We start from the raw sequence: 131,208 nt of genomic DNA, 5'->3' as shown, positions 1-131,208 counted from the left end.
CCCCGCATGTTCTGCCTACCCTTTGAAAACTCGTCAGGTCAGGTAGAGCTACCATACATAGGCCAAAGAATTGATGAGCCTGTCCTGGCACTCCTAATAATAAATCTCAAGGGTACACGGAGGCCATCACTGGACATACTCGGCACTGTTGCTCCAGAGGAAGGGAATAGTGGAGAGGGCTTGCAAAGCTTCCTTGTGAAGAAGAGGCATCACCTGGACTGGCCCACACTGCCCCAGTTCCAGCTTCACCTGCTGGCATGCAGATTCCCAGGCATCCAGAGTGTGAGTGGTTCCGGGATCCGAAGAGTAAAGCATGTGGCACTCAGAGCTCCTCCCAGTCCCAGAAGGAAGGGTTAGCCAAAGCAAGCAGTCTCTCACACCCCACCCTCATCAGCACCTCAGGGCCACACTGATCTGTCCTTTCCATTTTTCGTCTTTTCTTTGCTGAGCTGGGGCAGGTCTCTACAGAGGAGATGTCCTGGCTGCCCACCCAGGCAGCACGAGCTGGGGCAACTGGACCCCCCAGGCAGTGGTAGAGCTCCTCCTTGCTGACTGCTAAGGCCTTTCTGGATGGGTTCCTGGGACAAGGGAGTCTGGAGGTTGGCTTTGCCTCAAGGAGGGGCTGGGTGGGTGCCAGAGCTTGGCACAGGGAATGCTGAGTGCCTGGGCTAGCAGGGAGGCAGCAATTAGGTTACATTAGGAGGGAGAGGATGCTCTTCCAGCCTCTGGCACTTGTGAAGGCAGAGCCTGTGGGCCGGGCCCTGAGGAGCAGAGGGAGAGATTGGGCTCCTGCTACCCCTCAGAGCAATGCTTTCCCTGCCAAGACGGTCCCATTTCTTCAGTGATGGGAACAGGCTGCCCTACACTCTTGCAGAAACAGCTGCAACTTGATTTTAGAAATAGATGGTTGGGTTTGAGGAGACAGGGGAGATGAATAACTGGGGGTTTGTTTTCTTTTTAGCTTTCACAGGCAATGAAAAGTGGCAAAAGCCATGAGCTAGGGGACTTAGTCTTCTCTTGCCCAGTACCTGGTGATTTCTTTACACTTCACCTCTTGGGCCCGTTTCCTCAGGAGTAAAAGAGAGTTGCAGAAGGTCTCCAAGAACCCTCCCGGCCCCATGGTTCCGTGTCCTGAGCACCACAGGAGAGAAGGTCTGGCCAGTTCTTCATTGCAGGTTTCTCAGAAGGGAAGCTGTTCATTATTTAAATGAAGCAATAGCTTTCAAGTAGACTGAGGAATGACTCCTCGATGATCCCCTTCAGTACTTGTGGCCGTACGTCTAAGTTCATGAGTTCAGAAAGGAAATGCGTTAAGCCCCAAAACGCAGGGTCAAGTCAATCCGTAAAGACCAGTGAGCAGCACAATGTGGCCCAGGGCGTCAGTCGATCCCCAGCCTAGCAGGCGCCTGCTGGGATTCAATGTCAGGACTGACCCTCTACTGAAACACATTTCAAAGCAAAAGGTCAAACTTCAATAATACATCTCTGTAAAGATAGGGTAATAAGCAAAGTCATGAAGAAGTCATTACTGATTTGAGTCAAATACCATAGGAAATGATCAGAATTAGGTTTAAGAATATTAAGGCCATTTCCCCAACAAATTGGACATTTTAAGGAGCTCTCAAATCTTTTCCCCCCACTGTTTGAAATATTTTTAATATATGTCTTTACATAGTGTATTCCATGCACCCCAGTGTGGTGAACACATTCTCTCACTGAAGGAACACTATCTGTATTCCTATGTGCAACTAGCATTCTTTAAAACAGCTCTAATGCATGTCTTTACCAGTGTATGCTGTATGCCATGCAAACTGGGGCTGTGAACTCACCTCTTTTAATGAACAGCTTTCTTGAGACATACTTCACATAGCATACAATCCACCCATTTAAAGTGTACAAGTCAGTGGATTTTGGTATATTCACAGATATGTGCAAGTATAACCACAATTTTAACACACTTTCATCTGCTCATGAAACCTGGTACCCCTTAGCTCTCACCTCCCTCTGCCCATGCAGACCTTACCAGCAACACAAAAGTTGCTCTTTTCTCCACTCCCACATGTCGCACAGAGCAACTTCTCAATACTGGACCTGCACTATGGGTGTACATTGAGAACGAACAAATCCCAGTGATGTGTAACTCAGACTCATTGTGTAGAACCAGGTTGAGCCTCAATCATCCGATGCAGCATCCCTGAGAAGCCTTATTTTTTGAAATTTTACATTATTTTTAAAAAATTATCTCATTACCCTCTTAACAGGCAGTCTCTGCAAGGAGGTGGATTCATCTAAGTGTAAGGACAACTCGATATTGAAGTCTCCAACTACTGCAGAATCATCTACTTCTCTCTTCGGTTCTATCAGTTTTTGCTTCATAGATTTTGATGGTCCCTCATTAAGTGCATAAACATTTACAATTGTCATGTCTTCTTGTTGTATTGAACCTATTATTAATATGTAACATCCTTTGTCTCTTGTAACCTTTTTGGATTTAAGTCTATTTTGTCTGTTATTAGTATAGCCATTCCTCCTACTCTCTTTTTGGTTGCTACTTGCATGGAATATTTTTTCCACTCTTTCACCTCCCATCTCTTTGTGTCTTTGGATCTAAAGTGAGTCTCTCTTGCCAACAGCCTATGACTGGGTCATATGTTTTTTTCGCATTCTGTCGATCTGTCTTTTGATTAGAGACTTTAATCCATTTACATTTAAAGTAATTACTGACAAAAAGGGGACTTCTGTCATTTTACTACTTGTTCTCTACATGCCTTATAGCTTTTTGTCCCTCATTTACTATACTTCTTATTTTGTGTATAGTTGATATTTTGTAGTGAAATGCTAAAATTCTTCTCATTTCCTTCTGTGTATGTTCTATAGCTATTCTGTTTGTGGTTACCATGGGGATTACCTTTAACGTCCTAGAGCGGTAACACTCTAGTCTGAACTTATGCGAGCTCAGCCTCAGTGACACACGAAAACTCTGCTCCTCCCCGGCTCTGTCCCTGTTCCTTTCAGTTGCTGTCACACAATTATATCTTTTCACGTGTGCCCAAAACCACAAATAATGCTTTTAAATGTATTGGTCTCTTGAATCATGTAGAAAACAAATAGTTATTACAATAATAGTAGCTTTTATAATTGCCTGTGTATTTACCTTCATTGTGATCTCTATTTCATCACCCTTCCATGTCACGTTGCAGGATTCCCTTGAGCATTTTTTTGGAGGGAGGTGGCGGGGGCAGGGGGGCAGGCCAGGTCTAGTGAAACCAAACTCCCTGAACTTTTGTTTTTCTGAGAATGTCTTATTTTTTTTTTGACATTTTTGAAGGACAGTTTTATCAGACATAGTATTCTTGGTTGACAATTTTTTGTTGAAAGCCAGACATTTGGATCTAAAAATGTCTCTGGTGACTCTGGATATCAGCTTCTCCCCCTTCCCAGATTGCTAGTTCAATTTCTGTTGTCCTTATTTTATTGTGGTAGGCTGTCCCTGTGATAAGGATCTGCCTGAGGTATAAATGTAAGGGCTTTTCAGGGCTTTCCTGGGCCCGTGCCTTTCCCTGGGCATGCACAGTCACTTTCTAATTATCCCCACAGATGCAGTTGCTTGTGAACATCCTAGTCTTTAATATCTGGCTCCTAAAAGGGAAAAATGAAAACCATGAAGGGGAGAAGATGCCGGCTCTTTAAGTACTCTGGAAGTCACATCAGCTGGAGGGTGAAGCTCTTATAACAACTGTGGGAGGTGCAGCAACAGTGACCACCTGCCTGTTTGCATCTCTCATCAGAGACAACAATCACTGATCAGAACCCATATTTGAAGACACGGTCCTTTCTGCCCACCCCGATTCCTGCAGACTGTATGCAAGCTGCTCCAGGAACACATGCACAGCTGCCTGCCACATGGATGGGAACAGGGAGTAAGCAGCTGCTATTGTGCTATGCTAGGACCTGAAATGGACCAAAATCAACTGTAAGCCTTATTGTATAGACCCCAGGGTTCCAAAAGAGTTACATCAGGCGAATTCTGCCAGTACAATTGTTGTCCAGGTCTGGAGACAAATCTCCTATTATCTCCACCACGTTCCCAGAATGTGGCTCTGCACATTCACTCCTGAGTCTCCTGTCCTGCCATACCCTATCACCTGTACATATGTATGACACCCATTTTCCTTCTGTGGGTGTTCAGACAATTGAAGAGGCATGAGTTCAGCTCAGCAATGGTCACAGGCCAAATGCGAGGACTCCTCAGTCCGGGGGAACCAAAGACTCACCTCTTTAAATCTCTCAACCACCCTTTTGCTATCATGTATACTCTCACATTTTCTCCAAATTTCCCACCAATGTGATCAAAATCCCAAGAAAAACAGAGGGATCTTGATTCTGTGTTTGTGTATGTGTACACATATGTGTGGGTATACGAGCACCTTCTTTTTAACTACGAAAACCACAAAAAATACATATATATTTTTTAAAGTAAAAGCCTATTGACAAAACTCCCAAACTCCGAGTTAACTACAGACAACAGGATTGCTTGAAAGATTCTTGATAAAACTTAACATTGCTAAGAACTTGAACAAGGAAAGCCAGCCCACAGGCCATGCGTAGGGCCTCTGGGACTGGAGCAGGCCCGTCACTGGTGGAGAGAAATGACATTTCCCCTGGCTCCTCTCCCCTCTCCCCCTCCAAATGATGCTGGTCTCATTGTGGACTAATTAACACACTGGGTAGATGCGAGAGGAGACTGTCGGCCCCTTCACCCAGAGGGAAACTTGACTGGGCTGCTGAACCGGGCCTTTGTAAGGAACGGGTCCCCCCGCCCTCCTCCCCCACCCTGTAAATGCCCAGGGAGGAAAGGCTCACAGGGGAGTGGGTGGCCCTCAGAGTGGTGGCTGGCCAATTCCTCACTCGCCTGCGAGTTCCCAGAGGAAAGGCAAACAAATCAGACTACACTTGGCTGCTGGCCAGTGAATCTTTGAACTTCTTCAGTGAGTCTTTAAAACTTTGGTTCTGACCCAAATCTTTTGCTCCAGCATAAAAACTGCTGGGCCTCAAGCCTCTCTGTTTAGGGAAACAGTGTGTCTGTGGCATGTGAATAAGGGTGTTTGTCTAAGAAATGGTTCCTTGAGTTCCGCCTGGTTCTATAATGAGCTCACTGTGCGCTTTCAGCCTTCAAACCTTCCCGGACACCTAGTGTGTTTACCTGCACCCTATACCTCGGTTGTTAGGTATATTTACTTGTGAATGTTCCTAACTCTGTCTTTTTTCTTTGTAAGTCCCCAATTGTGCTTCGTAAAAGGGCCCAGAGGTTGCTGAGTTTCCACTGAAACCAGGACGAGAGAGAACAAACTCTAGTGGGAGGCATTTCAAAGACACTGGTCACTGGTATTCACTAAGCAAAGTAGCCCTTGAGCTACTAAGAAATCGGTGAGATACAAGGTATGTTTTTTTTTTCTTAGACTAAATGGTACATTAGTGTTTTTTTTTCCATTCCCTCTTTGTTGCTGCTTACTTCCAAAGCAGATTATATGGCAGACACCCGCTCTCCAAAGCCACATCTCCTGCCCTGATGAACAGAAGTCTCAGGAGGAGGGAGAATCAAGTGTTCCAGACCTGGGCGTTCCTCTTAGTCCCAGATCAACACCCTGTCCACCTCCACTCCCACACCCACCTGAAAATAACATCACTGAGTCCACTGTAAGCCTTTGAAAGAAAGTCAGTTGCCAGTGAGCCACTAACCAGTGGCTTTTTAAAATCTACCCTGTCACCAATTCACCTTTGTAACACGGACATTCAAACACTATCACCAATTCACTTGTACAACATAGACAGTCAAACCCTATCACCAATTTACCTGTGCAATACGGACATTCAAACCCTATCACCAATTTACCTATACAACATGGGCATTCAAAGAGCAGCTGAATCCTCCCCAGAGAGGCTCCTTAGGAATTAGACTTGAGCCTCCCCAACTTGAAATCCGCTTGCTCCAAACCTACAGCAGATCTGGGAATGAAAGGCATTGAGAAAGTTCCCCAGAGTCCCAAATAACTGGAAAAGTATCTGGGAGCAAAAGAGGATTCCAGACTCAAGGAAAGAAGAGAATCACAGATCACACCCTAGGCATATTTTTAAAGACCACTCTAGTGATTGACAATTGTTAGCCCATTTCCACAACTGCTGCTGTAATTAACACCTTCATAGGGTCAGACCTGCACTGCTTGCTTTCATCTGAATGACTTTTAGTGACAATAGAGGGAAACCAACTCCATTTCAGAATTAATTTTCTTTTACAGCACACCCATGTCATAGGGCACTGAGTGTTGTAAAATAACATTTTATGTTACTCTAAAAGTGTCAAATTTGCATGTACAAAATGTGCTGGGTCTAGTATTTTAGGAGACCACCACATCTTTTATAAAGATGGGCACCATTAACCAGAGGAAAAAGAGATTCCAAAGATGCCTGCTCCCTGCACCCCCTATTTAGGCATCCTTTTCCTCTTCGACTGGTGGCAATGCACACATCACCCTGCCATCCCCAGAAAGGGTTTACTTTAAGCACTCATAAAACAATTCCATATTCTTTCATAACATTTGTGGTTTAAATGTGATACTTGACCTCACTGTGTTCTGTTTCCATTTCTTTCTTACCATTATATTCCTGTATTTACATGGAGATTTCTGAAATTGGCCAGAACTCTGATAGAACAAACAAGTTATTCGAGCAGATGAAGCAACCTATTCATGGATATTTATGATGTTGTAACTTTCTAAAACGCTGTGACGTCAACTCCTCATAGGAAGATAATATTGCTAGTGCTGGTATTTATGGCAAGTCATAAATGAACGTGTGGGATGCCTATTTTGGGTAATGGCTGCGTTTGGGGCTCAGAAAGAATCCGTCCCTGTAGGTCACCTTGACATGACTCTCTCCCCCTCAGACAGAGGATTTCTGGATGGCAGCAGAAGAGCAGGCTGATCTGGAGGGAGGCAGCCAAGGCTGCATGTAAAGGGCTGACTGTCACCTGCCCAGGTAAAGGGTGGCAGGTTTGTGCTGTTCCCAGGCTGCACCCTGCCCTATCTCAGCTGCAGTGAGACGGCTGGGGATTCACAAAGCTGTGCACTGGCTCCCGCTTCTATCCTCGTTCTCATTACCCACAAAAACTGGAACCTCACTGCTCTGGAGCTCGAACACAGCACAGAAATACCGAAAACCCAGGCAGGGGTGGCTCGGTTCCCTAAGTAGATCGCTACAATGGAGTGACAGTGAAGTGGGCAACATTAAGCACTCAAGGATTATGACCAAAAACAAAACAAAACAAAACAAAAAAAACCCAGGGGAGAGGTCTGAATCCACCAAGGTTCAATCAGGAAAACAGAGAGCACTCCAGGCATCTCAAACTGAGAGCCCTCAGTACAGGGAATTGATCACCCAGTTGACGAAAGAGCTGAGAAGACTAACAGGGTACAGTAGTGCACCCCAGAGATCGGCAATAACCATGAACCCAAATTCCACCAACCCTCAGGGCTAGGGGGACCAAGAAAGAAGGCAATGTCACAGTACTTGCTCTCAGGAGCAAGGGCATTCAGTGTGAATAAAATTTGAAGTAGATTTTGGGCATGTTCTGACCTCCATTTCCATGTAACCCTCTTTTTCAGAACTCCCAGCCTGGCAGGGGCAAAGCTTTTACAGACTATTTAAAAGGTTAAAGAAAGCCACTGTACCCCATGGTACTCAGTCTAGATCCAATTAGGCATCAGGGGAATGTTGGGTCCTTTCAAGTATTTTAATAAATATAAAAGAAAGGTAACAAATAAAAAAGTAGATTTAAAGTTATGAGTATGCAATACAATTTATTCTTGTATTATTTATTAATTATTGTATGCCATGTGAACAATTGTAAACCTACTTTTGCCGCACCTTGTATAAATTGTTAATATTAACACAATAATTATTTATATAAGCATAAATCCTATATATAAAGGATTTTACCAACCCTTACCCTTGCCCTCCCCTACCCCAGCTGGCTCCCACAGTCCATCAGAAGTAGGGAGACCATATTTCACGGTTTGCCAGGGACAACTGTCACACACTTGTTGTCCTGGCATCCCATCTTTTTAGCATATGTCCTAGAATTTTCATCTTTTTTAAAAGCTAAAACTTTAAAACTTTTAGAGGGAAAAACTTGCCTGACCTTGGATTAAGCAACATTTTCATAGATATGACAATGAATGCACAAGGAATCGAACAAAAATAAATAAACTGGACTTCATCAGAAATAAAAAATTTTAGCCCTGGCTGGTGCAGCTCAGTGGATTGAGCGCGGGCTGCGAACCAAAGCATCACAGGTTCGAGTCAGGGCACATGCCTGGGTTGCAGGCCACGGCACCCAGCAACCGCACATTGATGTTTCTCTCTCTCTCTTTCTCCCTCCCTTCTCTCTCTAAAAAATAAATAAATAACATCTTTAAAAATATATATAAAAACTTTTATGCTTTCAAAGGATAATATTAAGAAAGTGAAAAGCCAATCCACAGAATGGGGAAAATGCTTGCAAATCATATATCTGATAAGGGTCTAGTATACTCAATATATAAAGAACTTATAACTAAACAATAAAACAAGTAACCAATTTAAAAATGGGTAAAGGATGAACAGACATTTCTCCATGGCGTTAGGCACATGAAAAGATACTCGACATCATTACAATTAGGGAAATGCAGTCAAGACCACAATGAGATACCAGTTCACCCCTAGGATGGGTCTAGTAAAAATAACAAACAATAACAAGTGTTCCTGAGGATATGGAGCAATTTGAACCCTCACACATAGCTCCACAGGTCACGCACCCCTCGTCCTGCAGTGGAAGGATCTGGGGAGAACCACGGAAGCCTGGCATGACAACTGGTGCTTGCTTCCTCTCCTCTCTAGGCTTCTGGGACCGGCAACCATGCCCACTTTGGCCCAGACAGTAAAGCCTCTCGTGTGGCCTCAGCCGGCCCTGCCCCTGGTAGAGACACGCATCCTGAGCCCCAGTCCTGCAGCCCTGGGCTTGCTCCCAGCACTCTGCACAGGAGCTGGCGGTCTGATGATCCCATATTACGCTCTGCTGGGAGAAGCGAGGGCACATTAACGGAGAAACTTTATACTCAGAGGGTCTCAAGTTGATGTAGCTGAAAAAATTCATTAATTTAAAAAAGGTATTTTATGTCTATAAGTAAAGAGTTAATAATTTCAAGCACGTTTATTTCATTAAACAATTATACATGTACCTGTGTGTGTATGTATTCTGATCACTTGTTTTTGGTGATGGTTGTTCTAAAACAAAATACAAAAAATACCAGTGAATCATCAATCATCAATGATTAACTTGTTGAAAATAGTTTTCCTCTGCCTTCACCATTACCTGCTTCAATTAAATAAAATAATCACAGCATTATTTAATTTCCTGACCCAACTGCCACATTAACCTAAAATAAAAACAAATTACTATAACTTCTCAATTTTCTTTAGACTACCTGGGCACTCAGCATTCAGAATGGCTTCAAATCTGTAAGTAACCAAGAAAAAAAAAAAGGCAAAATGTGTCTCTCTGGCAGAAAAAGAATCCTCCCAGAGACAGGCTTGTCAGTCTGCTCACAGAAGTTATGGCACCTTTTAATTGGCACAGCTCCTGAAGGGCCAGCTGCTTCTCACCAAAGCCAAGAGGTGTGGAAGAAAATAAAGAAAAAACGAAATAAAATAGGCAGAAGATATTTAAGGACAATCATAAAATCCCAGTCTAAGTACTAACTCTACTGCTATACATCTGTGAGATCCCGGGCAAGTCGCTTAAAGTCTCTGAGCCTCAATTTTCTCATCAATAAATAAGAAAATAATAGCCATGTTCAGGGGCTTGGGGAAACAAGCCCATGGCAGTGTTTGGAACAGTTTCTGACCCAGTGGCATTCAGTGTTTCCTTGTTTTTGTGACGACAAATTACTTTTCCTTGGCGGCTGTATAGATTTAATGAGAGAGAAGGAATCATTGCAGATAGTAGATGTATTACACAGAGAGGTAAGGCTGGGAGGTACTTGCAGTCTACAAGCTGGGAGCCCTCTTGCGTCAGGGAGGTTGGTATTTTAAACCCACTATGTACTCCTTAAGACAGAGAGGACAAACAGGCTTCACTCTGAGTGGCTAACTCAGACTAACCAGTAATGGATGCCCGCAGGACTTTGGTGGGAAGATTCTGAAGCTGAGTCTGGAATCCAAAGGTAGGGGGATGTGGCGGATTGCAGTGGGCGCCCTGACCTCAGGACAGGAAGCAACGGCACCTTCCTTTCCGGGTCTGCTATGCACAAAGGACTCACCTGCCATGACTTTGGTAGCCAACTCCACAAGAGAAACTCAGACAAGTAATAGTACTTCTTAAATCAAGAAATAATTTAGTAAAGAATGACTTCATTTAAAAAATATCTAACAAAAATGCCAATATTAAGCAGATCCATGGCATGACAAAGACAACTTGAAACCAGAGGAAGAGGCTGGGACGGGAGACTCTGCTGGACAGCCCAGGAGCCGGTATTTTTAACCTTTGTTGAGTTTCATGTCCATCAGGAAGCTTTAAGAAACAAGAACCCGTTCGTTCCCCTGCTCCTCCAGAAAAAACCCCTACTATGTATTATGCACAGACAAATCAGTAGTTCAGAGCTCACAGTATTCTCCCACAAAGAACATTCCCAGATACCACTCCCAACGCTAGGGAGAGCGCAGCTCAGAGTGGCCTGCCGCAGAATCCTCAGCCTGGGGCTGCTCTAGCTAAGGCCTCTGCTGGCGCCCTCCTGGCCTGTGGGCAGTGTCTGTTGATGCAAATCTTCGAAGGCTTCATTCTGATAGGAATGTTCCACAAATCCTTTTCTACTCCACTATACTTTTAAAAAATGTCTTATTGCTTATTCTATTACAGTTGTCCCAATTTTTTCCCTTTTACCCCCCTCCACCCAGCCCACCCCTCTGGCCCTCAATCCCCTCTCCACTGTCCATGCCCATGAGTCATTCATCCATTTTCTTCAGCTAGTCCTTTCCCCTTCCTTCCATCCTTTCCCTCTCCCTCTCCCTCTCCTACAACACTCTGTCTGTTCCATGTTTCCATGCCTCTGGTTCTATTCTTCTCCTGAGTTTATTTTGTTCTTTAGATTCCAGTTATAAGTGAGGTCATATGGTATTTGTCTTTCACTGATTGGCTTATTTCACTTGCCATACCATTCTACAGTCCCAGCCATGCTGTCCCAAAAGGTAGGATGTCCTTCTTTCTTTCTGCTGTGTAGTACTCCACTGTATAAATGGACCACATTTTTATAATCCACTCATCTACTGGTGGGCACCTGGGCTGTTTCCAACACTTGGCTATGGTAAATAGTGCTGCTATGAACACAGAGTGTGTAAGTTCTTTTGAACTGGTATTTCAGGATTCTTAGAGTATATTGCCAGCAGTGCAATCGCTGGGTCATATCCACTCTACTTTCTTAATCAGCACCTCACTGCCCATCGTAATTGTACTCTCTAATTGTAGGTTTATATCTTTAATAACCTGGCCAAACCTAAAACATGCAGAGAAGGGTTCTGTATCGACACACGGTAACACCTATCTCTTCCTTCCAAATCCTATATGGAATTTGATCAAGTGCCTCAGGAATTCCTAGAATAGAGTAGGAATGTGCCCTTCATGAAATTAGAACCTGGCTAGGGCACCACCTCTTCTGGCCAAGAGTAACAAAGACTAGGTTTACCCTCCTGCCTTAAGCAACTAAGAAACTTCAGAAATCATATGAAATCATCATCTTTTTAGACACTGAAAAATAATCAGCACAGGACTCTGATTTCCCTGAGGGAAGGGAAACAAGGCCAAGGCAGGTCCTGGGCTGTTCCAGCTTACTGCCTAGAAGCAGGTCCCAGGGCACAGGATCGGGAGGAAAATTCTAAGAGTTCAGGGAGGCCAGGATGGCTAGAATTTGGGATGGAAACAGCACATGTTTCCACAGCCCACAGTGCCGCCATGATACAGAAGTGGCATTCTCAGAAGGGTGCTGCCTTAGTGGGGATAAATTAGCACCAGACTAAAGACTGCTCTGGACCCGGCACATAATAAAGCTTAAAGGCAGGTCTTGAAAGGAGCAAACTGATTCCAAGTAACTTAACTGTGCACCAGAACAAATTCCAACACTACGTAAAAGACTACAATGAAATCTAACACCCAACAAGGTAAAAGTCACAGTGTCTGATATCTAGTAAGAATTACCAGGTATATAACAAGGCAGGAAAATATTACCAATAACCAGGAGAAAATGCAATAAACAGAAACAGACATAGGCCCTGTATATAATGGTTAGCATTCTGGATGCTGAAACAGACACAGAAATCACAAAGATGCTGAAATTATCCAACAAAGGCATTTCTACAGTTATTAAAATACACTGCATATATTTAAGAAAGTAGAAGAAAACATAAGCATGACAAAGAGAGAAACTAAAGATATAAAAAAGATCCAAATGGAACCTCTAGAAATGAAAAATATTGTATCTGAACTGCAAAACATATTAATAGCAGCTTAGACAAAGATGTTAAAACAGAAGAGACAAAGACAAGGATAAAATGTTCTTCCAAAATGGAGAGAAATTCTTCCTTTGAAGAAGACATAATTCTCTCTGAGTTGCCATTAAAGTTTGAGAATAATGGATTTAATGTTGGGATTAGCAGTAAGGAAGGGATATAATAATCACTGATTGTTTTCTCTAGATTTGATCTTTGCAGGACTGTAAGTTGAGAATTTGACTGGACATTAGGTCCAAGGCAGGACCATCTCACAGAAATATAATGCAGTTACATATATGAGTTTAAGTTCCCTAGTAGCCACAGTAAAAAATAATAAGAAACAGGTAAAATTAATTTCAATATTACAGTTTAGTCTATACCAAAATATTAAAGTTTCACTATCATTAATATTTAAATTTTTAAGATTTTACATTTCTGTACTAGATCTTTAAAATCCAATGTTTATTTTACACTTAGAACACATCTTATTCTGACTGGCCACAGTTCAGGTGCTCGATTACCACACGGAGCTAGTGGCTGACACACTGGACAGTATGGACCTAGGCAGTTGTATTGGCCACAGTAATGCTAGTTGTTCCAACAAACCAAAACACCTCAGTGACTTAACACAACCCAAGACTTATTTTTAATTCAGGTTACAGTCCATGGAGGTTGACAGGGAAAAGAACTCTGCTTCATCCACAAAGTCCACCTTCTAGCCTGTCTCCTTTCTGGAGACTTTCACTGCATTTCCTTCGTCCGGCCGCCCGGTGAAACAGAGAGGGCACGCCGCTGAAGAGCCGCAGCTACCAGGGCAGCTACCAGGTCCTAATCTCCTCGCAGCAGATCACAGTTACACGAGAGCCAAGCCAAATCACAGACACATCTAAGACCTCTGCTCGCTCACATTCCACTACCAAAGAATGGAAGGGAAAGGAGAAGAGGAATGAAATGTGCTGAACAAAGAGCTGTCACATCTTGGGGGCGGTTCAGGAGGAAAAGTCTTTGGAAAAGAGAAAACTGACAGCTAAGCACGATGTGTGTGTCCTTCTCCACAGGCAGTGATAGTCTTGCTGCCCCAACTTCTCCAAAGAACATGCAACATAGATTAATATATAATAATTACTATAGATTAATAATAAAATGGGCCAAAAACAATGGTCACTGTGGGAAATGACAAACTTCAACACTAGGGGCCTCTCTTCATGACCTACAACTTTCTAGAAAACCCTTTATTAAAACTGTAAAATAAACCATAGATACAGAAAACCACACTATACAAATGAGTAACTTAACAAATTATTAAGGGGGACACTGCTGTAGTACCACACAGATAAAAAAAGCCCCTTACAGCGCCCAATTCCAATCACAATCCCCTCCCTACCCCCAAAGCACTACTACCCGGGGATTTGTTACAATCACCTCCTTCTCTTTCTTTTGGTTTTGACACCCAACTGTGCATCCCTAGACACACCCAATGGACACACCCATAGTCTTGCCCGTTTTTTAGAAACTTGGTATGTCCATTTTAATCTGAAATCCCTCCTCATGCCTTTCTTTTCCTTATCTGTTGAAGAACCCAGGCCATTTGGCCCCTAGGATTTTCCAGTCTTGAATTTTGCTAATTGCAAACTTGTGGTGCAGTTAAACTTATTCCTCTGTCTTCTGTACTGAGTTACAAACTAGCAATTCAATCTAAAGACTTGAACAAACGTTATTCTACCACTTTGGATAAAACCATAGGTGATTTGCCGTCTTTCATCAAGAGACCAAAACATCTGCTTGCCTTTCTTTCTGGCATGAGCTGTCCCTGACTGGTGTTTGATGCCTGGATCCAGGACACACCAAACACTGGGAAGTGCAGATGCTCTATCATTTGTTGTCATGTGTTAGCAGGAATACGTTAAGAAATGCTTCTCTTCATCTACTATTTTGTTGCCCAGGGACTTAAATCTCTTTATTTGCTAGTTTTCAAGACAATGAATTTATTCCCTACACTCCTCCACTGAAGCTCAAAGTATATCATTTTGGGGTTTAAAAAATATTTATGTATGTATTCCCTTTTACTGAATTTACTGGGGTGACACTGTATTGAACACACTGTATTGTGTTCACCACCCCAAGTCAAGTCTCCATCCAAATTACATCATTTTTGGCCAGTGGGAGTCCCTTCAAGTTAGCTACTGTGTGTCCTTCCTTATGACTTGAGTAGTATTTGATGGATTCTTTGCTATCAGGAATAAAAGACATCCCAGGCTCATTTCATATAATTTCTGCCCCAGACCTAGAATGAACCATTTCTCCGAGAAGCCTTTGTTTCTTTTAGTGGGAAATGGTGCTATAGCAATTCAGGGCCATACTCTGGTTAGTAGGGGTGTGTTGTGTAACCTCAATACAAAACGAGAACTACATATAACTGTCTACTTTGTTGCAGAGAATTGTGGTCTCAAGGATACAAACTGTAATAAAATTGAAATATCCTATACTCACTCATTTGTTTTATCCCACATTAGCCTTAGATAATACTTAGGTAAAAAATTAGATAATTTAAAAAATATTTTAAAAGTTATAGATATGCTTTTTCTATTTCCCCCTATTTTTCAATTGTACTGTATCTATATCAGTTTTTCTGAATATAAAATCCTTAGTTCACATTCTCTCTTGAGGTATCTAAAATGTATTATTCTGTTGTCTTCTTGTGTAAAGCAAGTGTCAAAAAGTCTGATAATTATCTAAGTTTTCTTTATAAGTCATTTGCTTTTTTTTCTTAGATGGCTAAGAATTTTTTTCTATTTTAGAAATGGTTCTGTACTCTTACTAGAATGTCTTGTCTTGATGTTTGTCAGTTGAGATCCTCAGGTCCTTCTAGTTTCAACTCATTTCTTAAAATTGCACTTTTAGGAATGTTTCCTGAAATTGCTTCCACAGTTGTTTTGGTTCTGTGCTTCGAATTTCTTTTAGAAGTTCCTACAATCCATATGTTGGACCTGCTTTGCCTATCTTCAATATTTGACACTTTCTTTGAATATTTACAACAATTTCACTTCATCTGATTTTTTTTGGCTCTAATTTATGTTGTTCTTCCTCCTTCCATCTGTCTTCTTCCCTCTACAGAATTTGTATGGGAGTTGATCATGGTATCTTTTCGTTGTTTGTATTTCTATAAAATTAGTTTTCCTAAATATTTTGAAGGCATGATTCAGAAAAACTTTTCTAACTTTACAAAGTTTTTTTTCTGTTTTTTTCCCCTGTCATGTTAAAATATAATGGCAACTTCCTGATGTTGTCTGGCTCTGCTAAACTTTCCCACTTTTGCCTGGACCCTCTCTTTCCTTTATCTTTATTGCCCCCTCTTTTATTCTGTTCTCAAAAGGATGTTAAAAACTGACAGAGAAACTGACAGGTCATGACCACACAGACCACCATGTGCATTACCTCACTTCACTGTCCTATAAGGTACTCTTATTATCCTCACTAGACAGACTGGAAACTGGGACACAGAGTACTGAAGTAATTTTCCCAAAAGTACAAATTACTAGTAAGTGGAGCCAGGAATCAGGTTTGACAATATGACATCAGAGCCTATGTATCCTGCTCAATTTTGATACTCCTCCAAGCAGTATCATTCCACTCAGTATGCTGTCCTTTTCTGGAAGAGAAGCATAACTAGTTAGTTTAAAGAGTTTATATGGTATAGAATGCTTCAGATCTTACTGTGACTTGCACACATTCCCTATGGACACATTCCCTACAGGACAGAATTGTGCAAAATCCTGTCCTGTTTCAGATGCAAACCCCAAACTGACCCACTGTGCTTTATAGACACCTGCAGGCTATTCTCGGTTTATTGGACAACCATCGTTTCCCTTTGCTTCCTCCTTTGGAGAGCCAAAGAATATGCACATATTTTGGCTTTAGTGACTTCTTACCTACCTGCTTGTATTTTGAGGCTCACGGGGGTTACCTTGTCACTTAGTTTTGCAGCAAAAATTTCACGTGGGTTTTTGGTTTTGCTATCTAGTTTCTCTGCCCATTTATATGTGGAGATTCAGAGAAACTCGAACCCTAACTGCTACTGCCACCACCTACACCCAGGACCTACAACTTTTTATGCACTCACGTAAGGTTCCTCCCCGAGACCTGCCCGATTTTTCCAAAAATGCCATTACTTAGCCTCCCAAACAATCAAGAGTGAATTACTTTTAATCAGTTTCAATTGCAGGAAAGGGTATGGAAAAAACACAATCACAAATAACCCCACTGAGAAACGGCAGGGTGAGAAAACATCTTAACCAGCAGTTCCCAAACTTGGTTATGCATTGCAATTACCTGTGGAGTTTAAAAACTACTGAAGCCTGGGTCCCACCCCTCACAGACTCTGATTTAATAGTTTAAGTACGGGATTTTGAAAAGGTCCCCAGTCTAATGAACGGCATGGTGATTATAGTTAGTAATACCATATTATATACTTAAAATCTGCTAAGATCTGCGTGTTCTCACGGCACATACAAAAAGTAACTATGGAGTGATGGATGTGTTAATTAACTTGACTGTGGTAGTCATTTTACAATATGTATATTACAACCTAAATATAAACAATATTTATTTGTTAACTGATGCTTTTTTTCCATACCATGAAGTAATTCTCTAGTTCTCTGAGCAGACATACTACACTAGGTATCCTACGAATAAACTCAATTCTTACACCATCTACCTGGAGACAGCGTTGCTCTTACAAGTTAAAGGCTCAGTCCCACTTCAGATGGCTCAGTGACTACTCCCACTTCACATGCCAATTCCAAGTCCAGGCTGTCACCTGTGCTTCTGACCAGCTGGCTGTAAATTGGAAGGTCCCACAACCCCCTTTTCAGGTTCAATTAATTTGCTAGAGTGGCCTGCAGAATTCCGGGAAACATTTACTTACGTTTACCAGTCTGTTATAAAGGATATTATAAACATTACAGATGAACAGCCAGATGAAGAGGTACATGAGGTGAGAAACAGAAGGGTCCTGAGTGCAGGAACTTCTGTCCCCATGGAACTGGGATGCACCCCCCTCCTAGGATGTAGATGCCTCCATCGACATGGCAGCTCATCGAATCCCACTGTTCAGGATTTTTATAGAACTTAACTCTCCAGCCTCAAACCTTCCCCTTTCTTGCATCAGTGGCTGGGTCTGAAAGTTCCAACTCCCTAGTCACTTGGTCCTTCTGGTGACCAACCTCATTCTGAGGCTAGGTAGAGGCCTCACCTTGTCACCTCGTTAGCATAAGCTCAGGTGTGCTCAAAAAGGCTCCTTATGAGTAACAAAAGATACTCTTATCACTTCTGTAGATGAAGACTGATCCAATGTATGGGCTCAAATAATTTCATCTTTCCCATAGTTCACAATAATGCTTCTATTTTACCCCATCAATGTTTACTCAGTTAACTAGGATGAAAAAAAATCAATTAAAAAATTTTTTTATTAACTGTTGTTCAAGTACAGTTGTCTCCATTTTTCCCTCACAACTCCCCCCCGCCCCACCCATGCCCACCTCCCACACTCAAGCCCCCTTTGGCTTTGTCCACGTGTCCTGTATACATGTTCCTTGACGACCTTTCCGCCTTCCCCCCATTATCCCCAACCCCCCGTCCTCTGGTTACTGTCAGTTTGTTCTCTGTTTCAGTGTCTCTGGTTATATTTTGCTCGCTTGTTTTGTTGGTTAGGTTCCACCTACAAAAAATCAATTCTTATGCCCTGATATCTACCATCAGTGGGGACCAGCTTGTTCTAAACACTGGTTTTGCCCTCACCTTCATTAGAGTACATGCTAACTATTTAGACCAAATGTCTCTCCTAAGAATATCTTGCCTCTGTTCCTACTTGTCACATAATACAAGGGGGTTGAGGAGATGTACAATTAAATAGATTTCTAATTGCTTTTTTCTCACTGAAATACGAATAATCTCTGGGCTCCAGTCTCTATCCATTTGGCCCATATCCTGCCGGACCCCATTAGGGAGAAACTTCCTGAGGTCAGCCATTTAGTTACATTGGCAATTTAACATTTTGGAAAGGAAAAGTACTGATCCACTTAGAAAAATAGTTTAAAATAACTAAAGTAAATTGATTCCTTCCCCTGGAACAAAGCCCACAGTCGAGCTGCAACCACTTACAAGGATCCACTGTTTTTTCAGCATTACAGGTACTCCCGGCGACTCACGATGTTTGACACCATCTGTACTTTCCCCACATCCAGGACCATCCTCAAGTTCTCAGGGTTCTTTGGGACTCATTTCTTAGGTGCCCTCCTGTCTTGGATTCATACATCTACCATAAAGTTTCCCACGTGACACAAACGAAACACATTTCCTTTAAGTAACTCCTTTTCCTGATGCTTTATCCCAGAGGGCCTGTTCCTTCCCTACTTTCCTGACACTATTGACTTTACTAATGTCAATATAGTTGTCTCTCCCATTATCATCGAGCTGACTTTTCTAAACAAAGAGGTGACACTAATTTAGCTGGTAAATCTGCCTTGCCATATCCATTAGCTCCCTATTTTTAACTTGAACTTCACGCACCAACTACCTACTGCTTTCTGTCCTAGCACAAGTTTTTCCAGATCAGTAAAACTTCATGGACATTTGCCATAATTCAGCAAAGCCCCCCTCCTCCAAGTCATAATTTCTATCCATAATCACATTATATCTGAAGAGAGATCTCTTAAATGGCAGGTCTCAGCCTTCAGAGTGCTACAGGTCTCATCAGGCAATCATGTTTCCTTTCTCCAAATTGGCACAAACTATATTCACTGGAACCTTGTTCCACTGACTTATATCTGTCAGCCAGATCAGACCACTTTATTCCTGAGAGAGCTACAGTATTACTAAAATCAATACCTAGATATTACTTGGTTTTGGATAACTCATTTTAAGGGGACAGATCTCTTTAGTCCTTTGTCCAATAAACCAATCGCCTATTATTGAGTGCCTGTTATGTACCAGGCAAAAGAGACATGAACATATACAGATGGTTCCTAACCATAGAAAGCTCACAGTCTCTCAATATGCACACACATAAGTAACTTTCATTCAATTGCTAACCCTGGTCCATTTGGCTGCAGGCCACTCCTCCTTTTAAGAACCCCTTTCTTTTCAAGTACTGCAGTGGGTTTGATGCATTTAAACCACCAGTGCTCCAAAGATGAAGCTTCAAGTCTCAGCACTCTTTTCCTGCTACACTTTATAGCCCATAGGAGGCATACACAGTAAGCTGAAAAATGCCATTTCTGACCTAGATTTGTGTTTTAGGATATACAACGCAGAGATGGCCAGGAGATTCAGAGTGTTTGGTCACTAAGTCTCCACCTGACTTACTGTGTTTCTTCCATCTCAAGGCAGCTGTAAGGAGAGGGCATTAAAGAAACAGAACTATGGAGCATTCTGGTTAAGATGGCAGCGTAGGCAGGCATGGCTCACCTCTTTGCACAACCACATCAAAATTACCATAAAAAATTGAGCTGAATGGAAGTCTGACAGCTACAGATTAAAGAAACCACATCCATCCAAACTAAGCCGGAAGCTGGTACCATATCTGAGACTCCATCAACCTGGTTAACACTGGCTCACCTCGGAGATCCCCAGAGGTTCAGTCCCACCAACTTACAGGCCTAGCCAAGCTGCTTTTCCATATGAATGGCTGGTCTTGGCTCCTGCAGCACAACTTCCTAAATCCTCTCCAACAGCCAATACCTGGCCTCAGTGAGTCCCAGGCCCAGCACTAGCAGCAGCCAGCTTAGATTCACAGCTTGGATGCACCTGGGAATCTCCAAGCCCAGCACAAGTAGCAGCCATCTCAGATTGCTTTATAACTCAGGCAGTGTGACTTTGAGCAAAACACTAGTGGGAGCTGAGCTTGACCTGCACTACCTGGGAAACACCAGAGCCAGAGCACCCAGTGGGCAGCTAAAGACCATGTTGGGGCACCACCATCCTGCCCCTGCACATTTGATCCTCCATGGAGGGTAGAGTTTGGTAATAAATGGTCACAGCCAAACCTTGCAGCTGACTGGCCTGTGTAAATCCCTCCCATTGATCTGCCAACAGCAACCAAGGCTCAACTACAAGAGGAGGGGGTATTCAGCACACACGAAGGGTGCACCTCAAGTAACCAGCCTGAGTGACGGGGAGGCTGGGCTACTGAACCCTACAGGACACCCACTATATTAGCCCACACTACTAAGATGGGGTCATAGCAGCTCTACTGCTACATGGATATGGAGAGCACTTTGATGGTCATCAGATGAGGGGGGAGGGGAAACATGGGTGAAGAGGTGAGGGGATTAAGAAGTACAAACAGGTAGTTACAGAATAGCCATGGGGATGTAAAGTACAGCATAGGAAATGGAGTAGCCAAAAAACATACATGTATGACCCATGGGCATGAACAATGATGGAGGGAATGCCTGAGGGAGTGGGGGTGCTGGGTGGAGGGGGCCAAAGGGGGAAAGAAGAATCAGGCCAACTTGTAATAGCATAATCAATAAACTGTAATTAAAAAAAAATACAGAAACAGAACTCTGGAATGCTCTGGTCAGGCTAGAATGAAAGCAGGGGACATGGACAGGCACCTGAGAATCAATCCACACTCTGAACCATCTGAAGCCCACAGAGTTCCCTCAGAACCTAATATAAAAACAGCAGTTCTTTATTTTTAATAACCAATTAGACCAGATTCTTATGGGCCTTACTGAATAAATTACTCTTTTCATCCCATTCCAATTGTTTTTGCTCTCTTTTTAAAATATTTTATTTATTCATTTTTAGAGAGAGGGGAAGAGAAAGAGAGAAATATCAATGTGTGGTTGCCTCTCACGCACCCCATACTGGGGACCTGGCCCACAATCCAGGCATTTGCCCTGACTGGGAATCAAACCAGTGACCCTTTGGTTCGTAGCCCACACTCAATCCACTGAGCTACACCAGCCTGGGCTGTTTTTTTGCTCTTTTTAGCTAATGCTTATCAAGTTACTGAGTAGTACTACTTATTATTCAGCTATTTAGATAATAAAGAATATAAAGACCAAAGAACAGTATAGATCACTTTGCATTTATTACATATTTAACTGAATTACTTCAAATTACAGAATTCAACTTCAAAATAATTAATGCTTGTTGTTATTAATTTGCATTTTCCCCTCCTAAAATTTTAACACAGCAAAACACCTTAAAGACATGTGAATAGGTTCAGTGCACTTTTAGTGGCTCACAATTTTGAGACAAAGACATTTATCCATAAAAATTAAGACAAATAGCTCAATACTTAAAAATATTATTGACATGAAATAAAGAAAAAATAAAATACTGCATTTTTACCACAACTGTTTTGACAGATGACAGAAGAATATTGTTTAAAATAATGCTCCTCTGCAGAGCCTTTGCTGTGGCTGGCATGGTTGGCATATAGCACTTGGTAACTGCTGAGCTTCCATCTCCAGCGCTTTAGAAGGACCCTTACTTGGGCCCACTTTCCCCTGAGCCTGCCTCCACAGGGACTACTCTGGTGGGAGCCTGATTGTTCTGCTTCCATCTGCTCTTCAGACTTTGCTCTCTTCCCTTTATTCTCTCCAGATTCACACTTGCTGCCACCTGAGTTCTCAGCAAAGATGCCTGGCATAGAACTCGCAAAGCTGAGTAACCCCACCCCCCGGCTTTTATTCCCGATGATGTCCCTTCACTTGACAAAGTTTTGACTATAATGTAAGAAGGTGACCTACCAACAGTAACCATCTGCCTAGTTTATAGTCAAGTCTCCTACGATGCAAAAGAAGTTGGTGATGTCTGATTTAGAACTTAAAATGTTCATTAGTTTAGGCAAAATATATACTGCTGTGAAATTCTTTCCTACTGTTGTTTTTAAAACCATAAAAATATAAAAAATTGTAAACATTCTACTGAACATTTCAGTAGAAATTCTGTAACCCTACTTTTTGTGGCTTCAGAAAGAACAGAGGTGATACCATGTTCCCTCTGGAAGACCCAAAATCATGTTCCTAGCCCAAACCTACCATTACACATCTCCCGCCATTTGACAACCCTACAGGTCAAGCATATCTCTCATGACAACTGCTGCAGCCACTCCTGAATGCCCTGGTAACAAAGCAGCAGCTCAGTGTAATCTCTCCCAGATAAGCTGTCCAAAGCTTGCTGGGCTCCTTATATCCACTGCTCTACACCCAACCCAGTCTCAGTAACCATGCAAACACATGGAAGTAGGGACAAAAAATTGGGGGCACCTCTTCTGCTACACGCTGCAAAGTGAGAGGGCACTTCCTATCTCTTTGTCAGAGTAACAGCAGAAGCGGGTGGGGGTGCTGCTGACAGAGGTAGGAATAAAGAGGAAGCTGATGAGTCTTGCCACCAGTGAGTGTCCACCACACCTGCAGAGACAGCACATTCCCTTTACCCTGCCCCTGTGGGGAGCTTGAAGATGAATCTCACCTTCTATTTAAAAGGGGAGACCTACACAGGAAATTCCAGTCACTTTTCATTGCTTTTACAACAAGGTTTTACTGTGTTTTTAAAAGCATGAAAATAACAAGGTACATTTTTAAAATGAGTAACTTAAAAATCAATTTTAAAAAAGAATTCTGCTTTTTAGGAAGGAATACACTAAACAGAAATGACTAATGAAATCTATCAGCTCTCGGGAATCCCCTTAGCATGTTTCACATCCGGTATGATTCCTGAGATAACCTAAAGCCAGAATTCCACACCTGGGTGATAAACAGTATCAATTAACCAGAGTATTAAGCGCAATGACTTAAATCTATATTATCTGAATAATCTCCATGGTGAAGTGTCATAAAAAGTAAAATAGTCAATGTTTCCACAGCACCATAAGGTTTTATAAAACACAATTTCAGTTTTTAACATTAATGTACAATCCAAGATTCGGGTCCATCATTCACATTAGGCCGATAATAGTTCTGACAGAGGCACGTAGGCACAACTATAATATGAGAATGATATGTTTTATTGAAGAGCCTGTATGGTATACTGACTCATTGTTTTGGTTGCATCCTCTGAGTACTAGTGGATTTAAAGGCCAGGAAAAATTGTTTTGCCATTTATACTATAATCACAAATTTTAACTTGCTAAAAGAACCAAAGTGGTAACTGATTGACATATTTGCCATAACTAAAAAGTCCTTTTATATGATTGCTTTAGTACTGTGTGTTCTTGTGGGTTTTGTATCTATGTGATATTATTTTGTAAATGACTTTCAGTTTTTAACTTAAGAATACAGTGATTCACTTTTCATTTTAAAAATAAATGCTAATGGAAAACAAATTTTGTAGCCAAATTATCTGCAATTATGTATAACAAGTTATTTATAATAAAAACTGTATTACAGATTGGATCCCCCAAAATCCAGCATGCTCATGGATCTCTGGAACTAAGCGTGCGCAGTGTCAACTTAGTTCAACACTGATCTAAGCACAACATAATTAAAAGTAATGACTTGCCTACCAAAAAGCATACACTGCATTCCAAAGCCAAATACGAATTAGGTCTGGGGTTATCAATTCCATGTCTCCCCTCCATTAATACAGAGAACTCAGACTTGGCTTTACTACAAATCAGCTAGCACTACAGTATATTTGCTATAAAATTACTTATAACAAAATAAATATTTTCAGTCTCTCTACACTAAGTGATATATAAATCATTAGCAGTTTATAACATTAGCTTGGGTCACTCTTTGGGACCCAAGCATACTGTACAATCCTGAGTAAAAGGTTAGGGATACAGTTTCTCGGGGACCTTGATCAAGAATCATAAAGATAACACATAAAACCACAACTCATAATTATCCCCATTTTCATTAGAAGTACCATGAGTTCTTTTTACTTTGGTAAATAAGTTTATCTATGTAAACCATTTATTTTGATGGAGTAAGAGCTTCTGCTAGGATCCCTCCATCACCTTTTGACACTGATACAGTAAATAGTCAGGAAGACTAGAGCAGGAGGATCTGAACCACAGGGCCAATACGTCACCATGAACTCGGAAATGCAGCAAACAGGGGATGGATGGGAGCAGCTGACAGGCCAACAGCCCTTCATTGCCTACAAAACAACAAAAATAAAAATTCTTTAATCAAAACAACTTCAACAGACATTTCTACGAAAGATATACAAATGCCCAATAAAGACATGAAAAGATATTCAACATCACTGCTCAGTAATGAAGTGCAAATCAAAACAACAAAATACTTCACATCCATGAGGATGCCAATTATCAAAATAAATAAGTAACAAGTGTTAGGGAGATGTGGAGAAATTTAACCCCATACATTGCTGGTGAGGAGGTATATGGTGCACTTGCTGTGATAAACAATATGACAAGTTCTCCAAAAATTAAGTATAGAATTACCATATGATCCAGCAACTCTGGACATATAACCTAAAGAACTGAAAGCAGGAACTTGAACACAGATTATCTGTACATCCATATTGACAGTGGTATTATTCACAATAGCCAAAAAGTGGAAGTAACCCAAGTGTCCATCAACAGATGAACTGATAAACATAATGTGGTATGTTCATACAATGAAATAGTATTCATTAGGAAATTTTGACACGTGCTGCAACATGGGTGAACCTAGAAGACATGATGCTATGTGAAATAAGCCAGTCACAAAAGGGCAAATATTGTTATGAAACCACTTACATGAGGTACCTAATGTAGTCTAATTCATAGAGATAAAAATGGGATGGTGGGTATCAGGGGCTAGAAAAGGAAAGGAAATGGCGAGTTAATGTTTAACAGGTAAAGTTTCGGTTAGGGAAGAAGAAAAATTCAGGAGATGATGGTGGCAATGCTGCACAACAAGATGAATCTACTTAATGCCACTAAACTGTACGAGTAAAAGGGTTTAAAATGGTAAATTTTGTTATGTACATTTTACAAAAACAATTCTTCAATAAAATCTGAACACACTAATCTAAAAGACACTAATAATAGGGAATACAGCTCTAAGAAATCTGACACCTGGAAATCTGACAACTTGTGTTCTGACTGTGGGAAAGCCTCTGTAAACACAGGATAGCCTTTTCATAACTCTACACACCTATGATGTCAACAACGTGAAGTCTCAGGTTCTGCTGCAGTGTCTTTAGGGCAGCAGGCAGGGCAGCTTGAGATGCTGATATTTTCACATTTTGCTTCACATCATTGGCAAAGGATAACCAGAGTTTGCCAAAGTCTTCAGTAGATATTTTTAATGGTCTGAAAATAATTCTTAAAATTAGATTGATGTCCAAAAGAATGAAATGATTCTAAACAAATAAACATACATTTCAAATGAATCACAGGAATAAAACAAACATTGTAAATCTGGGTCCCATAAAACTTATGTTTTTAAACCAAGTAGGATGTAAATGCTAACCATCATCTTCATACCTGATGAAAATAATAAAAGACATGCTATTAAAGTTCAAATGTTTCTTCAATAAATCACCTCCTTCTCTCTTTTTCTGAGTATTTGTGATTTCAATATAATTTTACCAAGTAATTTCATGAATCACTCAAATATAAAACTTTCCTTTCAAGAACACTTTAGATTAAGTGATACTGAGACACTCTATCAAAATCATACAGAACAGTATGAAAACAAAGACCCAGCACCTTAAGTAAATTAGACCAAGAGAAAGGATTTTAGCAAATGTAGTTTAAAAATGGTTCATGAAACTAAAGATCAAATAGTTAACAATGTGCTGTCTCAAGTTGGGATTATAGGGAACTTTTATATTCCACTTATATTTTTCTACAGCATTTTAATTTTTATAATATGTATATGTTGATGTTATAATTAGGAAAATATTTTTAAAGTTAGAGGACTTTATTAATACGCACATAAGAACTGTGTTATATATATTGTGCTTCTTCAGGTTATGAGTGCTCACCATGGGAGACACCTCCTAGTCAAAGAACATTTTATACAGCAACATGGGTATAAATACTTTATGACAGATTAATTGACATGTTCTTACTAAAAAACGTTAAAGAGCAGACAAAAATTGCAGTAGTGTAACACAAGTAGATTTGTGACAATTTAAAAAATTTTACAGATAACTGGTATATCTACATTATTGGTTCAAGCAGCCTTCATTTTTTAAAAAAGTTTGACTACAGTCCAGTACATTCATTATACAAAATGAGAGGTAAGAGGTTGTTTTCAATTATTCGGTAACACTGTGCAGTGCCTAGTATAATGCTAAATACTATATGTCTAAGGAAAGTTAAATAACTTTGTTGAATAATTTTCTTGCAGGTCTCTAAAGCTTTAATAAACAGATTTTATGAAAGAATTAATGAAATAAATGAAATACAAATGAAAGAAATCTTAAAAGTTTTTTAAAAAGTCATGCAAGCCCTGACTGGTGTAGCTCAATGGATTGAGCGTGGTCTGTGAACCAAAAGGTCGCTGGTTCAACTCCCAGTGAGGGCACAGGCCTGGGCTGTGGGCAACCACACACTAATGTTTCTCTCCCTTTCTTTCTCCCTCCCTTCCCCTCTCTCTAAAAATAAATAAATAAAATCTAAAAAAAGAGGCATGTTTAAAAAAAAATAATAAAAAAATAATAAAGTCATGCAGAATCTTTAAAGTTATTTCTGTTTAAACACTACTTTAATCTCAACCCCAAGCTAAATCGGGTCTCATATTATAATCAAACATTGTACCATTTATTTTCTCTTTAAAGCACAATTCACAATTATGCATGCATTTATACAATTGTTCAATGTCCCCTCCCTAAAAATAGGGCTGTGTCAAGTTGTGAGCTGCTATACTCCGCAGCACCTAGTAGTACTGTCCAGAAAATAGGCCCAATAAATATTTGCTGAATGAATGAATAACCTGAATTAGCATTCCAGAAAATATTTACCTAATGAAATCTAACAGTGATAAATTTACTGAAAAGTCGAGCTGAACAACGTGAGTATCCATCATTTGATAATTTACAGAACCAGAAAGATTCCCTTCTGTAAAAGGTTCTTCCATCTGCACACTATATTGGAAGTTTTTGGTGTTCTCTGCTTCTACGACAGGCAAGCAGCACTCAGATTGCTCAGTGATCTGTAAATAAAAGCAACAGAAAGTACTGAAGAAGGGATCAATACAGACTATCACATGAATACCAATTTTCTATTTACCTGAAATGGTATAAAAGCATAGTATTGTGATGTGATAATAATAAACTCCATTATGAAGATGACTGACAACTTCGCTGGAGAAAAATTCACTAGCACAGATAATGAAGAAATAATAGTACATAGGTTAAAAATATGTAATAAATGTCACTACAATGAAAAACTGTATAATTTTTTACAAAAGAGATTATTAAACTCTAGTCTTGTGGCTCTCAGTCCTGGCTAGCACCAGATTTTTAAAGCAAGGAGAATTAAAAAATAGATATATACAGGTGTCTTCCTTTCTCATTCTCTACCCTTAAGATCTGGTGGTAGATCTCAGGCAACTGAACTGGGTTTTGTTGTGTTTTTAAGTTCCACAGGTGATTCTAATGCACATCTAGAGTCTGGAACTTCTGCCCTGGTCTGGCCCAGGTAATATCACATTCAACACATTTGAGTTGGTAATAGAAACTGAGTCAGTTTTGTGGCATATTGATATGATAGCTCCATCAAGGACAGCCGTACAATAATGCAACTGGCATATTTCCAGAAATCACAATGGCAGTCTCTTAGAGCTAAGGCAGAAGCAACTGATGCCTGAGCACTCAGCATAATGAAAAGGCACACACTATTAATATCTTCACTTTAAATGTGAGGAAACTGAGGCACAAGGCAGGTGTGTAACTTGACCATGTAACACAGCTAATAAGCAGCAGAAGCAAGATTCAAAGCCAAGCAGTCGGACTCAAATGTCTACATTCTAGCTACTGTGCTCTATCGAAACTCACTTTATTCAGGGTGGGGCAAAAGTAGGTTTACAGTTGTTTGTATGAAAAATAATACAATAATTAATACCTAATAATACAAGAATAAACTCTGTTTTGTGTACTCACAACTGTAAACTACTTTTGCCCCACCCTGTATTCATGGCCTTTCCCAGTACAATCTTTATTACATTTCCTTGTCCCCTTTGAATAATTCACTTCTACTCAAAATAATCAAAAACCTGACATATCTTTTACTTTTTTTGCTAAAGGTGAAAGAAAAGTATAAACCATCAGAAGAGCCAACAGCAGAAACACCAAGTAAGCACTGTACATTAAGGCAGAAATAATGAACCATTCATTGTCTTACCTTGAAATTTTTTGCAGGAGCAATTTCTAAGTTAGTACTTTTCAATTCTGCACCACTCTTATTGGAAACTAACCACGCCATCAATAAACAATCATCTTTCCAAATTTTGTAAGAAGACACTGATATGGTCTCATTATTACAGACCTCCATAAGATCTGAATGTGTGTGTTCAGTAGTTTCTTCCAACAAAGAAGCTAGGGAGATTTCATTGGCAACTGAGGCTGCAGTGGATTGAGGAGGGTGAAAAACTTCCATGTTGTTGTCAGCAAACAAAGAAGGTGTAGACAGCCTGCAATTTGAGAGTTTCTCAACCAAAGGCAGTTCTGTGAGTGATTCAGAATCCAAAAGTTCTGAACTAAGGGTAAATTTCTTTAGTTCTTTATCTTCTGTATCCTGCAAATTATCCAAATAATAATCTTCTTCATAAGTCACATTTGATGAAGAACTAAAGGAAGAACAGGTCATATTATGAACACTGGTTGTTTCTCCACTTTTGGTTTCCTTAACTTTTGATTTCCTTCTGAACTTGTGAGAGATGGTATCTGCTTTTCCTAGCTGGAAAATAAAACATCATAATAATAGAAAAAGAAACAATTCTTCTAGTCATGAGTTTTAAATGTCTTTCTATAATTTTAAATGAGCAATTTACTAACTTGATCTATAAAGCACAGATTTAAAAAGAATCAGAGATGAATAAAATTTAAGTCCTGAAATTCTGACAGCTATGTAACTTTGAACTATTAGCTAAATTTTATTTCTCATTAAAAACACATAAAATCAGAAAAAGAAATAACATTTAAAAAGTCAACTGTGGCCCTGGCAAGGTAGCTCAGTTGGTTAAAGCATCTTCCCGATACTCCAAAATTGTGGGTTTGATCTTCCAGTCAGGGCACATACATGAATCAACCAATTAATACATAAGTAAGTGGAACAACAAATCAATATTTCTCTTTCTCTGTCTCTGTCTCTCTCTCTTCCCCACCTCCTTTCCTCTTTCTCTTAAAAAAGAAGTTAATTATGAAAAATTCTAAAAACTGGTTAATATCAGAATACTATAGTACAGAACTGCACAAACCAAAAACAGTGAAAAACCTAGCTATTTTTTGAGTTCCCAGAGTTGTCATATAGAACGTAGGATATCCTAAAACACAGGGATGGCTCAAATTCTGATTCAGTACTCTATAATAATCATGATATCATGGCCTGTGAGTAAAAAAGCAGGGAAGACAAACTGATTTGACCTCCAGAATCAGCTGGCAATGGCTGACTGGAACACACAGAGGAAAGAAGCTCTAAGTGACCAGTGATGTTTGCTACAAACTCAAGAGACAGGAACAGTAAGTTTTCCATCCTTGAGCTAATCCTCCTGATGAAAGGTCTGTAAATCTATGTAGGAAGAGATAAGTGTCCCCTTGCCTCTCAAAATTCTATCTAAAATCAGTAGAGCAGATTGGCACTATTCTAAGTCCGAGTCGATGCCGCCATCCTCCTAGGGGGCTCTAACACAATGTAGCCATCCTTCACATAATTCTGGTTAACAGAATTCTAGCTCCCTTTTCACACCTCATTCTCTCAAGTCCCAACATCTCTTCCAACTCTCAGCAGATAAGTTTGTCTCCCACCTTTCCAGTCAGAAGTCATCAAACAAGAGCATTGTTTTAACACAAAAACAAGTAAGGGAGGGTGGGGGAAGGACCTCCACCCCAGCAGCTGTGGGACTTGAATTAGACACACAGTACTCCCCCCTTGTTTTCCATGGTTTCAGTTACCTGCAGTTTCAGCTACCCAGTCAACCCCAGTCCAAAAATATTAAATGAAAAATTCCAGAAATAAACAACTCATAAATTTTAAACTACACACCATTTGGAATAGTGTGAAAAAATCCCTCACTGTCCCACTCCGTACACCCCAGGAGGTGCATCATCCCTTTTTCCAGCATATCCACTCTGTATACGACACCCAGCCATTAGTCACTCAGTAGCCCGTCTGGGTTATCAGACCACCTGTCTCTACAGTGCAGTGCTTGTACTCATATTTTAGGTAACCCATATTTTATTTAACAATTGCCCCAAAACAAAAGTAGTGATGCTGGCAATTCAAATATGCCAAAGAGAGGCAGTAAAGTGCTTAGTTTAAGTGAAAAGGTGAAAGTTCTCAACTTAATAAGGAATGAAAAAAATCATATGCTGAGGTTGCTAAGAACAAATCTTCTATCCAAGGAAGGAAAAAGAAATTTGTGCTAGTTTCACTGTAGCAACTCAAATTGCAAAAGTTATAGCTATAGTCAGTGATAAGTACTTAGTTAAGAGAAAAGGTATTAAATTTGAGGCTGGAAGACATGGAAATGTGTTTTAAATGATGGCAGCATGTTGCACCAGAAAGCATTGAGCCTATACGACAACTTCAGCAAGGGGTCCCCTGAAATGAGTGATACCAAGCCATCTACTGCAAGCAAGGGATGGTCTGGCATTTTTCATCTCACATCACCACAGGAAGGGTGAATACAGCACAACAGGATATTCTGACAGAGACCACCTTCAAACAACTTTTATTATAGTATACTGTTATAACGGTTCTCTCTTGTTATTACTTATTGTTGTTAAATCTCTTACCTGTGCCTAGTTTATAAATTAAACTTTATCATAGGTATGTATGTATAGGAAAAAACACAGTACACATAAGGTTCAGCTCTATCCCCAGTTTCAGGCATCTGCTGGGGGTCTGGGAACACATCCCCCACGGGCAAGGGGAGACTAACGTATATGGGACTGCTCAATATCACTCCTCAGGTCACTGATGCTCTTGGTTTCTTCGTTTGCTTTATCTTTTCTTTCTGTTTCTGTGTTTCATTTTGGATAGTTTATATTACTTTGTCTTCAAGTTTAATATTTTCTTCTGCACCAATATGCTGTTAATCAGAGGCTACACAAGGCAGAAGACAGTGCAGTGACATCTTCGTTAAATTACTTAAATAAAAGAAAGTCATTCTAGAACTCATTACCCAGAGAAAATGTCTTTCATTTTCTAAATTTTTTTAAAGATTTTATTTATTTATTTTCAGAGAGAGATGGAGGGAGGGAAAAAGAGAGGGAAAGAAACATCAATGTGAAAAAGAAATGCTGATTGGTTGCCTCTCGCATGCCCCCAGTGGGGACCTGGCTTGCAATCCAGGCATGTGTCCTGACTGGGAATGAACCAGCAACCTTTTGGTTTGCGGGCCAGCACTCAATCTACTGAGCTACACCAGCCAGCACGAGAAAATGTCTTTCACCAATGAAGGTGGAAAAAAAGGCAAAGGTGGGGGAAAGAAAACCCTTGACCCTTGGAGTGAACTATGTAAAAAATTTTAACTAAGAGTGAACCACATACCTAAAAATAAAAACTAGTTAAAGTGAAATACATCAATACAGCCCTTGATCAATGTAACTGAGAATTTTAACATTAGAAAAATTGGAAGGGAATAGGATTGGTAGAGAAAAGCAGCCATCCAGAGAAACAAAAATTAAAACCACAATAAGATATTACCTCTCACCTATCAGAATGGCTACCCTAAATACATCAATAAACAAGTGTTGGCCAGGGTGTGGGAATGCAGATTGGCGCAGCCACTATAAAAAACAGTATGGAGATTCCTCAAAAAACTGAGAAATGAAACAGCCTTTTGACCCACTGATCCCACTTCTGGGAATATACCTGAAGAAACCCAAAACACTAATTTGAAAGAATATATGCACCCTATGTTCACTGCAGCATTATTCACAATAGCCAAGATTTGGAAGCAACCCAAGCGCTCATCAGCAGATGAGTAGGTAAAAAAGCAGTGGTACAGTTACACAATGGAATATTACTCAGCTATAAAAAAGGAAGGAAAGCTTAACTTTTGCGATAGCATGGATAGACCTAGAGAGTATTGTACTAAGTGAAATAAGCCAGTCAGAGAAAGAAAAGTACCATACAACTGTACTTCTATGTGAAACCTAATGAACAAAATAAACTACCAAATACAAACAGACTCATAGACACAGAGAACAGACTGATAGCTGTCAGAGGGGTGGAGGTTGGAGCACTGGGTAAAAAAGGTGAAGGGATTAAACAAAAAATAAATAAATAAACACACAGACAACAGGATGGTGACTGCAAGAGGGAAAGACAGGTGTGGGAGTAGAAAAAGGTAAAGGGAATAAATGGTGACAGGAGACCTGATTTTGGGTGGTGAAGACACAATATAATATACAGATGACATATTATAGAATTGCACACTTGAAACCTATATAATTTTATTAACCAATGTCACCCCAATAAATTAATTTTTTAAAGGAGTCACGATACAGACGGATTATATCCAGTAAGAGCTGAAACACTGTCTGCTTCACCCGAGAGAGAGACGAAATGTTGGGGTTGAGGAATTAGACGATACATGCTAGTTTTGTGATCATTTACCTTCCCCCCTTTCTGCATGCCATCTGAGTTACAGCAAAGTTCCTCACAGATTCAGGGTTCCATAAAACAGGGAAATAACCTCCTTTGAAAAAAACTATTCTCTCCCCTGGCTGGCACAGCTCAGTGGATTGAGCGCGGGCTGTGAACCAAAGTGTCGCAGGTTTGATTCCCAGGCAGGGTACATGCTTGGGTTGCAAGCCATGACCCCCAGCAACCGCACATTGATGTTTCTCTCTCTCTCCCTCCCTTCCCTCTCTAAAAGTAAATAAATGAAATCTTTAAAAAAAAAAAAAAAGAAAGGAAAGAAAAGAAGACTGATATTTTAAAAAACAAAAACAAACAAAAAAAAACTATTCTAGTGATTGCTGAGGGGAAACATGTAAGGTGTAACCCAGAAAAGAATTTAGCATAATTCAAATAGAAAAACATTCTAATTACGTACATTTCTGATTTCAAGCCCACCACAAAAAAGTGTGATAATTAGTCTGCTGGCCTGAATGTTCTGCTGAGACAGTCTCTAACTCGGTGCACTTGTGGAACAGGCAGGAACCCTTCAACACCAGCAAGGAGGTTCACAAAGCAGGGACCTACATAAGCCTGGGAGTGCTGTGACCTCGATGCAATCTGATCGGGGTGCACTCTGAGAACATGCCCCATCAGCGTCGGAGCATTCACTGGTCCCCTCACCACGGCCTGCAGGAACAACTCAAAGGCCCCAAATCTGCTGTTGAACTGCAAATGCTGAGTGAGACAGCATTATGATACATCGCTTAGTAATACTTTTAAGCTCAATTTGTTTTTTCTTAGGAGGGGATGAATACCAAGTCTGACAGAAATGGGATCTGGAAAAAGAGAAACACAGGCAAACAGTGCAGCCTATGGTCTGGCCTAGTGCTGACAGGGATGGAGAGAAAATTCCACCAAGAAAGAAGGATGAAAGAGGTAGGCCCCGGTTCTGAAGTTAAACTGAAGAAAATGTATCTCTAATCACAGTTTTGCACTAGGTAGGTTTATCAGGTTACCAAATGGAAAATCACATGGAATTCTCAGATGTTCAAAAATAGTGACTGTCCTTCACTACAATTTTTTATTCTTTTACTCTGAGAATAACATATTAACATGAAAACCTTTGAAAATCATAATCATAATGCCTGAAAGTAGTTATTATTTTTGTGTAATTTCAGTCTCAAAACACTTCTATCTTCTTAAGTTATAGGCAAGATGTAAATAAAATCTTATCTACTGTTTTTATCATAAGCATTTTTTAATTTACAATGCAGTATTTATCCTTTTTGATGGCTGAGTAATATTCTGAGCTAATATAATTTATGTACCCATTCTCCTGTTAGTCACCTAAATTGATTCCTATTTTTCACTATTAAAAACACCATTTTCAGAAACACTTTTTCCACAGACAAATCAGTATTGTGGAACTATTATTACTGAAAGTGTTTCCATCGGGTACCCTCCCCCATCCCCATCCCCCCTGTGCCCCACCACAACTGCCTTCCACCCACTCCACTGAGAATACCCCTGGTTATATTTGTACCTTTCTTTGGGCCCTGACCCTTGCCCTAGCTGACTAGACAGACTAGAGAGACCACCTGACTCAAGCTAAGCCAATTAGATTTTTTCTTTCAGGAAAATACAGGTGTGTCATTGGTGGGTCTGGAGCTGGGAAAGCCATCTCCCACCATGTACACAGATGGATGGCCAACAGTTTTTATAGAGCCAGGTTTTTATGTACAAAACAGGAGACACAGATTCTCAGAGGAATATAACTGGCTACTTACCAAATTGACTGTACTTTCTGATCCTAGCCCAACAAATAATGACGATGCCAGCAGCTGCTTTTCTTTCTCCTCTTTCGACTGGGTAAGGACTTGAGACTGGTCCTTTTTGGTTATAGTTTGATCTACATTCTCCATTATTATACTCTCTTGAGGAACAGGCAGAACTTCAGTTTCATCACTAGTTTTGCTCTCCTTCTTGGGAAGATAGCCTTCTTTCCCCCACAATTTCTTTATACCTTCCAGCTTCAAGCTATTTGTCCTAAGGAGATTGATATTGAAATTAAGTCAAATTAAATAATTGCTAAGTAATGACTTTCTTGGGGCATTTAAAAAAACACATGATGCCATGGCCTTTAAGAAACAGCTTTTATATTGTATTCCACATGCCAGAAGTAAAACCTAGATCTCTAGATTTTATTTTAGTTACAGCCAACCTCCCCCTACCCTTCTGCCAAAGGACTTAAGGCAACAAAACTCTAGAATTAGTTTAAATTTCAGATCAATCTTCATTTAATTGCTTAAATAAGTTATCCAAAAACAGAACTGTAAATCAGTTCCTTTACCCCACTGACTTCTCAAAAATATCTTTAATTCTGATGAGTTAAAGATGAGACATGACTCTTACGTTTCTAAGCTATAATCATTCAATGAAAGAATTAACCCTACATAAATTCAATAAATAAAATCCGGTTGAAAGCAAAAAACAAACAACAACAAAAAAATTCCTATCTACTCCAATGTGTAAACTTATCTTTAATGCAAAAGGTTTTCTTAATATGAACACTAGCTACATGTTCAACTATTATAATGTACTTTCATAAAAATGAAGTGAGGTTTGATCTATAAAAGAAAAAAGTAAGATTTCTGGGAAAAGCATGAAGGATTGGGAGGGTTTTATACCTGAGGTAAAGAAGACTTAAAGTAGTGATTAGAGTTTGGACTCACCCAAAAGTTACCGCTATGAATCTGGAGTGTCTAACATAACCCTAAGAGTTGGCCGAAACAGCTGAAGATTGCCTCCACTGTGTTTATGTGAGAACTATGTGTCCTTGGCACTTGGCTCAGTTAAGTAGCCCTGTCATGGTCCAAAATAGCATTTAAAAAATTTGTCCTACAAGATAGGCAGATCATGAAATGAATCTAAAAGAAAGGCTCAGAAATGTTTGTACTGATTATTATTCCCTTTTACTTTGTTAGAATCATGATCCATTTGATTTTCTGTACTGTGCCAGAAACAAAATTGGGTAGTCATACTTCATACTGAGTAAAGAACTAATGCTATTAAGTACTGATTGGCTGAAAGAAAATCTGAACATTAATAAAGAATGACCTACAGAGAATTAGTCCATTGCTCCTCAATAAATTTTGCTGCTAAATGGTCCTTTACAAATATCTTCATTTCTTCTTTTCTTTCAGGTACCAAAGAGTTTTCTAAAAAGTTGTTTAAAAAAAAAACGTATCTATCAACCTGTTAGAAGAAAACAGACTGTTCCTGCATGAGCAGATCCAAAAGTGGTCATGGGAGCCACTAGTGACCCCTAACATCGCTAGGATGCTGCTCAACAGCAGCAGTTCAAATGGATTCATGAATGTCCACAGCGGAATGATGTTTCTATAACCCCATTTACCAAGACATACCCTTTAATGATTTTTTTTAAAAAGCAAGTCCGCAAGTTTTACTAATAAATGATTCAAATATTAGTTTAACACCAACAAAAAAGCTGGTGTGTTGGACACTAGGATGCTTCATCCAGATTTCCATGATTTCAGTGAAGGACTTTCCAGTCCCCACTGTTGGCAGTGCAACCCACTCAGGGGCTACCTTAGAGGCAGAGGGTCACCTCACCAAAGAGAATGTCCTTTCTGGGGGCAGCCTACATGCAGTGACCAATGAACAGAAGAACAGAGTCTTGTCCACCCATTTTGGCCCAACTCAGTACAACTCGGAAGGGCCATTCTCCCCACGGACTCAGTAACTCCCCACGGACTCAGTAAAAGCTGCCGCTGGCACTACATTGCATATTAACTTCTTCCTCTATCCAAACCTGCCTCTTTATTAATGCCAAGGGCACTCCTTACTATTCTACATGCTAAATTCCATCATACTGTGTGCTTCTCAGGAAACCCAACCCACAACAATAAGCAAAATGGGGAAGGGGGAGGAAAATAAACCTGAAAGTAGCCTTGAGCTATTTTAAAGGTTTTTATGGCTAATTTCATCTGTATAACATGTCTATTAGCAACATAAATCTCCCGTCATACATTATATACAGACAGTCTAAAAAACAGGAAAATAGATGAGAGAGCAGCGTAAGACCTTCACATATAAAATATGATATGAAACATATTGTAAAAGAATTTTTTAAACGAGTCATCTTTATATAGATTTTGACAATAATAAAAATACAATTTGTGGTTTTATATGGTATACCTTTGTATTATTTAGAATTAGGCCATTCAAACAAGTAAATTCTGGCCAAGCAACCTTCAAAAGATTGGGGATATATTTTAACTCAGCTCTAGAAATTCCCATATGAGGTAGCGTGCTGCCTGTAGTAGGGCTTAAGGTGAGTAATTCTAAATTGGGCTGACCACTGCCTTATTATCAGCTTGGCAGAGACTACAGAAGAGTGACTATCTCCTCTGTAAAGCTGATTCACCTTGCCAATTACCACATAGGTTCCTAATCTAAAATAATGTGTGAGCTGTGGTCCTCTTTGGGAAAGCATTCTAAATTCAGCCCTTGTGTTCCATTTTATGGTAATACAGCATATGTGTAACTCCTTAACTGCTTTGCCAAATGTCATTTCTCTGAGGGTAGCACACGCATGTGTATAAAATGTACAAGGCCCTGTCAAGTCCCCCGTTCCTAGTTCAATACTAAAGAGCAGATGCTGTCCATTGCTGTGAAAAGGACTGGGTTTCCTCCTTGGGTTTGGAGGATTCCTGTCTCTCCTTCCCTTGCCCCTCAATTCCCTATTTGAGGCACTTAATAGCTTTCATCTCCACTATCACATGCCTACAAACCAGATCTATCTCCCATGCTTAGAATACCAAAATTAAATGTCTCGGTATCCACAAAGCTAGGAAAAAAAGGCTAAGAAAGAGAATTTGAACTTATGCCACTTCATTCAGCATATATCCTATATTCCTCATAATCTGTGTGTCTTTCTTCCAAGAAATACTTATTATAACCATCTCCCTGGAAGACCAACAAATACCAAGATGAACATAAAATAAGGTAATTGATTTCTTAATGAAGATATGAAAACTCAAAATTCAAATGTCATCCTTTAAAGTTATCACCTTTGAGATTTTATCACATTTATTCTGACAATGCTGCCATTACTCAAAACACCTGAACTCTTTTTAGAAGACGCTCCTACACAAATAAGGAAGCCATTTTCATTACTGTATATCATAAAAGGATACCAGCCAAAGTCAGCCAGATTGACCAGAAATTTTATTTGAAAAACTCAGTTTTTGGATAATGATGATAATGATGGCAATGACTTTTTTTTTTGGCAATGACAATAATAACAGCTACCATTTATCAATCATTATGTACTTGACTGTATGCGGGATTTTGCATAATCATCTTGTTTTATTAACTTAACCATGTTTCTTCTGAAAGTTATTTATTTGTATTTCCAAAGTGAAAATCTACTTTAAAAGGGTGAAGGTTTGGCTACATATAAGACATTTAGACATATATCACCCATTTTCAAGGTGGTTAGAAAGAAGCTCTAAAAGCATTTTGAGTAAAGTACACAACTTCCTCAAGTGAAGTCAACCACCTTATTTTATGTTCATCTCAACATCTGTCAATCTTCCAATGAGAAGGTTATACAAAAATAGATTATGAGAAATATAGAATTATATGCTCAAAACTCACCTGGGTATATAGGTTTGATAAACTTCTTTAAAATGCACACACACACACATACACTTACACACATATATATTTATGTATACACACACATACATATAATATGTAATAATAACACACACATCACTACTATGTGTAAAGCCTGTATACATTCTATGCTCTCTTGGAAATAAGCAAGCTCTCCTCAAGTATAGGGACATACTGTACAGCATCAACACTTTGACAGCAGTAAATAAAAACAACTAAAACAACAACCCATACGAAATTCAGCTTTCAGGAACTCTTCTATATTTAAAGACATTTAAATGCTTCCATATTCTCAAGTTTAATAAACAGGCACTTACTCTTTCAGCCCTGTCTCAGCGCTATTTCCAGATATATCTGAACCCAGAGAAATGCCAGCAGGAGACTGTCGTCCAGTAAAGCCAGATGAAGAAAAGGAGAGTCCATATGGTTCAAAATTGAGAACTAGAATTTTAAAACAATAACAGAGGCTCATATTTAAAACAAAGCAAAAACTAGTTTTTAAAAAGCAAAAATTATCAAAGTTACCATTCATTACTAAAATAACTGAAGATGAGAATCCAGTGACAATTTTTAAAATAGAAAGGACTTGAGAGACAATCTAACCAGGTATTTATATTAATAGTAATAAAACAGCTATGATTTATTTAATTCTACTTCATACCATTAGTTGACCAAAGACAGACCTTCATTTTTATTTTACCTCCCTTAGAAGCTAAAACAGAATTGAATTAGGAAAGATAACTAATAAACCAGATCTATTGAAAAGTTGCTGCTCTCATGCAAAAATGCTTAAGAAGCTATGAATGAAGAGATGACCTCATTTTTGCTTAATGAAATGGCACAATCCTGTACCAAATGGGCAGACATAGCCCTCAATGTGCAATCTCCCTTACTGATGAAGAACAAGGTTTACCCAAGTTCAGATTCCATGGAGCTGTATACCCAAATGAAGTCAATCAGAGCCATGAAAACTTATACTGCTATTGTGGTAGAACAGAACCACATTCTGTTCTTTCTAAGTTACAGAACCTTAGATTCTTAGCTAGGTACAAGGCCACCCAGAAAAGAGATGACATTTCCAGACTTCTTTATCATCTGACTTGAGTTCTGACCAATGAAATTACACACACATTTTGTGAGCAACCTCTGGGAGGAATCCTCCTGGGGGAAAAAAAAAAAAAGAAATCTTCCTTTTCTCCCTTCCTCTTATATATTTAGGAAGTCACATCAATCCTAGGCTGTATACTTAAGAATATCTTTAATGGAAAAGAGTAATAATAACCTTCTGCTTTGCATAAGGTCCCACTGTGGGTTTTTGTTTTCTAATATGTTTAGCTAAATAAACCTAAACCTAACTGGCATATATATCTTTTTGATTTGTCTGGATTATAATATAAAGGCCCTTCTTAAAACATAAAATGTACCTTAGAATATACAAATACGAACTTCTGGTAACTATTATCCTCATTTTACAAATGAAGAAACTTTGGTATAGAGTTTGCCACAAACTTACCCAAGATTACAAGGACAGGAAATAATACATACAGAAAAGAAATCAGACACTCTGGTTCCAGAACTTCACTCTCAACTACTGTATTATACTGCCTCCTCCAAAGAAACAGCACCTAATCTGAAGAGCACTAAATAGGAGTCTGTGTGAGCTAAATGAATGATATAGAAGAGGAATCAATGTGTAATAGAAAAAAGTAATGGGCTGATTAGTAATCAGAAGAACTGAGTTCTTGATGTAGGTCAGGTGTTAACTAGGTGAATGAATTAGACCTAATTTCTTTGAAGAGTTCAGACTAGGTTAGCAGTTTCCAAATGCTGGTTTGATAGCCAGAATCAAGCTGACTTCACAGATTACCCATGGACCTTTTTGTACATACGGAGAAGCTTTCAGAGATTTAGATACAGAAGTTGTAGGAATGGGGCTCAAAACACTGTATCATTATTTTAAAACTCCCTTTGTGATTACAACTCACAATCACATTTGGAAACCACCTGTCCAAATCTTTCTAAGGTCCTTTTCACCTAAAATCTCCTTTCATTTTAAGCATTTCAGTAACCTAGTTTAACCTCCTATCCTACACTGGCCTCTTTTTAATAGCCTCTGCAACAGTGGGTCATCCAGCCTCTGCATTAACATTTCCCATAAAAGTGAATAGTTCAGAAAATGTTTCCTGTGCACAAAACAGAGTTTAAGCCAAAGAGTAAGTAAGCATGGCAGTTTAAGTAAAGAACAAAAAGAATTCAAAATTAGAGGTGAGAGTTTGAGAGAACAGAGAAAAATACTAGACATGGGAGAGGACAGTATCTGGAGAATAGTCACATAAAATTCTGATCCTATGTCAGAAAATTAAAGACTGTCATCTATGGAAAGCCTAGAAAGTTTCAAGGTTTAGAATTAAGTTCAAACCACATTATTTTTATTCTTTAGTGAAAATTTCCCAAGATCCTTACAGAAACGAATGATGAGAAGGGCCAAAGATTTTTAGGTGTTCACTAGAAATAAAGGGCAATTCATGCAGAAGAGAAGGCATGTGCTGAAGGCAGTGAGAGTCCTTGGGAATCACAAGTTATAGAAAGTAACCCAGGTGAAAGATAAAATACAAACTATCCCAGGCTAAGTAAGAAATTCAATATTTAATCTGTATACTTCATGACTTTAGAGGCCTTGATTGTACTTTTACTCCTTTTAGAGTTTTTTTATGTAAGTTTCAGGGGTACAATGTTATAAGTTAACATCGGTATACACTACAAAGAGATCACCCCCCAAAAGTTACTATCTCAACACTCCTTCTTTATCTTACTGCAGTTCCTTTACACTCAATCATTTGGCACTACTTCTCTGGTTATGCCCAGGTGCTAATTTTTTTTGAGAGAGACTAACAATTTTAACTTAATCTGGTTTTCCAAAAGCCATAGTTCTGTACACAGGAGATCATACTACTATTTCCCCTTGCTATTTCTGGTTTTATCTAACACTGGGACTACGACATATTCAAATACAACATATTTGAATACTGTCTTAACAGAATAATCCACAATGATTCCTAAATGCTTTCCTTGGGTGGAAACTGGTAATAAAAGTTTGTTCCCTACCATCCCATCTGTTTTTTGCCAATTCTTAGTGTCTTACAATAGTTGCCTGAAGTTTATTATAAACTTGGTTTCTTATGAACTTGGCATTTTTCTACCCAAGAGAGCTAAGTATCATTCATAAAAGTGACAATTAACTACTACTCTCTGCAAATGCCTTATAAAAATATCAAGTAAGATCAGTACCAGAAATGATTGATACTTGAAGGATTCTAGAATTAACAACTTTTTAGGTCAAAAATACCTATTTTCCCCCAACTCTTTATTTTCTGTCTTATAGCCATCCAACTGTAAGATATGTAATTTTATAACTTATTCCTCTAGTATTTATTAAGCACTTGTTATGTCCTGTCTCCTTTCTTTTTCCATGATGTAACAGAAAGTCTAAGCTCATGAAATTTTAAATTTTTACTTTAGAGAACTTTCAAAAAATAGATTTGGGAAGAGAGGGGAGGAGACTAATTTGAGAGCTTAACCCCATTTATAATGATGGTTCTATGGGGAAAAGAGTACTTGGCAAAGGAATACATTAGCTGGGGAATTCCAGGACTATCTATTATATTTACTTAGCCACTTAACTTATTTTAAGAAAGGAGACAGGCAGTGCCGGGAATTAGGCTCCATGTCCTACCTCCCCTTCCCTACCCCACCCTTGAGTAGCAGTAATAACAACTGATGGTCCCAGCCATACTGAAAATAAGGAATACAGAAGCTGGACCATGTCTCCCACTCTGGAACTCCGCATTTTCACTCTGGATATCGTAAGGCCTCTATGTGCACTAGAGTCATAGGTTGGGCAATTGTAAAGTTCAAAACTTTATTTTTCCCCTCACATATTTTATCAATACAGAGTGGGGGAAAGAGGTTTATAGTTGTTCATATGGAAAAATAAAACATTAATTAATATGACGAGTTAATGGGAAGGAAACTGATTATCCTTCGAAAGAAAATTGAATTTTCTAGGCCATTTGGTATCACTGTGATAAATAATATGTCAATAACTTTAAAAGAGCAAATACTCCTACAAAAAGATAACATCAAATCTACTATTAGTGTTTATACTTCTTGGTCTCATTTTAGGATCAGCCATTTAGTTGTACTCATATGCCTAGCACAGAGCCTGGAAACTATTCAGTACTCAACAAAATCATTAAATGATGACTAGAAGCAAAAAAGACCTTTCAGCATTAAATTTTTCAGTATTAACATTCTGAACTCCTATACAGATAACACTGAATAGTCTCCTGTTATTCATAGGCATACTTCTCATCCACCATCCAAATATTGCAGTAACTTTCTCTTCTTTAAAATCATGACAGAAACCTTTCCCTGACAGCCTACATTACTTAAATGTAGTTTTATTGTTTCTTTTCTTAGCTGTCCCGAACTTCACCAATCAGATATTTTGTTGTAGGAAGTGTTCTAACACACTTAAGATACACAAGACTGCTTATAATGAAAATGAAAACGCACTAGTCCACAGCAACCTGAGTTTTTTCTGGAACTGTGTCACAGATATGTGCACACTAATGTCTGTCAGCCCTCTATCACGGCGCCTAGTCAGGGTAAACAAGTCACAAACAGATTTAAGAAGGGAAAATAACCGTAAATATCTTCAATTATTTACTTACATGCATAAAACAAGATGTCCTTTTAATCTAGCTTATAAATTTCTAAAAGATTACCTTTCTCCTGAGAAAGCTTTTCCTCCTGCCGTTGGTGGTGAGGTTTGTAAGGTGCTGCCCCCTGACTGAGTTCTTCAGCCACAAAACCATCCAGAAAAGATAAGGAAGCATCTACCTATATCAAATTAAAGAAAAAATTAGGAATTAAAAAAATTAACCTAAACAGTAGACTATACATTCATGTAACTACTTTCAGCTCATATATACCCTAAAAACAATTTTTAGGTGAAAAAAAGAACTTCAATTCCAAAAGTGCTACCTAACTTTCTAGTTTTCTGAAACATCTATAATCAAATCACTCAGCAAAGTCATTTGTAGTTATTAATTTCACTGCATTGAGGAATATGTTTTGAGCATCCAATATATTGGGGCACCAAATTAGGTCCTGTGACTGAGATGAAGGAAGCCACAGTTCCTGCCTTCATGAGACTTGTAACCTCCCAGAGGAGAAGATACATACACTATGAGCTATAACCTGCATTAATTTCCTGCCGCTGGGGGATATAAACAAGGTGCTGACGACACTAGTTCCTTCTGGAGGCTCAAGGGGAGAGTAAGTTCCTGTCTTTTCCAGCTTCTGAGCAATGCTTGGCTTATGGCCACATCACTCTGATCTCTGCTTCTACTGCTACTTTGCCTTCTCTTCACTGAACTCTTGTCTCACTTTTCTAAGGACCCTTCCAATTATCTCATGCCCACTTGGATAATATAGGATAATCTCCATCACAAAATCTTTAACTTAATCACACCCACAAAGTACCTTTTACCATGTAAGGTAACATACATACAGGTTCCAGGGATTGAGATGTGGACCTCTTGGGAAGCTATTATTTGGCGTCCCACAGTATCTTTAACTATTCAATTCTTTTCTACCTGAAAATGCTTTTTCACAAATCTATGGAAAATTACTTAATTTACTTAATTTCAGCAGGAATAGAAAAGTACAAGAGAATGATTTAAATGAAGAAAAGAAGAAATGAGGAATCAGTAAGGGGAAAAGGAGAAGAGAAAAAGTAAGGAGAAAGAAAAATGAGATATAGACAGGAGGACATAGTAGTGATGACCTCAGACACCAGAGACTTGCCACTCCTGATTTAGCCAAATGTACACAAACAGCCCAGATAATTTAGAACAGCAGGTAACTCTCAAACATTTAAGTGGCATGTCACACTCTGAATTTGGAAAGGTTTAGTTTCAACAAGATTCTCTGCAAAAATGGGAAGTGTAGCTATTTCATAGTTTAATTTTATATGTAGCATATTTATTCATCATTTCAATGAACATCTCTGAAATGTCTACCAAATGTTAAGGCAAGGCCTCTGTCTTTAAGGAGCTATGGTAAGAACTAATGAATCAAGATTCAAAATAATACAAGTCATGAAATCTGATTCAGAATTAGTGGGAATACTGCCTACCCTCTCTTCTTTGTCAACTACATGACATCTAACACATAAAAATTGGGGCAAATCCGGTTTCCTTTTGGAAGTTTTCTGATTTATATCAATCAGATGGAGAAACTGGTACAAATTTAAAGAGTGAGTAGTAACTGAGTGTTTTGGGTTAAGAGGGGTGGAAGAAAGAAACGTGGGTGTTCAGGTTCCAAAGTAGTGAAGAATTCAGACAACAGATGGACAAAATAAAATGGAGAACTATATTTCACATTCTCAAAGAAAGAGAGTAATATAATAAAATGACAGAGAAGTTCAAAGGAGATAAAAATTCTGATTTATTATATATTAAGAGATCGTCAAAGACTATAAATTCCTTCACTGAAGTTCTCCAGAAAAGATACATTTCAATTCCTGACTATTTAGAATCACTACTAAACTGAAGTTCTCAAATTCTCTTTCACACTAACGTGAGAAAAATTCCAATCTTCATCTTAAGTGCTACAGAAACAGTATTTTGATATATTCTGTTTAAAGATTATGCAATTTGTAAAAAGATGGAATGCAGATGTCTTACCACCATGTCTTCACAACTTTTATTAACTGGAAGCAAGCTCTTCATAAATTCCACATTCTCGTGCAAATGCTTTAATTCAAATGCATGCTGTCTCAAGCAAGTATCCAAAGACACAGTAAATTCCTGGATTAATCTCTCAACAATGTTAGATGAATGTGCTTGAGGCGTCAACTTGGTCACAGCAGCAAATAACCAGGCTTTTGTTTCTGAAGAAATGGAGTCATTCATAAGTAACTTGTACAGCTTGGTTATAACTTCCTCTGGTGTTTCCTTATCTGAGAGGTAGGAATACTCCCCTAATACCTACGAGTAAAACAGAGAGATGTTTACATACAAATATCAAGTTACACAGTAAACTATACTGGGACATCTAAACAAAGTGGCTACTGCTGAAGTGAGTAAAGATACAATTGTACACTGTAGGTTCAAAATTATATGAAGAATTGGAACCAATACAAAAATGTTTTCCACATCTTTATCATTAACAATATGTAAAACAGACACCTTTACAGGTTAGCTGTCTTCTGAACTTCCAGTTTTGGGTGTTGATTTTTACAAGCACTTTCATAGTCTGTGATTATTTTCCAGTAAGCATTTAAATGAGTGGTTCTCATATGCTAATACACATAAGAGTCATCTGAAGTGTTTCGTTAAAATAAGATGTCTGGGCTTTAACCACAGATATTCGGATTTAGTATGTTTAGCAATGATCTACATTATACGTTTTGAACAAGCATCAGCTGATTCAGAGGGAGGTGATCCATGAACTTCAAGGAACACTGGTCTATCACTGATACGTCACATGTCCTTTTTCTCACATCTAACATCCAGGTGATATATAATCCTACTGGTCTAAAAATCATAGTAAACCACAATTAATGGAGTGTGAGACATTTCCTAAGTTGTATTTATGAAGTATTTTCATATCTTTGGTGTAATAATGGCAGCAACAAGAAAAAAAAAGGAGGTGAGGCGACAGTCAAGGGAAAACGTACAGCTAGTAACAAGAGGAAGACAAAAAAGAAACAGGACTCATTAAGTTCAACTCCCCAAGTAGGAAGATAATTTGTGAGTGGTTTAATAAAAGTGGTTATCTCTCTAGAAGAGCAGGTTACCTTAATTCCAGTTCAAAAATCAGTGGATTTGTATGTGTGAGAAGATGGCAGAAGCATTTTTCTCCTATTCTTCCCACTAAACACACCTAAAAACCCTTGATGTTATATATAAAACACACATAAAAAGAATCTGAAATGCGAAGAAAATAAGGCATATTGCTAAGGACCTTGGGACCTAAGAAACAGTGAGTCATCTGTTGCCTCATATACCCCAGACTAGGTACTGGAGAGCCAACAACCTGGAAATACCAATAGGCTCAAACAAAAAAGTCCCAGGAAAAGCCTGTCCCTTTAGCTAAAGAGCCAAGAAGACAGAAGACTTTCAGACAACAACCCTTCCACTCCAGTCAAGCACCACATAGAAGAAACTGCAGCCCTACCCAAGCCCAAAGGCAGAGTGGAGAGCCAAGACTTCGACCCTACCAGCCTGCCACAGGAACCACAAGTCCCCCACAAGGATGGTGACAAAGAAGGCCGAGTGGAGGTTCACGACTTTCACCCCCCAGCCAGCTGTAGAGGCCCACTCTTCTGCAATGTCCATGAAGACCACACAGAAAGCCTGCACTTCACCTCCACCTGGAGTAAAGAGGTGTTCCTTCCCCTCCCTGCTAGGGTGCTGTCAGGGGAAGCCTGTGGAGAGTCATGACTTTCACCACTGCTCAGCAACAAGGCCACCCCTTCACAGTGTCAGTGGAGGTCACATGGTTAATCTCAACACCCTTGTATCAACGCCATCTCCAAAAGAATTTAATCAACATTTACAGAACACACCATCCGACAACAGCAGAACACCCATTCTTTTTAAGAACCCACAGACCATATCATAGATCGTAAAACAAACCTCAACTATTTTTTAAAATATTTTATTTATTTACTTTTTAGAGAGAGGGGAAGGGAGGAAGGAGGAGAGGGAGAGGAGCATCAATGTGTGAGATACATCAATTGGTTGCCTCTCACATGCCTCCAACTGGGAACCTGGCCTGCAACTCAGGCATGTGCTCTAACTGGGCATCAAACCGGCAACCTTTCAGTTCACAAGCTGGCACTGAATACACTGATGCACACCAGCCAGAGCCAACCCTCAACAATTTAAAAGGAAATGAAGTCATACAGTATTTCCTCTAATAATAGAATCAACCTAGAAATCAGTAACAGGAAAGATAACAGGATATTTTCCAAACACTTAAAAATGAAACAACTCTCTTCTATACAATCTTTCCAGAAAACAGAAGAGGAAAGAACACCTTCAACTCATTTTATGAAGCCAGTATTCCCTTGATACCAAACCAAGCATGTAGAGTAGAAAAATAGGAAAACTGCAGACCTACATCCCTCCTGAACAGAGATGCAAAAATTCTTGACAAGGTTTGAAGAAATCTACAAAAACCATCCTAGATTAGTAAGTGACTTCAGCAAGATTGCAGGTACAAGACCAAAATATAAAAATCTGTTACATTTGTACATACTAGTAGCAACAAACATATAGAAGACAATATTAAAAATATACCCTGGCTGGTATGGCTCAATAGATTGAGCGCCAGCCTGCAAACCAAAGGGTCACCCATTCGATTCCCAGTCAGGGCACATGCCTGGATTTCAGACAGGTTCCCAGCAGGGGACACAAGAGAGGCACTGATGTTTCTCTCCCTCTCTCCCTCCCTTCCCCTCTCTCTAAAAATAAATAAATAAAATCTTTAAAATATATATATATATATACACATTAAAGAAATGTGCTCTAAAGAAAATAAAGTACTTAGGTATAAATCTAACAAAACATGTAGAGGATTCGTGTGCTATAGAAATAAATAGAAACACTCCAAATATATGGAATGATATGTCACATTCATGGAGGAAAAAAAGGCCACCAAATACAATAACCAATTTAGGTAAGGATTATCAATGCTAAAACAGAGTTGAGGAAGAAACATTCACACAGCTTCCCAGAATCACTTTACAGATAGGTTATAAATTACTAAGGAGAAAACATACCTTTAAATGGATGAATCTGAAGGTCAACATCTTGACCAAAAAGAAACTTCCAATCACTAATAATTGGAGGAACTGAAATTATATGCATCCTAATATGATGTACTGGGAAGTACATAATATTGCTGATGTACTAGTCTAGCTAACAATGTTTACTTGAACCACAAATAATCAGACACATTGAGAAATGCTGGACATTCTATAAGTCAACAGTATTGATCCAAAAAAATCAATGTTATGAAAACAAAACAAAAAAAACAAACCCTGAGGCTCATTATAACATTTTAAAAAGACATAACTAAATACAATTTGTAAATCCTGACTGGATCTAGGATCAGAGGGGTAGAAAAACAGCCATAAGATATATTTTTTGGACAACTAAATAAATCTGAATATGAACTGCATGCTATGTGATATTAATAAATTAATGTTATACTTCTTAGATATAATACTAGTTTTATCACTACGTAGAACAATGTCATTCTTATGACATTCATGCTGAATTTTGGGGGGGTAAAGTGTCATGATGTCTGCAACTCAATTCTGAACCGCTTAGCAAAACAAACTGTATATAACAGTAGACCTACATATAGGTGTTGACACATTAAGGCAAAGGTGATCAAAAATAATACCTGGGAATCTAGAAGAAAAGTACAGGGGTACTTGTTATACTAGTCTTTCAACTGTCCCATAGATAAGAAAATTAAAATTTATTCTTAAATAAAAGTCTGGGTAAAATTTAAGTTAACATGCTAAGTTTGGGCAAAACTTGAAATATTAAAATGTGCATATCCTATCATCCAGCAGTTGCATTTCTCCAAATCTCCCCCATAAAGAAGGGCTCACCCATATACACAAGAAAGAATACACAAAGGTGATGGGATGTATGTGATTACATGTGATTACATTACCTGTACATAATATTTTGACTTTCATCTTACAAACACATGATCTCCCTTGCTGGCTTGGATGAAGCAAACAGCCATGTTGGAAGGCCCACATAACAAGAAATTAAAGGCGCTTTGACAATATGAAGAAGTTCAAGGAGCCTTGACAATATGAACCTCAAACCTGCAGTTTTAGAGCCAAAGAAACTGATTTCTGAGCTCGGAAGTAGATCCTTCACCAGTCAAGCTTCAGATAAGACAACAGCCCCAGCCAAAAACCTGGCTGCAACCCTAAGAGGCCCTACCCAGAGAACCCAGCTAAGACATGCCTATACTCCTGGCTCAGAGAGATAATACATTTATGTTGTTTTAAGCATTAAGTCTGTGATAACATTTTGCAGCAATTGTTAACTAGTAAATCACAAATACATGAGTATTCACACATTCAAATATAGATTCACAAAGGAAACACAACGAATACGCATATTTAAAAGTCTAGACAAGTGAGGTGCCAGGGAGAGTGAACAGACAAGTAAACAGCTAAGTGATAGAAGGCTGTGTCACTGGGGAAAAAATTGACAGCTGAAGGAGTTAGCCAAGCAGAAATGAATGATTTCTGAAGGAAATATACTGTATTTGGTTTTATAAAAAAGAATGTTATAAACATTTATGACTAAATGTACTTTGCTCACCCAACTCATAACTTGAAGAAATCTCTGTGGATAGAACACATTTTCCTCATCTAGTAAAGTGAGATAAGACTGAACTGCATAAAGTCTTAATTGCTGATCTTCTGCTTCATCATCAAAACCTACAAAAAAGTTGACACATCATTTTAATTTCTTCTACATTCTCTAAGGACTCTGTAATAAAACATTTAATTTTAAAATCTTTACTTTATAAAATGCAATAGTTTACTCACCTTCCGCTAGCAGTCTCAGGAAGTTATTGGGAATATCAGGATGCATTACATCTCCTCCCACTGAAAACACAGCATTCATTGTCTGAATAAACCACGCATTATCAGGAGCATATGTGTCCACAGTGTTAAGAAAAAGTACACTTCCAAATGCCACTAATTAAAATTATCCTTTCTGCATCAACCTTTTAAAAATAAGCCCCAATTCATCCTAGTTTGGCATTTTTACCTTTAACTCCTGCTAATAAATTGTTCTGTACTCCAGTTTTATGTAAAATAGGTGCTCAGTAAATCTTATTTAATAAATTTAAAACAGTTCATGTTGCTTTATCTAGCACTCTGCCTTGTACAAACAGGCATCCAATAAACAAATGTAAAATATTTTAAAGAAATGCTCCAGTGAAATACAGACAAATAATGAAAAATGACACTCACTTCAGAGAGACTAAATGTGCTATGTCTACTGGGACAATAAGTTGTTTAAACTCCAACTAATTTGTTCCTCTTCAGTTCTAATACTTTGTCATGCTGGCCAGAGCTACAGCACTGGCTAGAACTAAAGCAATTTCCAACATAATCTGATTAACAGTACTCATTCATTCTTAGCTTTAACAACAGACATCTTAAAAGAATGGAATATCCTTGTGACCTATGGAAGTTCCTCTGAATTTTAAAAAACTAATGTGAAGAAAAGTAACACATGCATAGAGTTCCCAACTACATACTTTGTGACAATTTCCAATATAAATAATACAGGTACATATAAAGCAAATATAAAGTCTAATATAAAGCAAAACCAGGTACACAAAACGCAGAGCTTATTCTTGTACTATTTTCCATACAATGTAAACCTACTTTTGCCAACCCCTGTAAAGAATAAATTTTAACATTCTGATTCTGCCCCCCACAAAAAAAAACAGCAGCAAGAACTTTCACTCGGAAAAGAATCTGAGTAAGAAATCAAAGACAAGGAGGGAATGACAGAGAAATCAGGCAGCAGTTCCCGTATTTTCTTGCTCACAATACTGACCAACTGAATGATGAGAGCCAAGAAAAAAGCCATCCCCTAGGAAGGCTACACAAATTCCTGATTTTGACAAGAGAGGCTTATACATCAGGAATGGAAGTTATTGCTAGACCTCTGAACTCAATTTGCACGTGAACACATCTATGTCAGTCATTTTTAAATTACTGTGTAACTAAAGGTATTTTATGATTATGGTTCAAACAAAGGATATTTCTCAGCCAGCTCAGCTATTTTGCCAACCAAATTGATGATAATATACTCTTCTTTGCTCTGATGTAAATATTCAAGCATTTTCTGTACAATCACTATTACATTCTGTGCATTAGTAATTCTGTAAAGAAGTTCCAGAGTCTGTTTAAAAAAGAAAAATATAGAGTATTATAAAATTATGCATGATAATACCAATAAATACTGCAACATATATATTTATAACACAGTTGATTCTTTCACTTTTATGTAGATCTCCTGAGCAGGCCAGTTAATAGGTGCTAAAGAAATGCACAGAACTTAAAGGTAACTTTGTTAGAAATAAATACTACCCAAGCAACAGCAAACAGCATGTGAATGGGTTGGTCAGCTAAGGGCAAAGGGCCTCTGATGAATGAAATGCACAAAGGTTGGTGGCTCAAGTGCTTCAAAGCATAGCAAGAATCTTAGGTATCTAAGAATTGTTTTATAGCTACTTTCTCAGTGCTGAGGAACATACCTCTTGCTGCCTCAAGTAAGATGAAGGAACACCAGTACCAAAGTAAGCTCCCATTTGGCTGGCTTTCTAAGGCCCTACATTAAGGTTCTAAAAACATCATAGCTCTCAGAAATCAACATGAGACCAAGGACAATACTGAGAAAAGATCCTTTACTGGTGTTTTAAGATCAGTAATATTAGCAGCAAGAGAATTTCCATATATCCTACTTGTCAAAGCTTGTTCAAAATATTCTTCAGGTCCTTTCTAATTTTTCAATCCTCACGGCCAGGACTTCAAGTATAAAGTTATAACAGATTTTGAAAGATTTTTTTTAAAAGCTGTTTCAGTTAATCCTTAACTCTATTTAAAGTCTATAAATACAAAGGTTCCCCCATCAACAGCTTTCAATTTAAGAAGCTGTTTCAGACATGCTCCCTGTAGACTCTAAATTATGTTACATATTTTTAGATAATCTACACCAAATTTATTTCCTACTCTAACACCATGAAATTTAGCATTTCTAGGACTGAATGAAGTATGGTACTAGGAATTGCATGAATAGAGAGGTCTTTGCCATTAACTCCTTCTTGCCTTCTTTCTCCCTATATGAAAGAAAGGTAATAAAACCTGGTAAAAGGAAATCCCAGCCCCAAGCAACAAGTCAGTCCATACCCAAGGACCAAAGTTCTTGCCAACCAACAGAAGTTAGAAGTGACAATGGCACTGAGGAGACTATTGCAGTGACTTCTTGAGACACCACTGATACTTAGTACCTTCCACAAAGAATTCAAACAACTTTTCTCATTGCAGGTACTAGGCCAAACATATCAGAATAGATCATTTTAATAGTTGCCTGTTTTCCTTTTGACTCTGATTTTTAAATGAGAGCCCAATAATTCAATATAACAACAAGATAACTGCACCTAAGTCAACCACGTCCAATTTAGTAGTCACCCACACAAAGCAAATGAATGCTCTGTATCTGTTTGAAATTGAAGAGCTGTATAATCATGTTATTGTCCCTTGGTACCTTCTCATTTTTCTACAATGCCTACACATAGAAATTAGTACATCTGTAAAGTTCCCAGATTCATTCAAGGAAGACAACAATTTCTGAAGACTGAAAACATGAATGCAAAAAATGTGTGTGCATGTACACACACACACACATGCAGATGGCAATTTATCAAAAATAGTTTTGTTTCACAAATAGTATCTTTTAAAATTCAAAATTCATAATCTTTTAAAAATTACAATCATTTAATGCAATACCGTATTCTCTCAATAAATAGTTAATTCATTAAATAATTTAAACATTTAGTAGGTCTTTTTAACTTTATTACTTTTAAAATCAAATAAAACTATCACTCTTCTTAACTAATTCCTATATAGCATTTTAAATTAAGGTATAGAGTGATTTCTCTATATGAGAATTAACAGATAATGCTTATATAGAAAACCAAGCAATTTTACAAAAGGAAAAAGCTAGAAAATTTTTAAATGAATTATACATCTTTCCTTTCAAAAAGTTAAAATCATTTTAGGAATGTTTTCATTAATTCTTTCAACATTCCTACATATGTAATAGGGAATGCATTAGCCCATTTCACAGATGTTTCAGAACATAATGAAAAATTATTAATCATTATATAATACACCTTAAAATAGTACTAAGAAAAAACTGGGAATAGAATCCAGACCTCCTACTGATAAAATTCTTGGATCAAAAAGATAGTAATTGGGCCTATCCTCCAACTCATAATTTAAAATCATTCCTGTGGATAATGACACAAGAATTTTTTAGAAAAGTTCCTTAAACTGCAGTAGAAAGAATAAAATGCTCTCAAAAGTTAAAATATAGCCCTGGCTGGTATGGTTCAGTAGACTGAGTGCCAGCCTACAAACCAAAGGGTTGCCAGTTCTATTCCCAGTCAGGGCACATGCCTAGGTTGGAGGCCAGGTCAGGTCCCCAGTTTGGGGGCATTAATGTGTGGAGGCAACCACACATTAATGTTTCTCTCCCTCTCTTTCTCCTTCCCTTACCCTCTGACTAAAATAAATAAATAAAATATTTTTTAAAAAAGAGTTAAAATACACATGTGCGCACACACGCTCTCATACACATTGCCTACCACTTTAATCTCTCTATTAATAGCAACACAAAGGTTAAAAAGTACAACACTTCACATACACAATACAAAATATCAGTTTACCTCTCTTTTAATAATGGGATCAGAATGGTCTAAACATTCAATTATTGTCATCTGGTGCTGAAGCGCCAGAGTGGGATCCTGCTGGATAACATAGGTAAGAGCCTTCAGTCCTGAAAACAAAGATCACGTTATACAAAGTGACTTGAAAGAGCAAACAAATTTCAAAAGCTCTCTGTAATTTCCAGCAAAAGAACCAATCATCTTACCTAAGTATTTGAGATTTATTTTAGGTGATAGGACAAATTTTCCAATGCACTTGGCAGCCTTCTCAAGTAATTCTGATTTGGGATAAATGGAATAGACTGTATGTACACATTCAAACAGAATAGCTAGAGAAAGAAAACATAAAAATATCAGAGATCATGTTAAGGCACACTAAAGAACATATCTGTGTAGAACTCTTAACGAAACAAATTGGAAGGCTGGTTTTTATCAAAATCTTTTTATGAAAAATTTTCAAAGATACAATTTTCACACTTGACTGTTTTCAGGCTTATACAGTTATTAGGATTATGTTACCACAGTATAATTTAAAGGCAATTATGTATAGTAACAGATAAAAATGATACATTCATTCATGCCAAAGTATTTACTGAACACCTCCTATGTGCCAGGCATTGTCCCAGTAGTACGGATACAGCAGTGAACAAAACAGACCAAACCCTGCTCTCAAGAAGCTCACATTCCAATGGACACATAAGTAATATATTCCTTGTTCCTACATAAATAGATATTTCTAACACTTCTTGAATGCTTTAAAATGCTTTATTTTCAGGCTGTTTCTACCACTTGTATACAAAAACTGTATGTGTGACTTATTTTAATATAATCATTTCAAAATGCTCTAGCATTTATTTCAAAGTAGAACCACTGCTCAAAAACCTTCGTTACTTCTTTAAAATTAATCTCGAAGAATATACAACAATCTACTGAACATCTTGATAGTGTTCAGTATGATTTTCTCATATAGTCAAAGATCTGGTAACTGACAGATGATCAAAGTGGACACCGAAACTGTTTTCCAAACTCTTTGAAAGAGCATGAGTCAAGGAGCTGGAGCTTGGCCATGGTAAAGGAGAATCACTGGGGCACCATTAAGCCTGCATGTCCCATGCAATCCTGGTATGAGGAGGGAGACAGAATCAGCAGACTTAAAAACAGTTCTAATACAAGTTGAAGCATATCAAGTGTTCAGAATCACTTTCTCTATTTCCAAAAGCTTAAAACATAACAATCTGACACTTTGTATACAAGATAGACCCTGAATATTCAACCAGCTATGTTTTACACTAAACTGCCTATCAATTGAGGCACACATAAACACTGTGTAAAAACTTTATATATACCCTTCTATAAAAGGAGAGAGAAAAGAAGTCAGAAATATAAATTACTCATTAAGAAGGGAACTGAATGGCCAGTCCTGGTGTCTGAGTGACTCCCAGAGCCCAGCAAAGGGACAAAGCTTCCAGAGCCCTGAAGACAAGGGGTAACACCCCCAAAATGGACTCATTCTACTCCACCTGCATTGGCTGAGCAGCTGCCAAGAACAAAGACCACGTCTCCGGACACCTGACAAATAAATGCAGTACTGCCTCACAAACTGATTGCTTCTCTGAGACACCCACAAGTGCATTTGGGGAGGAGCTTCAAGAACAAGTGTAAGAGCAGCTATTCTTCTATGAGACTGGAGAGATTCCGTGACAGAATCTGGAGGTCATGAAGGAGGCAACGGTTCAGGCAGAGGCGGCGGGTGCTGAATTACCAGGAAGCTAGAGAAACAGTACAAGAAACACCTGAAGGAAAAGGAGTGGCTGGCTGCAACTGCCCTCACATCTTCAGAAAACAGTAGTACACCACAGGAGTGTCAGGAGACAAGTGAAAACCAAAATAAGAAAAAGAAAAAGCTCCAGAAGGCTCCTTAGGAGAACAGAATGGAAGACCCAGCTGTCTCTCTATCCAAACCCCAAGAAAAGAAATCTTTTTCCAAGGAGGAGCTGGCTAGCAGTGATTTTGTGGAGACAACTGGCAGTGGAAATCTTTCCCCAAAGAGGAACCTGTTAGTGACCCTCAGGAAGCAGGAAACAAGAGTGTCCCCAAGGAAAAGAGGAAATTCTCTTTGAGGAGGAAGAACTCAGCAGTAGACCAGAAGATGCTGACGGAAGCAAAAGCAGCAGCTCCAAGAAAAAGAAAAAGCTCCAAAACTCTCCCAGGAAGATCAGAACAGACAGTGGTACCCTGGTGGGGTATAGCCACCCATAGTGACCCACCACCTACATCCCAATAAAAACAAAATCACAAGAAACAAAAAGAAGAAGGGAACTGCGCCCTGGCTCAGTAGCACAGCTGGTTAGAGCATTGTCCAGATAGCCAAAGTTGTGGGTTTAACCACCCAGTCAACCAATGAATGCATAGATGAGTGGAACACATTGATGTTTCTCTCTCTCTCTCTCTCTCTCTCTCTCTCTCTCTCAAATTACTAAATACATTTTTTAAAAAGAAGGGAACTGACTTTAATTAAAGGAAAACATACAAAGTAAGTTAACTGAACCTAAAAAGACACTTTGTATATTCAGATATTGTGCTATAAAATGTCTTTACTCTGTTCTATAAAAAAAGTTGACTTTACAACTTTATGAACTAAACAAAGAGAGTCTTAACTAATCAATTATCAACGAAGGCAGGAGTGGGCAAACTACCACTAAATCCAGCCCTCAGTCTATTTTTGCAAGCCTGTAAACTGAGAATGGGTTTTACATTTTTAAATTGAGATATAATTGACATATTATATTACTTTCAGGTGTATAATTACATTTTTTCACAGGTTGTAAAGACAAAACAAAACAAACAAAAACACAAAGGAAAATCTGTGACAGAAACTTATGTGACTTACAAAGCCTAAAATATTTACTATCTGAACCCCTTTTCAAAAAAAGTTTACCAAACCCTAAACTAATGTGACAATCCTAAGCAAGACTTAAAATTATGATGTTCCATTTTCTACCACAACTGATATATTTGCCTTTATGTGTTCCTGTCATTCAGAATTCTCTTGCTATCAAATTGTTTTACTATAAAAAACTTCTCATTACTCTTCTAAAATCTAAACTTTTATATATACATTATCGTAAGATTTCTGGAAAGCTATTCTAGGTAAAAATTAATAGGTTAAAAACTGTCCTTACTAGTCAACTTAGGTGTAAATTAGCTGAAAATGAATTTATTAGGTTTCTAAATTATTTTTACATCTAGAACTAAGTCCCTTTATTCTCCAACTCTGCAAAAGTCTGAATGTAAGTCCATGAATAAAATAGCAGCATTCTGCTGACCTCCCTCCACAGTGGTTAAACGAAAAGTACTTCTGAGGCTTTCTAAACATAAAAACATAACACAGAACTTTATTTACTCTTCCAGAGCAACCCAGGTCCTCACTAAAATATAATCAAGAAAAAATTCCCAAATTTAAAATTTAGTAACATTCTAACATCTGTGACACCATGGATTTATCATAAATATTTTGGGTTGGAATATGCACAAAGAAGTTCTACTGCCATCTTATCCTTCAGACTTCAATTTTAAATAAGTTATGTCTCTATCTACTGACAGCACTCTGGCAGAGAGATGGAGGCACCACCTAACAGGGGTGCAAGTCCAGGGTCTCTGCTCCCTCTGCCCACTTTGACACTTTGACAGGAGGGAATCCTGGCTTCTCAAGGGTGGGAGATGCAAGGATCTGCTGACACTGTCTCGCCTGGGAGAGGGAGGAGTGCCTGCCTCATTACTGCTCCCTGTGTTGCCCCCGTTGACACTGAGCGGGTGGCCTTACCATGCCTGAGCACTGATGAAAGCCCTGACTCTCCACTAGCTTCCTCTTTAACTACTCAGCAAAGAGGGGGAGGGGTACTTTGTCACTATCTGCTCCCTGATACTATGAAATACAGGCTTCCCACATCATCTCTACTGACAGGGCAAGAGAGGGCGCCCCTGTTAACACATGGCAGGGATGAAACTCCTGCTCCCCTCTTGGGCTTCTCTGACACCAGCCCACTGGGAGGGTTGGGTGGGGCCTGGTATACACCTGGTGAGGGTGGAAATCTAGGCTCTCCACTAAGCCTTTGCTACAGTGGGTAGTTCCATAGTTTTTTCTGTATGGTGCTTGGCTGGAATAGAGGGGCTGTTCTAAACGTTTTCTATCTTGCTAGTTTGTTCTTGCTCTTTTCTTCTTGGGTTGTTTTGTCTGCACCTGTTGGCATTTCCAGGTTGCTGACTCTCCAGTACCCATTTTGGGGAATGTGAGGCAAGAAAAAAGCCCAGGGTACTCACTGTGGTGTTGTGCCTTGTGTCCCTAACCAGCCTACTTTCATTTCTCTACCTTTTAGACTCTTGTGTTTATTTTACATTTAATGTCCAGGGTTTTTAGGAATACTTAGTATGAAAAAGAGGGAAAGGTACTTCTATCTAGTTCTGATGGTTCTGTCCCTCGTATTCCATTTTATATAATTCTCCCAATTTACTAGTTTACTAAAAATGTCATTCTCATCTTCTCAGTACCCTGACAAAAAAATTTCTCACACCTCCAGATTTATACAGTATGAAGTCCAAACTCTTCTGGCTGCCATGCAAAGGCCTCCATCCATATCACGGCCTTTCTAAAGCTCTCACCATGAATGGTCCCCTCAGGCTAGTGAGTCAATGTTCTCTGAAAGCGTTCTAAACATCTCCACTTCCGCACCTTTTCTCATGCTGCCTCTTCGTAGAACTCCCCTCAACCTCCCTTCTGGCCATCCAAATCCTACCCATCTTACAGAGTCTATTACATCAATAAATCACAGTGATCACTACCACCTCAGAATTCCTGCCATACTTACTTCCTGTACCACCACTTGGCGTTCTGCCTTATACTGGTATTATGCTTTCGTAATTAAGTTATCTCTTCCACATTATAAATTCCTTAAAGCCAAAAACTACATTTTATACTTCTTCATATTCTCTACATCTCTTTATACAATGCCTGGCACATAGCAAATACTCAATAAATGTCTTTGATGTGATTTATTTCTTGGTTTGACAAGAAAGTTATAATAATGGAACTTTCATAAAAATACAGTTTAGGAAGTATTAAGACTAAAACTCAATCACATAGATAACTAATAGAAGTAAAATAACTTTCTCTTCCTTCCATTCAATTAAGACATATTACTCATTGATTAACCCAGTGCCAGATACTGGGATATGCTGGCGAATAAGACAGACACAGTCCCTTCCCTTATCAAGTTAATAATTTAAAATTCACATCCATAAGTAATAAAGTATTTATTTACGGGTTACTAGAGAATACTCTACCACTGATAAAATCAATGTTACCTACAAATTATATCAATACAAATATGGGATAAAAACAATAATGATGGAAAGATGAATAAAGGAAACAAAACAATAGAAATGGTCAGGTTTCTGTGGCAGAGTGAAACACTGGACTGAGAGCCTACAACGAAACAAACTGTGGGTGCTGACAGCACTCAGACTGATGCCAGCAATCTGAGCAAGAGAAGGTGTCCTGGGGGAAAATATTTCATCAGGTATACAGTATTCTCCTAGTCAAAAGGAACAGGTAACAGTGGCCATCTCCAGAAAGGGGAACTGGGTGGTGGGGGATAAGGATCAAAGGGACACTTACTGTTCACTGTATACCCTTTTGTACCTTTTGAATTTTGAACCATGTGCATATATTACCTATTCAAAAAAATAAAAAAATTAAAGCTGAAATGCAGTTACCAAAAGAAAAGAAAAAAAACTTTCTGCAAGAAAAACAGGATTCTTAACTAATTTTAAACAGAAGTCCTCAAGAGTCTTTCAAACTGATTATACCTCAGACACTGATTATACCTAGACACTGATTATACCTCAAACAAAACTTTTAACTTACTTTAGCTGCCTACCAAAACTCTGACACTTCTCTGGACCTTCCGACAGCTCCTAGCCAAACCGCCTGCCTCAGAAAGGGTCCTCCTCATCTCTGGCCCCTTACTCTTCTCATTACATAGCAGGATCCTACACAAAATCAACTCTTCTTATACTATAGACTCGTAAGGGCAGGGGCTGTGTCTACCTTATTCCTCCTTTAACCTCCCACACTCAGCATGGAAGAATATGTCAATCAACTCTTTCCTCTAGTTGTACCTAGTTTACAAACCAAGGTTTTGTTTTGTAGGAATTCAATAAACACTGGCTAGACAAATGAATAAACCACTCTTACTGCCTTTATTCACCACTTACACATGCAAAATATAAATCTATCCTTTTAAATTTACTAACCCAATTCACTACCATTTATATTATTTTTTGTGTACTATTCTTATGCGTGTAACCCTTCCTCCTACCTCCTACTCCATCTTTGTCAAGCACTTTTATTACAATTAAACTAGTTCAATTTCTGCCTGCTACCCTACATTTCTACAACCATTGCTCTTAAAGATCTGCAGTTTACCATTGTCTAAAAGAACCAGTAATGCTCTTCACAGTACTTCATCAGATTAAGAAATGACTTATTTGAGTTATCTCTGTCAATGCCTCTTCTACCACTCTTCTCCACCACATGTAAAACTCACACTGTTTTACTTCTATCTTGTAAGTATCTCCAAATATCCCAATTTCTTCACAGAGCTTTCTCAGACTGATCGATAAAGAGCTAATCGTTCCTCCCTCTGGCTATTAGATTGGAAGTATTTTTGGTTACTTTTCTGAGTTCTCCACTCTCCGCCCCCAATTTATTCTTGTCTCCTATCACCAAATTACTTTTTAAAATTATATAAAATTATATATAAAGACCTGTCTCTTCGAAAAATAGTATGCTATTATCCACATATATATCCTATATATCCTTATCTATATAATACTCAACCTTCAATTGTGTTCTTAAATATCACTTTTTCATAAACACCTTCCTTGTTCTCCCCCTCACCTAAGACTATTAAGACTAAGACTATTAAGACTAAGACTTAGTCTCACCTAAGACTAGCTGCTATATTCTCCCAAAGGACCCTATAATTCTGCTTTATAACTTTTACAGCACCTGGACCTTGGCATTTATCTAGTCTACAAGCTCAATGATAACACTGTTTTATTCACAGCTGTATTCCAAGTATCTTGCACAGGACCCAACAAATAATAGAAAGCTAAGAAATATTTGACAACTAGTTGACTAATTGATGTATTTAAGAACTGTCTTATTAAGTATGGAACATGTCTACTAAGTTGATAAATATTTTCAATAAAGAGATTATTCATCTTAAAAATAAAGTGTTAAAAGAGAGGCAAATATAATAATGAAATTAGGTCAATACTTAAAAGAATGCCATAATTTCAAATTATTTCTATTAGTTACTCAATGCTTCCACTGAAAAATAATAACCCAAAGAATCACCTTAAAAATTGACATATAAAATTCTATTGGAATATGTAGTATTCTAACACAGATTCAGCTACACTACTGAAAAATACTGTTAGTCATTAGAGTAGTATTTACACATTACCTACCATATGTGACATTGTGATTTAACTCGGCTCTTCGTAAGGATTCATCAAGAACATCATACATTAATTCACTTGTCCTGTTTAAAAGATATTTTATTTGCAGTAGAATTATAGTATTATAACCCAATAAAACATAGTTTTTCAAACTTCTCTCTCCTTAAAACTGAGGATCTACAGAAAAGGAGTGAAAAAATTTCATTTTATGAAGCTATGGGAATTTCACTTCTTAAAGATTCTATTTGCTCTTTTTCATGAGTTTAACTTCCTGCTTTATCAAAGTTCACTAGTCAATGAAGAGAAACGTAAGTCAATCAACTCTTCCCTCAACCTGCACCTAATTTACAAATCAGGTTTTTATTCAACTGAACACACTATCTTTTATAATTTTCTTTTTAATAAAATATTTCTACCTGTTTCAAATTACTACAGTAATACCTCACATACCCAGATTATTCCAGACAGTACATTATCTGTATTTAAACCACATAATTTTGTAAAGTTTTTAAGTATTCAAATACTACTCTATGAATAACACTGAGTTCTTCAGAAAGGAAATTTTATCTTTCATTTATGTTAAACATGTGAAATATAAGAAAATACCATTCCTATGTCTTTATGATCACTGATTACGGTAACAGTAACTGGGTTGAGGTGGATACTGTAAGAAAATGCAGTGCTTTACAGAGTTGTAGCACTCGTCCTCCTGCCTAGAAAAGTCCCCTCCAAGATGACAACATGAAAACTATGGCTTTTCAGCTGGTATTTTTGTATGTTTTACAAATTAAAAAAAAAAAAACAGAAATAAAAACTGCCTCAACATAGAATACACACAGTAGTCTTACACAGAAAGTAAACTGTAAAGCAAACAAGCAAAAAGATAAAATTAACAATGAAATACTACACAGCAGTGAATAGGGAGAAACTTTTACAGTTTGCAACAACATGGATAGAGGTAGAGAATATTATGCTGAGTGAATTAAGCCAGTCAGTGAAAGGCAAGTACCACATGATCTCACTTATATGTGGAATCTAATGAACACAATAAACTGAGGAACCAAACAGTCACAGAAGTTTCCAGACATGAAACAGACTGACAGCTGCTTAACTTGAAGGTAAGCACTCTCTTGTCACCGTTGCATGTATTCTCCAAATTCACCCATGAAAGAAGGAAGGAAGATAATAAGTTAGTGCATTTAGTAAATTCACTAAAAGCCTCAAACTTACTTCACTTCCTCTCTCTCTAAAGATCAATAAACATATCCTCAGGAGAGGATTAAAAAAAAAGTTACTTCACTTTCTGACAACATATGATGGCATTAAATATTTTGAGACCAGTAAGGTCTGGATACATTACTATGAAATTTGTGGTTTTAAACGAGAATTCCAGTGAACTCCAACTAGAGCTCCACAATAAGATAGCATGAATTACATAAAGTAAAATATAATTAGGACAAACATTTCTAATGTGTGTGTGTCTTCTCCATGACATCCAGGTTTGCACCATAGGTTTTAATCAGGGGTTGAGGTTCATAAACACAGAAGAATGTAAATAGCCATACCAAAAGTGCTATAACCCAGCCAGCATTTATCAGGAGCTCATGGGCAAACAGATGCTGGCATGACACTGACAAGAAATCACTAGGAGCAATAGCCTAGAGGCCAATCCCTTCATAAAGCTAGGCTAAGAATTAGAATATGTAATAGAATATGTCATCTATATGGAATAGATGAATCCTACTGCATAAAAGGGAACCATATCACATAAAGTCAGAACAATGGTGAGCAAATATTTTGTTAAAACAAATAATTCAAAGCCTCAAGCCATGCTCCTTGCTCTCCAGGGCACTAGCTGGACTTACTATCAAACAATTCAGAAAAAAGTTAAAAATAAAAATAATGCGTGCACACATGCATATACAGAGAATGAGCAAATGCAAATAATTAATGAGTCTAGTAAAAGGCAAAAGAGAGCTCCTTGTACTATTCTTAGAACTCTCCTATAAGTTTGAAAATCTACAGGCAAAATAAAAAGCTACTGTACTATAAGGATGTATGTGTATGTATATATAATTGGAAAGATGCCCATAAAAAGTTTAATATAAATTATTGGCTGAAAGAGTAATTCAGACAAATGAATGAAGAAGGTAAAGCGTTCACATCCAACTAGAGCAAAACTCAGTAAGCTATAGTTTGAAGGCCTCATCCAGCTGATTATTTTTGTTTGGTTGCTGGTTATGAATGGCTTTTACATTTTTAAATGGTTGGGGGGGAAATCAAAATAACATTTCACAACACAAAAACTATATGAGATTCAAGTTCTAACGTCCATAAAAAGTTTTTCTCTATTAGTTGTGCTCATTTACTTATGTACTGTCTATGGCTGTTTTTGAGTTATACAACAGTAGAGCTGAAAGGCTGCAGCAGACAACACATAGCTCACAAAGCCTAAATATTTATTATCTGGCCCTTGACAGAAAAAGTTTCCCAACACCTCAACTAGAATGACTAAGAAAGCTTTGCAGAAAATATAAAGCTTCAGAGGGACATTTCACTGTGAGTAGGATTTAGATAAGCAGAGAGCCAGGATTATCCCAAAAACCTGAATCTATCTACTTTTTTTTTATAGACTTCTTATAAAGTTGTTTATATAAAGTGGTTTATTTATCACTATGAAGCCAATTACACACTGGGAGAATCTGGCTTATCTTAAAACCTCCAGGTGACTACAAACTAAGGCTATCACACTTACTTAGTTTACCTTTGATCATCTTTCCCTAGAAGTCCTAGAATTCTCAGGAGCTGAATTTGTAACCAGGGAGCTGGGACGCTGTGGTAATTGAAATCTACTGGGAGCTTTCCTCCAACCACTTGCTTCAAAATTGTTACAAAACTCCCAGTCAAGTCTTTATATCCAGATGAATTCTCCTACGTTCAAAAAAATGAAACAAAAAACAAAAAAATTTTTGTGTTAAAAATCATGTCTTAATACATATAAAATAGAGTTGGTTGCCATATAAAATCTAACTTAATACACATCAACTCAGAAGTCTCTTCCATGATGAAACTGCTCTGGCTACTACATCCAAAGCTGAATCATCCACCATTCCCTACTTGTTCCCACACACAGTATAATCGCATTTCAAAAATTCTTATAATTACATCTTATATAGAACCTTTAATAGTCAATACCAGTAATTAAATCAAAAAGTAAAGGGAACTGGTATACTGAAAAAGGGCTGTAATATCTTTAGTTTTGCAAGTTTAGGCCTGTTTGCAATCTCTAGACTTTGTTTGCAAAAGGCCTCTCATGTAAATGATCTAAGTTTGTTCTGGGTGGAAGAGCACAGAACACACCCAGGACTACTCAAACATTTAAACCCTCCAAAATCACTGAATCTGTCTACTAAAAACTGATTTACCCTAAAATATTTAAATATGTTTGTGTTTCTGAATGAGTGAGTGCACCTCGATTATCTCACTAATCTCTTGGACTGGGGAAATTAAATACACATTCCTCAAAATGAAGATTCATCATTGTAATTCTTATTATGCAACAGATCAAGGACAAATTTTTAGAAAGGAAATAATAGCTCTTTCAAAGTTTAGTAAATATTAGAGAAAAAATAGAATTTAATATCAAATATCCATTTGTATCATACTATTCTGGAACACAATGCATAAAAGTGAAGGTAACTTTAGTTCTATAATTTTAAATTGAATTCAACAGCATATTCCATTTCATTATGAGGTACTCATGAGATTTCTCACAAATATGTACTTTGATAAAAAGGGTTTCAGGCAATACACTGGGGTTGATTTAGTATAAACCCATGTCTCCATTTAGAAATTTTTTTTTACTACACCATTAACCCTCGTAGCTTTTCTAACACAGTATCAGTGTATGGCATCGACACTGTAGTCCATACCTTACGTAACCCCTAAGGGCTCTCCTCATTTCTACCAGAGGTTATGCATCATCCTATGAGGCTGTTAGAAAGACAATTACTGCATGAAAAACCAAAATCTGTAAATATCAATCTCCTTCCTACCTACCATTTTTTCTATGTTTCTTGAGTAACATGAATAAATTTTAGGCATTAAAAAAAAAGACTAATTCTGTCATGTGCCTACAACTCATGTTTATCATGTTATCAACAACTTCCAAAAATTACTATTTATAAGTCAGTAATAAAAACTTAAAATGTTAAGCATTTGACTGAAAAATCTCAGGTTTTTAAATTCCAAAATTATATTCCATGAGTAGTTGTCCGACAACTATTCAGTACCTGCTGAAATGTCCCACTTACCTTAATCATCCTATGGTATATGTGCAGGGAAGCAGCCATGACCCCAACGTCTCTGTCACAAAGCGCCTTCCGAAACTTGATGTGGATGTGTTGTACTTGATTAGGAGCAATCAGATGGAATTTGTATAAAGCCAGAACAGCTTTTCTTCGTATTATCTCCCTAAAGATAAAAAGTGAAATCTAAACAAACCATGTGAATTGTCAGGCATTTAATTTGAACAAATTATGTATGGGTCAAATGATTTCAATATATCAGCTATTACCTTGATCTAAAAAGAAAAAATTATACATTTATTATTAATTTCTCTATTCTAATCCACCAAATTATAAAAAGTGGTATCTCTAGGAGGTAAGATGTCAAAAGACTTTAACTGCCCATGTTATATATTTATCTAGTTATAGAATTTTTTGTTAACAAGCATACATTACTTTTGAAACCAGAACAAGAAAAATAAATAAGTTCCTTAATTCCCTAATCCCATTTTTGAAAGCCGTATCTCCCGCAATTGGGAAAAGAATCAATAGTAAGTTTAAATCAGTAAAGGGTAATTACAGCTAGTAATATTAAATAGTTTTTTTATTAATGTTAAAAGTCTCTTTAACATTCTAGAATTTTATATATATTTTTTATATCATGAACACGCATCCTCCAAATATTTTTTAAAGATTTTATTTATTTATTTTTTAGAAAGGGAAGGGAGGGAGAAAGAGAGAGAAACATCAATGTGTGGTTGCTGGGGGCCGTAGCCTGCAACCCAGCCATGTGCCCTGACTGGGAATCGAACCTGCAACACTTTAGTTCGCAGCCCACGCTCAATCCACTGAGCTACGCCAGCCAGGGGTAGCATCCTCCAAATATTTTAAGGGGGCAGAGAAGCAGAGGATTCACAGTTAACAACATTACTCCTCTCCTTGCCCAGCTCTTGTTTCAAAAACCTCATTACAATTAAGAGTAAAAGCGCAGATCATGCCTAGCATACAAGACATAAAAATAGAGTTCCTAGCCTATCTATGTTCATAATGTAGTTTCCAAGAATATATATTCCTTAGTATTCTCTCTCATGCCCTTTCTATATAACTCATATTCAGACTATGTTGACATTGCTCACAGCAGCAGCAAATGTCACAAAAGTATTTACTTTTACTTTTATGTATTGCTGTTACTTAAAATCATATAATATCAAAATTCAGATTATTCAATGCCACCCTCTGAGTTCTACTTAAGGATATCTTTCATAAGATTCCTAACAAATGGTTCTATAGCTTCTGCTAAATTCCACAACAAGCAACTTACTATCTTCTAGGCAAACTATACCATGGTAGAAAAGTATTAGAAAGGATTAGCAACAAATTTGCCATTGGTATTAGTACTATGGTGACTGTAAAGGACATCCTAATGTACAGCTCTTGGGTATTAACCAGTATTAGTTCTGGGACAGAACAGGCAAATGAGGCCAGGAAAAACAAACTCTGAACAGGCTCAGGAATGCGCAGCCTGTACCTCAGTGGTGGCACTGACACATGCTGTCAAGAGCACTGTCTGGGCTCTACGTCTGGCACGCTGAAATACAGCCAGAAATTCAAAGTCAAGTCCAACCCCTGTACCTGTAACACTGTCCCATATTCTTTGGCCCTTCACTCCATTACATGGAATTAAAGATAGCCTTAACTGTGGAAACAGACCTTCAAAACTGTAACTTGCAGAAAATAGTAGAGTCTAAGATTTGAAATTAGAGTAGATGGAAAGCAATGAGAAAAAAATTGAAAGGGTTAAATGGGAAGCAGTAAGGAAAAAAAGTCAATTCTCAGAAGAATTTCATACAGAGTCAGCAAGTATGATTACCACAAAAGAATGGTGGTATGGAAATTTCATATAAAAATATGCTCTGCTATGATCAGATCAATCTATAATTATCTAAGAAAAGCTATTATTTTATCTCCAATAATTAATTATCAATACCCATCATTTGTTCAAAATTCAGACGTGATATAACAAAACACTGAAGTAAGTCTGAGCTTTAAAGGTTACAAAGTTAAGCGGTGTGTTCAACAACAAAATAATTCAAGTGCGGTGAAAAAATAAGCCAAGCATTAAGGAGTTAAGGAACCTTATAAAATAAGATTATCAAAATACTACAAGTTAAGGTTTATTAGGATATATTCTAAAACAGAATTTGAATGTTGCAGTTTTAATAAAAAAGTATCGCCAATACAGTGAAGATCTGTGCATTCATGACACTTGAATTATTTCCCAAATGTTTTCCATTATTTCACTTTGTTCTCAAAACACTTTGTGAGAATCACAGCCCCAGACAGCCCCGGGAAAACCAGCACCACGACTGGTCAGCGGCAGGAGTAGCAGGAGAGCCAAGGATGGCTTCCTGACACTGGTCTCCTCACTGTCCCTCCGTTTCACTTTAGAAAGCTGCCTATTATTCTTCTAAACCCACGTAAAAATAAGGACAGTGTTATCTGAGATTTTTGCATTTTATCTGACAAAGATTATTCCCTATCTTGGTAGCATTTAGTTATAATCAATTTTTGTGTATAAATGTTTGTTTTGAAATATACAGTATATACGCCTATCCAAAAAGAATTTACTTACTTAGAATGTTGAAGTTTATCTTCTATTAATGGAAGAACAGCTGGAATCATTTCTCGAGGGAAAATCTGGCTTACAATAGTAAGTGCCATACATACTTCTACCAGGTTAGTGCTCTGCAAGTCCTGACATAATTATAAAGCAAAGGGAATATTCAGTGTGAATTTCAAAATCAGGGGTAGCGAGCTCAACACTGCAATGGTCCCACATACTTAACAGTTTTCTACTAACTTTATTTTATAGGAGTATCCCTGTTTCATTTGCCTTAACAGAGTCAACAGATACACACAGCCAGAAATCAACTGATCCAAAAGGAAATTGTATTTCTGTTCTGACACTGGGCAAAGTAGTCTCCTGTATAACAACTTCTAAAACTTTTCTAAACAAATAACAAACCAATTTTATGAATTTTTCCTGTTAATCAATATTATGTATTGAAGTTTAAAAGGAAGTAATCCTCAAATACATACAATAAATGCATGCATTCATACACACTTACACATGTACAAATTTATAAATCATTCTAATAGGAGCTAAAAATGTGTTTTTGAAACTCTGGAAAAATTAAAGCTACTAGTAACCTTAAAAAGTATATGACTTAAAATTCAGGAAGTACTACACACACACACACACACACCCCCCAAATGACTGACACCAGATAAACATGAAAAAGCTCAACAGTTCAATTATACTTCATTACCAACTTTGATTAAAAATTTAACAGAAAAAATACTGTATGGATTAAATTGTGTTTTTAATATCTGTACATTCCAGTTGTCCAATTATACTCTAGTCTCCTTTAAAATGAGTTTTAGAACTTAAAACACTGAAATTATTCAGTTTATAGCAATATCCCTTTAGAACAGATCCTAGAGAAAGAGACAACAGCGTGGAAATACACTGACCTAAGAGTCCGGAGACCTGAGTTCTAAGTCCAGCGCTGCTTTTTCAAATGAAACAGTAAGAGCAGCAATAGTAACTACTACTTTACACAGTGTTTCATCTGACCCTCACAAGTTGGTTAAGTTCTATTATCAGCCCCATTTTACAGCTACAGAAACTGATCTAAAAGATCTTTCTAAGCCTATTCTGTAATAATAGCCTCTTCCAAAAATATCTATTTCAATATGACTGGGGAAAATGTCAGATGCCTACATAAGTAATTTAAGATTTCATGATAGCCAACATACAATACAGTACCTTTACAACTGTATTCACAAGGAGAAGCAACAGTTCATGACTTTCATGTAGAAATAAAGAAACTGCCAAGTAACCTATAAAATTTAAGGGGGAAAGTCTCATTATAACGTTTCTCAAGAAGTTACACAAAGCAATAATATATTCCAACATTTAGGTATTAAAGATACTAGTTGTAGGTAAATATGAAACATCAACTACAAAACATGAAACTGCAAAATATGAAATTCAAAACCTTTATTAAGGAAGATTTCAGGTGCTCTTCATCCTGAAATCTTCCAGAATTTACATTTTACGGAATGTACCTAAAACGGAAAAGAGGCTATGTGTACCCATTTAAAGTTAAAAATGACATTAAGTATATATGCCTTCTGTGTTCTATGCAAATCTCTACACAATCAATGAAAATCTTTTCTATCCTACAGGCAAACACAGAATTACTTAAAAACTAACAGCTGCTATAAGTAATAGTGAGTTACCGGCTAGTTGTGGTTTTGAGTGAGCTACCACCTAAAACCAAGCCATATGGTGTAAATCATGTATTAATGATACCTTATTTTCTCAATGTACTGTTGAATGAATAACAGTCGTTGAAAAAAACTGTCTACTCCATTAAATGTATTCACTGAGCAATTCAAATAAGCATTGTTATTTCAGCAATATTAAAACACAAAAAAGTACATCTTAGGACTGAGGAAATACATTAATACTAAGATAAATGCCAAGTACATGGAATACAGATGCTTCATGTCATTTTCCTGCCACCCTTCATATTGACAACACTTGTTAGACAGTTACTGAGTCAAGCACAGTACAAGCCTCACCTCATTTAATCCTCACAACAACCCTAATGAAGCCCCAAAAGGGCAACTGCCCACGGTGGACAGCTAGTGCATGGTGGAGCCAGGGCTCAGACCCAGCCAGCAGGAGTCAGTTCCTGGTTCTAGCCCCTAGGCCGTTCTGTCTGTTCATACAGACTACCTGAGGCTTTCTTCATTGTTTTTCATTCTCCTCAATTCTTTCACTAGGGACTTTAATGTTAACCATCCCCATCATTACCCAGCATCCACACTGTCCGTATTAGGGAACATGGGGAAAATGCAGAAAGTTTCTGCTCTCACAACCAAGTAACAGTGCGACCTATTGTAACATCTTCACGGAAGGTCAGAGGAGAAGAGCTATTACTCTCACAATTAGGAAAGGGAAAAAAGAACTAACCAGGGTCAAGAAAGAGATGAGAAAAACCCTAGAGAGCACTAAAGCAGAGGTTAGGTCTTATCTGGTTGCTAAGAACTCATCTGTTCAGCTAAGTTATCAATCACTTACACCCTAGTCACCAATATCAAAGTACAATATCAACAAACTAATCCTAAGATCATCTCAATGAAACCTTAATTCTATCTGTTACAAAAAAAATTCCTCTTTTGACAATCAGGAAACAGGGGAAAAAATACTCTGCAACCAAAAAAAAGAAAGAAAGAAAGAAAGAAAATGGTTTCAGGAAAACAAAGAATAACAACTATGATTATACAGTGTATTTGCTATGACTAAGAGTGAGGTGTAGCATAAGGACACAGGCTTTGACTCAAAGAAACCTGGGTTCACATCCTGGTTCCACCATTCATTAGCTCTATGACCTGGGACAAGTGACTTGACCTTTGTTAGCCTCAGTTTTCTCCTCTGTAAAATGAAATACTATCTCACGAGATAAAAACCTAACACAATGCCTGACTTAATGGGTACCAAAATGTATTTATTTAACAATACTAATATGAAAAATCAGAAGGCATTCTTCATTAGAGAAAACACCAAAACTAGCCTTAGTAATCTCAGGATAGTTAATGAGATAATAGTACCAGAAGGAAGATATGTAAAAGGTTTAAATGCTATCATAAAAAAACAACCTCCACTCATTAGCACACATAAAGAACATCTGATACCTGCAGGTATAGGTCTCTGTAGTCACCTATATTTTCTTAGGGAAATGTTGGGAACTGCCCTGCCTGGTTTCAGAAGCTGTAAGCCCCCATGGCTAAGACTGAGTAAAGAGACCTTGAGACCCTAAACCACTAAGGAGACAAAGCTTATCTCCCAGGCAGGGGCGCTGCCTCTGCCTACTTTACTTCACTCTGCCTGGCCCCCAGTGTATGACCGGTTAGCCAATGGTGGGTACAATTCCACAAGGGAGGGATGACCTAAGACAGGCCTGGTCATGAGGGGGCCCTCAGGGAAGGATTTGGGGTGCTATGGAGAAAGGGGGCAATGGACCCTCACCCCTCAGCTTTGACACAACCTGAGTCCTCATCCTGTCTGCAAGGTCTCCTAATCTCTTGGCTGCCTTACTTAAGCCTGAAACAAGGACAGAGGGCAGTGCAGCCCTGGGCAGGAAAGGGCAGGTTCCCCAGGGTGATCAGGCCTAAGAAAGAATATATAAAATCCTGTGAAACCAGCTTTGCTAAGAATGTCCTCAGTTTTCTGATAAGGGTCCCAGCTTGAAATGAGTTTGCTCCCCAAAGTTTTATGGCCCTTTAGCTCTGACCCCGACTCAGAATATGCCCTCAGAGTTCTCTGAATGTTCTCTACTGTTTGATCATTACTGTCTGACAATGACTAATGAGCTTTATGTATACACCCTGTATTCCCATGCAAATTAAACCCAATAAAAGCACATTGAGGAACAGGTTCCTGGTTCTTCTCCTTTGAGAGACACCCACCTTTCCTCCCCAGCAGGTCATCTCTTGGTAGACTTATTCTCATCTGCGGTGGGGGGCGGGGGGGGGGGGGAGCGGCGTGTTCTGCGGGCAAAGTTCCCTCACAGGAAAGATCATGAATCTCAATAAAAATTACTGTGCAGTCTCCTTCAAGATTAGCCTCCATAATTATGAAATAACACATGTACAAGGTTATTCACTGCAACATTATTTACCGAGAAAAAAAATAAATAACCCATATATCCACCAATATGTACCTAGCTGAAAAAACTATGATATGCCCATCCACCCAATGAAAATTGAAGTATGAAGATGTCAAAATAAGGTGTAGAATACTCTGTATAGTATGCCATCCTTTGTTTAAGAGTGTGTACACGTACCCATGCATTTGCTTCTTTTTTTTAAAAGAAACGACAGATTAATCAGAAACTAATGAAAATAGTTAGCTACAGGGGAAGAGGCAGACTGATTAGAGGGGCTAGATGTAACATGAGACTTCTCTGATTATACCAATAAAAAGGTCTTAGCTTTTAAACCATGTAACACTTCACATATTTTAAAAAGGAAATTAAATTGAAAATGAAAAAAAATGAAATTCAAAGAAGCAGAATACAGAAACAGGTGTACAAAATAACTATACCACCAACCATCTAATATTTACTGACCATCTAGTGATGTCAAAATTTCCAGCCTTTAGGGATCTTAGAATTAGTTTGGGAGCTAAAACATTAATATATGAAAAGACAACACCATAAGGTATCAGATGGTAAGATACCTTATGATACGCCATAAGGTATCATAAGGTATCAGAGTCACCTGAATGATCACAGACAAGTTCAGACTTGATTTGAAATATGGAAAGGGAGAGGACGCCAGAGGACAGGATGCCAGAGGACACTCTACTTAGAGGGAAGAATAAAACAAGTCTAGAATTGGAAGAGTATTTTGGGTGGAGTGAGGTTCAACAAGTGAACTATTGTGCGCATGTAGTCTGAGAATCTTTATCAAGACATCTCCCACCCCCACCCCATCATCTGACCACACGTCAATATAACTTGTGAAGAATGCTGGTCCTTGACAACATGCACTATCAACTCCTTTCACTAAGGAACATGTTCTAGTCCTATATTATTCTGAAGTGTCTTGGGATTCTGATTTAAAGCTGAATCTATATAAGTAAAAGATTTAAATCCTTGAAAGGATTTTTCCTAATAGCCCTAAAGGCTGATTATAGAGACAAAAATTTTGAAAAGATGCTTCTAATTCTTACAGCTAACATTTGTGAAACTATGTTCAGGATATTTAAAATTACTCAAGTCAAGCCCCAGCCAGGTGGCTCAGCTGGATGGAGAGTTGTCACATACACCAGAAGGTTGCAGGTTCGATCCCCAGTCTGGGTGCGTAGGGGAAGCAACCTACCACGTTTCTCTATCTCTGTCTCTCTCCCTTCCTGTCTCTCTAAAAATCAATAAACATATGCTCAAGTGAGTATTAAAACTATTCAAATCAATTTCAGTTTTATTCTATAAACATTTTCTGATCATTAAATTGATGAGGTCAGACATTTTTAAATTAGCTTTACTGAGGTATATACAATTTGCACACAAGAAAATTCGCCCATTTTTCTTTTTTTTAAGATTTTATTATTCATTTTTAGAGAGAGGGCAAGGGAGGTAAAAAGAGAGGGAGAGGAACATCAATGTGAGAGAGAAACACTGCTCATGCCCAACTGGAACTGAACCCATAGCCCAGGCACACTCCAACACTGGGAATCAACCCAGCAATCCCCCACTTGTCAACACAATGCTCATTTAACTAAGCCACACCAGGTGGGGCTCACCCATTTTTAGGTGTATAGTTTAATGAATTTGGACAAATACATATAGTCATCAAACCACCATCACAAGGGCAGGCAATTTATAATCTTCTCTATAACTTTAACCTTCTCTATGAATCAGGAAAACTGACTTTTTTTATAATCTTTGAGTTTTTAAAGTACTATTACCTTTCTAAAGCTTTGGAAACTACAAGGTAATGTTCTAAAAAACATACTATATACTCACCATAATTCATTTTATATAGTAGCTAGAACTTTAAGGACAATATTAATTTTTAAATACGTACATACCTACTCTTTTCTCTAAAAGGTTTCCTTGTTGTGCCAACTTGATTGCATGTATGTAGCCAAAGGAAGCATCATATCCAAGCATTTCACAATATATAAGTCTCACCATACATTCCTTCATCATTTTCTGAAAAGCAAAATATCCAGTAACTGTATAAATACATGGAATGTTCTAATTTTTTTTATTACATTGTAATCATTTAACAGGAGAATCATTTAATCCTGGAATGGGGGGGGGAAATATATGTGTGTGTGTGTGTGTGTGTGTGTACACACACACACACACACACACACACACACACATTTAAAAAGAAGCCATAGAAAAATATTAGGGGAATAAGATTTAATTCAGGTCACTTGTGTTTAAAGTAATACAAGTTAATTCATTAGCATGACAAGACTACTAAGTACTGAGAAAGCAAGTTGATACAATAAGGTCTTGGAAGTCCTCCTTCAAAAGGCTTCTCTTTTCACTCTTTTTCACTAGGAGTGAAATTGTTCATTTAAACCATTAAGTATCAACCCTGATTTTTTAACATCTCAGAGTTTTTCAAAAGTCATTATGGACTTAAAATTATATTACATACATTACTATTCTCTTATTTTTTTAGTACATTCCCCATTGCAGGAATTCTCTTTACAATTCTCCAACAAACTCATCCAACCTCTTCGTGACCACCACAGGGACAGACTACTCTGTAAAGCACGTCCAGAGTTGGACGGCCACAACTATAAAATCTTCCTTCCTAACTTCTAATTGTCTCAGTTCTGTTCTCACCAGGTTTATGCCTGGCCATAAGAGAAATTATATTTATTGATGCCAATTACAGAAAACAGAAATTTAATACAGTAAAAAGAGGTAAACTATTTCTGCTTAATGTTGTTTTTTTAAATAGCTGAAGTTAACTTAATTTTTTTACCCTTACCCAAGGACATTTCTTCATTTAGAAGTGAGAGGAAGGGGGAAGAGAGAGAGAAACATCAACTGGTTGCCTCTCACAGGCTCCCTGACCAGGAACAAACCTGAAACCCAGGCATATGCCCGGACTGGGAATGAAACTCACTACCTTTCGGTGTATGGGACAATGCTCCAAGCGACTGAGCCACATTGGCCAGGGCTGCTTAACATTTCTATCAAGTACCATGAAGCACAATAATTTTATACACACACACACACACACACACACATACATACACATAGATCTATCAGATCAGTTATGCTTTGAGTTTCATCTACCACATAACATCGTGATCATGAGAGGAAATATACAGATTCCCTCAGACTGTACAAGTGTTGTTCATGTACATGCACGTACTCATGCAAAGTGATCACCCAGTATTTTTATTAGACGAGAAGGGAGAACATTCTCACAATGACTTACAGAAGGCACTTACTAAATCTCTGCTGAATAAATATTGCTTGGAAAAATTTCATTATGTGAAACCACATTAAAGTTAGGAAAGAAAAAAAAACCTAGGTCTTAATCTAACCATATAGGAACAGTCCTACAAATGATCTGTATATCACAGCCACTCATTAAAAAGTTGATGAAATGAAATGTTGTTCAGAAAAATCTAATTCTATGAAACCAATTTTAAAAACTGGATTCTGATTAGCTGCTGGTCAATATACTTGGTTTTACAGCAAGAAATCTTTTTTTTTTTTTTTTTTTTTTACTTAGTCAACCCATTCTCCAAGATGTATAACAGTAAAATGAGATCTACAATATGTCAACTCGGGTCTGAAAACATTTTTTCTTAAATCCTCACCTAAAGATATGTTTATTTATGAGAGAGAGGAAGGTGGGGAGAGAAAAAGATTGATGTCAGTGAGAAATACAGATGGGCTGCCTCCCCATACGGAGAGAGTGGGGCTCCAACCCTCAACATTTTGGTGTATGGGATGATGCTCTGATTAACTGAACCACCCGGCCAGGACTGAAAACATTATTTTGAATGATATATACTCACTTTTCCCCAGTGTACAACACTAAGACAGTAAGCTCAGCACTAGGGGTCCCAGGAGCATTGCCACATTTATGTAATTATCATCACGTTGGCACGAAGTTGACATCAGCCAAGCAAGTCTTGCTCGGTGCAACCAGTCAACAACAAAAGGCTCAAGTTAATGTCTGACTTGCTGCCATCCATAACTGACTGTGAACACGATAAACTGGATTTTAGCGAGAGGCCAATTAGGTGTCACTATGGAGTCAAGTGGACCAGATCTGAAATCCCGAGCGTGCTGGCACTGACTGTGCACACTTACCAGTGTAGTTGTGGGAGCAGAGACGGTCGCCTTCAGATTACTCAGCTCTTGCTGGATTAATTTCTCTTCCTCCTGAAAAAGTGAGAGTATTTAAATGCATGAATAAACTCTCTTAAAACAATATTTTTAAAAGGAAAATATTTATAATATTTTAATAAAAGAAACATTATTTTAAAGGAGAGTTATAAAAATTATCTGCTAAAATCTGCCCAAAGGCATCTCTCCAATCCTCAGAATCATTCCTGTAATGAATAAATGTTTCCAGTCTAACTCACCTTCTTCTTTTCTTCACTCAGTTACTGTCTCCTTAATGACATTTCAGTAGGAAATGTTTTTTAAAAAATTAATGGTGAGGAAAAAGAAAAGAAAATACTCATATACTGGCCCACAGTAAGGTTCTCACACATTTCCCTTAAAATTAAAAAGTCTTCATGGAATAGTAAAATAGGGTAAGAAGGCAGAAACAGAAGTTGGTGTCTCCCTTACACTATATTCTTCTTCCCTATCCTTTTCTCCTTATTCCTTACATCCATTCCCTCACCTCTCATCTGTCTAACGCACAATAAATACACCAAGGTGGTCACTTCTACTCTCTGCATTGTATTTTATCTCCTTAAAAGCACTTGAAAATCAGCCTCATGTTTGGCTAATAAAACGCTATTGTTAAACCATACACATGGAATTAGCAGATGTCCAGTAGGAGGCTAATCCAGAACTACTGGTAAAGTAATGCCACATATAGATACCTTATATACAGTTTCAAACTGCAATTTGGAACCAAAACTTTTTTTTTAAATTTCATTCATCATCTCATAAAAATTAGCAAAGGACAAAACATTAAGACAAACAATATTAAGTTCACAAATAATAAATTTTGAAAGTGAAGCAGACCCTCCCCAGTACAGCATCATCTTACCTGTTTTGAAAAAACATTTTAAACACTTAGAGCACCTTCTCTCTGTGTCTTTTCTCCTCTCCTGGCACTTATTAGATTGCATATTGCTTATATCTGTCTCAAGCCCAAGATGAATGACCAATTCCTTGGGAAAAGAAAATATGTTTTTGTTTCCTTAGTGTCTAACACATAATCTCTCCTATATATATATCTTCTGAATTATGACATGACTCTTTCAAAGATACCAGTTCCTTGAAGTTTTGAATCAGGATCTTACGCAACTTGTGCAGCTACCAAAAGTGTGTGGGAACTTCATAACTCGTGAAACAACTGCTCATTTTGAAAGCCCATCTGAGGCAATGACTTATTCTGCAAATTTTACATTTTGGAGGAATTATGGTTTTTTCTTTGCCCTACCCACTGGTCTAACTAAAAACTCCATCTTCCAGAAGATATTCAACAACAGGTACAAAGGGCAGGGTCTGGTCCCGTGTGTGACATTCAGCAGTTGAAAGAACTCAGGGAGAAGAACCTGAGTACGGAGAAACTTTGTAGAAGGTGAATGCTGACACTTCTATCGAGCTTGTATTGTCACATGCTTGAGGTCTCATCTAATCTTCAAAACCACCTATGAACTTTGCATTGGTACTTTCCCACTCCAACGCTCAGGAAATAATGGAAGTTCAAAAGTTAAAGAGATCTGCCCGCAGATCATGAGGGTCAGGGTCAGGGCCAACTGTGGAAACCTGGCCTCCCAAGTTGTCAGGGCAGGAAAGTGACGCTTCCAGACAGACGCAAAGATGGACTAACACACACGCAGTCCCCGAGCTCCACCGCCGTAGGGCCAGCCCTGTAGGCTCGCTGCGGGACCAGGGCCTCACAGCCTAGGGGCCTCCCTGGGCATCCCAGACCTCCCGCCTGGCAGGCACTTACGTGCTTGGACGTGAGCGCGGTGATGCCGCGGATGAGGCCACCCAGGCGCGAGGAGAAGGATGCCCTGGCGGCCGCAGGCCCGCCACCCCCCTGGTTCTGCAGGAAGAGTCCGGGCAGCGCCGTCAGCGTCTTCTCCACTATGTCGCTCATCGCCGCCACCAGCACCCACGCTTTGGCCGCCGCCCGGCTTCATGCCCGGCCGCTGCCCTGCCGCCTGCCCGGCTTCCGTATGTACTTCCTGTTTGTTTGAAGAAAAAATCTTTATTGGCGTCGGGCGTGGACAAGCACAGTGTAGTTCTTGACAGAGGCCGCAAGAGGGCGCGAGAGTCCGTGTGGTGGGAGAGGCTACTCGAACAGCTAGCCCGGGAGTCCCACCTGAGAAGGAATAGGAGGACAGACTGGACAGGACCGGTTTCAGTGGTATCCTGGGTCTGGTGTAGCTCTGAGTCAGTCCTCCTGTAGCCACTCGGACCCGTCCTACTTACACTTCGTTCTCCAAGGTTTCCTTTACATTTAGCCGCCTCCACGCTGCCCGAGACCCCGCCGAAAAGTGCCGATTGCTGGCCCCCATTCGGCCACCGCTCACTGCCTGAGGGACCACAAGCAATCTGCCACCTCCCCTCCATCCTCCACACCTCGAAGGACCAGAGCGATGTGGCCCCGGCGCCGGTGCTGCCCAGGTCCACCGGTGCTAGGGACCTGGTGTTGAGTGACCTCGGCTGTCCTGCGGGTCCATCCTCTGGGTTCAAAGCTCGCTGCATAGGGGCGACTCGCGGCTGCTGTCGCTTCTCATCCACCCTGTTCTGGGATTTGGGAAACAGCCAGGATGGGAAGTGGTGGGCCAGGCCCTGTCCGCCGCCCACTCCTACTCTGAGGGGGGCAGTGCAAAGGTCGCCCCCAGGAGCAGACCTCGTGGCCCTGCAGATGCGGGAGGATGGGTGTCCCTGTCCCACCCTCTCCCGGCGCCGTTCTTTCCCGTTGCAGAGCTGGTCACGGCGCCACCCCATAAATCTTTACCTTCCTATGGAGAGGAAAGCCGCTGCTGCTACCCGTTTCTACCAGAACAGAAACCAGTACAGTGGTTCTCAAAGTGTGGTCCGGTGACTTCCGAGCGTGCCTGAGAGCCTTCCCTGGACCCACGAAGTCAGAACTGTGCTCGTGTCACTTAAGAGCTGCTTGTTGACCTTACTCTCATCCTCTTGGAAAGTGTCCAGAGAAGTTTGCAAGAGAATAAATAACGTACAGTCGCTCTATTGGCGGGTGGAATGTGTGCTTGAGTACTGTTGTGTTTTCTAAGGTTTAGAAAGTACATGTGCGCATTTTCGGAGATTAACTCACTTGTGTTCTGTACTTCTAGCGTGTTCTTATGAGCTGTCTTCACTCATACCTGATCTCTGTAACCTCATTAATCTTCCAACAAATGGTCGTCCTTGCACCTAGGCAGAAACACAAGAAAAAGGTACGTTTTGTTGATTTGCTTTGCGAGAATATTTTTAAATTTATTGAAAACTTCTCTAAATATTTAAACTTTATTTAAAACTTATTCTTTTAGACATTAATATTTTATTCTAAAATGAAATTTTGTTTACAATTTTTAAAAAATTTTAGGATCGTTCATTGCCTTACAAAGGGGAGGTTGGAAGACTTGCTTTCTCAGCCCTCCCACATCTAAAGATGCTGAAAAAGATGATACTGATTGATATCCGCATTAGAAGGATTCTCCCAGGGTAAAGGGAAGAATCTGCCTGAAACCTCAAATAAGTAAGGAAAGCATAATCAAAGCATCTTTCTTTCCCTTGGCTTTAGAGGTGCTAATAATTCACTTTAACTTGTCTTATTCAACAGAACATTTTCAAATACTATTTTGGTGCCAGTTAAGTAGAAGCATCATTTCGAGACCTCAGTTTAAAGGAAAGGCAATTTAAAATTTTAGATGTGAGATCTTTAAGTAAGATCTTGAAAATCCAAAGCTTTCTTGCTACTACTTTTCAAACTAGAAATGAAAAACCCGCTGGAGCATCTTACAGGTTAAATTAGTGTATGGCACTGGCTGGAGAAGGGCATACAACAGCTGAGACACTACTGACCCTTGCGCCTGACTCAGTGAATGCCCGCACGTGGGAAAGTCAGGCAAAGAGATCACGGCAGTGCTGCTGTCCAAGGATGCCGTCGCTCGCCACCTTAGATCATTAGTTTCAAACACAAAGACTGAGTTACCATCTCATCTGCAGAAGTATACTGCCTTCCAGACGGACAAGAATTATATAATTATAGAGTTGGCTAGATTTACTCTTTGCTTGTATCTATCCAGTGTCAGCACCAACTACTACTTGAAGAAGATCTTTCATGTAAATGCTTCGCCATAAACACAGGGGTGCAGAAATAAAGCATTGAACAATTTTTTTAATCTCATCATTTATTCTGGAACAACTACTCTATTTGCACTAATGGTATGAAAACCTTTGGCACCTTGACACAAACCAAGGCAGGGGCTCCAAACTGTGCTCTTTGCCACCACACACTCGCATTTAAAAAAAAATCCAGTTTTACCGAAGAGTATCTTTAATGAAATGGTAAGAATCCTTAATTTTATTAAATCTCCATCCTTGAATACATTTCTTTTAAAACTGTGTGTGACACAGTGGAAAAAACACATAGAGCAGTTTGACGCACAACAAAGGCTTTTCAAGGAAAATACTTGTGCAGTTGTTTGACTCGAAAGCTGGACCCGCCACTTTTCTTCCTGCACCATAATTTTCAGTTGAAATAGTGGTTAACTAGCAGTGTTTTCTTGAAAATGGACAGCCAGCCTGCACTTCAAGAAAAAGAAATGACGGCATTTGTTGCCACTGATAAAATTCAAGCTTTCACATGAAAATTAGAATTTTAGAGAATGTGTATCTACCACCAGGAATTTGATAATTTTCCAATGTGCAAGAGCTGTTCTGATAAGATTGATGGTGATATTAATGAATGTTACTGTTTTATAATGTGTAATTAAATGTGTTAACATTGGGAAGATCTGTATAACTCAATGAATCAATATTTTCCAAATGATGAATGTATGATGTTATAAAATTATGCATGGATGGAATATCCATTGAAAGTATATTATAGACCAATTATTTTAATATAATCCAGCACCAAAAGTTCACCGATGTTTTCAAATTCCACATTGCAACAAATCTTTAACAAATGACTTATTGTCAAGTTATGGTGTAATATCAAAGAAGAATATTCACAATTATTTGAAAAGGCTATTAGAAGACTTTTGTCCTGAACTGCAGTAGCTATATGAGACCAGGTTTTCTTCATTAACTTCACACAAAATAACAACCCTGTGTTAGGCTGATAATGGCTCCCAAAGATAAAGCCACAGCCCACGGCTTTATTTGCGGATGTTAACTCACAAAGTAAGACTTGTACAGATGTGATTAGGGATTTTGAGATAAAGAGATAATCCCGGACTATTCAAATGGTCCCTCAGTGCCATCACAACAAAGTTCTTATCAGAGAGAAGCAGACTTAGGGTGGTGAACACGTCATCCAATGTACAGGTGATGTATTACAGAATTGTGCACCTGAAACCTATGTAATTTTATTAACCAATGTCAGCCCAATAAATTCAATAAAAATCAAAAATCAAAAAGAGAGAGAGAGAAGCAGAAGGAGATTAGGTACCACAGGCAAAAGAAAAGTTGAGGTGAAGATAGAGGCAGAGATTGGAACCACACAGCCACAAATTAAGAAATGTCAGCAGCCGCCAGAAGCTGAAGAGGCAAGAAATGAGTTTTCCTCTCAAGCCTCCAGAGGGAGCACTTCCCTGCTCACACCTTGATTTCTGCTGGGTGAAACTGATGTCTTGGCCTCCAGAACTATGAAGAATACATTTCTGTTTTGAGCCACCAACTTTCTGGTGATTTCTCACAGCAGCCCCAGGAAACTAATACAAACCTTAAAGCAGAAGATTAAATGCAGAACCAAGCATGAGAATCCCGCTGTCTTATATTAAGCCTGACAATAGAGATTTCAAAATTGTAAAACAATGTCACTCCTCTCACTAATTTTTGCTTTGAATATATAGCTATTTTTTTTTACTTTTTTAATGTTGTAAGCATGTAATGGGTTTATTGTGCTATTTTAAAATCAATTAATAGCTTAAAATTTTCTCAGTTTTACTTTTTAATTTAGTAAATATCTATAGACATAATCCATATAAACAAGAGCTTTTGCAGGCCCTCAATAGTTTTTAAGCATGTAGAAGGGTCCTGAGATCACAAAGTTTGAAAACTGCTTATCTCGTATATAGTAGGTGCTCAATTATGTGTTGAAATAATCATTATTTTTATTATTCACTCACATCAATTGATATATGAGTATAGGCCAGGCAACAGCAAAAGAGTTTAGGGGGAAGGTGGATGGTTGCAAGAAAAGACAGAGGAGTTCTTAGAAAAGAGAAATTTAGAAAAAAGACAAGTTGTCTCCAATTGACCAGTTTATGAAAAAGTTGCTAGAGCAACTTGCAGAGCTTCCTGCTCAGTGACCCAGACACAATGATAGTTGAATTCTCACCAGTTCCTACCATTCTTCCTCTAGCTTCTACCTTGTGAAGTTAAACGTTGAAAATACAGCCAAGATGGGTGGGTGGGCTGGAATGGGAGTAAAAGGGAGAAACTGTACTTGAACAATGATTAAAATAAAATTTTTAAAAAAAGAAAAGAAAATACAGCCAAGAAACAAATGTCAAAAGCCCAGAAGTGAAGTCCCTAATAGGAAAAGCTATTAAATTGTATAGCAGGACTTCCTATGATTTAGAATTATAGGATGGGGACTGGAAGAACATTTAGAAGTCATCAACCCACCCAGTCACCCAATTTTGTAGAAGAGGATACCAATACTTAGACTGTGGAAGCCACTTGACCAAAGTCACACAACCTTGGGAGTAGAACTGAAATTGCAGCCCTAAGTCTAGAGATTGAGCCTGGAGCATTCCACCCCTCCCCCCACACTTTCATGGCATTGACAGTGAAGTGGTGGCCTGTGGCTTCCTGTTCGGGGACTCTGGCTCCAAGCCCTGCTCTGAAATGAAGGGGGTATGATGTTCTCTTTTAAGCTTGTAATTTTGAACTGTCCATTTTTCCATAAATACAGACTCTTCTTTCTTCTTTTCCCATCTTTACTTCTGTCCCAGGTAATTTCACTCAGAATGCCATACTATCACAGGGACTGAACCCATTAAATTAAACCCTCTAGAACTGCATTTCCTCTGTCTCTTCCAGTCAGGAAGGAGGGTGGCTTCACTGAGCTAAAAATAGGGCAGGGAAGTGACTCAGCACCTGAGTAAGGCTCATGTACCTTAAGAAGATGCAGTAGTCCTAGGACAGCAGGAGGACCAATTATAACAATTTATTTCCCATAAGAATATCAGAAGCCCTACCACAAACTTTCCAAGCAGGGCTGTCTCACTGTCTCACTTATCTCACACACACAGATGTGTGAAAGGGTATAAAATTTTTAAAAATATTTTATTTATTTGTTTTCAGAAAGAGGGGAAAGGAGGGAGAAAGAGAAGGAGAGAATCATCAGTTGGTTGCCTCTCACATGCCCCCAACTAGGGACTAGGCCCAAAACCCAGTCAGATGCCCTGACCAGAAACTGAACTGGTGGCCGCTTGGTTTGCAGGCTGGGCCTCAGTCCACTGAGCCACACCAGCCAGGGAAGATTTTTTTTCTTCGGTATATTTCCTAAGCTTCCTTTTTAAAATCTTTTATGTTGAATAGATGTTAAACTCACCTTATCAAAAATTCAAAATGCACAAAAATTTATACCGAGAAAAGTCTTTTTCCTTTCCCATCCCCCAGCTACCCACTTTATCTCCCTAAAGGCAACTACTATAATCTCTTCCTTCAGAAATATTTTATACATAAACATTAGCTTTCTCTCTGAAAGCCTTAGGTTCCAACTCCATGTCCACAGAGAATTCAGCCCACTTTTTTCCAGTACATATCTCCAGAGAATCATTCTTTCATGGAACATGTTTTTGGGAACTTTCTGCCCTCACTGGATGGGGCTGTGGAAGACAGACAACAGTTGTTCATGCTCACTTGCCCCAGAGCTGCTGTGCTGTCCGGGAAACCTGCCTGGGAACCACCTGAAAGGGGAGTCCTAGGACACACGCAGCACGCCCATCCTGTTCTCACCCTCATCCTCCGCCAGACTCTTTTCCACAGGCTCCAAGTCATCCATTCTGTTCCCAGCCCCTTACATGTCTAAACTCCATTTAGGTTTCTTCATCCCCTTGCTCGCTGGGTTTAGCATTCGGCGATACTTTCCCTGCAAAGCCCTTGTCAGCTTTCACAAATAATCCTGATTTCCCATTCTAGTTAAATTGCCTTCATTTACCCCTAGAAACATGCGTAATATGACCCCCTTGCTCCATTTTCCCTGCCACCATCTTGTTTTAGTATTTCATCCTCTCTTGTATTATTATAAAAAAGACTGTAATTGGTCATCCATTATTACAGACTTCTCTTTTCAACTAACCCTTTAGAGAGAGCTTTCTATCTTAGAAATCTGATCATATTATTCTCAGTTCAAAATAGTCTAATGGATAAAATGCAAACTCCTAAGATCTAGACTTTGATGATTTTCCCACCATCCACCTCTCTAACCTCTTCACCTATGGGACTTAAGTTAGCATTTTTTGTTTTAGTGATATTAAGCTGCCAACAGTTCCCTGAATATACCAAGCTTTTAACTCCTCGTGATTTTGCACACATTGACTATCTGGAATATTCTTCCACTCTTAACTGGAAAATTCTTGTTTACCCTTCAAAAGAGAACTCAGACATCAGTTTCTCTATGAAGCCATCCCTGCCCCAGGTTTATACCTTACATTATACAACCTCCACTAAAATTGAATTCAAATGATCTATTTACCTGTCTCTCTCCCCTGTTAGAACTCAACCCTCAAGGATAGGAGCATGTTGTTGTTATTCTCAATTCTAGCACAGAATCTACATGTATTGTCATAGAAAGATATTCCTGATACACTGACATAAGAAAACAGTTTATGAAACATACATGAGGTCTGTCCGGAAAAAGTCCAGCCATTGTTAATACAATGAGAACAGTTTGCATGACATCAACGTAAGCTGGCAGCCAAGGAGAGTGGACTGGAATGAGCACACATGAACAATGACGACTTCACTGTACTTGTCAGTGGGGGCAGTAGACACCTTTGAGTGAGCATGTGTACTGTGTGGCTTTCACATTCAAAATGACTGAGCAAGTAGACCAATGCATCTGTATCAAGTTTTCTGTTAAGCTTGAACATTCCCCTGTGAAAACTATTCAGATGATTCAGAAGGCCACAGCTATGGGCAACGGGTGATTGGCAGCTTCATCATGACAACACAACTGTTCATGGGTCACTGCAGAGTTTTTTGGTGAAACATCAAATCATCCAGGTGACTCAGTCCCACCACAGCCCAGATTCGGTGCCCTGAGACTTCTGGCTTTTCCCAAAACTAAAGTCACCTTTGAAAGGGAAGAGATTTCAGACCATCGATGAGATTCAGGAAAATATGACGGGGCAGCTGATGGCAATTGGCAGAACTGTGTGAGGTGCCTATTTTGAAGGGGACTGAGGTGTCATTGTCCTATGTACAATGTTTCTTGTATCTTCTTCAATAAATATCTCTATATTTCATATTATGTGGATGGATACCTTCTGGGCAGACTAAATCTATATCTATACCTATATCTACATTCTGTTATTATCTGATTTCCTTGTTAATGAGGTGTTGCTTTGAACACCTTGAGTTTCTGGGTTTTTAATTTCCAGATCGGAATTTTATATCATTCTGAGTAAGTTCTTTCTGACTTTCTGAAAGAAAGTAAGGACCCTCAAGGTGATTTCTATTTATATTGATGACACCTGAAACCAAAATACATGTCAATCTCATATTTATCGCAATTTGTAAATATAAAATTGTTTGCCCGATTTACTTAAAGTCTTTCTCACTCACTAGGCTGGATACCCCTCAAGTGCAGGGATCAGGTGTTCATGACCATTTTCCTAGCACTTAATGAGCACCTGTTGTGCATTCCTTAAAGGAAGCGTGTAGTGGGAGGGAGTAGTACACGTAGAAAAACATAAACACCCAAATGTTAAAGGTGGTTGCCTAGAATGATGGAATTATTATTACTCTGTATGTTTTTCTTTATACTTGCAGGTATTTAATATACCTGCAAGAAGAATGAAGAATTTTTGAAAATAATAATATATTAATTTTCTAAAGTAAAACTATTTTAGGAAGAAGCAATGAACCAAGAACTCAGAGGCCCATTCAAGCCCCAATTCTACCTTTTCTGTTAGGGTAGATGATATGGGTTTGTCTCAGGCATGGGACTCGTGGTAGCTGAGAGTGTCAGAGATTAAAGCATAACCAGAGGAAGAACCACAAGGAGAAAGAGATCCTAGGAGGGCATCTGGTTACTTGTTCCCCAGTACTGCTCCTAATCAGCGGGAATTTAAAGAAGTTCCCATTGATGACCATCTCTACTATGACCAATCTCCTATACAGGGTGGGATGAAAATAGGTTTACAGTGGTTCATATGGAAAATAATACAATATTAATAAATAATCATCACAAACTGTGTTTTGTGCACTCACAATTGTAAACCTACTTTTGCCCCACCCTGTATATGTCACAAAGTCTAAAGAGTTGATCCCAGGACTTACCCGTGTTTTAAGTGTTTAAGTTATTAATAGATATTTATTATAAAAGGTACTCTGTGGCAAAATTAACTGGACAATGCTGCACAATGTATTCTATTCACAACCCCGCTCTCAGAGATGTGAAGTGCATCTTGTCATAGTCATGACCCTTGAACTCCTATACTAACCCTATTTAATATTGTTTAACTAAATATTTCCCAAACATTTCAAAATATAAATTTTTTTATCAAACAACAATCTAGTATCTCATAGAAAACTGCAACACAAAAAAATGGATTCAGGACAGGACTTCTCACATAAAGGAGAAAGGAGATCAGCAACTCATGTCTATGGAAAACAACTATAAAGCAAAATGCTCAAGAACACTCATTTCAGTGCTCTAGAAGCCAATCAAATGCACACAACAAAATGAGAAATGTCAATTCGTGAAAAAGTGCTGCACATCAGATCAGACTAGAAGGAGTCTGTGGCACTCCTCTGCAGGGCTGCTCCTCCATACCCTACCCCTCCTCCAAGTTTGGTTGGTGCTATGATCTACAAGAACAAAGCAAGTCATGAACCCAACTTCACTGCCAGTGGGAGCTCATTTGATTTAGAGACCAATGTGAAAAATCCAGTTACATCTGCTAACTTGGGGTTGCAGCCCTGATTGGGGTAAACAATAGACCACAGACTAGCCAGTAATTTAAAAGAGAGATCAGGAAACAGAGACTGCATGCACACCCAAAGGAGACACAGTAGGACCCACTGGAAATTAAGTTAGGAAGACTTGAACATTGCCTGGACTGTGAAAGTTCTCCCCTAACCACATACACATCTATTAGCAAAGGATGGGAGTCTTCACTACTTCTGCATGTTTGAGCACAACCTTTGACCAATCATTGGCCACCTACTAAGCTCTGCAGGCACAAAGGTGACCCCTAGAAAGCCAGAGACATCACTGACCACACAACGAGAGACACTGATCTGTGGACTTAGTCCAAGCAAATTACCAAACAAAGAAAAACCAGCAACACAACTTATTATTGGGGGCAGAAATTAGAAATCAGATTTGCTACAGAATTGTATCTAAAATGTCCATCTTTTAACACCAAAACTATAAGAGCTTCAAAGAAGCAGGAAGGTACATTACATATACTCACAGGGCAGGGGGGAAGCAGTTAATAGCAACTGTCTCTGAGAGGGCCCACATATTGGATTTACAAAACTTCAAAGCATGTATAAATATGTTCAAAGAATTGAAGGAAATAATGTTTAAAGAATTAAAAGATCATATGACAACAATGACTTAAATAATCTCTATAAAGAGATACAATTTACTTTTTTAAAAGAACCAAACATTGAAAAGTTGAAAAGTATAATGTTTGAAAATTCACTAGAGGAGTTCAAAAGCAAATTTGAGATGGCAGAAGAAATAATCAGTAAACTTGGAAGTAGATCAATAAAAATTATTTAATCTTTAAAAAAGAGAGAGAATGAAGAAAAACAAACAGAGCCCCAGAAGCCCCTGTGAGGTACCATCAAGAACATCAACATACATGTAATAGGAGTCCCACAAGAAGGGGAGAAAGAAAAAGGAGTAATGAGAATACATAATGAGACTTTTGGCCAAGATAGAGGCATAGGTAGACACACTGTGCCTCCTCGCATGACAAAAAGAAGGACAACAACGAATTTAAAAACAAAAAACAACAATAACTGACAGAATATTGAACTGTATGGAAGTCCAACAACTAAGGAGTTAAAGAAGAAATATTCACCCAGGCCGGTAGGTGGAGCAGAGACCAGCAGCAGGGCAGAAAGGACTAGCAGCAAGGCAGTGACTGGAGGATGGGGGCAAGTGAGGCGGTGGCTGGTGGAGCGGTTAGCCCCACATTTGCATGCAGATAAACCAAGAGGAACAACTAGGGAACAAGACAGACCACACAACCCAGGGTTCCAGAGCAGGGAAATAAAACCTCTGAGTGGAAAACCTGTGGGTGTTGAGGCAACAGTGGGAGAAACTCCCAGCCTCACACGAGAGTTTGTTGGAGAGACTCACAGCATCCTAGAGCATACAGAAACCCACCACCAGGAATCAGCACCAGAAGAATCCAATTTGCTGTGGGTATTGGGGGAAGTGACTGAAAGCCAGCAGAAAGGGGAACAAGCGGCATTGTTCCCTCTTGCACCCCTCCCCCACATAGAGCACCACAAGGCAGCATGGGTTGCCCCATCCTGGTGAACACCTAAGGCTCTGGCCCTTACTACATAACAGGTGCACCAAGACAAAAAAAAATGACCCAAATGAAAAAACAAATCAAAGCTCCAGAAAAAAATACAACTAAGTGATGAAGACATAGCCAACCTATCAGATTCACAGTTCAAAACACTGGTTATCAGAATATTAACAGAATTGGTTGAGTATGGTTGCAAAATAGAGGAAAAAGTGAAGGCTATGAAAAGTGAAGTAAAGGAAAGTGCATAGAGAACCAACAGTGAAGGGAAGGAAACTGGGACTAAAATAAATGGTTGGGACCAGAAGAAAGACATAAACATTCAACCACAAAGGAATGAAGAAACAAGAATTCAAAAAAATGAGGAGAGGCTTAGGAACCTCCAGGGCAACTTTAAACGTTCCAACATCCAAATCATAGGGGTGCCAGAAGGAGAAGAGAAAAACTAAGATATTGAAAACTTATTTGAAAAAAATAATGAAGGAGAACCTACCCAATCTTCCAAAGGAAATAGACTTCCAGGAAGTCCAGGAAGCTCAAGAGAGTCCCCAAGAAGTTGAACCCAAGAAAGCACACACCAAGGCACATCATAATTACATCACCCAAGATTAAAGAGAAGGAGAGAATCTTAAAAGCAGCAAGAGAAAGGAATCAGTTACCTACAAAGGAGTTCCCATAAGGCTATCAGCTAATTTCTCAAAAGAAACCTTACAGGCAAGAAGGGGCTGGAAAGATGTATTTGAAATCATGAAAGGCAAGGACTTACATCCAAGATTACTCTATCCAGAAAAGGTATCATTTAGGATGGAAGGGCAGATAAAGTGCTTCCCAGATAAGGTCAAGTTAAAGGAGTTCATCATCACCAAGCCCTTACTATATGAAATGTTAAAGGGACTTACCTAAGAAAAAAAAGATGATAAAAAATATGAACAGTAAAATGACAACAAATTTCACAACTATTAAAAACTGAACATAAAAAAACAAAAACAAAACAAACTAAGTAAACAATTAGAACAGAAACAGAATCACAGAAATGGAGATCACATGGAGGGTTAGCAGGGTTGGGGGGTGGTGAATGGGGGAAAAGGTACAGGGAATAAGTAGCATAAATGGTAGGTACAAAATAGACAGGGGAAGGTTAAGAACAGTATAGGAAATACAGAAGCCAAAGAACTTATATGTATGACCCACGGACATGAACTAAGGGGGGAAGTGGGAAAGGGTATGCAAGGTAGAGGGGAATAAAGTTGGAGAAATGGGACAACTGTAATAGCATAATCAATAAAATATATTTTAAAAAGATGAACATTCAAAAAAAGAATACATAAAGAAATAATGGCTGAAAATGATGTGTGCTCTGGCCAGTAGTGTCCGTGGTGTTGTGGATGCAACAAACAAATTCACACCGACTACAGAAGTCCTGTGGAGGAAAAGGGACGGCATGGCCACGCTCAGAGAGAGAGAGAGCGCCCCGACCCTTGCCGGGACAAGCTTTTGTTGGCTTTCTAGTAGCATACATGAAGGAAGGTTCTCATTCCTTATGCTCAGGTTTGCTTTAGGTGATTACTTTTACAGATAACAAAGGAAAGGATGTTACTGATTCTTCTTACAGATTAACAAGGAAAAAATGTTGCAAATGCAAGGGAATGATAACAGCAATTGATCTGGTTACACTCTGTCCTTGGGAGAATTAGCACAGATTTCAGGAAGTTACTTTAAAGATATACAGTAAACATTTGCTGCTTCATCTCAGGGTGAGGGAGTTTTAGCAAGAGCAAGCCTCAGAGCAGCCTAGGTACAATGCAGGCCTGGTTCCCCGCGGGAAAGCCAATCTGTGGGTTTGGCTCCCGTGTGCCGACTCGCACCTCTCGGTTTTCCGATAGGGCTGGGCAACATTTGCCATTCCACACGGATAGGTTCCATATATGATAATCTTCTCATATTTGATTTTAAAAAACACAAAGAAAAACATTCAAAACAGCAAGAAAAAAACAATTCATCATGAAGAAGGGAAAAGCAATTCAATTAATGGCTGACTGACTTCTTGTCAGGGGCGGTGAAGTAATATGTTCAAAAACTGAAAATTCAAGAATTATATATCCAGCAAAACAAACCTTTAAAAATGGAAGTGAAGGTCTTTTCTTTCGAAGGCTCCCATGTCACATAAAACTTATATTAAATAAATGTTTATACTTTCCTCCTGTTTAAAAAAAAGAAAGTGAAAATAAAGACATTTCAACATAATCAAAGAGTTTGTTGCTAGCAAAGTTGCCCTAGAAGAAATATTAAATTAATTTCTTCAGGATAGTAGGAAATGACACTAGACAGTAATTCAAACCATACAAAGAAACAAGGAGCATAGAAAAATGGTGACTATATGGGTAAATATAAAATACTATAAATGTATATTTTCTGTTTTCTTCTAAAAATTCCTGTAAAAAACAAAAGATTTTGTAAAGTAAATCATAACACTGTATTGTTGGGTCTATAACATATATAGTCATAATATGCATGACAATATTTACACAAAGGAAAGAGCAGTAAATGGAACTCTGTTGGAGCAAAATTTCTGTATTTCAGTGGAATATTACTATTATTCAAGCTATTATTAATCAGAAATAAATTGTGATAAATTAAGATGTATATTGTAATTCCTAGCACAACCACTTAAAAATAACAAAAAATGTAGGAAAAAAACACAGTCATTAAAATGAGATACAAAAAACATTTTTTAAACATAAGAAAAGACAATAAAAGAGGAACAAAAATGTGGCAGATAGAGAACAAATAGCAAAATAGCAGGCATGAATAGAACCATATGTATAATTATATTAAATCTCCATGAGTTTTCCTTCATTCTGTTAATGTAGTGTATTGCAATGATTGATTTTTCTATGTTGAATCACCCTTACATTCCAGAAATAAATACCACTTGGTTATTGTGTATCATTCTTCTCATGCTCTGTTGAATTCTGTTGGCTAGTATGTTGTTGAAGATTTTTGCATCAGTGTTGATGAGAGATATTGGTCTGTGGTTTGCTTTTCTCATAGCGTCTTTGTTTGACTTTGGTACCAGGTAACGCCAGGTTCCTGACTTGAGTTTAGGAGAGTACCCCATCTTTTACTGAGAGAGTTTGAAGAGGATTGATGTTCACTCTTTAAATGTTGGTAGATTCACCAATGACCCCACCTGATCGTAGGCTTTTCTTTGTTGCAACATTTTGATTACTGATTCAGTTTCCTTACTAATAACAGGTCTGTTCAGATTTTCTGTTTCTTCATGATTCAGTGTTGGTAGGATTTGTGTTACTAGGGGCTTATTTGTTTCTTCTAGGTTATCCATTTTGTTGGTGTACAATTGTTTATAGTATACTCTTATAATCCTTTTTATTTCTGTGGCATCAGTTATAATATCCCCTTGTTCATTTCTTCTTTTAAAAAATATTTCACTTATTTATTTTTAGAGAGAGAGGAAAGGAGGGAGAAAGAGAGAAAGAGAAACATCGGTTACCTCTTGCACACCCTAACTAACTGGGGACCTGGCCTGCAACCCAGGCTTGAGCCCTGACCAGGAGTCAAACCAGCCACCTTTGGTCCACAGGTTGGTGCTCAATCCACTGAGCCACACCAGTCAGGGCTCATTTCTGATTTTAGTTTTCCAGGCCTTCTCGGTTTTTTTAGTCAATCTAGTTTGACAGTTCTGTTGATCTTTTTGAAGAACACATTTTAGTCTCTTGACTTCCTGACTGTTTTTATGTTTTCTGTTGTATTTATCTCTGCTCAGATCTTTTATTTGTTAGCTTTGTGTTTAGTTTTATCTTCTTTTTCTAGGCCCTTAATATGTACAGTAAGGTTATTGATTTGAAATCCTTTTTCACTTTTAATGTATATATTTACAGTTATAAATTTCCCTCAGCTTGTTTTTCTGCATCCCATAAATTTTGGTATGTTGTGTTTTCATTTTCATTCATCTCAGTATATATTTTTCTAATCTCTCTTGTGATTTCTTCTTTAACCTATTGATTGGTTAAGTGTATGTTGTTTAATTTCTACATATTTCCCATTTTCCTTCTGTTATTGATGTCCAGTTTCATTCCATTGTGGTCAGAAAAATGCATATGTATATGATTTCAGGCTTTTAAAATGCATTAAGATTTCTGTTGTGGCTAAACATGTGCTCTGTCCTTGAGACAATTCCATCAGCACTTGAGAAGAATGTATGTTCTGCTAATTCCAAATTTAATATAGAATATTCAAAACAATTTTGAAAAAGAACAATGCTGGATGACTTACAATAGCCAACTTCAAAACTCACTATAAACCTACAGTAATCAAGATAGTGTGGTACTGATATAAAGATAGACATATATATTAATGGAACAGAGTTAAGAGTCAAGAATAAATTCTTACATTTACGGTCAATTGATTTCAAGGAACTCGCAGACAGTTCAATGGAGAAAGGACTGTCTGTTCAATGAATGATGCTGGGGCAATTCCAAACCCATGTGCAAAAAAGTTAACTTAGACCTTTACTTCACACCATGTACAAAATGAACTCAAAATGGATCTTAGATCTAAATGTAAAACCATAAAAGTTCTAGGAGACACAGACAAAATCCTTGTGACTCTGGGGCAGGCAGAGTTCTTAAATATGACATCAAGAGCACAGTCCACACACACAAAAATTAATAAGCTGGACTTCGTCAAAATGAAAACTTTTGTGCTTTACAAGATACTCTTTTTTTAAATTTTATTTTAATCGTTGTTCAAATACAGTTTTCTCCTTTTTACTCCCAGAACTTTACAAGATACTCTTAATAAGTTGCAAAGACAAGACACAAAGAAAAAATATTTACAAATTATATATCTGATAAAGAATTTGTATCCAAAATACACAAAGAGCTCTTAGCACTAATAAGAAATCTAACAATTTAAAAAGTGAGCAAAACATTTGAACATACATTTCACCAAAGAGGATATTTGAATGACTAAAAAGCACTTGAAAAGATTCTCCACATCATTAGTCGTTGTGGAGTGCAAATTAAGACCAGAAGAAGATAGCATTACACACCCACTAGGGCTGTAACCGAAAGGACAGATGATACCAAGTGCTGGAGAGGACATAGGAAAATTTTCATATATTGCTGGCAGGAATGTAAAGTGAACAGCCACACTGTAAAAAAAATCTTGGTGATTATTTTATTTTATTTATTATTTCTTTTCTTTTCTTTTCTTTTATTTTATTTAGAAAGAGGGGGAAGGAGGGAAAAGAGAGGGAGAGAAACATCAATGTGCAAGAGAAACATCCATTGGTTGCCTGTCATACATGCCCTGATTGTGCCCTGGTTGGGAATCAAATCAGTGACCCTTCACTTTTGTGGGACACCCAACCAACTGAGCCACATCGGCCAGGGCAGTAGTTTTTTTAAAAGCTAAAAAAATTTTTGCCATATGACCCAGAAATTCCACTGCTAGCTAACTACCCAAGAGAAAGGAAAACGCATGTTCACACAAAGACTTGTATGTAAATGTTCACAGCAGCACCATTCATAATAGCCAAAAGCTGGAAACAACCCAAATGTCCATCAACTGATGAATGGATGAACAAAATGTGGTATTCATAGGGGAACTCAACAGTGAAAGATTTTAGCTTTATAGTTGATAGGTTTAAGTGAGTAACGCGTGTGGAAAGCTGCTGTTCCAGGTACTGCAATGCCTGTCCTACATGACTCCAGGAGGTGGGCAAGCAATTCAACCTTTGTGCCATTGGGGGTCTGCAAGCAATGGAGGAGGTAGCTGAGCCATTGTATTCCAGGGAGGGAACATCTGTGTCACAGAGAAAGAACTGTTGATCAGCAGATAAATACCAGGAAATCATGACTGGACTGCAACTCTTATCTGGTTAAGCTTTTTTCCAACCCCTTACCTACCTTTTTCTTCTCCTTATAAAAAGGTCAGCTTGAGATGAGATGTCAGTATGGTTTTTGAGGGTACATAATCCGCCATCTTCTCAGGTCACCAGCATCTGAATAAAATGCCCATAAAGATTTAGTCCTTTGTCTCGACTTACTGGTTCTGACAGGAACAGGCAGCACGAACGTCAGCGTTTTCAGTTTCAGTATACCCATACAATGGACGATTTTTAGCCACAAAAAGGAATAAAGCATGGATACATGCTACCACATGAATGAACTTCAAAAACACTATATTAAGTGAAAAAAGCCAATTGCAAAACACTCCATATTTTATGATTTTGTTTATTTCATGTGACCATAAAAGGCAAATCAGGTCAGTAATTGCTTGAAATTGGAGGTGAAAATGAGTACTGATTGCAGATGCTCATGAGGGAATTTTATGGGATTTTGGAAATGTTCTAAATCTTCACATTGGTGACAATGGTTGCACAGCACTATAAATTTATTAAAAATCATTGACTGTACACTTACAATTGGTGAATTTTAACATATGTAAATTACATTTTAATAAAACTGTAAAAAAATTTTAATGAATTTCAGAAATATGTGTCCATTATTGATCCACAGTTTTCTACAGGCTTTTTCTGGGACTTAGTGACCAGAGATGCATGAAGAAATGGAAAGAGAAAGAATTTGTTTAGAAATATTAATACACTGAAGAGGGTCTATAGGGGCGACCAGAGAAAACCTTCAAGAGACGAACCTTGGTAATGGCTAGAAGCTGGTCAGGAAACTCTCCAGGCTGACAGGCGAGGCCTAGAAAAGGAGACAAACTGGATAGAGTTCTGGGCTGAAATGGTGGGGATTTAGGCAACTTTAAAGAACGCAGTTCCACCTTCATGCCGAAGGGGGCGCCAGAGGAGCAAGCCTCAGTTGTGACTGGAGACATTCTGAGCCCCTGACGGCAGGGCGCTCTGGGTTTGTTCAAAACCCAACCCAAGTTCTTCACAGACCAGGACTCTCAATTTCCTTTTATTTTCTTTCTCGGGCAGGAGAAGGAATTTGCCTGAAGGTGGCTTCCTTTTGAGTCTGCAAACGCGGCAGGGCAGGAAGGGCCCAGTGAGGCCCCGGGACTCTCCAGGGGAGAGGCAGCGGGTACAGCCAAAAGAAACTGCCCGAAGAGGAGGGTTTTCAGAATGACACATGCTATTTTCTTCCTCTCCCTCTGTGACTCAGATTCCCATTTCACACAGACCTTTGCCTGTATTTTCTTTCCTCTGCCTTGACTGCCGGCCAGCAGACTGTGTACACAATGTTTTCCCACTCCCGCTCCCCATTCCGAATCCGCCTGGCGAAAACATCAGCTAGTGGGGATCTATGTTTACCAGGTGAATTCCTCCACAGCAAATTCCTTCGCAATGAACATCGTTAACCAGGAGTCCCACGGCACTGTTTACGTTACCGAATTCCAGCTATCGTCAATGAAACAAAACCAGTGCGTCCCATGCATTTGAGCAGTCCAGTGGAGCTCACTTGTGAAAAGATTTGACCTGTGGAACTTTCTTTTTTCCCCAAGGAGCTTGAGAAATAAGTAGAGGCAAAAACAGAGCCCCCTCTCTGCTTGGAGAGCGTTTTCCCACAGACATTTGTTTTAAAAATCCAGTTCCCAGGAAATCTGTATAAGGACTTTTCCCAATAGTCTACCTAATCCTGGACAAGAAGAAGAGATAGGCTCTAGATTTGATAAGCAGGGATCTTCTCAGAAGGAAACCCTGGGAACTTTCTCAGAGTTCCAACGGGCCTGACCCCAGCGCGCTGTAGAAAGGGACCAAGGGGTCCAGAAGTGAATCGAGTCGAAGGAAGCACAAGTAGCATTCCGCAGATGGGACAGTACTGTTCAGGTCTGAAGCTACACTAATGCACTAATGAGAGTCAAGTGCTTAAAAATACAGTGCCTAGGTCAGCTGACAGAATTAATCATGTCATTGTTCTTACACACCGCTGAGTGCAAGATGCTCTTCAAAGGACATTATTGCTGGCGGGAGCCGTTATCTCCCTCTCCCTGCCCCGTGAGACAGAAACTTCTACTTCAAAACCGTAGAGAGCATTTACCTTCCTGCCACTCCCCTCTCAGGTCTCCCCGAGGAAAGAGTGACTCGTCTAACTAGGCCCTGAGAAAGGAACTGAGCACGCCGTGCTCCTTCCGCACCTTCCCTGGGGCTAGCCCGCCCACCAGACCGGTGCATCCCAGCCCCCAGCCCCCAGCCCCCAGCCCCGCACACCTGTACACTGACTCCTGCCTCCCCAGAAAGTCTAGGGGGCGAGTATTAGAAAGTCTGGTTGTAAAAACATAAAAATAAAAATATTTTTAAAGGAAGTCTGGTGGTAAACCGGGACCTGTGGCCCCTCCACTTCAGCCCCATCCCGATCGGAGCTGGCACTTTCATTCCTATGTGTCTGATGCATCTGTTTCTCAAAAGGTTCTGAATACAGAGGGGGTTCGAGCTGTGGCTTACTGCGCTTTTCAAAGCCCCCAAATCAAGATTTTGAGTAGCCCTGACACTGAAAAACTTGAAAAACAGGAAATAACTCAAAGAAATTACTCCAGAAGGAGACTAAATTCAGCAAATGCCCTGGAGCTCCTCAGGTAGGAAGGGAGCCACCTCTTCCAGAAGAGAATGTAGCTCGAGGGGTCTGCACAGGAGGGGTGAAGAGACAGCTTTGCAGGAGCCTGGAGAGGAGAGACCAGTGTCACTGCCAGATTCCTTCATAGCTGAACTGTGAAGTGGTGGGAACAGCCCCAAACGGAAACCCAGCTTATCCAATGCGCAGCCTTTACCATTTTGAGCCTGTTTTTTAATTTGTAAGTGAGCATAAATATCTAGGGTTACTGCGAGAATCACAGTGTATCTTGTAAGTGAAGGCTCACATACACTGGAAAGCATGGCAGAAACATAACACAGTCTAAAAATGGTGAGGAGAAGGTACTTGAAGATACTTTGGAATGAGAGTGCTGATATTTTCCATTTGCTCCTCCAGATCCACTCTCCACTCTGATCTGAACTGACTCAATGGGCTCCCTCGCCTTTTGGCCGCTGGTTGATTTTACTCAGTGAGTAGCCACAGAAGGGATTGCAGAGGGAGCTGTTCCGCTGACTGGATTAGGTGTCCCCAGCATCCTCCCTGCCAGGTCCCCTCAGGTGGGCTGCACTTCTCTGTGGAGGGTGTAGCTCCACACAAACTGCCTTCTCCACACGGTTCTCTCCCAGGTCAGCAGCATTGCTCTTGTGGAGGAGGAAAATGAATTGTCCTTCTATCCTTCTAAGTTCTTCTGGCTGGTCTAATAATTAAATTAACATGAGACAGATTAACAGGAGAAAATAACCAAATTTATTATGTATGCAAATATAAAGGTTCCATAAGAATATGGGGGCAGAGGACAAATCAGGCAGTTGAGGCTTAGATTGCCATCCTGAGCTAAGGAGAAGGTGGAGGGTGTAGTTTGGGACTTCAAAAAGCAGAGAGACAATTCAATTGAGTTCGGTAAACAAGTGTTTGCTGGGCCATCTTTAACACTGAGACACAGAGAGAACTTTAATCAACCTTGCTAAGTCCCTCCCTGTCTATCACATTTAGTTTATATTAAACTATAGTTTATCTATAATAGTTCCCTGGAGTAAGGTCTCTATTTAAACTGCTTTAGGCAGGTGAGGGAGAGGGTCTAGGTTCTTTCTCAGTTTTTTGTTTCCTAAGAATAACCAACTTAAAATAATCAACATCCCAGCCCTGGTCAGTGTGGCTCAGCTAGTCGGAGCATTGTGCTGTAGACTGAAAGGTCACGGGCTCAATTCCTGGCCAGGGCACGTACCCAGGTTGTGGATTCGATCCCCAGGTGGAGCTTCATACGAGAAGGCAACCAAATGATGTTTCTCTCTCACATCTCTCTCCCTCTCCCATCCTCTCTCTAAAAGCAATGAAAAACTCTCCTTGGGTGAGGACAAAAAATAATAATGATGATGATGATGATGATGATGAATATCCCAAAAAGCACATTTTGGGGTGGCAAACTCTGCTTTCCCTCACCATCACCAGGGAACTTGTGAGAACTACAAATGCACCAGTCCTACCCCAATCCCCCTGAAGCAGAAGCTCCAGGGTGAGGCCCAGCCAGGTTGTTTTCACAAGCCCTCCAGGTGACTCTGGTGCAACAAAGTCTGAAACCACTGCTGACTAACTACCCCCTTTCCTTTGCTCACAGCTACCAACACTGGGGTACTATCCAATCCTTTGCTCCCCACCCCCAATTTACCTCTGTAAATAGTCATTTTTTGTTACACTTTCCTCAAATCTCTCCTTTCGAGTGTGCCATCACTTCCTCAGGACCCTAACATGGTCTACTAGGGGCTTCTTGGGATCTCAGAATGAGACAACTACCAGCTTTGTATTCTGCCTGTGAAAAGGACAGGCCCACCATCCAAGGGCAAGGGGACAGTGGAACCTGCTAACCGGGTAGCTGAGTAGGAGATGGAGTTAGAGATCTTCCCAAATCCTTTAGGCAAATTCAGTGGGTCTCTGTGTTTCAGGAAATGTCTCCATTTAGCAAACTAAGAAATGATGTAACATCCTTGCAAGACATATGACTAAAATCTGAGGTTTTTGTGTGGGCTTGGGCTGCAATGTTGGTTTTTACCAAGGGCCTTAGTCTGAACAAGGGAAATGCTAAAATAAGTTGCTACTTGCAAGAGGAAACTGCTGGTATTTCCGTCCTTTAATTAAGGCCAAAGCTATAGCAAGCTAAATTCATACCATTTATTTTTCATACACTGTGAAAGTTGTATGGGCCAAGATAAAACATTTGAGCAGCTGTAGAGAATAAGCAAGTTCAAAGAGTGAGTCTGCTAGAGTGTGCAAGGCCTGAAACAAAGAGAGACTATTCCTAGGTGTTTGTTTCCTCAGGTCTCTTGTCACAGGGACGCTCCTTGTTTCCAGGGCATAAACCCGACCCAGAAATGAATATTCGACAGAGGTCAGGAAAGGAGTCTTTGTGTAAAACTGAGAATCTCAGCAAATCATCTCCTTTGGGAACATAAGGGTTAAGAAGCCTAGAGTCAGGGTAAGAAGAAGGCTCTGGGAAAAGGTAACCCAAGGTGCTACAGTAACCCGGGTTTTTCTTGTCTATGTGGATGGAATGTATTGCTTTCCGAGACAATGAAGAAACTGGTTTTCAAAGAAGCATCTCTTATTTATCCCTTGTGATTTGTTAATTCAACCAGTAAGAGCTAAACCCTGAAAAATAGTAAGACAGGCTAAGTTTGTCTTCCAATTTTTTTGTTTAATCCACTTTTTTAAAACAATATCCCCATTTTCCCCACCCACCGACCCCCAGATCCATGGTATCCTCAAGCCTGTGTGTTCGCAGCCCAACACTTTAAAAACCATTCCAGGATTTCCCCTCTTTGAACTTTTCCAACCACACTCAGAATTCCTCGGAGCCAATTGCTGATGTGATTAACTGATTAACCAAATGGCTTTTGCTAACCGCCTTGCCCAAGGAAGCCCACTGAAGTCGATTAATCTCAGGAACAGAAGGCCTTGCCACTTAGTAACTATGCAATCTGGAGAAAGTTACAAAAAAGTTACAAAGAATCATAAATTCTTGAGATCAAAAGTGACCAATTATTGAATACATATTCTAGCACCTTACTGAGGTGTTATCTACCTTCTACTTAATTTTCTACTAAAAATAATTCCTACCACTTATTGAAAACCTCCTATGGGCCAAGGGCCATGCTAGGGGTGTTGTAAACATTATAGCTAATCCTGAAAGGAGCCCAGCAAGGGAACTGGTACTGGCTCCATTTAACAGATGTAGAACTGAGACTCCACAGAGGACATAATCCAAGTAAATGGCAGAGGTAGCTCTCATACCCAGTTACAGTTGGCCGGGAAGTTGGTGCTTAATCTGCTTAACTGTGTGATCTCCTGAGAGACCCCATTCTAACCCTGAAATTGAAGCACCCATTATGATGATGCTGTTTTCTGTCCTCTGCCTCTGCCCTCCACCACCTCCAAGTTCTATCACTCATGGGCAGGGCAAGCAAAGTCAGCTTCCTCCTTTTTTTTTTTAAGATTTTATTTATTTTTTAGAGAGGGAAGGGAGGGAGAAAGAGAGAGAGAGAGAGAAAAAAATCAATGTGCGGTTGCTGGGGGTCATGGCCTGCAACCCAGGCATGTGCCCTGACTGGGAACTGAACCTGCAACACTGGTTCGCAGCCCACGCTCAATCCACTGAGCTATGCCAGCCAGGGCGTGGCTTCCTCTTCCGCATGCCACTGCTTCACGTATTCGAAGACTGCAAACAATTTTGACCATCCTGAAAACATTCAGCCTTTCCTCCTAGGAAGGTTTAAAGTCCCTTCACTAGCTTACCAATTCCCCTTTAGTTTGTCTATGTCCCATAAATCAGCAGCAACAAAAGCCTGAAGCTTAACATCACACAGAAAACTGCACAAATTGTAAGTACCTAGCTCAACTAATGTTTACAAAGCCAACACTCCTTGATCAAGACGGTGAAGCTTTACCAGAAACCAAAGCCCGTGCTATCCCGTCTCTGCCTTCCCCAGAGGTGACCACCACCCTGGCTTTTAAGGGAAGCACACAGTCCGCAGCCTTTTGGGTCTGGCTTCCTTCGTTCAGCATTCTGGAAGTTCTGTGTCATGTTGCGTGCAGCCATCACTGGTCCATTTTCATTGTTCTCTGTGTACTTGAAAATTGTAGTAAGGAATAAAATCAGTGTGGTGAAATATATGTAACAACCTGGCTGGCGTAGCTCAGTGGATTGAGCGCGGGCTGGGAACCAAAGTGTCCCAGGTTCGATTCCCAGCCAGGGTACATTCCTGGGGTGCAGGCCATAACCCCCAGCAACCGCACATTGATGTTTCTCTCTCTCTCTCTCTCTCCTCTCTCTCTCTCTCTCCTCTCTCTCCCTCCCTAAAAATAAATAAATGAAATCTTAAAAAAAAAAAGAAGAAATATATGTAACACACAGTTTACCTGCTTAGCCACTTTTAAGTGTACAGTTCAGTGGTATTAAGTATGCTCACAATGCTGTATAATCATCACCACCATCCATCTCCAGAACTTTTCCATCTGCCCACACTGAAACCCAGGACCCACTGAACACTAACGCCCATCTGCCCCTCCCCAGCCCCTGGCAGCCTCCATTCTACACTTTCTGTCTCTGTGAACCTCATATAAGCAGGATCACACAGCACCGTCCTTTTGTGACTGGCTTATTTCACGTAGCCTGCTGTCCTCAGGGTTTATCCGTGTTGTAACATATGTCAGAATTTCCTTCCTTTTTAAAGTTAAATAATAATCCACTGTACAGATGTATTGCATTTTGTTTATTCTGAGTGCCTTTTCAAGTGTGTTGCTTTATATGGAACCCAACATCCCCAGTGGACCGGTCTGGCACAAGCAGGCCCTTTGCACAGCTCCACCGCCACACCACCGCAGACCTGCTTCTGATTCTGATTCTGATTCCCCTCTAGACAGAGTGCCCCATCCATCTTCGCTTCCCTAGCGCTTCTCCTCTTCACCTCTCCGGGCCTCGGTTTCCTCATCCTTGAAATCCATTTCTCAAGTCTGCCTACCTTAATATTTCTGACTTTATGGCATAATTGCACTTAACAAGGCTCTTTGGTGACTTATTTCAAGAGTTTGGACAACAAAAACAATACCATCGATTTTTTAAAACTACATTTATATGTTCCAGTTTATGTAATTTCAGCTTATCCTCTTGGTGACCCCTGATATGAGAATGTAAGGCTCTCTGAGAGATGCTTCTGGACAAGGAGACAGACTTGCAAAGTGGGTCATTAAGGCGGGCTCTGTTAGGGAGATTTCTCTCATTGCACACCTGAATTCAGACAAAACTTCCCCTGTTGTAGCGAAGCTGCAATTCCCAACTAGGTCACTAGGTGGCCACTTAAGTGCACTCAGAGAGGACAGATGAGGACAACTCCTTCCCCAGAGCCAGGGTTAGGTTCCCAAGTGGCAATAAACCATACTGGGCTTTTACTGGAGCCTTTCCAGGTATAAATCGGTAAGGAGGCCCTGAGTATTCTGAAATACACTATGAAGGGCATTAGACTTCAAATGCTGTTCGCTCTGTGCCTGGGTAAGTTAAATACAACCATGATACTTTATCCTCCATCTTGTGACTTCTGGATCTTACTCACTCCTCCCTTCCTTCTCCCTCATCCATCAGAATTTAGGAGAAAGGCACCCAGCCAGGTTTCAATGGGCCCACGATTGAAACACACTGACTTAAAAATGTCTCAAGGGACAGTAGTTTACAAGCAGATCAGTAGCTCTCTAGCTGGAATTTTTAAAAGAGACTGAGCTTACTGTCTTATGAAAAAGAGGACTCTCACATATTTCAAGAACACTTGGAAACTTCTGCGTTAGTTCATATTAAGGTCTGTACAAATAAATATTCTCTCCTTGACAATTGCTGCTAATAAAAAATATATATGCCTTCACATATTTTTTCCTAAATACACACTAGCACATGTTTCCTCTTTGTAAAAACTAACACTCTTTTTTTTTAAAGATTTTATTTATTTACTTTTAGAGAGAGAGGAAGGAAGAGAGAAAGGGAGGGAGGGAAACATCTATCAGTTTGCTCTTGCACACCCCCAACTGGGGACCTGGCTGGTGACCAGGAACTGAACTGGTGACCTTTCATTTCTCCGTCTGGCACTCAATCCACTGAGCCACACCAGCCAGGGTAAAGCCAATTCTTTCAAGTCATCTTTAAACTTTGTTATAAAAAGGGTTATTGATTAAACCATGATACCTGTAAACCTCACACCACATTCCCTTCTCTTACTTTGACTGTTCATGGATTTTGGTAAAGTTGTGTTCAATTATTTATTTTATCTTTTTAAAAATAATTAATTTTTAAATAATTTATTTTGGCCTCCTTCTCTTAAAGTGTTACTGGCATTTATGCTACCCAGGTATTTTGGGCCAATTCCTACCAACTTCCTCTTATCCTTTCAAATTGCACATTTGATTGCTGAACTTAGGTTATATTTTTTAAATTGACCTGTAACTTTTGAAACACATGTTGCTGTATTTTGTCACTGTTGCTCCTTGCACTACTAACCTGAGGGGGGACTAGCACACTCGACTGTTCTTTATGGAAGTTCTGTGACCCTCCCGTTGTATTCGTTCTTTAACATTTGTAATGCCCGACAGGTTAAAAGCAGACAGAAAATCAGAGACTAAATAAATGAATAGCTATTTAGAGACCACAGAGAACAACCTCAACCTATGCATTAGTGTTTTATAAGTATAAAACAAAATAATGGATGGGAAAGCCCTTTGAAAAACACAAAACTGTGCCTTGCAAATGTAATATTTGGCCGGACTTTAAGTAGAAACCAGGAACTGCTGAAATAATGGATTCTTAGGATTTACAAATGCCTGGGGTCAGATATGTGAGCAAAGGACTTGGAGACACTTAACTAGTATCATTTCTTAAACTCTTTGAATACTCAGCATTGTGTACTTGACAAGTGTTCTGGCTACTACTGTGACTTCCATTTTAGCAGCAGAGTACTGGGAGAAAGCATTGTTTGTTACAGTAACCTAGAGGTTCCAACAAAAACCCAGGGACATAAGTTAGCACGAGGTCTTAAAAGCGGCTGGCCTGACAAGATGGAGCCAGTGTAATGTGGCTTTTCTTATTAGCTGGGCTATAAAGTTGGCTATTAACTCAGCACTTAATTGGATCCTCCTACAGCGGAATCATAAGAGCGCTCAGCCCTGCAGGCTAGAGAACGTGTTGTACCTGTTAAATAGCATTTAAGGTGCTTTACAAGTCTGGTTATAATCCAGTAATGACTGAACGCAATTTCACCGCACCGGACTCGCAGAGCTGGCAGGCCTAGCGGCACTGCCCCTGAACCCCAGCCCCGCCAGTGGCAAAGAGCATGACTTTGGTCACGTGTCTTTACCTTTATGAGCCTGAACCTCTTCATCGGTAAAATGAGAGGAACAGTATCTGTCCTTACTTCACACGAAGTAAAGGTCTACCTTAAAGAAGTAAGGTGGACCATTCACAGAAGAGAACTTTGGATAATTAAGCACTATACACACGTTACTTACGATGACCACACGTAACCATCGTATTTACCAGTGAGGAAACTGGGGCCCAGAGAAACTAAATGGTCTGGCTGACCACCATTGGTGGCAGAGTTAGACCACATTTCCAAGGCCCTTTTTCTTTGTAGTATGCCCGTCGGTACCGTCTTTTGACATTTTACATAAACTAAGGTCTCCATCCGTGACTCATTTACATACAATTATTATCCAGCTATAAAAGGTCATTAAAATTTAACTTTAAGTTTGTTAGAAGCTAGATTTAATTACCACGTATGTGTAGATACATTACTGAACTTCCAAGCTAAAACTATAGCTAGGCTAGTCCCTGAAGTAAAAGGTTTTTGTTTATATTTTGCCTGTCGGTGCTTGGCTAAAACTTCTATTTTTATAAGAGTCACATGAGATCATCTAAACCCTAGATCTAATTATAAAGAGGAATCTACAAAACAAATTCAAACCTTGTATGAAAGCCAAAACTTTCATTGTATTTTCATAGTCTTCATAAAATAAGTTTTCTCACCTTCATCCAAACATATATTTCAAACCCATAATTTTACTACTAATATAAAAAGAGCATTGTGGCCTCAAGATATTATTCTAAAATAATTCTTGTCTCACTAGATTAATTTATCAATAATGTATCTATTAAAATAGCATTATATCTCTCTAAAGGCACTTTTTTGTTTTAAATAAGGCTATTCTGAGATTTCTTTATACTTAAAATTTATGATGAATTTGTAATAACATTTAAAATATGCTTACCACTGTAAGCTCCAATGAGGTAGAATTCATCCATGTTTATTTTTTCAGCAGTAGTCACACGGAGTTTCAGGGCTAGTTTCTTTTCCACAGGGGGAAAAATACGTAAGGGCATATTCAACCTTTGGACCATACTAAGGAATGTGTCTCAGTCTTTGTGAGTTTATAGGAGTCCAATTTTACAGTGTTCCACAGTGAAGAATGCACAAAATATGTATCTCTAAAGAGTTGGGCTCGGGTCCTGGCTGATCTTGAGCAAGACATTAAGCTCCTTTAAATCTCAGTTTTCTCACCTTTGGGATGCAGTTATTTCCATAGCAGGCCTAGAAATTACAAGATTTCTTAAAAAGCAGAGGTGTTTGAGGAAAAGTTATTATTTCAAAGCTAGAGAGTTTTCCTGTCTGGGAAGAGGCAAAAGCTTGACTACCCGTCAATGTCGCCCTTCCTTTGGGTGAAATGAACCAGCTGGACCCTTTAAAGGGAATGAAACTCATAGCATCCCTGGGTCACAGAGAGCAGTTTGAGGAAACCTAAACACAGATGATCACGGGGAAGAACTGGACTACTTATTCTCCTTGGTGTAACCTCATTGTTGTTAACTTCTGAGACTGTGCTTTATCTCTGCTTGTTTTGTTACTTTGGAGGTGGAGGTAATGTCTCTTTTCTTTCCATTTGAATCTAAGTGGATTAGGGCAGCCCTCTTGCTGGTACCTGGGGGTTGGGGGTAGGGAGAGGGAACGGGGGGGGGGAGTGTATTCTTACAAGAGAAAGTGCTATCTAGAAACCTGAAACCAAGGATTTAGAGGTAGCAAGGTATTCACATCTAGAAAGTAAGGACAATGAAACTTACCTTGGAATGTGGTTGTGGGAATTAAGTAAGCTGATGCACGGAAGGCTTCTGGCACATAACAGATACTGACAAAGGTAGCTAATATGAATACACCCAATATTGTTTTTCTAAGTCCCACCAAAGTCTCTTCTTCTGGCAGACGTCAGGAGAAGTGGCAGAGAGCAGGGCAGCTCTCAGGTCTCTATACAGGTGCTGTCCTACATGGTCCCACCTTATCCCCGGGGTGTGCACCTGCAAACCTCGGGCAGGGCTCTGGGTGGCAGCTAGAAACGGTTAACAGCAGTGAAAACCAAAAGCGGTCTGTACACTTAGCATGCTGTCAGGGCTGGCTCAGGGAGGCACCTAAAGTTCAGCAGAAATGTAGGGACATTCACTCAGTCCCTAGTTCAATTTAGATTGGCTTACATTCACTTATTGAAGCTTCAGACAGAACAGATGCAGCAACACGAGGCAAAGGGACAGTGCCACCAGAGAGCATAGCCAGAACAGTGCTATCTTGATACATGCAGATTGTTTTGGCCTCCAGTAAATATTCTGCCCTTTAAGTAAATGACTAGAGTAGGAGCATGAACACAACGCTGAGCCCCATCTTCCAAGGGCTTAAGAGATGTGAGTCATGGAAGAATTGGGGTAATGAGAACACACAAAGTTCCTCTGGTTATTCATGTAAGGAAATAGTAAGCAAGGTGAGTATAAAGGGGCAGCAGGTGTGAACTAGCCATCTGCAGGAGTGGGCAGTGGATGGAATAGCCAGATCGCGCAGCGGGCCAGGTGGCTCTTCATGACCACGAATTTAAATGGAGTCCGGTTGGTGTGGCTGTATTTTTTTAGACAGCATTTTTAAGTGGGAAGTAGGCAGAGCTGATTTTGGTGAGTTAGAATTTCCCTGGGGAAGCACTATGAAAGGAAGGAGGGGCAACACAATTGGGGGTGTGTGCAAGGGCCATGAATGGAAGGCATAGAAGGAAGAAGGTGAGGGCCATTGGGGGTGAGGCGGGGAGAGGTTGTGGTGGTGCTGGGAAAATTCTCTCAGCAAACACAGGCATTACTGTTTTGGGGTGGCTAAGAGGGGGTCATTTCCCTGCTGTCTTCCCACTTAGCCTTGACTTCCACTTTTCTCCTTTTTCCAAAGTGTAAATAGTAAGTTCACGAGGTATTGCTGTTTGCTTTGCTGAGAAAAAGAGACACATCCATTTCAGTGCAGATTCTTGTACTTCTGGCAAAGACGGAGTTAAATAGTGTTCCTTGGAAGTCCTTTAACATTATCTCGATTTGGCTTAGAGATAGGATTATGCTGATGTCCTTTATTTTTCTCCTTAATTTACAAAGAGCCCTCTTATGAAGACATTCTGGTGCTTTGTTGGAATTTTCAACTCCCGCAATGCAGCCTCTTACAGAGCAATTTTTCTGGAGAACTGCAATCTGATCCTTAAATTGGGGCAGGATTCCAGCCAAACAGAGGCCGCCTGGCCAGAGCACCTGCTCAGGTTCCTGACAGGAACACGCTTCTTATCAGAATGGCTGCAGGGGAGGTGGCCCACAGAGGCTGTTCTGTCAGTTTGCTGTGCTGGTCCTTTCACCCGCCTGACAACCACCTTAAAATGGTTGCTCTCCCACTGCAATGACACAGCAGTGCGGCTTCTAGAGACCTTGCATTGAATAAGCTGCTGGCTCAGAGTGTGTGCCCTGGTGGTTCCGAGGTGCTTTAAAGTAGAACCAACCGTTCACAAAGGCACAGAAAGGAGGGGGAATGGAATCTGCAGGATTTTTGAAATCACAAAAAATGGCCCACTAATATGTCCACCATTCCCGACGCGCTAGAGGGGACTCTGAATGGTCTCCATGCCCATCTTTCTGCTGCTGCACAGGACATTCCAGAAAGAGCTTTCTGCCCACTCAGAAATTAGGCCTAATACTCTGTCCATGTCCCAGGAATTTTTAAAAGTTGTCCTTGTATTTATCTTTCAGCACATTCACTCTTCCACACTTGTGCTCATTCTTCAATCGACTATTGAGGGATATTCCCAATTTGGAAAGTAATTCACTGCTTGTTGCTGCAACAAACATGCCTAATTTTTAAATTAGCCAGTTACCACAAGAAAAATTAATCACAATAATCTAGGCCTTGAGTTTGTGAAAAGCGTAGCCTTTTGTAAGGTGACTCGAATTCTCCCTGAGTCCAGCCTGCTCACCTCTCCCAGCATGGTGGAACGGTCAGCAGAGACGTGGAGTTCAAGTCAGAAGCCTCAGATCCCAGTTCTGCTGTAGCAAGCCACATCATCACAGTTTATGTTTTTCTTAATTTAAAGCCCAGTTTCCTCATCTGCAAAATGTGAAGAAGCATACATATGCTGCAGATAAGTCAGGCAGCAAATGTAAAAAGCATTTTGAAAACAATAAATACTGTGTTAGGGTTAACTCCTAAATACCCCATGTTTCAGGTCCACGTCGTTGTTCCTCTCTTTCTTTGCCCAGCCTCCCCTCTCTTTACTGTCCTGCGGTCCTCCCTGGAATGTTGCTGTAGCAGAAGTTTCGGACACTGCACAAAAGCTATAACTACCATTGAACCTTGAGCAATACAGGTTTGAACTGCCTGGGTCTACTTACATGTGGATTTTTTTTTCAATAAATACCTATATGGTTTTTGATCTGAGGCTGAGAATTTACAGATACAGAGGGATGACTATATGCATCGATCTACATACACCTTTTTATACAGGGGACTTGAGCATCCACTGAGCTCATTATCTGTGGCAGTCCTGGGACCGATCTTAACTTTTGGGGGAGTCAAAAGTTATAAACAGATTTCCAACTGCATGGGGGTTGGTGCCTCTAACCCCCACATTGTTCAAGGGTCAACTGTACAGCCAAAGAAGAAATTGAACAGACACCTTCTTCCTGCCAAACACATTTCTTGGAGGGTGCTATAAGACTGGGCAAAGGAGGGGAGAGATAAGAAAAGGCAGACTGGAGATGCCAGCAACAAGAGGGCAGGAGAGGGGAGGAGAAAGAGCATAGGAGTGAGCAAAGTACCCGCCAGAACAAAAGAAGTGACGAACTAACATCATCCCCAAGCCTCTGAACCTGGTTGGGAAAAGAAAAGAGATGGACAGCATTATTTCAACAAACCATGAAAGTATATAAAAGAGAATTTGTACACAAAAGAGCAAAGGAAGCACAGAGAGTAAAATTCTTTTTAGGGAGAGGAGCGTCAGGTAGCATTGCAGGTAGGCACTGCGATCATACAGTGTTAACTGCTGAGAATAGTTTAATGAGAGTATGTGATTCCTGCATCCAATTACTAAAAGGAACATATAAGTCACTGTTATATTTGTATTGCAGGTAAAATTATACTACGACCAATAAAATACAGAAGAGACATTTGCTTAAAATGTGGCTGGGACTCATGCTCTTACATTCTACCCATGTGATAAAAAGAATGTGGGAGATAAACTGTGGATCAACACCCGCTCCCACCTGCATGCTTCCTATGGCAAGGAATCCAGTGGCACTCTGCGATGACTTGGAACAGGAGGACAGTGTTTGACGGACACCAGGTGAGGGAATCGAAAGACGGGAGGAAGTGGAGGAGGAATCACCACTAAGGAGTGAGCTGAGATTCACAGAGGGACTAGAGTGGTCTAGATGGAGTACCAACCCCACTCGGGACTGGACTCTTTTCTAGTGGAGTTTCTTGAGCAAGGAAAATGTAAATGCCTAAGTGTACCTTGCCATTAAACGGAGCCGCACAAGCCTGTTTGCAGACCTGGGTTCCTGTGGAAACACCAGCGCCCAATGCTCCATCTCTTCTGACATGTATATAAAAGTTTTTCTCTTAGCCTGGGTAAAGACCATAGCAGACCACATTATGTCCTGGTCTCCCACACCCAGGAGATTATTTCAGAAACTACATTAGGAGTAGCAGCCAGGAGAGTGAGCTAAGGTTGGGAGAATTTTATTTTATGCTGCATCTTCGAACTCCGCAGGGAACAAAACCACAGAGGTAAAATATTTCTGGTCCACATTCTAAAAGCATCACATGACTCATGTCATTCTATTTTCTTGACTGACTGGTCCTTCTCTTTCTGATCACATCCGTCTCATCTCGGGCAAACCTAACCTTTGTTACCCTGCTGTGAGCACAGGCTGGGTTTCCCATATGGTGTTGTTTTGAGATTCACCAAGTTAATTTTATTCCTGCTTTGGCTACTCTGAAATCAACCACTTTATACAAAATTGAAAGCAGGTAGCTTATCTAAAGTTTGAACAGATGCCAGTGAAAAGAGAGGCCCCTTTTGTTGTCTGGGAGACTGGACGTTCTTTCTCATAGGGTTCCGGCAAACACCCCTGCTGCCAGACCTCCAGGCAGCTCTCATAGCCTTAGGTTCTCTGCTTGTGCTCTGTGACCAACAAAAGTAGAAAACAAAAAAATTCCAGCCTACCCCACTGGTCTCAAAACCACAGCTCGATGACTTCTGAGGTCTGACCTCACTCGCAGATTCAGAGTTCTGAAATGTGGCTTCTACCTTCACATCCGTTTATGTTTCCATTTTTTCTAGGTCGTTGTGTAAAGGGAAACACAGAGGAAGCAGTAAAAACTTTTGCCTTCAGGCCCAAACCCTTCGGTTTTTCACTTCAAATAGAGCCAGTGAGACTGAGCAGAAAACAACTTCCTTGGCCACCTGCCATGTGTTATAAGGAGGGAAGGCAGGACAGACCCTTTGTGTGAGTCAGGAGAGCTGTGGTTGGGAGGGAGGTAGGAAAGGAAGCTCCAGAGAGCCAGTTCCGCGTATATACTCAAAAACAGAACAAGAGCACACAGTGCCCTTCTAGGCTATGGGATAAAGAGATGTTTTTCTTTTTGTGGGGGTGGGAAAATTAAAGAATACCAAATTACATATCATCAGGAAAATTCATTGAGCGAACAAGGTAGGAATCTTCTAGTGTGCCTTCTTGTTTCAACCCTATATTTTCAAAGAGACTGTCACATTTCACATCTCAGGTTATTTGATGACTGTACCTCTGAGAATATTAGGGACAAGATGATTTTTTATTTTTGATTTTCTTTAGCTTGTTATCATGCAAAGTCCAGACACCTACTATGACTTCATTAGTGTGGGGTCATAGCAATGATGGGTGTGATCTTCATGACTGGCGGTGGCATTGGTGGAAAGTCAAAGCCACGCTTGCACTGGCCAGATAGAATCCTGCCGTCTGCTGGAAAGCAACGGTGGAAAGAATCGTTCATTTGTATTTCAGGACACAAGTGTGGACCACAGCCTGAGTGATTTCCACCAGTGTGGTGGGTTGGATGATGGCTCCAAAATGGTATATTTAAGTTCTAACCCCTGGTACCTATGAATGTGACTTTATTTGGAAATAAAGTCTTTGTAGATATACTTAATTTAAGACTCTTGGGGTAAGATCATCCTACATGTATGGTGGGCCCTAAACCTAATGGCAATGTTCTTAATAGAAAAAATGGAAGGAAATGTTAGATACCAGAAAGACACAGGCAAAGCTGCCGCCAGAAGACAGGAGCAAGGCACGGAATGGGTTCTCTCTCAGAACCTCCGGGAAGAACCAGCCCTGCCAACACTGTGTTCTGGACTTCTGACCCCCACAAACTGCGAGAGGACACATTTGTGTTGTTGTGAGCCACCCAGTCTGTGGTAATTTGTTATGGCAGGCCTAGGGAACTGATACAACTGGTCTGAGGCAGATCCTCACAGAAACACCCTGATGAATTGTAACAGATGACTCTAGATTCTTAGCTGTCCTCCATTTCATCATTCATTCACCCATTTTCTCATTTATTCATTCATCAAATATCTATTTCTTATGTGCTTGGCTTTAACTATGACTGGGACTTTTTAGAATCTTTGACAGATTCTTATCCATGGTAACTTTGGTTACTGCTAACTCTGTAGGTGGAGGAAAGTTTACTGCAGATATTTTGCACTTCTGAAGACCTGTTATCCTCTGGATTCTTTACAAGTTACCTGTACATTCTACCTAACAGCTAACAAATGTAAAATAGGATGTTTCCTTCATCTCAGAATTTCATCTAAGGCCACAAAGTTGAAGACAAAGGGTGATAAGACTTCCACACTGGAGGAAATGTGCTAAATGCATCTTTGCAGGATTTACGAAAAGATAAAAACCTTATCTGGCTACATGTAATCAAAATATGAGAAAAGAGGTTGTTAGAGGCTGTTGCTGAAAGGAATTCACAGAAGCTAAGGCTGTTGAGACTTGCTCTTGGGAACACTCCTTACAGCTGAGCTAAGTGTAATTGAACAACCACAGGGGGCACCACTCACCCCACAGTCATGGAGATTTACGTAGCGCTATCACAATTTTCCAGCAGGTGGCAGTAAAATATCTTCAGGAGCAAGGTCCTTTTCCTATTCACACAGGTGAATGGGCTAAAGGTGTGGCTCCTTACCCTTCTCCCCACCCCCCCAGCCAAGTATGTAGAGTTCAGAGAGGTGAGCAAAAGAAAAAAGGACTCATGGACATGGACAACAGTGTGGTGATTGCTGGCGGGAGGGAGTGTAAGGGGACTAAATGGTGATGGAAAAAACATAATAAAAATTATTAAGTTTTTTAAAAAAAGAGCAGAAGGAGCAAGAAAGTGTAAAATATAAACCATCTTCCACCTCCCCATTCCTCAGTGTGGGTTCTCAAGGCACCAATTAAGACTAAGGAATTACTTCTCACCATATACCCTTTAGTTCTGTCTAAAGAGATCCTAGATTTTTACAGACAAATCTCAGAGATGTTGCAGATTCAGCTACAGACCACTACAATAAAGTTCGCTGTAATCTTTGTGTTGGTGGAGGCTCTTGCCTTCGGTTTGCAAAAAGTGCAACATTTGTGAAGCACAATAAAGCAAAGCTCAAAAACACAAGGTGAGCCTGCATTTGGTGGTTCCTCTGGCCCACGCAACTCATGTGCGTCAGGGGAAACTAAACACACCGCTAACAACGACAGCCCGCTCACCACTACTCCAGCATTAGTTTGTACATTTGAAAACTGTAAAACATTGTTAAGAGAACTTTAAAAGATCTAAATAAATGGAAAGACATTTTATCTTCATGAAGGCTTGAAGGCTTGAAGGCTTACTATTGTAAGAGTAAGTAATTCTCCTCAAACTAATCTATAGATTCAACACAATCCCTATCAAAATCCAACCTGGCTTTTTGACAAGCTAATTCTCACATAGAAATGTAAGGGACCCAGGACCTCCAAAACAATCTTAAAAAAGAACAAAGTTGGAGGATTCACATTCTGATTTTAAAACTTGCTGCAAAGTTACAGTAATTGAGATATTGTGATAGTGTAAGAGTAGACATATAGCTCAATGGACTAGATTTGAAAGCCCAGAAATAAGGCCTCACAATTACAATCAATTGATTTGCTACAGGATGCCAAGACAATGCAAGAGGAAAGAATAGTCTTTTCAACAAATGGTGTGGTGACATATCCATATGCAAATAATTAAATTGGACTCCTTCACACTAGACACAAAATTAACTAAGGTGGGCCACAGATGTGATATAAGAGCTAAAATTATAAAACTCTTAGGAGAAAACATAGGGGTAAATCTTCATGACCTCAGATTTGGCAATGGTTTCTTAGATATGACACTAAAGCACATATGACAAAAGGAAAAAATCAAATTGTACTTCATCAAGATTAAAACCGTTTGTGCTTCAAAGGATAATCATGAGGAAAGTAAAAAGACAACCCACAAAATGGGGAAAAACATTTGCAAATTATGTATGTGATGAGAAATTTGTATCTAAAATATATGAAGAACAGTTACAACTCTATAAAAAGAAAACAACCCAATTTTAAAATGGGCAAAAGATATAAACATTTCTTCAAAGAAGACATACAGATTGTCAATAAACACATGAAAAGATGCTCACCATCATTGGCCATCAGGGTAATGCAAATCAAAACCATGATGAGCCCTGGCTGGTGTGGGTGGCTCAGTGGTTGAGTGCCTGCCTGGGAATCAAGGGGTCCCCAGTTAGATTCTACAGCGCGTGCCTGGGTTGCGGCCAGGTCCCAAGTGGGGAATGCATAAGAGGCAACCATACATTGTTTCTCTCCCACTCATTCTCCCTCCCTTCCCCTCTGTCTAAAAATAAATAAAGTCTTTAAAAACCCTGTAATGAAATACCACTTCATAACCACTATAATAACTGTAATAATAATTTTAAAAAAGACAGATGGGGTGAAAAAGATGAAGGAATTAAGAAGGACAAATTGGTAGTTACAAAAGAGTCACAGAGATGTAAATTACAACAGGGCAATGCAGTCAATATTATTGGAATAACTATGCAAGGAGCCAGTTGGGTACTTGAAATATCAGGGGGAGTACTTGGTAAAGTATATGATTGTCTAACCACTATGCTGCATACCAAATAATAGTAAATAGGAACTGTAATTGAAAAAGAAAAAAGAAAAATGTGATTAGCAAAAAAAGGCAGATGATAGTTATTGATAAGGATATTGAGAAATTGGGGCCCTCATACATTGCCAATGGGAATATAAAATGATGCAGGCACTTTGGAATATAGTCTGGCATTCTTCAAAACGTTGAGCATAGTTTTATCACAAGGCCCAGCATCTCTACTCCTAGGTATATACCAAAGAGAAATGAAAAATACATTCACACAAAAAACTTGTACATAGCTGTTCATAGCAGCATTATACATAATAGCTAAAAAGCAGAAACAACTCAAATGTCCATTAACTAATGAATGAGTAAGTAAAATGTGCCATAGCCATACAATGGAATGTTATTAATAATAAAAAATTGAAGAACTGATATATATCGCAGTATGGGTGAACCTTGAAAACACATGTTATGTGAAGTCACAAAAGCCCACATTTTCACGGTGTCAACTGATTACTAGAATTAGTGGAGTGTGATCACATTTGTAAAATATAAAAAATGTCAAATCACTATATTATACACCTGAAACTAACACAACCATTACAAGATTGTATACCAACTACACTTGAATAAAAAATACATGGAATGTCAAGAGTAGGCGAATCCATTGAGATAGAAAGCAGACGAGTGGCGGCTACATGGGACCGGGGCTCAGGGGGAACGCAGAATGGCTGCCTGTGAGTGCAGGGCTTTCAGGGATTGCGGAAAACTCTCTAACACCGGTCGTGGAGATGGTTGCAGGACTGTGAGTATACTATTACTGGGTCCAGCCCAAGAGATCACAATTCATTTGGATTGGGGTGTCAGGATTTTTAAAAGCTTCTCAGGTTATTTAAATGAGCACCAAAGCCTCAAAACCACCAATCTGACCTATCATAGTTCACCCAAGATTAATTTAGGCATGGGAATATATGTGCAACTCTGGCCTGTGAGGTGTAAAAAGTTTTCCTGGGGTTTCTAGCATAGCTTTCTAATGAGAATTATGGGAAAAGAGACCTCCTTTCTTTTGAACATTGTACAGCGTGAAGTGTCTCAAAGCAGTCATGGTCAGGTTGAGAGTGCTGTGAAATCTAATGCTTTTTGGCTTCTCTCCAGCTGCAACAGTCCATTGGCATAGATGACCTCTGCATACAGACCTCCACCATCCCAATAGTATGGGATGGCTGTCTAGAAGCCGTGTCTCTTTGTGTTCAAATAAATTAGAATTAAATGAAATTTAAAATTTACATACTCAGATTTTAATTGCTCAACAGCCACAGTATTGGGCACGTAGAAAACATTTCCATCTTCACAGAAAGTTTCATTGGACAGCATGTACCTGAGCAATTCTGAGCCTCTGTCTCTTGGGCATTTTGAATTCCGAGGTCAAGCCTGTTATTCCTTTTATCCACCTTTCCCTCCCTGATTGATGCCTAATCTTTTGGGTAGCAACTACTGTTGCATCCACCTTATTTTGCAGAGATATACACAGTTACTTGTATTTTCTGTGTCAGGGAGTTTCCATTGGTCCTTCAGACCCACTCTCTGCCCCAGGGGGCAGGTTGATGGCTTCCTACCTTCTCATTTCTGGTTGGGTTTGGCCAATGGGAAGCACCAGCAGGAGGTCAGAGGGAAGAAGGAGAGGTATTTGTTCCCTGGCCTGCTCCCTGAAGGACTGCTGTGCACGAGCTATGTCCCTCCTTCAAAGGTCTCAGCCCAGTCAGGCGGCCCTTTCATACATCCCTCTATCCCTGGGGCCCGCCTATCTCCAGGTCCTGCCACTCACCACTTCCAAGCTGTAGAGTGGCACAGGGAGCCCTGCTGGTGCCAGTGCTGGGATGACGCTACACTCACCCTTGTGATCTTCCCGTGCCATGCCCACATGTTTTTAAATAGTCCGTTTGTCATTAAACTCTCCTCCAATTATTATAATTAGTGTGTACAATGGGACCCTCATTAATAGCCTTTCTTATAGTCACTAATTCCCCAAGAAGATGGAACTACAAGTAGGGGGATCAACCCTCTTAGCCTGCCGGGACTGAGTGCTTTCCCAATACAAAGGACTTTCAGTGCTAAAACCAGAACAGTTTCAAGAAAACTGAGATGGTTGATTACCCTTCATTTAAGTATCCTTTAATTTGATATTTATCCATATGCCAGCCTTTTAAAAATTTCTGGGTACAATTACTTATCACTCCTTTATTGAGCTACCTATGTAAGGTTTGCTCCTCTCTACCTATCTTGATTCTATCTTGGGAGCTATTGGTTTCTGTCAGACTTTTTTCTACTTGTATTCAGTGCCTTCATTCATTGCTGGTTTCGTTGGTTTGCTTGTTTGTTTTGTTTTTTCGTCCCCATCCAGTGGTATTTTCTTTCCAATGTAGGAGGAAGTCATACACAGTACCTGTGAGGAGATATAAATCATGTAATATTTTAAGATGTTTCCTTAAGTCTGCAATGTTTACGGAAGTAAAATCTGGGTTATTTTCTTGCTACTGCCTTTCTTGGGATTGTTGAGTAACCATTCATCCTGGCTAATCAGGGTCTGAAAGTTTCTCTGTTATTTTTGGTGTGAAGAGAATACCAAATTTGCTTTAAGGGTTACTGTCAGTATAAAGGGACTTCAGCCCACTCAAGCTGTATCTTTCTGGGTGCTGGCCCCTACTTAAAAGATTAATATTCTCTAAATGGGTGCCATGTTTACTACAGGCTATTCTGAGGTTCAGAGTATAGATCAGGTGCAGGGTCTAAGACCCAGAACTACAAGCAGGAGCTAAAGTGAGATGAGTTACTGCTTTAGCTCTCAAGGTGAACATGGGGTTACACAGGACTTGTGGAGGCCTAGGAACGACAGGGGCCCCCTTCCCTGGGAAGAATGCATACCAACTTCCCTGACCATGCAAGAGAAAAAGTCACAATACTTTACAGAATTTCCCTTAGGAAGAAAGAAAAGCTTGATTTTCTACTCTGTGATACTTCCCTCCCGCTCATCATTCTCAAAATAGAAGCTTTTTGTTTCCTGCCTCTTCTCCATTTGCTGACCTCTGAACATTCTACTACCTATTGGTCCAGTCGATCAACAAACATCTAGGCATGTGGCCCTATGCTGGGGGAAGTTCTAAAAATTCAAGGAGTTGGAAACCCTTCTGATGGGGCAGACTTGTGGGGAAGGGGAAAACTTTCTTCCCAGAAACTTAATAAAGCGTAACTTCACTCACAATTCAGGTTGCCTGCCCTTCTACTCCGTGACTCTTAACCCTGACTGCGTATTAGAATCACCTGAGAAGCCTGCCCCCACGTAGTAAGTGCATATACATACTATGACTGTCTGCACTGTATAGGCGGAACTCATAGATCAACCTGAAACACGTGGGGAGATTTTCATTCCCTTTGTTTCTTGCCATATAATAGAACTACCCAAATCGACGCTGCTCTGCATGACACCAACTGACTGACACAGCACATTCCTGACAACCATTATCCCGAGAGCCCTGTGAATCACTGCACAGGTTTTTTTTGGTTAGTTCCATTCTCCTCCCACACGCCAGCAACAGAGCAGCTGTCTCCGTTGTAATGAGCGGTGGACTAGGAGACAGAAGACGTGGATTTCAACCTCACTCTGCCTCTAGGTGGTTGTGAGGCATGAGTCAGGTCCTTTAATATCTCTGAGACTTTATAACGTGGGATAATTTAGCTGTCTGACCTATCTACTTCACAGACGAGTGTGCAGATCAAATGAAATGTGAAAGCGATTATAAACTGTACATTGCCATTTTCAGATAACAACATGACTGTGTACTTGGGACAGAGCAGAGCCCTTCCTCCCTTATTTTATCTAACTAGCTTCCCATTAGTCTCGAGGGATGGCATGTGGAAAAACAGGTGGACAAAGAGAGGCATATGTACAAGAGTATATTTTTGCAGTGTTTACAAAGGAATACCGCATACATATTGAGAAAAATGAGATAGCTCTCTCTCTGACAGACACAGGATGAAGGTAATGACATACTGTTAGGTAAAAATATCTAAGTTGCAGACAGCATGCAAGAAATGATGTCATTACAAAATTATATAAGAATATGTTTGTCAGTGCATGAAAACTGTCTAGAAGGATACATTCCAGTCCATTAGCACTGGGATTGACTGGGAAGGAGAATTTTATACATTTCTGTAGCATTTGAATAGTTTTATGTATAATTTCCATAATTTAAGAAAATATGCACTAAAATGTAAATTGAGGGGAAAGAGAGGTGGTGAGGATATTGCAGCCTAAGGTTAGTAAAGGGTCAGAGGAAATGTAATTGCCTTGATTGTTCTAATGCCTGGGGTGAGACAAAGCATGCTCCAAGGTACACTCCTCATGGTCTATTATCAACGACTTTAAGAATTCACAGCCCTGACCGGTGTGATTCAGTGGGTTGGACGCCTGCAAAGTAAAAGGTCAATGGTTTGAGTCCCTGTCAGGGCACATGCCTGGGTTGCAGGCCACGCCCTCAGATGGAGGCTGGGGGTGTGCAAGAGGCAACCAATCTCACAGATCAATGTTTCTTTCCCTCTCTTTCTGCCTGCCTTCCCCTTTCTCTAAAAATAAAAATACAATCTTTCAAAAAAATTCATAGAGAAGAGGTGGCAGGAGGCTGAAAATGGTTTGAGGTTCTGATTTTCAAATAGGTAAGAAGTATAACTTCTGGAAGTTGCAAGCTACAAAATTTGGGACTGACCAGGAAAAGTCTAGAATAGATTATTAAAGAGTTGATTTGTGAGCATTTAAAAAGGCACGTGGTGATTAGCAACAGCTGACAGGGAATCACTAAGAACAAACGGTGACAAAATAACCTATTTTCTTGTTGGTGGGGCAACTAACAAGAGGATTAGTAGATCAGAGGAGCACCATAGACTTCATAGTGCATCTTCATTTCAGCAGAGCTTTTCCCAAAGACTCCCACAATATCATTTTGGAAAATACGTGAAATGTAACTCATTAAATGATTGATTCACAACTAATTAAATATCATATCCATATATCTGATAATTAGCCTTGTTCTCTTTCATGTTTTTATCAAGACAGAAACATTGAAGGCAGCCTTACCACGTTCTGAGATGACACAAAAATGGAAGGACTAGACACTAGCTAAAGCACAGAATCTGTGTTAAAGATGTTCTTAGTTTACTGGAATGTCAAACTGAAATCAGCAAAGGAACTAGTGGGTTACAGGATGGGAAATATCAGTTCCATGGAAGAAAGACTTCTTACTACAGTGGTCTGACAAGGGGTTAGGGAATAAGTTACCAGTCACGAAAACTTGGAGGGTTAGGAGATTGGTCCAATCAAATGTTCCTGTAAGTGCAAATTTTTTTATTCCAACTATAAAATTAATAACAGACACTAAGTAGTAATGGATTTCAGAGATAGTAAAAGACTATTTTAGGGCATAATGTTTGTTTTCATAGAGAAAGGAAATCCTGAGTAGAACCTTCAAGAATCAGTAAATGGTTATACAGTAGATGCATAAAAGAGAGTAGGTCACTCCAGGATGTCATAAAACATGGAAGCAAGACTAGCATGGCATTTTCCAGCATCAGGAGGTGACTGTCCTAGCTGTGGCTTTGGTAAGGAGGAGAAAATAAGTCTGGGACCAGATCATGCAGGACCCAAAGCCAGGAAAGAAGTTTACACTTTGTACATCAGAGAAAAGATCAGTCAGCCTCTGCCTGCAAGGATCAGAAATCAACTCTGGCAAACTTCAAGGGCAGAGTTTATTGCAAAGATACCAGAAGCAATAAGAAGCCTGGAGAGTCAGGTTTGGAAACATTAGAAAGCAAGGTGGCCTCCAAGGGCTAAAAAGCAGGAAGCAGAAGAGTGGTCTTGAAGTAGGCCAGATCACCGTGCTAAGCTGAATGAATACCCAGCATGTTTGATCTCTTCACCACACTGCTAAGGATTCAAATAGAGGGATGGAGTGTCCCAAAGCCCTAGCTTGGGTCACATGCCCTTCTTAGAATTGAACAACATGGGTACTGGATTAACATTTTTTTCAAATATATACAATGGAGAGAGATAATTCCCCAAAATGGAATTAACTTGGGAAGGAAAAATAAAGGCTGAGCATCCAAAAAACAACGAAAGCTCACTCTTAGTACCAGTGTAGGTTTTGAGCAGGATAGCAATGTGATGAGAGTAGTGCTATAGGGAGACTCGGCAATTTGCAAATGGACTAAAGGAATGAAAATCTGAAGATGAAGGTAGGTAGAGGGTTACTAGGTAGAGCAGAGAGGGTTAGAGAATTAGTAAAGCAGTGAAAATGCTCTGCATAATATTATAATGATGGATGCATGCCATTATACATTCACTGAAACCTAGAAAACAGGAGGTGAAAATAGAATGCACACCATGAAGAGTGAACCCTAACATAGGCTGTGGGCTTTGGGTGATCCCGATGTGTCAGTGTAGGTTTGCCAACTGCATCAAAGATACCCCTGTGGTTAATGGGAGAGGCTATGGCTGTGTGGGGGCAAAAGGTATATGTAAAATCTTTATCCCTTCTGCTCACATTTGCTGTGCATCTAGGAATGTTTTTTTAAAAGGTTTTTTTTTAAAGAATTGAAAGGCAGATGGTGAGTTCTCTAGGTTTAGAGGATGGCAATGGAGATAAAACAGCAATGATATCCAATGTAAAAATAGTAAGTCTTGATAACTGCCCAGATGCTGAAGAAAAGGAAAGATGACTAAAATGCTCCTCTTAGAGGCTGAAGAAGTGATGACAATAGAAGTAAGAACGCTTGGGAAGAGGGCAGTATCTAGGGTGGAAGTGAAGATGATGCTCACGGTGTGGAGTTTAGCCGGTGGCGGAAACGCGCAGTAAGAAATTGTCCAGGAGGACGTGGTGGGAGGGTTAGATATAGGACAGTTTGGAACAGGGAAGAAAATTGAAATCAGATCAGAATCTCTCAGAGAATATGTAAAATGGTAAGCAGAAATAGTAAAAAAAAAAAATCACTTCTGGATTGTGAAAAAAATAAAAGAACTCCCACCCTCAAACCAAAGAAATCAGCAGAAGAGGTCTGGGGAATTTAGAGTAAGATCTTATGCATTGTGGACTTTTTATCATAGGCAGTATTACATGTTTTTCATTTTTATCTCTGATCCCATTTTCTCTCTCTACTTCAGACATTCAGTCTAATTATCCTCTAATATGTATGTAGTATTTTTGTAAAACATGTGGAGTTTTTGTGTTTGAATGTAAATAAATGGCATTATTCTGTAGAAGTCTCTGTTATTTTTTCCCTCACTATATCATGTTGATGTACGTATGAGAAAACTGAAGTGTTATTTTCTTCTTTCTTTCTTTCTTTCTTTCTTTCTTTTCTTTCTCTCTCTTTCCTTCTTTCTTTCTTATTTATTTCTTTTTTAAAAAGATTTTATTTATTTATTTTTTTTTAGGGAGGGAAGGGATGGGAAGAGAGAGAGAGAGAGAGAGAGAGAGAGAGAGAGAGAGAAAGAGAAACATCAATGTGCAGTTGCTGGGGGTTATGGCCTGCAACCCAGGAATGTACCCTGGCTGGGAATCGAACCTGGGACACTTTGGTTCCCAGCCCGCGCTCAATCCACTGAGCTACGCCAGCCAGGGCTTCTTTATTTCTTTATTTGTTTTTTTCTGAGGTACTCTTTAGAAACTGCTGCAACAGTTCACGTTTCCACCACCGGATCATGAGAGTTTCCATTTCAACACATAGTTAGTAATAGTTCACCAATAGTTAGTAATATCTCATTTTTGCCAATTTGATGGATATAAAGTTGTATCTTATTAATTGAAATTAATTTTTTTCCTGATGAGTACGAATAGCTCTTCAGATTTCAGGTTTCTCCTTCAATATACTCCTTGACTATACCCTTTCCTCATTTTTTTCTACTAAGTTTCCTTTTCTTTCTTGATTTCCAGGAGTATCATTTATGCTCTAAAGTTGTGCAGTCCCATATGGTACCCACTAGCCACTAACTATTAGCTGGGCAGACAAGAGCTATTGTGTACATGAACTATGGTTATCCAAACTAACATGTACTATCAGTGTAAAATACACAGTAAATTTCAAAGACTCTGTACAAAAAACATGTAAAAATAATAATTTTATATTGATTATATGTTGCATTGATAGTATTTTGGCAAATATATATATTATGGCAAATAATATATTGTTAAAATTAATTTTACCTGTTTATTTTTACCCTTTATAATGAGGCTACTAGAAAACTTAAAACTACATATCTGGCTTACATTTGTGGCTCACATCAGATTACTATTAAATATGCTGTTCAAGATATTAATTCTTAGTTGTCTTTAGACATTGAAAATACCTTCTTTCACTCTGTCCTCCATCTTGTTTGTTTATGGTGTCCACTCCACTCATTTTTCACCAGGTCACCACATCCCACAACTCCCGGGGTGGGGGCGGGGCATGCACACCAAGATCTATGTAAAGGATCCCCCTGGAGTTGCGCAGTGGGTAACGTGTGCAGCCATGCATAGCTCTGACTTTTTGCCTTGTGGATTGCATTTTGCATATCTTGTGTAAAAAACCTTCCCCACAAAACCTTGTATTATTTTTGTAATCAAAAATGAAAAACAGTATGGTGTTATGTATTTTTTCCTTGTATTATTTTTGTAATAAAAAATGAAAAACAGGATGGTGTTATATCATAAAGGAGCCACAAAAGAGAGGGGTTTATATGCCAAAAAATGCATATTTTAAAATCAAAAAGGATGACTTTAGAGGAAACCATTTATATTAGATTTCATGACTTTGACTACAATGTTATCTTTCTAATTATGTTTTGGATAGGCAAATATTCAAATTTGCATTTCAAAGAGCATGTTAACAGGTGGTGGGGAAGGCAGGCCACAAGAGGACAGGCTGACTCCAGCTGATAGCCTAAATATCTGCTGAAATTAGTTCTCACAATAGGTAAATAACTTTGATATGGATCACAAAAAGCTGACAGTAATTGGAAAGATCATAAGATGATGTTTAGATGTATACTTACATTGTTCTGAAACACCATTTTTGGCACACATCCCTTGCGTACTCTGGAAAGTTAACACATCTTCCCTCCCTATCAGATCAGGTTCGGACTGCTCCAATCTGTCAGTAGAGACAACCATAAACAGGCCCCATTCATTTTCCCATGTCTCATCTCCCCAACAGATTGCAGATTCCATTTGGACAGGTACCACGTCTTGCATTCATACCTCCTCACCGACGTCCTGGTTAAAAACTGCAGCGTCAGGCAAATAGGACTGTTTCTTAAGTCAGCTAAAATTTTCTAAATTATTTGAGTAAATACCCTGTGCTTACCATAAAATGACTAACATTCATTTGAGCAACTGTTTTCACCTTGAGGTAACTCACCTGACCTCGTACAAAGAAAAATTATAATGGCAGACGCAAGTAGAAAATACTACGTTCGAAATGAGATATCAAATGATAAGGTATTTAAAAGTTGAGGTCAACCTCAGAACTGTTAATATACCCATTATAACCACAAAAATATAGGTTTACAGTAATAAGTATTGTAGTCTTCTTCAAACCCTTTAATTCAAGAAAGAAGTTGAAAGGTTACCAAAAGTCAAAGGTAATGAGGGTAGACTCACCTCAGACGAAATCCAGGTTGTCTAGAGATTGAAGTCATTTGTTTCTGATTGATACTGGGAATTCTATCTCACTTCAGGTATTAACACTTACTGGAATTTATAATAGGTAAGTCAAAACTAAAAGCTGACCCTTCTTTTCACTCGGCTCCTAGCTATAAGCTTAATTATGACTGTGTGAATATATAATTTTCATTTGTAAGAGTTTGTGATACTTGTGGTACAAGTCTGGGCATTATTTTAAGAAAACTAAATGTCTTTAATCCATTTTAGGACAGTTAAAACTTCAGTGTCTACTGGAAACATTTGCAGAGGCAAGAATTTGTCTTTTAACATTGTATTTGACATTAAATAGAAATGTATTTCCCAAGGCTAAATTGAAAGTTGCGTACTTTTTAAAATTCAGCTGTGATTTTTCCTAAATTCAGAGTTTCTCCATGTCTCTCTCCTTTTTCTGGATTCATTCTCCTTGCTGAAATACATTCTTTGGTGGTTCTTTCATAAAATATCTATGGATAATAAGTTCTCTTAGTATTTGTACATCTGAAAATTCTCCTTACTCTCAATGATAATTAATCAGCCATGTGGACTTTCGGGTCTGCACAAAGTTCATCCAAATTTTCTCAACATTTGATGGAAATCAAAGAAATGCAAACTAAGAAAGATTTGAGGTACAATTGTATATATATGTATATATTTAACACAAAAAATTAATACATGAAATCCATATTCAAACCTTGCTGACAAATTCCTTCAATCCTTTTGGAAAGTAATGTGGCAACACAAGTGGCAAAACCGGTCATGTTTATTTCTGAAATCTAAGTTAACACTAGTTTGGGGAGTTGAGGCTATAATTGGGAATAACTTGGGAAATAATTTTACAGAAGATTAAAGCCATGTGCATAAAGTTGTTCATATATAATAGTGAGAAACCAGAAACAAGTTAAATATCTTTGTAAGTAATACTGTTAAGTTGCAAGCCACAATAATAATGGTGCCTTATTGAGACATAATAGCGTGGTTTATAGGGATGACATAATCCCAGAACTGGAAAGTGTTAAGGAATAAAGCATTAAGTTGCATTGTCATTATCAAAGCAACATTAACCTCTCAATTACAATTCATACTCTGCTTTTAAGAAGACTGGGATACTCTAACTCTGCTTCTACTGCTCCCAATAGTATCCAATTATTTCTCTTATTCTCAAGTTCAAATATGCTCAAAAAGAGTATCTGATTATTTTTGGATATTCACTGTGTTAATATTGAGGGTCTTTATTGGGCAAAGCACTTACACAAGACTACACCATAAATCTCTAACCAAAGTCCTGTGCCCATGGCTGTGGTCCAGTTAGGAGTACTAGCAAGGAGAGCAAGGTCATGTGATACATTTTTTTCCTTAATCTCATGGTTACATTATTTTTGCAACCTAAAAAAATAAAACTAAAAGTTTCTTAATGGACATCACTTAATACAAGTTGCCCTTAAATGTCCATTTTTAAAGATAAAAACATGACTATCTGTTAAGCATAATTCATATTTGCACAGAGACTTCTGAAATTAGGAAAGGTCATAGCCCAGCAGAGAGAGACTTCTGAAATTTCATACATTCATTTCTCATTTCATGGGTCTTTAAAAACCTGTTTCTGATATTAATCTTCAAACTAGCTATAGAAAAAGATAAACACTTATCAGATAGGCAGAAAGGATGCCAAGGATTTACTCGGACTGTATCAGATAAAGACATATCTAGAAAAGGGTTGTCCATGTTGTGCACGAGCAGAATGAAAAGAAAATTTATGAAAAACAATGAGCATGAACAAAACAAAACAAAACAAAAAAACCCACATAGCAACTGTGCAAATCTAGTCATCAAAGAAAATAGTAACATGGAGAGGAACACAGCACACCAAATGCAATCTGGAAAATATAACAAGAATAGAAAAAAATGGAAGAGTTCTTTATGCTAGCATGTTTATTATAAAACAAGAATTTATTACACAATGATAAAACAACAAAATGAGTTATGTAAAAGAGAGATTTTAGAATTTTTAGAATTTAGAAGACAAGTTAAGACTGTATCAGTTAGGGTCCAATCAGGAGCCAGAAACCATACTAGTTATTTTCACTCAGGGAATTAAAGAATTGTTAACTGCATACTGAAGAATTGGAAAGGGAAACAGGATGTTGGCCAGTTGGCACTGGGGTCCTCCAGGGGCTGTGATGAGGCTGGTTCTGCAAGTGTTAAACAAACTGACTACAAACTGGACTGTGTAACCTATGTTGCCACTGGGTCCAAGCGACACGGCCAGGATGAAGAAATGAGGCTGGGGTGCCACTGAAAAGAGCAGGAAATCAACAGGAAAGAAGAAGAAAATCCCTCCTCTCTCCCTCAGCCTTTCCATCTCTCTCTGACACTCCCTACAGAAAGTACATAACAGAGAGAACCTGGCAAAGCAAAAATGTGGTTTGCATGGTCAAAGCCCCAGCATCACAAAACAAGAGTATAGAGGAGGGGGTGTGGAGGTAAGAGATGATATTTAATAACTGGCACAGAGCCAAAACAATACCATTACAGAATTAATAAATAAATTTGGAATAGCAAGAAACAGATCTAAGGACAGGGTCAAGGTTTATTTTATTCACCACTGTATACACCCAGGATCTACTACAGTGCATGGCCCATAGCAAGTGCCAAATAAATATTGAAATAATGAATACATGAATGGATGAATGAATTAGTGAATCCTCACTGCCACAGTGGACCCAGCTTGAATAGTTTTTGTTAAGGTATCATCGATTTTTCTTTTTTTGTTGTTGTTGTTAATTTAGCTTTACTCAGGGTTTACCCCTGAGCACAATTGATTCTAAAACTAAATTGTTTCCACTGCTTTTTCACTGGTTTCTTTGAGAATGGCTTCTCATGCTAGTTGGCATTATAACCAGCAGACTAGCTATCTGTTATAGCTGACACTGAGTAGCTGAAATGGACCATATCAGAACCTGTATCAGGGGAGACATGGGAAAAAGTGAAATGCACATTCTCTGACCATATCCTATAAAGTGTCCTCATTCTACATTGTCAGTCACGAATCTTACTGACAATACAGAATGTACTTCAAGACTTTTTCTGTGGGGTTTTTTTTACCTTCATTCTCATACAATACTACCCTCTTTTTTTTTTATCCTGCACTGTGATTTGTACTACTTATTACTATCAATGATACCTCCTTGTCCTGTATAACATTAGTGTATCTTCCAGGAGAAATAATAAACCATTAAGGGCTTCTCTTATGGAATTTTTAATGTATATTTTTAAGTCTTGGGAGGTTTTGTGTCATTCCAATCCATCCTTTGTGTTCAGGTTCAACAGAGTATATAAATTGTCACAGTAAGGCCTTGGCCAGCATGGATCAGTTGGTTAAATTTCATTCAGCAAAGCCAAAAGTTGCCAGTTTGATTCCTGGTCAGGGCACATACCTGGGTTGCAGACCTTGATGTTTCTCTCCCTCTTTCTCCCTTCCTTCCCGTCTCTTAAAAATAGGTAAATAAAATCTTTTTAAAAACTGTCAGAGTTAAGAGAGTACTTCGTTGTTTCATATTGATAGCTTTTTATTGTATAGGATCTATTGAGTGTCAGAACCTAGTTCTTCACCTGTTCAGAAGGTATCAAAACAGAAATCATAGCTTTTACATTTGACTGTTTTTTCACCTTCTTGGAATTCATACAAATCCTGCTGACTTTGCACTTGAAAAAAACAAAGATAAACCAATGTTACTTTTTACTTTAAAGTTCTTTGGCAAAGATGTTTTGAACTCAGCTATTTTGACACAAATAATTAATGACAGCAGAATGCGCAAAAAAAAGTCATTGCACTCAGATATTCAGTTGCATATTAGTAAGTGTCAATTTGAGGTGAAAGAAGGCTAGTAACAAGAAAAATGGGGGTGGGGAGAAGAGGAAGAAGTATTTGGATACTTTTGGAAGCTTCTTCTATCATAATTATTAGATAAAGACACCATTTCTGCTGTGAACCCATTGTTACTTAGCCATGGACAGTCAACTGAGCCCACCCTATCCCCCATCTGCCCAGACCTTGGAAGGCAAGTCACAGCCCAGGTTCGCCTAAGGACCGCCAAGCTAAGGCAGTGCAAACATATCTAGAATCACTGCCCACTCCTTCCTTTTGGCTAGTGTTCTCCTTATTATTTCTGTTCCTCTGTTCTTTCTAGAGAGAACTTTTAAAAACTCCTCTGGTCCTTGGAGTTTTGGATGTTGGCAAGCATAGGTATTTAGCTGTTTGTGGGTACCCCTCCCTAAATTCTTGGGTGGACAGTATGTGCTACTGGACCTGTGTCTCAAGGTTGTCCAGTGTTGCACTACTGGTGAAGGATAGACACTGGCATAATGATGAAGAGTTGATTTTTCTGTCAGGCCCAGATCACCTGAAGACACATTGATCACTCATGGTCTGAGGATCACTGTTTCAGAACTTTCGTAATAAGCTATAGCTCACCTTTGAGGACAAGGACTCCATTATGTTCACTGCTGTATCCCCAGTACCTAGGATGGTGCCTGGAACATAATGCAGACTAAATATTATTTCTTCTCTCTTCATTTTATTCTTTTAGTGGTAGATTTTAACTTGCATATTCTAGTTTAGTCTGAGAGCTTCTTGAAATCGTGCTATAAGAAAGCTATCTTCCAGAGAACTAATAATTCTTTATATTATATATCAAGTCCAAGAGCTTCCTTGAATGTTAGTTATTGGACAAAAATATAAAGAAAATAAAGACTTCAGCATTATGAAAAATGTATTTTAAAAATTTTAGTAGGAAATAGTAGTGTTAAAAGTGTTGACATATATAGAGCAGTTCCTCAAAAAATAAAACATAAAATTACCATATGATTCAGGAATTCCACTTCTGGGTATATACCCAAATATTTGAAAGCAGAGACATGAAGAGACATTTATAGACCAATGTTTATAACATCATTATTCACAATAGTCAAAAGGTGGAAGCAACCCAAATGCCTGTCAACAGATGAATAGATAAAAAATATGGTATATACATGCAATGGAATATTATTTAGCTTTAAAAGAAATGAAATTTTGACCCATGTTCTGATATTGATCAACCTTGAAGACACTGTGCCAAGTGAGATAAGCCGGTCACAAAAGACAAATACTGTCTTTTCCACTTACATGAGGTACTTAGAAATAGTTAAATTTATAGAGGCAGGAAGTAGAATGG

At 39.1% G+C, this 131,208-nt stretch overlaps 1 protein-coding gene across 1 annotated transcript; it reads right to left on the bottom strand.

Annotated features, from left to right (window-relative positions):
- Nucleotides 1–21,654: 21,654 nt before the first annotated feature.
- AP4E1 (adaptor related protein complex 4 subunit epsilon 1) lies at nucleotides 21,655–79,419 on the bottom strand. The gene is made up of 21 exons (XM_045823220.1): nucleotides 79,198–79,419; nucleotides 77,370–77,441; nucleotides 75,104–75,227; nucleotides 70,268–70,341; nucleotides 69,071–69,192; nucleotides 66,466–66,625; nucleotides 64,917–65,083; nucleotides 62,162–62,235; nucleotides 54,835–54,957; nucleotides 54,629–54,738; nucleotides 51,941–52,080; nucleotides 50,706–50,818; nucleotides 50,476–50,594; nucleotides 45,796–46,098; nucleotides 43,831–43,945; nucleotides 39,361–39,484; nucleotides 35,128–35,386; nucleotides 28,895–29,449; nucleotides 27,514–27,704; nucleotides 25,698–25,855; nucleotides 21,655–24,693 (listed from the first exon to the last, which is right to left on the bottom strand). Exons 1-21 carry the CDS (start codon nucleotides 79,345–79,347, stop codon nucleotides 24,533–24,535), a joined length of 3,414 nt encoding a protein of 1,137 aa, XP_045679176.1. The 5' UTR covers nucleotides 79,348–79,419; the 3' UTR covers nucleotides 21,655–24,532.
- Nucleotides 79,420–131,208: the final 51,789 nt, after the last annotated feature.

The sequence above is a fragment of the Phyllostomus hastatus genome, unplaced genomic scaffold (genome assembly GCF_019186645.2).
Source record: "Phyllostomus hastatus isolate PE091 unplaced genomic scaffold, TTU_PhHast_1.1 phas_scaffold_501, whole genome shotgun sequence".
Classification (NCBI taxonomy): domain Eukaryota; kingdom Metazoa; phylum Chordata; class Mammalia; order Chiroptera; family Phyllostomidae; genus Phyllostomus; species Phyllostomus hastatus.
This window is presented reverse-complemented; position numbering and strand designations above follow the sequence as displayed.

Bases quoted from the DNA above. Each gene is read 5' to 3' on its own strand.
- AP4E1 (XM_045823220.1), bottom strand. From the start codon at position 79,347: ATGAGCGACATAGTGGAGAAGACGCTGACGGCGCTGCCCGGACTCTTC. The intron at 46,099-50,475 runs GTGAGCAAAGTA...TTTTACTCGTAG, and splicing joins TTCTTCAAGTTATGAGTTGG to GTATTAGGGGAGTATTCCTA. The intron at 43,946-45,795 runs GTAAGACATCTG...AATTTGATATAG, and splicing joins AAAGTTGTGAAGACATGGTG to GTAGATGCTTCCTTATCTTT.